The 144179-nt window shown below is 38.2% G+C and overlaps 2 protein-coding genes and 1 pseudogene across 4 annotated transcripts in view; all 3 read left to right on the top strand.

The window, feature by feature from the left end:
• The first annotated feature begins 5614 nt into the window (after positions 1 to 5614).
• Positions 5615 to 22612, top strand: LOC127449610 (STE20-related kinase adapter protein beta-like; annotated as a pseudogene).
• A 7120-nt stretch (positions 22613 to 29732) lies between these two features.
• On the top strand, positions 29733 to 133009 carry LOC127448655 (neurobeachin-like protein 1). 2 transcript variants are annotated; one of them, XM_051711349.1, is made up of 55 exons: positions 29733 to 30002; positions 30512 to 30689; positions 30792 to 30881; positions 45123 to 45214; positions 52362 to 52523; positions 54039 to 54120; positions 54524 to 54651; positions 58640 to 58722; positions 60249 to 60334; positions 61396 to 61738; positions 63495 to 63601; positions 65851 to 65934; positions 72661 to 72744; positions 73131 to 73229; positions 73336 to 73910; positions 75279 to 75411; positions 75519 to 75638; positions 77970 to 78356; positions 84229 to 84318; positions 84460 to 84634; positions 84741 to 84874; positions 85015 to 85174; positions 86994 to 87096; positions 87225 to 87381; positions 89227 to 89385; positions 90443 to 90602; positions 91276 to 91364; positions 91673 to 92230; positions 94496 to 94668; positions 94904 to 95192; positions 99196 to 99507; positions 103292 to 103441; positions 103592 to 103749; positions 109941 to 110065; positions 110182 to 110305; positions 110480 to 110628; positions 110758 to 110891; positions 114874 to 114975; positions 116715 to 116810; positions 116897 to 117021; positions 117914 to 118054; positions 118229 to 118359; positions 119385 to 119494; positions 119834 to 119951; positions 121184 to 121281; positions 121826 to 121942; positions 122153 to 122242; positions 122964 to 123073; positions 125872 to 126044; positions 126174 to 126268; positions 126408 to 126524; positions 128265 to 128426; positions 128548 to 128696; positions 128883 to 129018; positions 130737 to 133009. In XM_051711349.1, the coding sequence occupies exons 3-55, from the start codon at positions 30831 to 30833 to the stop codon at positions 130836 to 130838; spliced, it is 8187 nt and encodes a 2728-aa protein (XP_051567309.1). In that variant the 5' UTR covers positions 29733 to 30002; positions 30512 to 30689; positions 30792 to 30830; the 3' UTR covers positions 130839 to 133009. The 2 variants fall into 2 exon arrangements, with proteins under 2 accessions (XP_051567309.1, XP_051567310.1); XM_051711350.1 differs by lacking the exon at positions 65851 to 65934 and having other exon boundaries at positions 30512 to 30881.
• Positions 133010 to 136555: 3546 nt separating this feature from the next.
• The window catches only part of rbm26 (RNA binding motif protein 26), a 22281-nt gene continuing 14657 nt past the window's right edge, over positions 136556 to 144179 (top strand). Inside the window, exons 1-6 of one of the 2 annotated variants that reach the window (XM_051711360.1) lie at positions 136556 to 136937; positions 140727 to 140845; positions 142960 to 143096; positions 143233 to 143321; positions 143412 to 143662; positions 143750 to 144013. In XM_051711360.1, the coding sequence (XP_051567320.1) occupies positions 136879 to 136937; positions 140727 to 140845; positions 142960 to 143096; positions 143233 to 143321; positions 143412 to 143662; positions 143750 to 144013 (919 nt within the window). In that variant the 5' untranslated portion in view covers positions 136556 to 136878. Of the gene's footprint in view, positions 136938 to 140726; positions 140846 to 142959; positions 143097 to 143229; positions 143322 to 143411; positions 143663 to 143749; positions 144014 to 144179 lie in introns of both variants that reach the window. The other variant, XM_051711359.1, reaches the window with a different exon arrangement.

Raw genomic sequence — 144179 nt, 5'->3', positions numbered from 1 at the left:
GGTATGGAAGCCCAGGTTTCTTTGACAGTGGCCTTCAGCTCATCTGCATTTTTTTGGATTCTCTATGGGGTTCAGGTCTGGTGAGTTTGCTGGCCAGTCAAGCACACCAAGACCATGGTCATTTAACCAACTTTTGGTGCTTTTGGCAGTGTGGGCAGGTGCCAAATCCTGCTGGAAAATGAAATCAGCATCTTTAAAAAGCTGGTCAGCAGAAGGAAGCATGAAGTGCTCCAAAATTTCTTGGTAAATGGGTGCAGTGACTTTGGTTTTCAAAAAACACAATGGACCAACACCAGCAGATGACATTGCACCCCAAATCATCACAGACTGTGGAAACTTAACACTGGACTTCAAGCAACTTGGGCTATGAGCTTCTCCACCCTTCCTCCAGACTCTAGGACCTTGGTTTCCAAATGAAATACAAAACTTGCTCTCATCTGAAAAGAGGACTTTGGACCACTGGGCAACAGTCCAGTTCTTCTTCTCCTTAGCCCAGGTAAGACGCCTCTGACATTGTCTGTGGTTCAGGAGTGGCTTAACAAGAGGAATACGACAACTGTAGCCAAATTCCTTGACACGTCTGTGTGTGGTGGCTCTTGATGCCTTGACCCCAGCCTCAGTCCATTCCTTGTGAAGTTCACCCAAATTCTTGAATCGATTTTGCTTGACAATCATAAGGCTGCGGTTCTCTCGGTTGGTTGTGCATCTTTTTCTTCCACACTTTTTCCTTCCACTCAACTTTCTGTTAACATGCTTGGATACAGCACTCTGTGAACAGCCAGCTTCTTTGGCAATGAATGTTTGTGGCTTACCCTCCTTGTGAAGGGTGTCAATGATTGTCTTCTGGACAACTGTCAGATCAGCAGTCTTCCCCATGATTGTGTAGCCTAGTGAACCAAACTGAGAGACCATTTTGAAGGCTCAGGAAACCTTTGCAGGTGTTTTGAGTTGATTAGCTGATTGGCATGTCACCATATTCTAATTTTTTGAGATAGTGAATTGGTGGGTTTTTGTTAAATGTGAGCCAAAATCATCACAATTAAAAGAACCAAAGACTTAAACTACTTCAGTCTGTGTGCATTGAATTTATTTAATACACGAGTTTCACAATTTGAGTTGAATTACTGAAATAAATGAACCTTTCCACGACATTCTAATTTATTGAGATGCACCTGTATGTGCAATACACAGTTTAGTCTTTTTTATATTTATCCAACACATCCAATCTCTTCTGCCATTTCATTCCTCTGAAAAAAAAACAAAAAAACATTTGCACTGTACATAACAGACTTGTATTTGCACTGTACATAACAGATTGTATTAGATTTGCACTACCCATGTGTATGTATGTATGTATGTATGTATGTATGTGTGTGTCTGTACGTATGTGTATAATTAGTTTTATTTTTTATTTTTTATTATTATCTATGTCTTGCTGCTGTTTTTGTATTGTTTTTGTATTGTTGTACACTGGAAGCTCCTGTCACCAAGACTTGTATGTGTAAGCATACTTGGCAATAAAGCTGATTCTGATTCTGATTCTGATTTAGTGTTCACGCACTGTGCTGATGACGAGATTTGCGTCACGCGTCCTGTACACGGATGCTCAGTTTTACTGTACATAGTGAATTAAAGCAATGGCATTGGTCACTGAAACTACTCTGTTTGAATGATGCAGCATCCAGGCCACTAGGTGTCAGTGTAAGCCAATGTAACCACTTCGACATACTTCAAAAAATTATGGAGCGCACCTTTAAGTGTACTTGTGTACGATTTCCCCATGTTTTTTTTGTTTTTGTTTGTTTTTTTGTTTTTGTGTCCTTTTTTTTTTTAAACAATAGAAATATACATAAAAATATGGCAATTCAAATGTAAATGTATGCACAATAAAGCAAGGTATATACATTTCAAACAGAACAAAAGAAAATTGGCCCCAGGGCCCTTGCTAGTCATAATCTGCCTCTGCCCATCAGTATGTTTGTATCACTACTTTTAATGTCTTTTACAGTGTAGGAGCCCCCTGGTGGATCAGGGGTCCTACGCAACTTGCTTAGTTTGCATATAAGGAGGACCAGCACTGGATAAAAGATCAAACTATTGAGAAGTTATAGATATAAGCTTAGATATAGATAATAGAGACCTGGCCAGTTAAAATGGGAGTTTTGCTTAGGTAATGAGATTTATATCAAATTAAAGAACGACGGAATCAGGTTTGTTTTCTCCAAAACTGATGGTTTGGTTTGTAGGACTCTGAAAGAAAAGTGAAAACAGAGAGGATGTCTGTGTCATTTATGCAGTGAAACCCGAGCAAAGCCAGGTAAGCAAAAAATAGGCTCCAGTCTGCTTTTCAGATTAATATTTGTTGTAATGAGAAATGCAGCATGCAGAAAAATTTGGTATAAACATGCAAAATTGATCTTTTACATTAAGGGTCGAAATTTGCCACCTGGATTTGATTTTCAGGGGTATTTTTTTTTACCTCTCTGAGGGCAATTTTTTTCTAACCATATTAAACATAAACTGTGTCTCATCCGTTTATGTCAAATACTTCAATTTAATCAATTTATTAATACAAATTGTGAAGATTGCGAATTTATTACCTCTTTCCCTTAAAATTAAATCAACATCAACTCATATTTAAAGAATAAATGTGTGTGTAAAATTAAAAACTACATCAGATGCTACATATAAAACAAAAAACAGAATAATTCAGAACAAGAGCATATTTTGCCCCCACATTTTTATTTCAGGGGCATTTTTTTTTTCCACTTTCTTTGGAGATGCACTGATTGTTATTCACTTTCAATAGAATCGGATAAATGAACTCCAGTGAAGTGTCACAACAGCCAAAAAGACCTCATGTTGTTTCTGGTGAGATTCAAATCTTTCAATATGTAGCTTGTTTTGCTTTTTTTTTTTATATACTAACTGTATCAATGCATTCTGTACATAGTGCTTTCTGTGTTCATTTCTGGTGCCAGATGTATCATCTGTACTATATAAGAAAGGATTTCATGGGAATTTAGATTCTGGAGTGCATTTAGTATTCAGCATAGTAGTATTATTTGCTTAAGGTATGTTTTCATGGGCTGTACAGGGCTCCAAACTGCGACTAAATGGCGTCTGATGGCCTCAGAGAATTGACCCAACTGAAATACAGATATAACATTTTGTTGCAGAAGGTGGAGTTTTGGTTATTTAGGGCAAGACAGACATACTTTGAGTTGGGGGACAAAGCAGGTAAGCTTTTGGCTAGATATATAAAGCAGAGAGAGTCTTTTTCTACCATTCCCTCAGTAAAATCTGCTGGTGGTGAAATTTTTACCTCGGCCATTGATATTAATAATGCTTTTAAAGAATTCTATCTTAATCTCTATAGTTCCATATCTTCGTCTACTTATAAAGATATTAGAAACATTGTGGAACCATTAGAACTCCCTAAATTGACGACTGAGCAAAAAAATTCTCTTGATTCTGAGATAACCTTGGAGGAGCTTGACAAGGTAATTAAGGCCTTGCCTACAGGCAAGGCTCCCGGGCCAGACGGCTTTGCCACTGCATTTTTTAGATCTTATGCTACAGAATTGGCTCCACTTCTGTTAGAAGTTTATACAAAATCATTAAAGAATGGAAAGCTTCCCTCAACCATGACACAAGCCCGAATCAGTCTGATTCTTAAAAATGACAAAGATCCAAGCGAGTGCAAGAGTTACCGTACAATTTCCCTGATCCAGCTAGTTGTAAAATTTTTGGCAAAAATTGTGCAAAATTTTTGGCTAACCGATTAAGTAAAGTTATGACATCTCTTATACATATAGATCAGGTGGGGTTTATTCGGGCCGCAGCTCTTCTGATAACATCGGGCGTCTAATCAATATCATGTGGTCAGTGGCGAATGATCAGACTCCGATCGCTGCCATCTCACTTGATGCCGAAAAGGCATTTGATATGGTAGAATGGGATTTTCTATTTAAGATTTTGGAAATATACGGGTTTCGGAGTACATTTATTGGATGGATTAAGTTACTTTATAGACACCCGGTAGCGGTGGTACAAACAAATGGATTCATTTCAGATTATTTACTCTGGATAGGGGCACCCGTCAGGGTTGCCCTCTTTCCCCATTATTGTTCTGTCTTGCCCTGGAACCATTAGCAGCCGCGATAAGAAAAGAGGATGATTTTCTAGGGGTGATGGCGGGAGGAGTGGCGCATAAGCGTCTCCGACCCCACTAGATCTATGCCCTGCCTCCACAGAATTATCAATTCCTTTTCTAAATTTTCGGGATACAGAGTGAATTGGTCTAAATCCAAAGCTTTAGCTCTGACTGCTTACTGCCCAGTAACGGCTTTTCAGCCAGGCGCCTTCCAGTGGCCCAAACAGGGCATTAAGTATTTGGGCATTTTATTCCCAGCAAATTTATGTGATTTAGTTAGAGTTAATTTTGAGCCTTTAATAAAAAGGTTTTCGAGAGATGTGGGCAGGTGGGCTTCATTACATTTATCGATGGTTAATGTTATTAAAATGAACTGCATTCCAAAATTGAACTACCTGCTGCAGTCTCTCCCTGTAGATGTTCCCCTCTGTTATTTCAAACAATTTGATAGCATAGTGAAGTCCTTCATTTGGAATGGTAAGCGTCCCAGGTTACATTTCAATAAGTTACATAGGCCAATTGACAAAGGTGGGCTAGGCCTACCCAAGATTTGATTTATTATTATGCGTTCGGTCTCAGACATTTGGCCCATTGGTCACTCCCACCTGAGAGAGCCCCTCCCTGGTTCTATATTGAACAGGAAGTTCTTGCCTCTATTTCGCAATCGCAAAGCTTTCAATCAAACTAATCGGAGAAGTTAAGTCACACCCCGTTATCTCGCATCTGCACCTGGTTTGGACGAAAGTGTCCAGAGTGTTTAATTCAGACATTTATTTAATTGTTGCCTCAAGCATATGGCTGAACCCAAAATTACATATTAATAAGTCCCTTTCTGTTGGTCAGAGTGGATTGGGAGTGGGGTTACTACACTCGGTACTTATATGAGAGTGGAGTGTTAAGATCTTTTGATAATTTGGTTCAACATTTTAAGATTCCTATATCCCAGTTCTTTAGGTATTTACAGCTGCGCCACATGCTCTGTACTTTTTTGGAAGTAGTGTACACCCCCCTAAAGCAGCAGATACTCTGGAAATGGTGATTACTGCTTTTGGGAAAGGTCATGAAGCATCAGTGTATTACTCCCTATTGATTCAGAGTCTGAGGGGTGGAGCTTTGTCTTCTCTCAAGAGATTATATGAGAAGGATTTAAATCTGGTATTGGAGGAGGGAGTGTGGGCCAGGATCCTAAAAAGCATCAAGTCTGCATCAAGAGTTGCAAGGGTCCATCTGATGCAATTTAAGATGTTGCATCGGTTCTACTGGACTCCCTCTAGATTGTATAGGTTGGGTCTTAAGACACACCCACCTGCTGGTGGTGCCAATCAGAAGACGGGGACACAATACATGTATTTTGGGGATGTGTCAAGATCCAAGAATTCTGGTTGAGGGTTCAGAACTTTATGAGTGAGGTGTTGAACACTGAACTTTAATTTAGCCCCAAACTCTGTAGGTGATGGGATGACTCTGGACATTGAGGACAGTTATTTAAAAAGTTGGGTCCTAGCCGGAGTCGTGATTGGTAAAAAAATCATCCTCAGGGGATGGAAGTCGGCTGGGGCACCCTCATTTAGGGAATGGTACGGGGAGATGGGCGAGGTGGCAGCGTTTGAGGAGATGTTTTTTAGAAGGCTGGGGAAATGGGATTTGTTTGTCAGGAAGTGGAGGGGTTATTTGGCTTTTTTGGATGGTTCTCAGGGAATGGCTGTGGAGAGGGATTTGTAGTTTAGTTGGGTATGTGTTTTATTGATTTTGTTTGAATGTATATCTTGTTTTTTTTTTATGTCTTTTCTGTATTTATTTTATTTTGATGATCTAATTGTTGGTGACCACAGTACTGCATGTTTGGTGGGGGGGGGGTGTTAATGTGAATAATTGATTCCATTTTTTTATGTTGTGTTTGTATGTTTTATTTTTGGAATCAATAAAATTGTTAATAAAAGGTCCTCACGATGCAAGTGAATGGTTGCTAGAACTTTGACGCTCCAAAAATCACAAAGGCAGCAAGTAATCCATACGACTCCAGTAGTTTAATCAATGCCTTCTGAAGTGATTTGATGGGTGTGGTTGAGAAACAGATCAATATTTAAGTAATTTTTTTCTATAAATTTTCCTCCCTGCCCAATAGGTGGTTATATGCATGAAGAATTGCCTATAAACAAAAGAAGAAGAATTTGGAAGTGAAAGTAGATGTTTATAGATGTTTAAAAAACGACTTAAATATTGATCAATTTCTCACCCACCTCTATTATATCGCTTCAGAAGACATGGATTTAACCACTGGAGTCGTACGGATTACATTTATGCTGCCTTAATGTGCTTTTTGGAGCTTCAGAGTTTTGGTAACTATTAATTTGCATTAAACGGACCTACAGAGCTGAATTACTTTTTCTAAAAATCTTAATTTGTGTTCAGCAGAATAATGAAAGTCATACACATCTGGGTTGGCATGAGGGTGAGTAAATGATGAGATAATTTTCATTTTTGAACTATTCCTTTAAATGAATATTCCGGGCTTATTACAGTTTAAAGGGAGCTTATCATTAAAAAAAAAGTTCTTTTAACATTTTTTTTCCATATAAGATATGCTCCCTTTATCAGTCAAACATGCCAGTGATGATATTGCATTGCACGACCATCAGCATGTCTGTCTTTTGTCTTGCTTTGTCCTCAGCAGCCATATAATCCTGCAGCTCTTTCCTGGTTGCCCACTAAAGCTAAGCAGGTTTGAGCCTGGCCAGTACCTGGATGGGAGACCTCCTGGGGAAACTAAGGTTGCTGCTGGAAGTGGTATAAGGGAGGCCAGCAGGGGATGCTCACCATGTGGTCTGTGTGGGTCCTAATGCCCCAGTATAGTGACACTATACTGTAAAACAGCACTGTCTTTCAGATGAGATGTTAAACGAGGTCCTGACTCTCTGTGGTCATTAAAAAATCCCAGTGTGTTTCTAGTAAAGAGTAGGGGTGTAACCTTGGCCAAAATTCCCCCCATTGGCCCTTACCTATCATGGCCTCCTAATAATCTCCATCACTGAATTGGCTACATCAATCTACTCTCCTCTCCACCAATAGCTAGTGTGTGGTGGGTGTTCTGGTGCACTATGGCTGCTGTTGCATGATCCAGGAGAATGCTGCACACTGGTGGTGGTTGAGGAAATTTCCCCATACTATGTAAAGTGCCTAGAAAAGTGCTATATAAATGTAAGGAATTACATTATTATGTCCTTACTTTGTCCTTTGTCCTCACCCAATCCTTGAATATTCATACTTCCTCTCCATATTCATATTAGAGGTGGGGGTATGCCTCACCTCTCCTAGCTTCTTCCCCTCTCAGGACTGCACCTGTATATCCACCCATTCACAAGTCCAGTCAATTAACATAGAGGAGCAGTATGAGGGCATCAACCAACAGTTCTCAGTCAGTATAGTCTCATAACAGACTATGGCTTCATTTTTTTAAAACATCAGGCTTTGACATTTGTCTGGTGTTTACACTGACAGTTCAATTGCTGTATCTTTGGTTGTTGGCAGGGTTGGGCAAATATCAGAAAGTAGGAATTAGCTCCCTTTAATTCATGTGTTTTTTGAGTAATTTGAATTTAATTGGCCACGCCCCACAGGATGTTGAATTAGAATTTGAACTGGAATGACAGAAAGAGTAATTTACTGAATTGCAATTCAGAGACATTCTACACAGTCATTCAACAGAGGAATATCATTAGTTTAACACAAGTGACAAATAATACAAATAAAATAATAGATTGTGAATAATAATGGCTGTTTATACCCTGAGATGTTGAATAAATGTTTGTAAAATACTGATACATCACCACAAATTGTAAAAAGAGTAAAAAATGTATGAAAAGAGCTATATTTCATTTATTTATAATTATGTAACTATATTATTTACTTAAAATTTGTAATTAATTATATTTTTTAAATAATATCTAGTTATTATTTAAATTTAATTATGATTTCCAATGGATTTCATTAATCATTAATTATTAATAATATTTAATGTGTCTGGAAATACCTCAAGTGTTATGTGTATGACACATGTTTATGGGGAATTTATACTGGAAAAAAATTTACAGTATTATCAAAAACTAGAGGTAGACCGATATACAAGTTTTACAGATGAATCGGCGCCGATTGTTGCTTTTTGGAACCATCAGTTATTTCCTTCATGTGGTGAATATATAGGCTATACACATATTAATTTGGAAAATAGGCTACTTAACTATGGAGCATTGTAATAGAGCAAAGTCTCCATTATTTCAAAATAAGAGTCACCAATTTGTATCAGGCTTGTTTATAGTTAAAAGTCCCATGGTATGTACAAGTTCTGAATTTTTTCTGGTTTTATTGGGATTTTGGTTGAACAATAAACTGCATCTTGGATTTTATTCACTGCATCTGCAACTCAATTAAAATATATGATCCAACTGTATCCGGCAGTGGATCACGGGAGCTGCACTGTCTGCTCTCCTATTGCTAGTCCCCACATTGTGTTCCTCATTTGCCTTAATTTGTCTCAACTTTATTGAATTGCCAATGGTTGCTGTCACCCTTGTCACCTCAAATTACCAACTCTCAATGGAATGAATGACTGCTAGTTGCTTTGTCACTGCAAATTGTTGTTAGTGTGAACGCAGCTTTAGAAGATATTCATTTTGAGAAATCAGTCTTACTCTGTTTTGCTTGGGACATGTCACAGATAGAGAGAACCTAGATTTGGATTGTTGTTCTGTGTGTGGATTTGTTGAGTTGTTCTGCTCAAGTGAGACTTTAAATGGGTCCATTGTTTTGGTCATCATAAAGCAGTTTTTCTATTCCATCTTTCTGAAAGGTCACTTGTTCCATTGTTAACTGTCTTTGGTTAAATTATACGTTCGTGGGCTGCCTGTAGATGTTCACAGATATTTGAGACATAAAAAGACAACAGTGCATGGCCACTTTTTTCTGGCCTGGGCTCTGGAAGTATATATTTTTACTTATGAGGGAATTAAAGAACTAGGGTGTGTCTCAGTCAGCTCCCTAGTTCAGTAGTCATGGCACTGATCAAGGAGTTGGCCATTATTAGGGCTGTCTCAATCACAAAATCCTTGCAGTACACTGAAACGTTCGCTCCCTAAAAAATCCCACAATGGACTGTAAAAATCAGGGAGCATCGTTGCTCACTATGTTCCCTTACCGGAAATGTCGTCATATCTTCTGAAGTTTTTCAAGTTGTTAGATGTCGATCTCAAGAGTAAAACTATGAAGTTCAAGCCTTATTTTCTCTTAAAAAGAGATGTTGTTTGTAATGTCTTTCATTTCTAATTACCATAAAAGTGAAACAATCGTTTAAATATTTGAGTTGTTAAAGGTTTAAAATGCACTCCTTTATATTTTTTTTCTATAATGTCATTTACCTTTCATAATGACACTGTACATTTCAATATCTTCAACGAAAATGAATGATAGTGTCATATTTACAGCGATGGTGCTGATTAATGACAGCTGCGCTTCAATGCTCGAGCTCCTTAACGTGTCATGGGTGATTGAGTCATTAGTGTCCCAGTGTTTAGTGAATGAACACTCTTGCCAGTGCACGAATTCGTTTTCACGATATACTGATACACGACATAGGGAGCTAGGGAGCTGATAGAGACACACCCTTACTCGTGTGGTGGAACGACCCACCCCTCCCTCTCGTCATCATCGCCCTGCCTCTTAGGGCCGTCCTTCTGCCAGGCTCACAATGGGAGTGAGTGGGAGAGAGGAGAGGTGCAATTTGATAAGCCTCATTTGGGCAGCTTATGATGTGGCGCACCTGATGTTAATAGAGCCTCCTCACCGCTGCTACAAGAACGTAGAGCGCTCCTCTCCTCAGGGAGCCATCTCCTCATGTGCACACACTGGCGTCCTCGCAGGTCCAGAAGCAGATTGGGGAGGATACCGGCTGAGTTTGATGCGCCGCCGGACCCCTGGCTCAAATTAGATATGTCGCCGGGGGTGACAGCACAGGTTGCGGCCAATGGGCTAAGAGGTCGGGCTGCCCTTTCCCCTCATACACCGTGGCCAGAGAAGCTGCTGCCCCTCGCATCCCAGAATGAGGGGAGTGCGTGCAGCCATTGGACCCCGTCCACGTCCTGGACCATTCTATGGACACTACCCCTGCCAACACTTACCCCATTCACCACGAGGGCACCAGATCCCCCTTTATTTTGGACACTTTTTCTGTTTATTATTATTTTCAATAAATGCCTCTCCGAGGCCTGACGCCACACCCACTATGTCTGTCTCTTGCTCACCCTGCCACACATGCCATAAAGCGAATGATGCAATTGAAAAGGTCTTTTTTTTTGGTATTTTTTAAACATCCCATCTTAACTAATGATAGATACGTAGCACATAAATACAGTAAATGGTGATGCCAAAATTTGAAATGCCATGAATCAATTGGTGCGTCCCAAACCACACACTTTTGCACTATTCTACTAAGGATTGCGAGTAGTATGTTAACACTGAAAATGCAGTCTAGGCTAATATAAGTACCCAGATAATGCAATTCTTAAACCGTCAAAATGGAGTGTGGAATGTTGGACACTTCATGCGCTCGTGGCTTGCTGTACGTAGAGGAAGCGGCATAGTGACCGGCTGTGTTGCTGGTCTGACAAAACAATTGTAAATAATGGAAAGTGTAGCAACTAGCGAAACTTCAGTGAAGACCGCACCTTACAAATGTAAGTTGAATGCTTTACCATCACCCCACGCTGTGTGATGTGTACGTTGTTTGAGATACAAGTGTTGAACAGTTGTTGGCTAGCACGCTAAAGCTAGCATCAACAGATCACATACGTTTGAAACGTAATTTCCATCAGTGTAAAAAAAAACTGTTAAGTGTTCCATTTGGGATGATGCTACACTTTGAAAATGTATTCACTACATGGCTGAGTGCAAAGTGTATGTTGTAAGTGCTTAGTGTGTAGTGCGTCATTTGGGACACTAATATTTACTGAGTGTAACACGGAGACACAGCAGAAGGGAAGGAGAACTTCATAGGCACGTAGTTACTTAAACACATCAGCTTCACAAACACAATAGATTAAACACAACTGCTTCAGGAGCACCATGGTCTTCCTTGTGCCAGACTCTCTCTCTCCACTGCTGGTGGCGAGGCTTATGCCGCACTCTCCATGCTCACTGGAATTAGAAACAGGTGTTAAACATAATCTAGCTCAGGTGCAAGCGCCCTTACCGCCTTCTCTCTCTCTGGACGGACGCTTGACCAAGCCCTCGCTGCCACATATCCCCAGTGCCCGACTCGGGCGCCAGGGAGACATCCGGTCTGTCTACCACTCCCCCCATTCCTGGAAAGGAAGTCGGCGACAGCCATCTGCGCTCCCGGTCTGTGGACCACCTTGAACTTAAATGGCTGAAGAGCCAGAAACCTTCGGGTGATCCACGCGTTGGTATCTTTCATGTGGTGGAGCCATTGGAGTGGGGTGTGATCCGAGCAGAGGGTGAAGGCCCACCCCAACAGGTAGTACCAGAGAGTGAGGACCACGCACTTGATGGCGAGACATTCCTTTGCTATACTTAGTCACTCTCAGCGAGAGCTTGCGGCTAATGTACAGCACCGGGCGCTCCTCCCCATCCACCACCTGCGATAGCATGGCCCCCAGCCCTCTGTCTGAAGTGTCCGTCTGCAACACAAAAGGGAGAGAGAAATCGGGTGAATGTAAAAGCGGCATGAACGCCTGTTGACACTGCTCTGTCCACTGGACTGGGTCTGGAGCTCCCTTTTTAGTGAGATCAGTCAGCAGGCTGGTGACATCCGAATAATTTGGCACGAATCTCCAATAATAGCCAGCCAGCCCCAGGAACTGTCTCACCCCCTTTTTGGTCTTGGGCCTCAGGCAGGTTGCAATCACCGCAGTCTTGTCAATTTGGGGATGCACCTGCATGTGGCCCAAGCAGAACCCCAGATACCGAACCTCCACCCACCCAATCGCGCACTTCTTGGGGTTTGCTGTGAGTCCCGCTCGTCGCAGCGATCTCAGAACCGCCCTCAGATGCTGCATGTACCGCTACCAATCATTACTGTAAATGATGATGTCATCTAAATAGGCAGCGGCGTAAGCCGAATGCGGTCTGAGGATTCGGTCCATTAGATGCTGAAACGAAGCCAGAGCCCCAAACAAACCGAACGGAAGCGTCATAAATTGGTGTAATCCACATGGTGTGGAGAAGGCCGTTTTTTCACGGGAAATTGGTGTCAAGGGGATCTGCCAATAACCCTTTGTCAAATCCAGTGTCGAATAAAATCGATCAGTGCCCAACCGATCGAGCAACTCATCAACGTGAGGCCCGAGCTCCGCCCTCTCCGGAACTACCATAGCCAACGTCACAGGGACCGCCTCCCTCCACAATTTCAGGAGGTTGAGGTGATATATTTGACGTGCGCCCCCTCTATCGGTTCGCTTAACCTCATAATCGAGATCCCCCACTCGTCGTGTGACCTCAAAGGGTCCTTGCCACTTGGCGAGTAATTTGGAGCTCGATGTGGGGAGTAATGCGAATACTTATCTCCCGGTGCAAATTCCTGCAGCCGAGTTTCCCTGTTATACTGTCGGCTCTGTCATTCTTGAGCTTGGAGCAAATTCTCACTGCTTTTGGTGTGGCCGGTGGATTCACCAGCTGACATTCACGGCATGCCACACACCACCTGCGGACATCGACGCCAATGCCCAGCCAATAAAAAAACGGGCTATTAGGCGGTTCAGTGTTTTCCTTTCCTCTAGATGACCCACCATGGGATTATAATGAGCCGCCTGGAACACCATTTCCCGATGGCTCTGCGGTATTAAGAGCTGGGTTGCATCTTCCTTTGTTTGAGCATCCTGCATCACTCTGTACAACCGCTCGTTTATAATTGCGAAATAAGGATATGAAAGTATGACATTCGGCTGGAGTTGTTGACCATCAATCACTCTCACTTGGTCAAAGGTGTGCTTGAGGGCCTCGTCTCATGACTGCTCCAAAGGGAAATCCCCTTCGGGAAATCCCCTGAGGATGGGCGGGGCTGCAGTCTCACCACCCCTCACGTCATCCTGACGTGGAGCTGACGAAGACGGCCCCGGCTCCGCCATTCCCTTGCCAGAGCATCGCACATTTCACATCTCATCGCTTTAGTGCAGGACCCATCTACGCATATTCTCTTTAATACATTCCTAAATTCAGGCCAATTAGTCCCCAAAATCGGAGGGAACTAACTGTTCCCCGGAGTTTAATCACAAGGGTCACCACAAGGTAGTTGTGAATATCCCCATGTACACACTTCACCCTCACCGTTTTAGCTGTGCCAAAAGCCTCATGTTGAACCAAGCATTGGTGGATAGTGGTTTGATTACAACCTGTGTCCACCAGTGCTTGGTGAGTACCCCCTTTGACTCTTAACGGTATACAGTACGCTCCGGCCCAATCGGGGGCAACCTGCAGAGTGTCAGGGATTAAAAACAACAGCTTCAGGAGCACCGTGGCCTTCCTTATGCCAGACTCTCTCTCTCCTCTGCTGGTGCCGAGGCTGCTTATATGCTGCTCTCCCCATGGTCACTGGAATTAGAAACGGGTGTTAAACATAATCTAGCTCAGGTGCAAGTGCTCTTACCGCTTTCCGCACCCCCGCTGCCATTATTTTGTAGACGGGGTGTCAAAATGACCATTTTCGCCTATGAGTTTGAAACGAAAACTTTCTATGAAGTTCTAACCATAGAAAGGTGGCAGCGTCATTATTTTATTTTTAAACAAAGAAAGGTAGGTCTATTATTAAAATCAGTTGACTTCAGCACCCCTTGTTGCATTATGTTAATGGTCCAAAAATGGGGAAAAACACTGTTTTGTGTTGTTTTTCCAAGTTGCAATGCTTAAAACTCCAAAAGTATTTAAAATTATCCTTTTAGATTATGTTTCAGAATCAACTTTCTTTTTTGTGTCTTCATTTTTAAGGCCCAAAATGGTTAAATCCTAGAGATATTAGACTATCAATGTGGCTCCTGTGTGTAAATGGTTCAATTCCACCCATTTGCAATGTTTGAAAACCAAATTTGGCTATGAAGTTAGTTTTTTCTTGCTCAACAAAACAAAGGTCTGAAGTACAAAACATTTTGAAATTAGAAATGTGCCTGTATTCACATAAAACGATAATGTCAAAATCTCAATTTCGAAGAGCCCAAAAATACACTATTATTAAGAATAAGTGACACATGTGGCTCATCGCTGTGAACAATAGTTATATGTACACTGGCTGATTTTGCTGTTTCGGAAGGAAATTGGTACTTTAATTCACCAAAGTGGCATTCAACTGATCACAAAATATAGTCAGGACATTACTGATGTAAAAAACAGCACCATCACTATTTGAAAAAAATTATTTTTGATCAAATCTAGAAAGGCCCCATTTCCAGCAGCCATCACTCCAACATCTTATCCTTAGTAATCATGCTAAATTGCTAGTTTGGTACTAGAAAATCACTTGCCATTATATCAAACACAGCTGAAAGCTATTTGGTTCGTTAAATGAAGCTTAACATTGTCTTGTTTAACATTGTTTTTGAGTTGCCACAGTATGCAATAGACTGGCATGTCTTAAGGTCAATATTAGGTAAAAAATGGCAAAAAAGAAACAGCTTTCTCTAGAAACTCATCAGTCAATCATTGTTTTGAGGAATGAAGGCTATACAATGCTTGAAGATTTCATACAAACACTACAGTAGTGTACACTACAGTCTTCAAAGACAAAGGACAACTGGCTCTAACAAGGACAGAAAGAGATGTGGAAGGCCAGATGTACAACTAAACAAGAGGATAAGTACATCAGAGTCTCTAGTTTGAGAAATAGACGCCTCACATGTCCTCAGCTGACAGCTTCATTGAATTCTACCCGCTCAACACCAGTTTCATGTTCAACAGTAAAGAGAAGACTCAGGGGTGCAGGCCTTATGGGAAGAATTGCAGAGAAAAAGCCACTTCTGAAACAGAAAAACAAAAAGAAAAGGTTAGAGTGGGCAAAGAAACAGACATTGGACAGATAATTGGAAAAGAGTGTTATGGATATTAACCCCATTGAGCTTTTGTGGGATCAGCTAGACTGTAAGGTGTGTGAGAAGTGCCCGACAAGACAGCCACATCTATGGCAAGTGCTTCAGGAAGTGTGGCGTGAAATGTCACCTGAGTATCTGGACAAACTGACAGCTAGAATGCCAAGGATCTGCAAAGATGTCATTGCTGCACGTGGAGGATTTCTTTGATGAGAACTCTTTGAAATAGTTTAAGAAGTTCTGAACATTTTTTTCAAATTGTAAATAGTCATTTTTCACGTTATTAATGTCCTGACTATACATTGTGAACAGTTAAATGCCACTTTGGTGAATAAAAGTACAAATTTCTTTCCATAAGAGAAAAATCTGTACATTATTCCGAACTTTTGGCCACCAGTGTAGTTTTTATTTTATTTTGGAAATGTACATCTGCTAAGCTCTAGAAAGCATCATTAGGGGTTCAAACATCAAAGGAGCTCAAACTTTGCTGTATTTGGACTGATTTTATTCTTTTTTTTTTCTTTTTTTTTTTGCCCTAAAAGTGTCTGGCTGTCAGAGAACATAAATCATAGAAATCCCAAACTTCACTGGATGTTTAGAGTTTGTGATGTTTGTATGATATGTGGGTTTTTTTTATTACTTTTGTTTTTTTTTATCCCCTTTTCTCCCAATTTGGAATGCCCGATTCCCACTACTTAGTAGGTCCTCATGGTGGCGCGGTTGCTCGACTCAATCCGGGTGGCGGAGGACAAGTCTCAGTTGCTTCTGCTTCTGAGACCGTCAATCCGGGCATCTTATCATGTGGCTCGTTGTACATGACACCGTGGAGACTCCGCATGTGGAGGCTCATGCTACTCTCCGTGATCCACGCACAACTTACCACATGCCCCATTGAGAGCGAGAACCACTAATCGTGACCACGAGGAGGTTACCCCATGTGATTCTACCCTCCCTAGCAACCGGGCCAATTTGGTTGCTTAGGACACCTGGCTGGAGTCACTCAGCACACCCTGGGTTCCAACTTGCGACTCCAGGGGTGGTAGTCAACGTCAATACTCGCTGAGCTACCCAGGCCCCCTGATATGTGTTTGTTAATATTAAGTGCCTTTATGTGTGTGTGACAGAGCAGTGATGTGTCTCCATGCTCTGTGTTGACGGATGAAGATGACATCACAGATCTTTCCACTGACCCCCCCACTATCAGCTGCTCTCACAACTGGGTAGTGACCACCAAATTCTTCATGGTGTTAGCATTTACCTCAAAATGGATTCTCTAAGTCTCATGTTCATAGAGTAATATGTAACTGATCAACAAGTGTTAACATATTTCTTCATCTGTATGTAAAGTTTACGTGTGTGTATGTGTGCGCAGGGCAGGGTTTCAATAACCTTAGGTGAGCATGACGTGTCACACACCCTCTGGTCATCTGGTAGCAGTGAAATTCACCAACCTGGATGAGCGTACAGAAGATGAGCTTCTGCAGCAAATGGTACACACACACACACACACACACACATACACACAATCTTTCTAGGCCTCTAGTTTTCTCTAATTTATACACAAACACTTTGTGTAGTTGTTATTAAAGTGTTGTGTGTTATTTTCAGAGTGAGGTTTTGTTGTCTAGACTGTTTCATCACTCAAACCTACTGTCGTCCAGACTGGTGTTCAGTTCCTGCTGTCAGCTGTGGGTGCTCTCCCCTCTCATGAGTTACGGTTAGTGTTCAGTGTCATCTCTCTCTCACTTATATTTTTCACTTTCTTCACATCCTTCACTCACTGTGTTTTTCTCTCTGTACTCTGTGTGTCTCTTTACAGGTTCTGCAGACTCTTTGCTCAGATCATATTTTTCTGATGGAATAAGTGAATCTCTGATCACGTATCTGCTGTATGGAGTGCTGAGAGCCATCGAGTACCTGCATCACTTTGGTTATGTGCACAGGTGGACAACTGACAGCTCCATTACAGTGATACATCACTGCAGACAAACATGAATTCCCTTCTCGTCTCGTCTCTTCTTGTCTCTTCTCTTCTCATCTCGTCTTGTCTCTTTTCTCATCTCATCTCTTTTCTCTTCTTGTCTCTCTTCTCTTCTTGTCTCTTTTTGTCTCATCACCTTTCTCTTCTCTTCTCGTCTCTTTCACTTCTTTACTCTTCTCTTTTGCCTTGTCTCTCCTTTTCATTTCATCTTGTCTCTTTTCTTTCGTCTCGCCTCTCTTTTTTCTTTTCTCTTTTCCTTTCTTCTCGTCTCATCTCTTCTTTTGCCTCTTCTCACATCATCTCGTCTCAACTTTTTCTTGTCTCTATTTTTTCTTTTCATTTTCTTTTCGTCTCTTCTCATCTCGTCTTTTTCTCTTTTCTCTTGTCTCTTTTCTTGTCTGATCTCTTCTCTCTCATCTGATCTCTTCTCTTTTTTTTCTTTCTGTAATCTTTTCTCTTTTGCCTCGTCTCATCTGTTTTCTTGTCTCTCTTTTTTCTTTTTATATTCTTTTCATTTTTTTCATCTTCTCTTTTTACTCATCTCTCCTATTTGTTTAATTTCTTCTCTTCTACTTTGTCTCTCCTCGTTTCATCTCACCTCGTCTCTTTTCTCTCGTCTCTCTTCTTCTCTTTCTCATCTCTTCCCATTTGCCTTCTCTCCTCCTCGTTTCATCTTGTCTCATCTTTTTCTCTTGTCTCTCCTCTCCTTTTCTTGTTTCTTGTCTCATTGTGTTCTCTTGTTTTCTTGCCTTGTCATCTTGTCTCTTGTCTTCTCTTCTTGTCTTGTCTCATCTTCTCGTTTCTTCCCTTCATACTTTGTCTTCTCGCCTTGTCTCTCTCTTCGTCTTGTCTCAATTTGTCTCGTCATCTTGTCTAATCTCATCTTGTCTTGTGTTCTCTTGTCACCTTGTCTCATTTCATCTCTTCTTGTCTCTTTTTGTCTATTGTATTCACCTTTTGTCATCTCATCTCACCTCATCTTCTCTTGTTTTATCTTTAAGACAACTTGTCTTATCTTGTCTACTGTTTTTATTTTATGTCTTGTCTCTTGTCCTCTCTTCTCATCTCATTTTGTCTAGTCTCTTCTTGTCTCATCTCCTGTGCTGCAATGGTGTGAAGGCGAGTCATGTGTTGTTGTCAGCAGAGAGTTGAGTGTGTCTGGTCTTCAGAGTGTGTACAGTTTGATGAAGGATGGGAAGAGGATGAGAGCTGTGTTTGACATGCCTCAGCACAATCCGTCACTGTTGCCGTGGCTGAGCCCTGAGCTACTGCGACTGGTGACACACATACAGACACTCAAGACTCCCAACACCAAGGCTTTTTCACAAGATGGCTCTAAATGGAACTAAATGTAAAATTTTATTTTGCACTGAATAGTCCAGATGTAAATTAGATTCATCTAATTATAAATGTGAATCTATATGACATTTATTGGACATTATAAGGACTGAGCAAGGTCAGGACCAGGGGTTACATTAACCAAAAAATAGTTTTCATTTACATTGTTTTTTTTAAAACATTGAAGGATAATTTCAAATGCTGTCTGTCATTTTGACAGTTGAAAAAATAAGAAAAACATTTTAACCTAGTGTATCAGTTTTGACTTCACTCTCTTACACACACTCCCACTGTGTGTGTGCCCTTTTTATTGTCTGGTAGTATTAGGATGTGCACAGGTGCCTTCACCATTAACACCTGGTAATAGGTGTTTCTTTTGCCAATTGTGTTCGGATTTCGAGGAGAGGGTCTCTGCATGCACCAGCCATTATGTTATTGTTTTACTGCATGATTAGTGTGTTACTTTCTAATAATAAAGCACAAAAAAGTATAATAACAAAATGAAAGTGTGAAAAAAGGGGTGCATCATTTCTGCCAATTACTTGAATTTAATCTGAGCACAAATACTAAGTTTAGAGCAGAATTGTCAGTTATTTTAGTGGAGTGCCTGTATTAGAGCTTCAGAGACGGCTGTACTTCTCATCTGTGACACTTTATTGTGATGTCAGGCACACTGAAAAAGTTCTGTGAAATTGTGCATGTATGAATGCACATTTTAAAATATTCTGATTGGACTTTTATTTCCTTTAAAAGCTGTGCATAACCGGCAAAGTTTAAAAATTTTGTTTCAACCCAGCGGTTGATTGACCGGTAGAACTTTCACCCAAGAACTCCTTGGTTACACTGGTCAAAAACAGTAAAAAAAAAAAAATATATATATATATATATATATATATATATATATATATAATTTAAGCCTATCCACTGTTATATATATATATGCCATTATAATGGATGCTACATCCCTGAATGTAGTACTTATAAAATTTAAAAAAGTATGACGGATAAAAATAGACCCATGATGGAAATTTTACAAATCTGTCAGTCAGAGTGACGGAAAAATATTTTTTTCTAGCGCAACCTCTGGTCAGGACATACAGGAAATCTAAAATTTGACTTGGATTAGGCAAAAATAAAATATCTACAGTACTGTGCAAAAGTTTTAGGCAGTTTTTTTTTTTTTTTTTTTTTTTTTTTTTAACATAATGCCATGAATATTTTCTATTTATCAATTAACTTCATACAAAGTGCAGTAAACATTAAAAAAAAAAATGTAAGCAATATTTGGTCTGACCACCCTATTCCTTTAAAAAAAAAAAAGAAAAAGCACCAATTCTCCTAGGTACACCTGGACACAGTTTTTCAAGGTCGTTAGCGGGTAGGTTGTTTCAAGAATGTTGAAAATCTTAAATGTATATTTCATATTGAAACACTGGAGCAGAATATATAAATAACCATCTTAAAGGGTAGTTCACCCAAAAATGAAAATTCTCTCATCATTTACTCACCTTCATGCCATCCAAAATATGTATGACTTTTTTTCTTCTGCAGAACACAAATTAAGATTTTAGAAGAATATCTCAGCTCTGTAGGTCCATACAATGCAAGTGAATGGTGACTGAAACTTTGAAGTTCCAAAAATCCCATTAAATCAGCATAAAAGTAATCCATATGACTACAGTGGTATAATCCATGTCTTCAGAATGATATGATATGTGTGGGTGAGAAACAGATCAATATTTAAGTCCTTTTTAACTATAAATCTCCACTTTTGACCAGCCTCAACCAGTAGGTGGTGATATGTATGAAGAATGTGAATCACCAAAAACAAGAGAAGAATGAAAGTGAAAGTGGAGATTTATTGTTAAAGTGACTGACTGACCTGTTTCTCACCCACACCTTTCATATTGCTTACGAAGACATGGATTAAACTACTGGAGTCGTATGGATTACTTTTGTGATACATTTATGTGATTTTTGAGCTTCAAAGTTCTGGTCACAATTCACTTGCAATGTACGGACCTACAGAGCTGAGATATTCTTCACACTTGTCATCTATTGCATTTGCAAGCCAGTATCCATAAATACCAAACCCTAATTTCCTGTTGTTTTGTTTTCTGCTGCAGATGCTCCTTCAGAAGTTACAGGGATATCACTCTTGTCTTCTTGACGTCTCCCCTTACCTGCTGGTGTGGACTCGGGGATAGGCGAGAGTGTTGTGTCAGGAAGTCTGACTCGTACAGCCACCGCAGAGAGACCCCAGAGCCACGCCCCCAAAAACCACTCGGCTACACTGCACAACCTTTTCCAACTGTGCCTGCAGCAGGAGCCTGAGCACAGGTAGAAACTAAGAGACCCTTCCCAAATTGAGAAAAATATCTTTGAATTTTAACATGACTGAATTCTTTGTGTGTGTGTGTGTGTTCAGGCCCTCTGCGACATCTCTACTCACCCACCCCTTCTTCAGACAGGTAAGTTCTATATTTCATCACTTTCTGCTATTCATGTGCTGAGATGGTGTGCTTTAAGTGATGTCATGGTGTGATAGAATATCAGATCTATATATTAGCCAGGTCGATTAATCTACAGATATTTAGCAAATTTAAAGGAATGTTCTGGGTTCAATCAGCAGCATTTGTGGCATAATGCTGATTACCAAAAAAAAATAAAAATAAATAAATATCACTCGCCCTTTGTTTATTGAAAAAAGCACAAATCGCAGTTATAGTAAGACTCTTACGATGGAAGTGAATGGGGCTAGTCCATAAAAATGCAAATAGACACTGTTTTTAAATCATAGCCACAAGAAATAGACATTATATGTGTTAACCTGATATTAGTGATCACTTGCTCCAATATCATTTTCTGGGAGTGCTTTTGTCCTGCGTTCTGCCTTCTGTGCTGGATTGTGGCTGATTTATAGATTTTTTGCACTCTTCATGTTTGATAGTCTTTCATTTCTGTGTGTTTGTTCTGCGTTGTGGCTGATTTATATATTGTATTTGACAAATAAAAACAAATATGCTTTGTCTTTCCCATTCATATCCTTTGATCGGTTAATTTTGATCGTAAACGGTAAAGGTGTCGCTTTTGTTTTTTTACGACTACTTAGACTAAAAAATATTGTGTGTTCAGGTGGCAAATGGAGGAAAAGTCACCAAGTCTTGTACTGCTCAGATAAATTAAACCATTTTAATAACATAGAAAAAAATGATTTTGGTCAAAAATGACCGAACAATATAGGAAGATCAAAGACTGACCTACCATGAGCTGTGAGGTTGTTAAACAATGGAAAATGCTTCTGTGGTAGCCATCAGTCCATGTTATTTCAACTTCATTTTCAGAAAAAATAAAAAAAATAAAACTTGTTTAATAGCGGATTTCCAGGTAAAGATCTACACTACCCATGATCCGGAAGAGAAACACTGAACCAAACAGAGAATCACATGGGTAGTGAAGTTCTTAAGTACACATTCTTGTACCTTTTGTCCAGTTTGTAATGCTCAGTGATTCACCTCCAAGCTGGTTGGTGTGGTTCATGGCTTTGAACTTAAAAAAAAAAAAAAAAAAAAAATGAATGAATGAATGAATGGGGAAAACACTTCTGGAACCAAGAAAGTGGAAAAATTGCACGGGCACCATTGTGCTTTAGATAGGCCAAAGTTGTTTTGTCCACTTTGCAATTGCAATTCCATTCAGCTCTGCTAGTGGCACAGAAATTACACACTTCCTTTAATTTTTGCCATTATATTGGCTATGCAATACCTTGCTCTCTAGATATTAGTTATCAGTATCGGCATCAACCATTAACAACCCATACTGGTTGACTGCTAATGTCATAAAATGTTTTAGATGTGTAGAATATTATTTGAAATATTTGTGTGTGTCTTGCAGGTGAAGAAACATACGAGGGACTCGTTTCTTAGTTTTATGTATCCGACTGTGCCAATGTCCTGCCCTCCTGACACGCCTCCATCCGAAACGCCAACACAGACCTGTAACACCCCGTCTCCCACCCATACTGAGCCAGAGGATGGAATGTGGCACTTCTCCTAAAATCCCATTGTCTCTCTGTTTCTATCTCTCTCCATCCCTCAATTTCCTCTCTTCATTTTACTTGTACCATTCTCTTTTACCCTCCTTTTTTTCTCATTTTTAAAAACAGCTACCTCCCTTCTACATTTGGTTGTTAAAGGAATAGTTCATCCAAAAATTCTCATTATTTATTTACTCGTGCTATCTCAGATTTGTGACTTAATTTCTTCTGCTGAACATGGTTTTTTTAGAGGGATGTCTCAGTTCTGTAGGTCTATACAATGTAAGTGAATGGTGACCAAATCTTTGAAGCTCCAAAAAGCACATAAAGGCAGCATAAAAGACTCCAGTGGTTTAATCCATGTCTTCAGAAGTGATATGATAGGTGTGGGTGAGAAACAGATCAATATTTGTATACATCGTTTGTGTTCTGCAGAAGAAAGAAAGTCATACACATCTGGAATGGCATGAGTGTGAGAAAATGATGAAAGTATTTTAATTTCTGGGTGAACTATCCCTTTAATTGACTCTATCTAATACAAGACAACCCAACAGTTATCCAAAATCTATTTACTGTACTGTATTTACTCTGTTAGCTGTACGAGATTCTACCAACCACTCCAAACTTTTAAATTTGTTATCCTCTGAGATTGCTTTTGCTTGTACTAATGGATTGTGGGAGATATTTCGTTCATGGTGAATATGTCCATGTTATATTCAGAGCTTCCTGTTTGATGTTCAAATGCTGCATTCACATCATGTTGAAATTACTGTAATTCCAACTTGGAGATGCTACCCCAAGTTGATGTACTTTTACTTGCAAATTATCTGTTTCCATGGCAATGCTCCTAATGCCAAAGAAGGACATTTTTTTAAAGGATGTTCCAGGTTCTATACAAGTTAAGCTCAATCGACAGCATTTGTGTCATAATGTTGATTTCCACAAAAAATTATTTCATCCCTCGTTTATTTAAATAAAAGCAAAAATCTGGGTTACAGTATGAATGGGGCCAATCCGTAAACGTTAAAATACTCAATACAAAAGTATAGCCACAAGATGTAAACAATATGCGTGTTAACATGATTTTAGTGATATAAAATCTCTGTTTAATATGTTTTTTGTGATGAAATCTTGGCAACAAAGTTGTTATATTGGAAATGTAACTTCACAAATATGTTTAGTAAGTATTTTATCAAACTAAAATCATGTATACACGTATATTATTTACGTCTTGTGGTTATACTTTTGAAACATTGTGTATTTTAATGTTTATGGACTGGCACCATTCACCTTCAATGTATCCAATATTATTTATTTTTTTAAATGTTTATTTTTTTTAATAAACGTGGGATGAGTTGAAATTATTTTTGGTGGAAATCAACATTATGCCACATATGGTCTGTTCCAAAACCTAGTGAGCATCCTCCAGAGGCAGCATTTTAAGACATCATAGGCGCCCTTCCGATGCGAAGGCTGTTCCAAAAGGTAGGTATCTTAATTATGCTGCCTCTTAAGATATCTCGTTTTGGCCAGATTCTAAGGTAGCATCGGATGTGTCCTTCTCCAGGTAGGTGATCCCAGAATGCACCGTGATGAGCTTGATGGAAAATAAATCCAAGATGGCAGATGAAGCGAGAGAAATTTTGATTATAAATATACTTTCAATACTATACACTGTTCAGTACATTCAATACTGAAAAGTATTGATTAAATAACTGTTTAATATTATATAAAACTGACTATTTTACCCAAAATGTGTGTGTTCTGTGTGTATTTTTGCTCATTAGAGCAGGGGCGGGGCCAAAAGTGTGGCACAGGGTGGCAGCTGCCACCCTAAAAATGAGCTTTGCCACCACCCTAATTCGGACCCCGCTCATGTCCTGGAGATGATGTGCAACGGCTTAACCAGTCCATAACGTTCAGCCCATGTCTGGGAGTATACAGTGTTCCGCCTCAGTACACAAACCCCCACCCCCATCATCTAGAATGCGCATGCGCATTAGCTAAACAAGCCAAGAAAATTTTGTTTTTTAGCGTAATATGAGGTAAAGAAGCACAATTTATGATACCAGTATTGTGATTTTGAAATATGTTCTTTGATCATAATCTTGACAAGCCGTTTTGAGATTTTGGTCTTTCTCCAGTCAAGTAGATGGGAGCTGCACTGGCATGACTGGAAATAGCCTGCTGAGAGCGTTCCAAAGACTTTGGTCCCATCCAGTGTGCGTGACGAGCGCTATTTTAATGATGCACGGAGCTGCCGCCTATGTATAGAGCGTTCCAAAATGCTCTCTTATGAGGCATCATTTCAGTAAAGATGCTGCCATAGAAGACAGTTACCTATGTAGGCAGGAGACATCGAGGCAGCTCACTAAGTTTTGGAAAAGACCCATGCTGTCCATTGAAATTGAGCATGCCATCACTGCATTATTCCTTTAATTCAACTCTATATTTTCTTGCAAAGTGTTTTAGAAAAAAAATTGCACAGGCTATAAAATAAGACATCAAACATAAATAATAGTAACTTTAACTGTTGAGACTGCTGCCATTTTTGTACTTTTTACACAGCATCGCGACTGTCAGGTTGGTGCTTTCATATAATTCTGAGTTTCCAACTTTTAATTATGAGTTAGACGAAGACGTGAACGTTTTTGCAAGTCGGAAACTCATAATCACAGTAATTCTGAGATAAAGTGAATACACCAGATGTCCACAGCAGCCAATCGCGTCAAAGAGCTAACAGCAAATCACTGGATTTGATCACACCAATGAGTGAGGTCATCAAACTGAGGCATGAATGCCGGGGAGGCAGAGAACCCGTGTGAATGTGTATCAGCGAAGGTTAAGTCAGTGTTCCTGGTTCAGTACAAGCTCTATTGACCGCTCCTGTGACATGCAGTTTATTACCACAGAAAATTATTTTTAAATGTCCCTTGGTTTTAAAAAGCAAACAAAAATTGTGTTTACTGTAAGGCACAAAATTCATACTATTTAAAAAGTGTAGCCACAGGACATAAATATTAAAAGTGTTTATATGACACTAGTGTGATAGAATTGCTTGCTAATCTCCCTTTGCAAAGTTTTTTACCTCTCAAAAAAATTAACTTTCACTATCGTCTGTTTTTACTCAATCCTCCCATGTTCATATTACTCAAAAAATTCAAGTAGCCAAGGGAACTTAAATTAACTGAGTCGATTCAACTAAAAAAAGTGACTTTGCAGCTTTACTTAATCCATTTGGGTTGGGACAACATGAATAGTTTTTGTTTGTTAAACTGAAACTGGGCCGAGGTTTTCTAGTTTCCAGCATGCATTGCATGGGTCTCAACAGGGAGAGTAAATGTTAGAATTAAGTTTTAGTTTATGTTTCTTTGTGCAAGATTAATATAAATGGGGGAGACTTGTTAGAGTTGATGTTTTATGTTTAGATTTATGCTGTTAATTTTTGGGCGTTACCATCATGGTGAAGAGTGGCGCTTTAGCCTAGGTTGAAGACCACTACATTTTGAGTATTCTGTATTTTGCGTTATCCATTGAGCAATTGTTGTGCTCACCATAGTGTAGTGACCAAGTTGCACTTAGTAGTGCTTCCCACAAGCATCTGTTTAGCATGCTAACGTTTTCGGTCACAAGGTAGCATGTCACTAAAAAAGGGGGGTGTTTGGGGTGTGTGGTGGCAGCCTCCTCTTTGGCGCCCCCCAAGCATTTGGCACCCTAGGCAACCGCCTAGCATGGCCCTGCCCAAGGGTACCAGAAAGGGACTGTTTACAACAAGAATTATATTGGTAATGCATAATTAAAATTTCATCCTCTTAGAAAATTAGTCCCATCGCTTAAAGGAATGTTCCGGGTTCAATACAAGTTAAGTTCAATCGACAGCATTTGTGGCATATTGTTGATTACCACAAAAATTAATTTAGACTTTTCTCTCCTTTTCTTTAAAAACAGCAAAAACTGGGGGGCCTGGGTAGCTCAGCAAGTAAAGACGCTGACTACCACACCTGGGGCCGCAAGTTCAAATCCAGGGTGTGCTGAGTGACTGAGTGCTAGGGTGGGTAGAGTCATGTTAGATTAACCTCCTCATGGTCGCTATAATGTGGTTCTTGCTCTCGGTGGGGCACTTGGTGAGTTGTGTGTAGATACCATGGAGAATAGCATGGGCCTCCACACGTGCTACGTCTCCACGGTTAAGCACTCAACAAGCCACATGATAAGATGCGCGGATTGACGGTCTCAGACACGAAGGCAACTGAGATTCATCTTCCGCCACCCGGATTGAGGCAAGTCACTACGCCACCACGAGGACTTAGAGCGCATTGGGAATTGGGCATTCCAAATTGGGGAGAAAATAAAGAAATAAAAAAATCGATGTTACAGTGTGGCACTTACAATGGAAGTGAATGGGGACAATGAAAGTGAATATGGCCAATTTTTGGAGGGTTTAAACACAGAAATGTGAATCTTATAATTTTATAAAAGCACTTGCAATAATTCTTCTGTTAAAACTTGTGTATTATTTGAGATGTAAAATTTTTTAAATCATAATTTTTAAAGTCTTAGGGTTTTAAGGTTTGGTGACATTGCATCGTCATGTTAACGAAGTTGTATAATTGGCTATAACTTTATACAGAAAAGGTTTGTAAGTGATTTTATCATACTAAAATCATGTTTACATGTACATCCTTTGTCTTGTGGCTATATTTTTGAAAACAGTTGGCACCCTTTCACTTCCATTGTAAGTGTCTTATTGTAACCCAGATTTTTGCTTTTGTGGTAATCAACATTATGTGACAAATGCTGTCGATTGAGCTTAACTTGTAATAAACCCGGAACATTCCTTTAAAGGACAATTTAGACAATAATTACTAATAACCCTCATTTTTTGGAAGAATGAATAAAGGTGCTTTAACAAAAATACAAGCCCCATTGACTTACATTGTAAGTGTGTGACTGACTGTACACATTATTATTATTATTTTTTTTAACAAACTTGGGGACAAGGTGAAATTATTTACTTTTGGTAATCAAAAGCATTCCACAGATGCAGTTGATAGAGCTGAGCTTGTATTCAACCCAGAGCATTTCTTTCAGAATATCACACTTCCAATCTGTGCCAGTAAATTTAAAAAGGGTGTCTTTATTTGTGTTTATTTGTGTGTTTAAATCTGTATTCATCTAGCATTTCTAAAGGCTCTTTGCAAAGAAACCGCACACGTTTTGATCCTGTGAAGCAAACCAAAACCCGTCAACCTTGCCTCAACATATTGAGTCCTGATTAAACTGAAGGACTGAGCAGTTGTAACTGTGACCAGTATTATTATTGTTATATTGAAGTCATTTTTTTATGTTTGCATTTAGATATATTATATTTAGATATATAATAAATATATTCTTACTTTGTTTCTTAACTCTTCGGTGTCCAGTCTTTCTTTTAAAAGGCACATAATGCACTACGCCAGTTGTAAGTACAATAAACTGAAACTTTACAATTAAAATTACCTGCCGTTTTAAAAGTCATCTACCATTTTATGAAAATGCTGGCAGTAGTATTTGTTCTACAGTACTTATTATAGCTATTTATTTATTATATAGAGTTAAAATATTCATAATCACAACTTTTACTTAGAAATGTGCAAATTGATATATCTTTGAATTTATAATTGTCTTATTCAGTGAATAATTGATTTTGTGATGTTATTTGATTTGGATTGTGATAAGTAAATTTGTACCTGCGCTCTTTGACCGGCATGAGGCAGTCTTATAATGTCTAAATATTGCTTTGGATGTTTTAAAAATATCTTGCACTTATTTAATAGAAAAGGGGTGAAAAAAGGAAAGAAATACAATTTATGTCGAAATGACATGGCATTGCAAAACTGCCATAAGTACAAGAGCAAAAGTCGTAATTTTTCGACCACCAAATTATTGGGTCGTGCAAGAATTTTCAGATTATTTCACGAGAATCGTTGTCTTCAGAAACCCTATTTTTTTTTTTTTTTTTTTTTTTTTTAACAAGATCGTGTGGATCATTCATTCCTTCTCTTGAGCGAAGAATTTGTAGAAATTTTTGAATTTACGAAACCCACTGAAGTCTCAGTTTATGAATATTAATCACGCAACATGGTGTTAATCCAGTGAGCATAACTGATTGGCTGAGGGTAGATATTAGTAAGTGGGTGCTAGTTATGAATATTAATTAGGTTACGTGATTGAACGCTCGAGACATGACACAACCATGTCAAAAAGCAGTAAAAAAAGCGGAAAACGTTGTTTTACTTCATTTTTGGCCACACATTGACGTTAAGCTTTCTTTTACAAAATTGTTTTTATTTTGGCTGGCAAAGAAACCAAATTTTTTATTTTTTACAGAAGTGCAAAATTACTCTATACTCTAAAATTGTTTTAAACAGGAAAGCAGTGAGAACTGTTAACAGTTTTGTACAGTTTTTGCACAGTTTTTGACTATTGTTTTAGTGTATTTTCTTTTTGTATTTTATTGTACACGTATTATTATTTTTTTTTTACTCCTAAATCACAATTACTACAAAAGGCTTTACAAAAGTAAGCACAGCCCCCACCCTCCAAAAAAACTGAGCGCACACACAACAAAATTAAATAATAAATAAATAAATAAATAAATAAATAAATAAAATAATATAAAGTACGTAGAAAGTCTCCTTCTTCAATTAACATTTTTACATAATTTAAGGGTAAAGGTACTTATATTTATGATTATAAAATTAACACCAAAGTAAAAAATAATCTTCAATAAAAACTGAAAGGGATCATCTTCTATTATGATGAAAAAAGTTATATAACTTTTGGTAAACTGAGTTTATGAAATTATTGACATCCAAAGCCAATTATGAACGTCATACCAAAAAGTGTTTTATAAACAATAGTTTACAAAACTTTAAAAGTACAATTTCTATGATTAATATTAAATTATTATATTATATATGTGTCAGGAGAGCCTCAAGCACGATTGCAAATACGGTGTAATTAATATTCATTACGCAAAGAATTCGCCGAAGTTGGATTAGTCATTTAACCCGTTTCGGTCACGCCCACTTACACGAGCTCCACATAGGCAACGTAAAGGAATGCTGCCTGTCGTAAAACATACAGGAAGGAGAAAAACACACCGAGCACACACAAAATACACACACCGTGAAGACATCCGAGCTCGTGCCGTGTCTTTGTAACGAGCAGTTTCATTCCAGTCCGATGATTTTCGTCATATATATGCGGACTGTCAGGCTAAGCTGGTTACAAAATGAGTGCAAAGCCTGTTTTTGTTGTTGAAAGTGACATGGTTTAAATGTCAATGGTGCTACATGCAGCAGCATTCCAGGATCATTAACAAGAACAGCAGCCGAGAGTTTCGACGGACAGCTTTTGTTGAGCCAGGTGAGTTTCTGACAAACAAGAAACTAATGCATTAAACTATATTTAAGTAAGCAGTTTTAATATGCTGTTTCCACTTATTATAATAATCTGATATTTATATGCTCAAGGTGTTGATGTTTTCAAAACATTTCCAATTTTTGTCACATAATCTATTAGGTATTGTGTTTAGTAGTTTTCAACAACACCTTAAATTCTATAGCAACTTCTGTGTTTGGGCTTAAATTAATAAATGCACACAAGGAATGTGATCTGATATGGTGAAGTGCTAGATTTAGAATTTTGTTTATGGAGCTTGATATTCTGAAGTCAGGAATATTGACAATGTTGGCTTTGTGATCATGTTGAGTTGGCCTGGGATGATGTCATGGCTCTCCGTTTATTATTGCCTAGTCTCATAGACATGCATATACAGTACAGTGGCATGTAAATGTGTTTGTTGTTATTGCATTGCATTCATGCAGCTTCCAAAATATAGGGCTGTTTTTGATGTTTACTGCATCTGTCAACAGGGCTTGTAATAACAGGAATATTAAAAAGCTGGTGGTGGAAGACTGCAGAAAACACAAGAGTCCAAGGCATCTGGGATTCCTATAATTCACATGATGGATGTAGTTTCACCTTGCACAGAGGAAATGACGCGATCTGTCACCCTGGATTAACCCAGACTGATATCCACCCATTGCTTGGGTTTGTTATGCACAAATGAAGTGGCAAACTCCTTTTGGCAGGATGTTGACACTATGAAGGATCTGGGATATTAAATTATATTATAATCTGGATTATTTTTAGGAATATTTCTGCCTACATGCTCATAGCTTGCAGTGCAGAATGGCATCGACAGAGAGATTGTATGAGGTTTGGATGCTGTACTGCAATAAGGTAAACCGCTTTCATTGCTTTCATGCATGCTGATGCATGCACTTTCATAGTATTTGTGCATCTAATTTATTTTGCATATGCAAATCACTTAACACAACCAAATAAAACCACTCTTTTGTATTTGTGCATTAGAAAGAGAGCATATATTTATTAAAATTTACATAAAAAAAAAAATTATTGCACAGTGCATGCAGCTGGTTGGGACCCCTGCTGGTACACTGTGTTCTATATCTGATAGCTCGTCATGAAATAACCAGAATGCACAAGAGTTACAAAGATGCACTAAATTCAGGTGGATGTGCATGTCCAGTCCTGCTCATTGATGAAGGGATCGTGGACACCGCCAACCCCAAGCAGTGACGGGGGTTTAGATCTATTATCTAAATTTCTATTTGGATTTTTGTGATACACTGTGCTGCTCAGTGCAATCCAGCGGGCAGTTATCAGAGTATGGATATATTCTTTTTTTTACTTTTTTTCCGTGAGCATTCATTGCTGAACTGCCGTCCGGTTCTATCCGGTTGAATTGTATTACTTTTTGTTCATCGTTGCGGTATCTCCTTCGGGCAATTTACTGCTCTGCTTGTTTAGGGCTGGACAAGTCACCTGCCCAACCAGCCCAGTCCAATGACTTTTTTAGACAGTTCTCAGCTGTGACTTCCTTTGCTATGCCACCATGCAAAGATTTTGTGTCAGAATTCTCTAATGCCCTCACGGGGTCTAGTGTGCCTAAGCGGCGGTCAAAAGACAGCTTGTACACTAGCATCTATGGCTGAAGCAGATTCCATCGGGGTGGACCACGCTCCAGAAATAGAGCAGCCTGTCGCAGCCCTGGTGGTGTCACCTGACAAGGCCCTACGGGGCAATGCCTCAGTGCCCAATGTGTTTGAACAGACTCACTGCTGAGAAAGTACGAATCTGCTGCCTATATAACCTGCGCTGAGAATACAATCTGTCAATTACTCCTCGCTACCACCAGTACATTGGAGTCGGCAAACGCTGACCCCTCAGTTTCTTAGCTCCTGCAGACAGCTCTTCTGACTATGGGCCATGTGACCATGTGACCCTGCCGCCAAGGGTGGCTTGCTCAGGCGAAACAGCCTGAGGCTTGTAAGAAGACTCTGCAGGACCTCCCAATCGTTCCTGGGCACCTCTTTGGGCCTAACATTCCAGAACTGCTGGAAAAGAGAGTGAAATTGTCTGAGGCCACTCACCAGCTGACACAGATGCAGCGCAATCCTGCCTTTAAAGTGCCGACAGCTCAAATTCGCCATCGTTATACAACGGCAGAACAATGCTTCCGCCAGCATCCTACTCCACAGCCTCAAAGCCCTCAGAGGCCCCATGCTGCAGACGATGCTCGAGGTTTTTGGCCTCATCATCGGACCACCCCAGCGCCTCCCCACTGCCACTAAAAGTCACACCCATAAAGCCTGAGGTGCTTGGGCCGGCGGTCGATCATTTTTCAATGCAACACCTACAATACTGGAGGAGCACAACAGTAGATCCCTAGGTTTTGACTACTCTTAGCAGTGGTTCTCGAGGATTGTCCTTACAGTGGTCAGGGATGCAGTTTGTTCAGTGGCTCTCTCTCAGGTAATTCGTTCTCTGTTGGAGAAGGGAGCCATAGAAAAGGTTCATCACCTCATTCAAAGGGAGGGTTTTTATTAAACTTATTTTGTAGTTCTGAAAAAAGACTGTGGTTTTCATTCTCGATTTATGGCATGTAAACTTGTTCCTGAAAACTCTGCCTTTTTGAAAGTTACGTGCTGTCAACGTTCTTCGGTCTGTCATGAGGCTCCACCTCAGGTCTCTCCAGCGGTAGAACAACAGTTTGCGGTTGAACCCCATCAGACATTGTCATCGTTTGATTGTTGTTTTCCACCATTGTGTTCATGCATTGACACAATGGAATTGATGGGAGATTTAATGACAGGTGCACCCCTAGGGGTCATTCCTTTTCATTGAGAGGTGGTCATGACTGATGCTTCCCTCATGGGGTGGGGTGCAACATGGAATCACAGGAGTATTTGTGGCCGTTGGTCTCCAGATTAGTCCACAGACCACATCAACCTCCTGGAGTTGCATGCGGTTTTCCTAGCCCTGCAGTATTTCTTGTCGGTTCTGTCTGGCCGTCATGTGCTCATTCTGACAACACCTCGACTGTGTTCCACCTGAACCATCAGGGTGGCATGAAGTCACTCAAGTCCTTGCATCTCACTCACAAGGTTCTCACCTGGTCTCTTCCATGACTAGCATCACTGAGGGCAGTTCACCTCCCAGGGTGGAGCATTCAGGTAGCAGATTCTCTATCAAGGGGTCTTCTGCATCTGGCATGGCATCAGTTTGGCGAAGCAGAAGTGGATCTTTTCACATCTGAGGCGACCACCCATTGTCGCTTGTGGTTTGCAAGGACTGAGACATCCAGCCCGTTAGGGCAGGATGTGCTGTCTCACCAGTGGCCGAACTGCCTACTTTATGCATTTTCCTCCTATTCCACTGTTGTGGGAGACATTACACAGGATCTCCCTGTGCAACCACAGGATACTCCTTGTAGCACCCTGATGGCCAGCCAGGCCTTGGTTTTCCATACTTCTGAGACTATTGATGGGCAGATCATGGCACCTTCCACTCCGGAAGGATCTGCTATCGCAGATGGACGGCAGTGTTTGCCACCCGGATCCAGCCCGTCTGCAGCTTTGGGATTGGCCTCTGGGTCCAATCCTCTTCTAACTGATTGTGAGCCTGCTGTAGTTCATACTGTTGCTAGTGCTAGGGCTGCATCCACACATCAGCTCTACGCTGCATGTTGGATTTTTTTCTCTTCGTGGTGCAGGGATCGTGGGTTAGATCCTACACACTGTGAGGTTTCAAGAGGTTTGATTTTTTTGCAACATCTTTTGGATGCAGGCAAGGCAGCTTCCACATTAAAGGTATACATTGCAGCCATTTCTGCGAATCATGTACCAGTTAATGGTTCTTCTCTTGATTCCCATAATATTGTTTGTAGTTCTTTAAAGGGTGCGAGACATTTAAGGCCAGCCTGCAGCCCCCATTTTTCTGTTTGGGATTTACCACTTGTGCTTGACTTTCTCTGTTTGCCGCCGTTCAAACCTTTGCAGACAGCTGACCTTAAGTGGATATCTTTGAAAACTGCCTTTCTGTTGGCCATCGCTTCCACTAAGCGAGTCAGTGAGTTACATGCATTGTCTGTTAGTGAGTTATGCATGTGTTGGTTGCCGGATGATTCTGGTGTTGTGCTTCGGCCGAATCCATCTTTTCTTCCTAAAGTTCTGTTACCTCAGTTCGTGAATCAGTCCATTAATCTGGATGCATTTCAGTGTTCGTCCCAATCAGATGAGTCAAGGGATCACCTTGTGTCCTGTGCGAGCCTTGAGGTGTTACGTGGATGCTACTGTTTCTCTTAGACAAACAGATCAGCTATTTGTTTGCTATGGTGGTGTCAGGAAGGGTGCTGCTGTATCTAAGCAGAGATTGTCACGTTGCATTGTGGAAATGATCACTGACATACAAGAAAACCCAGAAGCCCCTGCCAGGATATATTTCTTGTCATTCTACTAGGGCTGTGTCTACATCTTGGGTTGCCTTTAGAGGAGTCTCCATGGCAGAAATCTGTGCAGCTGTCCATGTACCTTGACCTTGTAGAAGCGAGCAAATGTTGCTAACCCTCATGCTGTGTGTTCAGCGGTTCTTCAGGGAAAGCCTTGACTGTTTTTCAAGTGGGTGGCATTCCTCATGACTATATTGGTAGTAGTCATCCACTAGTGCTTAAACACCGCCTCTGGCGGTCAGGAGGAATGAAACAAAACATTAGTTACATAGGTAACTGTGGTTCTGTGAATTCCAGATGACAGACAGAGTTATTTGTCACTCGGAATGCGCAAGAAAGACGTACCGAGGCTGAACGCTGAGCTAATGTAGCTATTACCCTCGAGGCTCAGCCTACGTCACTACATGACTTTGTTGGTATACACTGGTGGCCAGAAGTTTGGAATAATGTACAGATTTTGCTGTTTCGGAAGGAAATTGGTACTTTAATTCACCAAAGTGGCATTCAGCTGATCACAATGTATAGTCAGGACATTACTGAAAAAGTCATTTTTTTATCAAATCTAGACAGGCCCCGTTTCCAGCAGCCATCACTCCAACACCTTATCCTTGAGTAATCATGCTGAATTGCTAATTTGGTACTAGAAAATCACTTGCCTTTATATCAAACACAGTTGAAAGCTATTTGGTTCATTAAATGAAGCTTAACATTGTGTTTGTGTTTGTTTTTGAGTTGCCACAGTATGCAATAGACTGGCATGTCTTAAGGTCAGTATTAGTAAAAGAAAAAAAAAACCTTTCTCTAGAAACTCGTCAGTCAATCATTGTTTTGAGGAATGAAGGCTATACAATGCTTAAAATCGCCAAAAAAAAAAACTGAAGATTTCATACAAAGGTGTACACTACAGTCTTCAAAGACGAAGGACAACTGGCTCTAACAAGGACAGAAAGAGATGTGGGGGGCCAGATGTACAACTAAACAAGAGGATAAGTACATCAGAGTCTCTAGTTTGAAATATAGATGCCTCACTTGTCCTCAGCTGACAGCTTCATTGAATTCTACCCGCTCAACACCAGTTTCATGTTCAACAGTAAAGAGAACACTCAGGGGTGAAAGCCTTATGGGAAAAATTGCAAAGAAAAAGCCACTTTTGAAACAAAAACAAAATGAAAAGGTTAGAGTAGGCAAAGAAACAGATATTGAACAGCTTTTGTGGGATCAGCTAGACGGTGCGTGAGAAGTGCCCGATAAGACAGCCACATCTATGGCATGTGCTATAGGAAGCGTTGGGTGAAATGTCACCTTAGTGTCTGGACAAACTGACAGCTAGAATGTCAAGGATCTGCAAAGCTGTAATTGCTGCAAGTGGAGGATTTTTTTGATGAGAACTCTTTGAAGTAGTTAAAGAAGTTCTGAACATTTTTTTTCAAATTGTAATAGTAATTTTTCACATTATTAATGTCCTGACTATACATTGTGATCAGTTGAATGCCACGTTGGTGAATAAAAGTACCAATTTCTTTCCATAAGAGCAAAATCTGTACATTATTCCAAACTTTTGGCCGCCAGTGTATTCTCTCGACCTATCAAGCTAGCGCTGCGATAATCCACTAGTGCTTAAGCACTGCCTCTGGTGGTCATCTGGAATTCACAGAACCACATTTACCTATGTAACTAGCGATAATCAACCGAGAAAATTCAGTGCATGCACAGTGTTGGAATGTGTCTTGGTTAACCTTTCCTGTTGACCCCAGAATCTGTTTTTTTAAGAGAATTGATTAATAGAAAATAAAAGTCTACCCAACTTATCTACATAATGAATACCACATTAAATAAAAAAGGCCATGCTAATGTACTTCTAAAAGTTAACAATTTTCTGTTAGCATATAAAGACATATAAAAGTTGCAATCTTGAAAATGGACCAAAATATTGATTAAATTATAAATGCCACCTGCCTCTGACTAGCAACTGCATGTAGCAAATCACGGTTCATGGCTGTGATGTAAACTTAAGGCTATTGGCTATTAAATTCATATGTAAATAAATATATACTGTAAATACAGGACGATCCCTTCGATATGTCCTGGCGCAGCTTACGATTAAATAGTACATCAACACAGGAAGGAAATTGTCAAGCCAATTCATGTGGTCTTTAAATAATTTAAAAGAGCCTTGAATCTTTTCAAGTTCTGTGTTTTTTGCCTAAGTTTGAGCAGCAAGTTATTTTTGAGTTGATAATTTAAGTTTGATTGCCTCTTTTTGTGAATTTTGTCTGAGAGTCCAATTGGCTTAGTTCAGGTCAATGTGCAGGACCTTTCACCCAAAAATGAATATTCATCATTTTCTCACCCTCAATGCATTCCAAATCTGCATGCATGCATTTTTTTTTATTTATTTTTTTTTTATCTGTAGAACACAAAAGAACATATTTTGAAAAATGTCTGTTTTTTTGTCCATATAATGAAAGTCAATATTTTCAAATGTTGTTTTGGACCCGATTGATTTACATTGAATGGACAAAAACAGTTGAAACATTCTTCAAAAAAATTTGTTTTGTTCTACATTTGAAAGAAAGTCCTACAGGTTTGGAGCAAAATGAGGGTAAGAAAATGATTTTCATTTTTGAGTGAACTATACCTTTAAACTTGTGACTAAAGTTTGAATAGTCCTTTGTGCCATTGATTAGTGGTGAACAGTGGACAATAGAGAATGGTGTTTTGTGTGTCCAGTAATGAAATCGATAGCATAGATGCTCTCGCAGTATCAAACAGGTTTGTTGAAACGACCAACTCGTCCTTGACATAATTTCCTTCATGAGCTCAAAGGTCCAGCGTGGTTTTGTTTGATCTGAAGGCCTCGCCATCTCTGCTCTCATTCATTAACCAGTCTGTGAACATCATAGCGCAGGGTGAGGTGACATTTCCTCTTAAACGCACTAATGTAGGCTAATGAAAATGTTAATATCTCTCAGCCCATGTTTAATAGGCTAATTATTATCTTTCCCCTTAAAAATAGGCAATATAGCTACAACTATACCTTGATGATTTCTGGCTTTTGGTGATATCCAAAATATCAATGTTTAAGTATTTGTTCTGAAAGACATAATTTTTTTTTTTTTTTTGATTTTGATTTTATTTCAAACGATCAGGTGTTGTAATCACTAGATTTAATGTTTAATGCAGGAACTAAAACCCAGTAAAAATATATTTAAAAATAAAAATTTTCACCAAATGATCACAAGGAAGATTACATGGACAAGTTAGTTTATGCATCAGTAACAATACATACAATACGTAATAAACAGCAATTTTTATCTAATTATATTTTTACTAAAATAAAATTTTGGTAAATATTGCAAAAACAATTTTTTAATTGAGTCTGTTTGAATCGATTGATTAAAACTGACAATTTGAGTTGATTCACGTAAATGAATCAAACTTAACAACTCTATCATCATTTTTATTTTTGCTACAAAATTAAGACACTATTAAAACATCTCTGTCTAAACGCTCTCATACTCTCAAGTCGCTAGATTTGCGGAGGATTGCGAAACATACCTTATCATATGGTCTTAAACTTAATGGGCAAGTAAAAAGCACAAGAAAATCAGTGACCACTTTTACATGCACTTAAATGTGCACTCAGTAACTTTTTGCTCATGTCATCTTGGACTTCCACCTAGTGGCCTGGAGGCAGCATCATTCAAATCAGTAGTTTTCAGTTACAGATGCAATTGTAGAATATCACTAGTCACAATCAGCTATGATTAATTTAATCCAAGAGTGAAAGTGTCCAATAACAGGGCGGATACTGAGATTAAGCGAGTAGTATACAGCTGGTCGTGTGATTCTAAAATGGCAGCCCCCATGAGGGCGCCCCTGCCCCATGTAGAATAAAACTGCTTTTATAAGGTTACTGATATGACTGAGTCCTCATCTCATGTGAGTGGTCATGATTTTATACACGTTTAAAAAATTACAATTAATTTCTTTAGGAGTAAAATGTTTTTAATGGGGAAAAAAATGACTGAGTGCACATTTTAAGAAAGCTGTTTATTCCAGGGTTTTTGAGGAAAGCAGCGTTCTGAAACATCATGTAAACAAGAACACCGTTTTCCTTGCGCAGATTAAGTGATTAAGAGAAAGCGGTTAAACACACCCAGGTTCTCCTGGAGAATGCAGCTTATGTGGCCATGTAAATGCTTTAGCTGCATTCTTACAGATTTCTTGGGTGTGGGCATGTGCGTGGAACTGACCGGATAACTAACGTCATAGTATGGAGCCATACATCAGATCAACAAGTCAACACAGCGGAAATAATTCCATATTTCTGGGAGTACAATGAGAAAGGGGAAAAGCAAATACACTATAAAATATACCCATTTATACACACCAATTTAAAATATCGACTACTGTCCCTTACGTCCCTGTATATGCACTCAAGTAAGTTGGGGGAATCCCGGCGTTTTACATAAGAGGGAAACCCCACTATTGCAGCACAATTCCGCTGCAGGTCGCAATGGAAAGTTAAGGAAACAAACACAGCAACTACTCTGGAATACCTGGAAATAAAGCGAAGCAACTGAGAATAAAATAGTAAAGTCTTCCTCAGATCCCATGTTTTCAGAGGTTACACAAGCATTGCGGGGAAAAGCTGCTTTACTGACTGAGCCGCATGTATACGGTAGTAAAGAGAAAGCAGTGAACACAGTACATGTAAACGGAAATGCTTCTTTCCAGTCTTAAGCGGCTCTCTCGCAAGAAACTGCTTTCTGGTGTGCATGAAAAGTAGTCAGTGCGATATTGTTTCTTAATCTTATATTACCAGCAAAATTATCACAAATATACTCACATCGCCCATCCCTAATTGGAATCAGCAAAGTAGAATTTTTTTTAATAAGTCTATTTCACACATCAACCGATTTGGATGCAATAGCCCTTAGGCAGGGTAGACACCATATTTAATTTGACTCAAAATGAAATTGAGGCTGTTAGGGAAAGGCAAACAGTCTGTGTAATGGGTTGATCATTATTTTAGCCTATTTCTATGCGGTTGCTAGGGTGTTCTGGGTGGTTGCTAAGTGATTGCTAACTTGACCAAGTCGAAAATGTCTGTGATATTCTGGTTGATAGAAATAGCTCAGTGTTGCATCTTTGCTGTTTAATTGACAAGAATACTAGATAGTCAAATGTTTAAATGCACAGAGTGAAAGAAAGCAACTGACAATGGAATGATTAAAGGAAGACGTTCTGACTGAGGCATGGATGTTGAAAGTGCTCTCTTTTCGAATGGTTTGTTTACTCAAGCAGTTTAACAGAAGCTTGACTGTGTTTCCTGGTTACAGACGTGGCTCTATACACACACACACACACACACACACACAATGAGAAAATGATAGACTAAAGAGAGTTCACTGTACACACATTAATCGCTGGAGTGTGACAACAGCAGTTGTTTTGTGAATGGGATGGAGCTACTTGTGTGGTGACCTTTGACCTAGTTAAGACCTGCGATTATCAGGGCTTGTCCCCCAGTTATGACTTTAGATGGTTTTTACAGTGCTGTATGCTATTTATACACAGACACACATGCAATACTCATTTACCAGTTCTATTTAAAGGGATAATTCACCCAAAAATGAAAATTAAGTTAAGGACAAAGGAATATTAGAATGGAGCGTGAGAGACAACTGTACTGAGATAGTGGCTCATGTGGTGAGAAAGTTAGTTAAAGTGAGGAAGAGAGAGAGGTTAAAATTGTGAAGTCACTAGGCAGGGCTGTGCTGTCTCACTCACAAATACCCTCTCTCCTCACCATGGTAACAGTCCCGATCTGAACCTCACAGGAACTTCAGTTCCTGTTGTGAAGGATTATTATAATCTTTCAATGCTGGAACCACACACATAATACTAGACTGTTGGTAAATGATAGGGAACAGGAGAGAGAAAATACTGCATTCCAGAAGTCAAAGTATTACTGTATGTTAAATAGACTATGTGACCAATGACATGTGATGAGAGTGAGCTCAGTGTTGTGGTTATGGGTCATACACCCAGCATTAGTGAGGGTCCTGAGTGACCAGTTTCTTGTAGAATGCCAACACTGCTTTCTGTAAGTGCTTTTTCACCATCGGGGCGAATGGTTCTGAGTACGGCGAGTAATGGTTCCTGAAGCATTTCCACTTTCAAGTTTCATGTTCACATGGTCCGGCCCCGATTTCTCAGCTAACCGTATGGTTCCAGAAGCATTTCTTCTTGAACATGGCCCGGCCCTGATTTCTCAGCTAACCGTATTCAGGAAAGAGATGTGTAGGGATGTGGCGACTCACAATTGGTCACTTGCTCAGTCAGTCCAGTCTAATCTTGATCTCCCGCAGCACCACACTGGAAAAAGAAACCGTAACCATGTCAACAGACCCGGATCCACAACGAGAACCGTTTCGCCCGATATTATGTGACCATTCAACAGTAATTCTGAAATGAGCACTCAGAATAAGACTAGGTAGTCATAAGACTGTAAGTAGTCATTTAGCAAATGTTTTTGAACAAAGCAACTACAGGTCGACCGATATATCGTTTTACCAATTTATCGGCAGCGATAATTGCTTTCGGAACTATTGGTTATCGGCAAAAATCAACGACGATAGATTTGTTTCCACTTGGGCAGCGTTGAAGGGCTCTAGAGAACCACTGCAGCCTCTGGAGGTAAAATATAAACAGTTTGCTGGGCATTTGCTGTATCTGTATTAGAAGTTGACCAATAGTGGATTTTGCCGATACCAATAACTGAGCTGGTGGAAAAGCCGATAACCGATTAATTGGCCGATAGTTTTAAAATAGATTTATTGAATGTTAAAAAAGATTCTTTCCTTACTTTGACAGGCACTGACATAGAGGCTCCAAGATTCCAAAATATATAAAATCCCAGATACAGTTTATTTAGCGACCAAAATCCCAATAATAACCATAAAACTAAAATAAGATTTGGTCCATAAAGCAGGACTTGTAACTGTTAACAAGCCCAAAATACACAGGGGATTTTTATTTTGAAAAATATGTGCTCCCAGTCCCAACTCACACAAACCTAAACTCATACAAACATCTACAATGTATTACAAAATAAACACTATGAAGTAAACATTGTAAAAAAAAAAAAAAAAAAAAGCTAATAAATACTGAATGAGCAGTAATTTACCAACTGTAGATTATCATTCATCAATAGTAGATCATTAGCAATCTGATAATAAAAACAGACTTTTTCCATTTTCTCTAGGAACACCGTCAGTCAAAATCAACCTGAACATTAACAAACTTATGATTAATGTATATCTCCTGAACAACAAAATCTATTCGGAGTGCTAATTTTTTAGCTTAGATTTTTGGCTGATTACCGATTACAAATAGCAACTATTTGTGCCAATATATTGGTATATAACCGATATATCGGTCAACCTCTAATCTATATCCGCCTCAACTGAGAATATATTTATCCATATTTATGCATAATTTTATACTCACTTTAATGTACATTACGATATTTCAATTATGCCCAATACAATCAAGTGTTTTAAAATTAAAGTAACAGTACGCAAATAAAACGGGCCCCGTTGGCACGTACATCTCAAACTTAATATCTGGTGAATAATAATAATTAAAAAAGTCATCTAGTGAATATGAACACTATTAGGGATTTTGGGGAATGCTTACATGTAGAGCGTTGAAATGAGTCTAAAACTCTGTCAATGTTTATGAAATAATGCACAATTATTAATACAGAATGTTAAAAAAGACACATCATGCATAAACATTATTGAACATTTATTTATATGACTCTTATTGATTGCTGAGTTCATGTTGATTTTGACTGAAGGTAGGCTATTCCAAGAGAAAAGGAAAAACAAATATAAAACCAAGCGCCGACAAATGTTTTGTCACACGTTACGGTTGGTTAGGGCTGATTAAAAACGTGGACGAGATCAGCGGGTCGTGGGAACAGCAAAAAGTTTTGCAAACTTTCTATACTTTTTACTCTTGTTAGTTCTTTTGTTGTTTAGGAATCTACAATATGTGTGCATTTAGGTTAGGGCTCGGAAATTTAACGCGTTAATTTCTGCGATTTAATATTTTTTTTTTTACGTAAATAAATTTATGCAATTAATGCAGTATAATATATTTATATTTATTTATTTATTTTTTCACTTCCTGAAACTTCACGTGAAAGGAGAAAGGTGTCCCGAGTTTTTCCTGGCAGGCTACTCAGCCTTACAGTCTGCGATTAGGGTGGGGGCGAGGTTAGGCATCTGCTGCCTGCCAGGACAAACCCAGGCACTTTTGTACAATGGGCGAAACTTCACCAATGCTTTCCCCCACTTTCTCTGTCTAATATTGGCATATGCAATTTTTCAGGAGGTGCACGCTTGACACAACTGCACGCCCTAACACACTTATTCTTTACGTGTGGCATATGTCCGGGGCATAATAAACACGGGAGCAGATTTACTGTATGGAGAATGAAGACTTCACCGACAAGCAGGCGAGAGACATGGGCAAGCTGCTGTCTCTCTTCTCATTGCCCAAAAACGCTCGCTCACTTTCATCTGAATCAGTTTCAAAAGTGAAACCGCCTTAGTGAGATCCTGCGTGTGTGTGTGTTAGGTATTGAAGGACCTGGCCTGCAAGCTTCAACCAGGTATGTTAATACTTGTAGAGAGACTGAACGGTAGCCACAGAAAATAATAGTGTGAGATTTTAAACTTCAGCAAATTTAACTTCAGCATTCAATATGATTTATATCTGTATGTATAGTGTCTAATAATGCAATGTACACTTGAGATTCTCTTGCCAATAAAGTTTGATATGAATTGAATCTGCCCATTTGAATCTATTATTAAAAAAATGACCACTGGAAAATGCCAGAAATTTTGCCCAAATTGTAATTACAGCATGTCCACTGATTTTATGGCATGTGTATATATGTACTTATATCAAAGATTAATACCTGTAAAAATGTGTCTAATTAATCTGCAAAAAACAAAACAAAAACATTGACAATTTAACATTTAATTAATTAAAATAAATGATGACTAACAAATTTCTTTGAGGCAAAGTATAAAGTCAATATATTTATGATGATTTTTTAATATAATGTACCATAATTTAATAGTGATTAGTCACAGAAAAATGTGTGATTAGTTAAAAATGTTTAATCGATTCACAACCCTAGTTTAGGTATCTATCCTGCATCCTCCCTATTACCTCACTGTGTAATAGGCCATGTTTCTGATCACCTAATGGGTGTCATTGTAAATATGGGTGATCATACTGTATGTTGGGATAAATAGATTTTTCAGTGGCAGATAACGATATCTAGAGAGCAGGATAAGCGATGGTCGATATAAATGGCAATAAACATAATACAATTTAACAACAGGAAATCAAATGTCAAAACATTTCTAAAAAGAAACACTTATTTTATGCAATATTTACTCAAATTGGAATAAACTTCAAAAGAAAAAAACCTTGAAAACAGAAAGTGTTGGCCATCCATTGACAAATCTATTGGTAGATTTTGGAACTGGCACAATGGAACATTAACACTTGTTAATTGGCCACATGGACACGGATATCGGCCAATGCTGATAATCGCTAAATGGCCTGGCCAATATTTTGGTCTATGACTAGCCTATATTATCACGGAGGACTCATTCATGTGTATAAGCGTGAACAAAATAAGGCCTAGACGTGCAATACAGCATGACACAAAAGACTACTTAACATTAATGTTTGCCACTTTAGAAAGCAGCCTCCAATTTGCAACTTTAACACGAGTAGCTGAATCTCTGAATGGCCGAATTTCCATACATCCTTCCAGCTGGAGAGGGCATCGGGGCTAGGCAGTGCCCGTTCTGTGGCGAGGGCTGTAAATAAACATGGTGTGCCACCATCTATGTCTGCCACTGAATGCCGCATGAATGGGTTTTTTCATTCACAAACACATTCTCACACAACCATTTACTGTACGTCATAATTTTTTTTTTGGCTTGCAAAAGTTTAAAGCATACAGAAAGCACCTATAGATGTGGTGTTGTCCTACTCTATTAATGGTAAGCATATTACGATATTTTTTGGAATGGACCCGCATATGTTCTGATGATATCAGTGAGAGGACTTTTTGAGCAAGATTTTCCTGTTCTGGACGCCTGAGTCATGATATGCCAGTAACACAGCTTAAACGTTGACCACATAGACATCCGCTTTCTGTCGGGATGCACGCCAGCTACAGCAATTAGAGTGTCACATGTCTTCATAAACATGCACTCGCAACCAAAGCACACACTGCCAACCTAACAAATTGGCTCTGGTTATTGATTAATGTTTAGTTCTGGAATGTTGCTGGAATTCTTGCCATAATTACCTGGGTGAAAGGAAGTTTCTAAACAGATTTAATCTCGGGTCAGTCTCGCGTCTTTTCAGAAATGTAGGAATGTCTGTCAGGTTGTTGTTACTGTTGGAATGTGGTAAGGCAGGTTTGTTAGTCGTCAGGTGCCCACCTGAAACATCTGGACACACCTTAGATAACTGACTCTGAGGCACACTGAGCAATAGATAATCTCCATGAATAATTCTCTCTATGATTAATAATTTACTTTCTGTCTGTCTTAAAAATGTAGAAGGACCCAGACTACCTGAAACTCTGGCTGGAGATCTTCATCGGCTCCTACGAGAGATGTCTGGATGTGGATTTCGAGAAACCGCCAACCAGGTAGAGCTGCTATGGCTTTACTGCAAACCATCTGTGATCATTAATCAGTCAAACCCTCTCACTATCTGGGTTTTCATCCACATTTTTTTATTTTGGGATATTTTGAAATTTCCCAGTGCACTATTAATATTTTAAAAATTATACTTTTTATATTTTTATAAAAATTCTATTTAAGAAAAATACTGAAGACAAATGAAGTCAGTTATGACAGTGAAATGTTTCTAAGCAGAGATTAGAAATTAGAAATGATCAAAATTAGATTTAGGCCATGTCCACATGTTTTCAATTGAAATCACATTGTTTTTATAACATTTATACCACTCATCTACACTGAAACACCGTTGTCCTCCATCGAAAATGGAAACTTTTGACAATGCTCTCTATTATTACATACTTTGGAAAACGTTAACGTTAGGAAATGGTAAATAGAGTTTTCAGCTGTAAGCGTATTTTAGACACTGTAATAAGAAGTTGTTAACTGCATAAGTCGAAAAGTGAATATCTGTATAAAACATATCGGTCAAACCGATATTTCGATTAAAATTCACAACTTGGATGGAAACCTGAATACAGACCTTCAAACATACAATCTCCTCACTCAGCATGGGAAAATATTAAATAATATATACAAGTGCATAATAATCACTAGAGATCAACTGATGTTGTTGTGTGTTTTTTATGATCAATACTGATTATTTTAATTTAACGTGTCTGATAAGATGCAGAACTGATTTTTATTTCTCCTTTTTGACACGGTGATAACTAAATTCGTTAAACTACAACAATCAAAACACAATATGCATTATGAATATTTCAATAGTAATAATGATAAGAGAAATAATATTGTTGACAAATAAAGTAAATTATGACAAAGTGAAATGTTTCAAAGTGGAGATTTGGAAAAGGATTTGGGCCATGTCCACACTAATGCATTTTCAGTAGAAAACACATAGATTTTGCTATGCCTCTCAAGCACACTGGAATGGCATTTTCCTCCATGGAAATGGAAACTTTCGCATAAGGCTCTCTGCATGCTTTGGGGAAAAAAAATGACGTTAAGAAACGGTAAGTGAAGTTTCCCGCCAAAAGCGTGTTAGACATTCAAACATCCATTCTCCTCACTTAGCATGGGGAAACACTGAATAGTATACAGGAGAATAATTTCTTGAGATTGACTGACCTACACTGTTCCTGGATGATCCATTGGTGTGGTGTTGGAGGCTGAGACAAACAAGACATTTGATTTTTAACTGCTAAACTGGAAGATGTAATGCAACTAAATTGAATGGGTTAGGCTAATATTAAATATTTAGACTCATGTGATTGTCTGGTGCTGAAAATATCCACGTTTATGTGTCTGTTTAAAACGAGCCATAGTTAATGGATGCCCAGCAATCAATGTCACATTCACATGCAAGTGTGCAGCAGTACAGAGGAAATCTAGCTTGTGTATGTTTGCATGCATGCATAAACTAAGAGGGGGAACTAGATATGAAGGGGGAAATAAGAGGGATACAGGAAGGAAATCGAGAGGGAGTGAGTGTGTGTGTGAAGGATTTATGTGGCTGTAGTACAATGTGTGTTTCATGAGAAAATCACTATGGCTGTCCTAACTGTGGTCATGTGATCATGAAGTGCTTAAACTGTCAAATGACATTATGTAATTTAGAGCAAGAGGAGAGCTGGGAAAGGAATGAGAAAGAGAGCTTGGATTGTAATGGGTTTTATTCGTGTTGGCAGTCTCGCCTTCACAGCTTTGCTGCTCTCACACAGATTTGGTTCAGTGCAGCACCAGAAGGCTGAAGAATCCTCAAATACATCCTCTCTCTCTCTCTCACTCTCAGTGTTTCCTACAGAATTCAGCTCTTGCAGCTGGGGAAAATAAGCCTCCCCCCCATTATATTATATTGTATTAGATTAAACTAATACAATAAAAATGTATTTGCGAAAAGTTTATCTATAGTTAGTAACACGTCATATGAACATTGAACAACACTGATTTAGTGAGTTCATTCAGTCAGTGTTTCATCACTTTGATGGGGCCCACTATTCCGCTTATTATTTTTTGGACCCAATCAGCTTGAATGGTCTATTATTGTAATATAATACTGAATAATAATAATAATAATAATGGTTATTATTACTACATTAAGAAATTACAGAAATATATTACATTTGTATGTTAATACTAGTAATAACTATATTCATATTATTATACAAGTAATATTTCTTTAATAATTTCTTAATTTCTTAACCACTGCTTCTGTCCACCAAAACCTGGTGTGATAGGGTTGTTTTAGATTTGCATAATAGCTTGTAGTGGCCAATTAAATAGAATTTAGAGCACTGTAAATACAACACACTCAGTGCACGTTACCAAACCAAATCAAATGCAGTGACCATTTTAAAACTTCAGTGTAAGCGGCTTCTTCACATTTAAAAAGAGTGACAGCATTTTGCTGCACTCACACGGCGGCTGCGGGTTTGCTGTCGAGTCCCATATAGTTTTAACTGCCCCATTCTATAATAACAGCCTCTTTGCAAAACCTGCGTATTTTTTTTGTTGACAGAATCATCCATGTTGACTATGCACAGCACAAACTGATGATTAGAGATGCAATTAAAAATAAACTTCCGCCACATCTTTTAGAAGTATATGCAGAGTGGCAGGTGCTACACCCTCAGTATTGCATTACTGTGACTGCGTGGGCTGTTTCTGAACACTGAGTGTGGAGATCCATTTTCGTATGTTTTAAAATGTATTCATCTAATTGATTTGAAGTTGTAGAAGTATAGAACGTGAAGTTTTTGCAGCTTAAGTCCAAAGTATACAGGTACTATATTTACGTGAACGCTTAGCATTGCGTGAAGTCAGATGCTCATCTTTCAAAGTACACTCAGTGACCACTTTATTAGAAACACCTGTACACCTACTTATTCATGCGATTATCTAATCAGCCAATCATGTGGCAGCAGTGCAATGCATAAAATAATGCAAATTCGGGTCAGAAGCTTCAGTTAATGTTCACATCAACCATCAGAATGGGGAAAAATGTGATCTCTGTGATTTTGATTGTGGCATGATTTTTGGTGCCAGACGGGCTGGTTTGAGTATTTCTGTAACTGCTGATCTCCTGGGATCATGTGCAACAGTCTCTAGAATTTACTCCGAATGGTGCCAAAAACAAAAAACATCCAGTGAGCGACAGTTCTGTGGACGAAAATGCCTTGTTGTTGAGAGAGTTCACCGGAGAATGGCCAGACTGATTCGAGCTGACAGAAAGACAATGGTAACTCAGATAAACTCTCTGTATAATTGTGGTGAGTAGAATAACATCTCAGAATGCACAAAACTTTTAACCTTGAGGTGGATGGGCTACAACAGTAGAAGACCACGTTGGGTTCATCTTCTGTCAACCAAGAACAGAAAGCTGAGGCTTCAGTGGGACTACCTGCAGAAATCGAGATTCATCAGACCAGGCTATATTTTTCAGTCTTTAACTGTCCAGTTTTGGTGAGCCTGTGCCCACTGCAGCCTCAGCTTTCTGTTCTTGGTTGACTGAAGAGGAAACTAACGTGGTCTTCTACTGTTGTAGCCCATCCGCCTCAAGGTTTGACATGTTGATAATTCTGAGATGCTATTCAGCTCACTACAATTGTGCAGAGGGGTTATCCGAGTTACCATAGTCTTTCTGTCAGCTCGAATCAGTCTGGCCATTCTCCGTTGAACTCTCTCATCAACAAGGTGTTTCCATACGCAGAACTGCCACTCACTGGATGTGTTTTGTTTTTTGCACCATTCTGAGTAAACTCTAGAGACTGTTGTGCATGAAAATCCCAGGAGATCAGCAGTTACAGAAATACTCAAACCAGCCCATCATGCCACGGTCGAAATCACTGAGATCAAATTTTTTCCTCATTCTTATGGTTGGTGTGAGCATTAACTGAAGCTCCTGACCTGTATCTGCATGATTTTATGTGCACTGCTGCCAGACAATTGGCTGATTAGATAATCGCATGAATAAGTAAGTGTACAGGTGTTCCTAATAAAGTGGTCTCTGAGTGTATATTTCATTTGACTGTGTACACTCACCGGATTTACATGCGGTTGGTGCATGTGCGCTGCGACTGCTATGATATACAGGACTATTACTCTTCAGGAGTTTAGACCCATAAAGATGTCTTTATATTTCCTCAGACTAGAGTTACACAAATGCAACTATCCCCAGACCTCCTCCCACACATGTTTTTGACATGCACATCCACTGTTGTTGTTTCCACCTATGTCTCCTGTTTAGCGGGGATTGCATCTTGTGCAATTTTTGTGACGGCAACGGCTCAAAACTAAGTGTTGCCACCATGGGGCTCACTAATTAGTGCAAATAATTCTAGTCACATACGCATTCTGCAAATGAATCGGGACAAAAATCGGGTCGCAGACATTCACAGCGCAAGCACTCTGCTGATGCCAAAATTTGTATCACATGTCCCATATGCAGACTCCTAATGTTCGTGTCTGACCGAAGTATACTTTGGGCTTTAGTTTCAAGAAATGTTTTGTTTTGCACTGGGAAGTTTTCAGTTCTGAAATTTGCAGTATGTTTTCATAGTACAAAAATAATATTTTATTTCTAATCCATATAACACCCTTATATTCTACACTGTTGCAGACTATAAATCCATTTGTACTTGATGCTAGAAATGCCAATGTCATGGGTTCGATTCCCAACGCAAGAACTAATAAAATGTAACTTTGATAAATAGCATTTGCCAGATGCATAAAATGCTTTATGTATTTATTATTATATTAGCTCTACCATTTAAGCTTCAGAAACACACTTACATTGGCAAGAAATGTATGTGAACCCTTTGGAATTAGCTGGTGTTCTGCATTAATTGGTCATAAAATGTGATCTCATCTTCTTAGCTAACAACACTCAAACAATTATAATCTTTCATGTTTTTCTTTTACACATTCCATTAAACATTCACAGTGCTGTGGAAAAAGTAAGTGAACCCTTGGATTTAATAACTGGTCGATCCTCCTTTGGCAGCAATGACCTCAAGCGTTTCCGGGAGCTGCGGATTAGATAGACCTGCACAATGTTCAGAAGAAATTTTGGACCATTGTTCCTTACAGAACTGCTTCAGCTCAGCCATGTTCTTAGGATGTCTGGTGTGAACAACTCTCTTGAGGTCATTCCACAGCATCTCTATTGGGTTAAGGTCTGGGCCACTCCAAAAGGTGGATTTTCTTTTTTTGATGCCATTCTGTAGTGGATTTACTTCGATGTTTTGGGTCATTGTCCTGCTGCACCACCCAACTTTTACTGAGCTTCAGCTGGCACACAGCCACCCTAACATTATCCTGTAGGATATCTTGATAAACTTGGGAATTAATTTTCACCTCTGATGGCAAGCAGTCCAGGCCCCGAAGCAGCAAAGCAGCCCCAAATCATGATGCTTTCTCCACTTTATATCACCGTTGGGATGATGTTTTCATGTTTGTATGCGGTGCCCTTTTTACGCCATACATAGTACTGTGTGTTCTTCCCAAACAATTCAACCTTAGTTTCATCAGTCCACAAAATATTTTCCCAATAGCATTGGGGTGTGTGAAGGTGGCCTTTGGCAAACTTCTTACGCATTGCAATGTTTTTTTTGGAAAGCAGCGGCTTCCTTCATGGTGTCCTGCCATGGATTCCATGCCTGTTTAATGTTGTCCATATAGTAGACTCATAACAGAGATGTTAACCCATTCCAGTGATTCCTTCAAGTCATTAGATGTCCCTCTAGGGTTCTTTTAAAAAAAAAAAAAAAAAAAAAAATGTATCCCCTTTTCTCCCAATTTGGAATGCCCAATTCCCACTACTTAGTAGGTTCTCATGGTGGCGTGGTTACTCACCTCAATCTGAGTGGCGGAAGACAAGTCTCAGTTGCCTCCGCTTCTGAGACAGTCAGTCTGCACATCTTATCACGTGGCTCATTGTGCATGACACTGCGGAGACTCTCAGCATGTGGAGGCTCATGCCCCACTGAGAGCGAGAACCACTAATTGCGACCACGAGGAGGTTCCCCCATATGACTCTACCCTCCCTAGCAACTGGGCCAATTCGATTGCTTAGGAACCTGGACATTGCTTAGGAACCTGGCTGGAGTCACTCAGCACACCCTGGATTCAAACTCGCGACTCCAGGGGTGGTAGTCAGGGTTCTTTTTTTACCTCATTGAGTATTCTATGGTGTGCCCTTTGAATCATCTTGGCTGGATGGCCACTTCTAGGGAGAGTAACCATAGTACTAAATCATCTTCATTTATAGACAATTTGTCTAACTGTGGACAGATGAATATCTAATCTTTTCAAGATAACTGTGTAACACTTTTCAGCTTTATGCAAAGCAACAATTCTTGATCGTAGGTCTTCTGAGATCTCTTTTTTGCGTGGCATGTTCCACGTCTTGTGAATAGTAAACCCAAAGTTTGAGTGCTTTTTATAAGAAGTAGCTCTAACGCCCAGCTCCAATCTCGTTTCATTAATTGGATGCCAGGTATGTCAACTCCTGACTAATTAGCTAAAAACCAGTTTTTAAGACAAATTTATACATAAATGCAGTTAATTCCAAAGGGATCACATACTTCTTGCCACTGTATAATGTTAGTCATGATCGTAATTTTGTTTTTCATGACCATTTCCCACTTTCTCTCTAACCCTGACAATTAAACAGACTGTTTTTGCTACTGCAAATTTAAGACTTCTATATGTAAATGACCTCCCTTTTGATTGGCTAACCTTTGTCTCCTTTGTATTTCGAAAGGAAAACACTCTATAAACTCTTATATATATATATATATATATATATATATATATATATATATATATATATATATATATATATATATATATATATATATATAAAAAATAAAAATAAAAAAAACATTTATGTGCTGTGCTGTTTGGTCATTTTACCAGTAGAACTTTAAGTTTGTTTCTCTGTGTTTTGTAAATACAGTACATTGAAATTTTAGTAACATAATTCTATATAATATTTTCTTTTCTGGTAGAAACTGAAATTTTTAGATGTTTTTCACCATGTCTTGTGTTGCAGTGTGTTGTGTTTGACAGTACATCTGTGTGTGTGTGATGCAGGTTGGAGGAGACGCCGCCCGTTATGTCACTGCTACCAGACAACATGTTGCAGGTCCTGCGTCTACAGCTGCTTCAGTGTGTGCAGAAAGCGTCTGAGGGGCTGGAGCCCGAGCAGCAGACACTAGCTCTACTGCTTCTCAAGTTCCTCATTGTCATCTGCAGGTCAGACACTCAGAAATAACTCCGTCCCACATCAGGGGGCAATGAGAGAGAAGCATTGGTCTTTTGTATGTATTCACAGCAATTTGAGGAAGATATATTACAGGGCCCTGGTGTTATAAAGTTTATATCCAAAAGTAGCTTACTACAGTGAAGCCTTGAGCACTAAAAAATGCTAACTAGATTGTAGCCATATATTTAATTAAATTTGTATTATATATTTTATATTCAGCATTATCTGTTGCAAAAACAATAAGAATATTATAATAAGGATCTTAAAACGCTTAGATTTGCATAACACAGTAATACAAAAATTCTGGTTATATTACTCTATACAATCTGTTAACTCTATATTGCTGAACTGAATGAAAAACATAGAGACAGCACAAACTTATTTATGTGTCTCTAATGAATGTTTGGTGAGTTTGGCGAGCGCCTGCTGCTGAATTCACAAGTGGTTTCCACTTTCAGTGTAAGATCGAAATGTCTCAGACAGTGTGTTTGCTTGAACCGCAGCTGCTGCTCACATGTATACATGCATGCTTTTATCTAGACATCTTAATGAGGACATCATTGACTTTGATTGTACCCAAAGTTTTGTGGCTTTTTGTGTATGTCTGTTAGTGTTGACCTATGTATGTGAGTGTACTTGTTTATTGTAAATCAAGTTCCTGTTCCAATAGCATATACATATACACAGGAAAGAAAACTGTACTCAACATTTCATGGGGTCTTTAAAATTCATGAAACTATATGAATTTTATGGGCAGAAACTATCCCTAACCCTACATTATAACATCAGACATTTTAAGAAGTAAATTTGAAGGACATTATCGAATTAATATGAAGGAATCTCATTAATACAATTCTTTATGAAACATTTTCCCCTTGATCACTGCCTCAAAAGGAGAAGATCTAACTGCTGGGGGCATTTTTGAAAATGTTGTACCCCCTAGAGTAAACACATTTCACATGTACGCCCATTCGCATGAAAATACAATTGTAATTTGTCCACACACACACGTTGGTGCGGCTATCCTTATGAGGACTCTCCATAGACATAATGATTTTTATATTGTTCGAACTATAGATTCTATCCTCTAACCCTAACTCTTCCCCAAAACCTAACCCTCACAAAAAACTTTCTGCATTTTTACATTTTCCAAAAAAACATCGTTTAGTATGGGTTTTTTTTTTTTTAATTATGGGGACACTAGAAATGTCCTTCCTCATAAACCACATTTATAGTATAATACCCTTGTAATTACCAGTTTGTAACCTAAAATATTTCCCCATAAACCACCCAAACCTGCCACATACACCCCCCCCACCCCCCCACACACACACACAGTGTAGTGTGCGTTTAGTGTCCTGTCAGTGTGTGAGTTATGATCATAGTGGTGTCAGGGGAATCTCTCTGACAGCTGGAACACATGGCCCTGTCACACTGTAGTCTATCTTATACAGCAACACACACAAACACTCTGTTGGCTGACAGCTGTGTGATGTGTCTGACAGGAACCTGTCAAACGTGGAAGAGATCGGCACCTGTTCCTATATCAACCATATCATCAGCATGACAACACTGTACATCCAACAGGTCTGTCACTCGCTCTCAAATCATGCTTTCAGTCTGTCCATTCTTCCATCTCTTTTTCTTTTTTGTCACCTAACATTTATGGTCATAGAACTATATATGTTTGCTTTTTTGTTCTCTTCTCCATTTCTTTATCTTTTCTTTTCATTTCCTTTTCCTTTCTTTACCTTGTTTCTATTTCCTTTCCTTTCTTTTTCTTGCCTTGCCCCTTTTCCTTTTTCTTTTACCTCTTTGTCTTTATCTGCCCTTTCCTCTTTTTCTTTTATATTGGCTGTCAGTGTCAGTTTAGTTTCTTTATTTTTTCTTTATTTTTTTGCTTTATTGGCCTGGTAAATAACTGTACATCTGCGTACAGAAAAAATCATATGCATAATGTAACAAGTTTAATCTCTCTATATTTGTTTAGCTGAAGAGTAAGACAAAAGAGAAGGAACTGGCTGATCAGACACAGGCCGAGGAGTTTGTCCGTCACGCTTTGGCCTTCTGTGAGAGTCTTTATGATCCCTATCACAACTGGAGGCATCGCTTTCATGGGTGAGAAATGCCACTGATGCAGATTCCAAAGCTGAGACTGTGAAGCACTGCCAGCTTTTGAGAAATGACTCACATATTTTGTTTTTTACAGCACATGATGCATCTTACATAGACTTTGACCCATTTGTTTAAGTTCACTCCTTTGCTGGCAACATTTCTTGTTGTCAGTGACATAAAATATACTGCCTGCTGTGTGCCGGCATCAAATGCTGGTCATACTTAAAAAAAAATAAAATAAAATTGTTGTACTGCTGAATGCCAGAATTTGGCATCTTCTGTTTGTTAATCTCTTAAAAAAAAGTTTCTACCAATCCAGAAGTGGTTTTTCCCCCTCATGCACACTGAATAGTTCATTCTTTGCTTGATAATCTGCAGATTAAATTTAAATTATTGGGTTAGCAGGTCTGTTATCTGTTTAAAGTCAACATAAATCAAAATTAGTTATTTAATTTTTTAATAGGTGTTTCTGGTCTTATTATGCACAATTCATCAGTAAATGTCATTCTAATGAAAAAAACAAAACATAATCCACCTCTGAAATGATAATCCTTGTCTCCTCATATATATTGAAGGCATGCATGGGTGAGGAAAAAATAATATTAACCAATAAGATCATAGCCTATGTTTCTCAGTCCTGTCAAATCCCAATGAATAGTCCTAAGTAGTTCTAAATAATTTACCGCTGATTGTTCCATTTTACTTGAAAATTCATTAATTTGGTCCAGTCAAATGTATTGACTATGCTGCTTAATGCTGTCTAGTTATTTGACGGCACACAAATGACAGGTTTCAAGAAGGATGGTCTGTATTTTTGGGTTTGTGTTGCAAGTCATGGTATAGATGTGCTATATACTCTTTATGTTAACCCAAAATATACAAGCCAACTCACTTCCCAGTAGTTCAGTAACCTGACCTGCATGGACACACACTCTCAAAGGAGTGAAAAACACAGCTGTGTTTGTCCAGTAAACGTACAGTATGTAGACTGGTTCTTCAAGTTCTGTGAAGAGCTTTTCCTCAAACTAAGTGTGTGTGTGTATTTGTGTGTTTTTCAAAGGTATTTTAGGGCAGGTAACATTGCTGCATGGTCAGAAATTAATCAGTGCTTTGGACAAACATGCTTTAGAAAGTTATAAAATGTGGGGGCAAGTTATCCCCTTTAAGTGAATTCCTTCTCTTTTTTTAATCTAGCTTTTGATACATTTATTGACTTTATAATGTTTGTTTTTATAGTAATTATGATAAATATATATTTATTTGTGTAAATAAAAGTAATGTAATATATATATATATATATCTATCAGTTGAAGTTAGGTTGTAGTCATTAAAACTCATTTTTTAACCACTCCACAGATTTAATATTTGCAAACTATAGTTTTGGTAAGTCGTTTAGGACATCTACTTGGTGCATGACACAAGTAATTTTTCCAATGATTGTTTACAGACAGATGGTTTCACTTTTAACTGACTATATCACAATTCCAGTGGGTCATACACTAAGTTAACTTTGCCTTTAAGCAGCTTGGAAAATTCCAGAAAATGATGTCAAGCCAATTAGGCTTCTGATAGGGGTTATACTGAATTGGAGGTGTACCTGTGTATGTATTTTAAGGCCTACTTTCAAACTTTGCTTGATATCATGGGAAAATTAAAAGAAATCAGCGAAGATCTCAGAAAAACAATTGTGGACCACCACAAGTCTTGTTCATCCTTGGGACCAATTTCCAAATGCCTTAAGGTACCACTTTCATCTCTACAAATAATAGTACGCAAGTATAAACACCATGGGACCACGCAGCCATCATATCGCTCAGGAAGGAGATGTCTCCTAGAGATGAACGTAGATTGGTGCGAAAAGTGCAAATCAATCCCAGAACAACAGCAAAGGACCTTGTGAAGATGCTGGAGGAAACAGGTAGACAAGTATCTATATCCACAGTAAAACGAGTCCTATATCGACATAACCTGAAAGGCTGCTCAGCAAGGAAGAAGCCAATGCTCCAAAACCGCCTTAAAAAAGCCAGACTACAGTTAGCAAGTGCACATGGGGACAAAGATCTTACTTTTTGGAGAAATTTCATCTGGTGTGATGAAACAAAAATGGAACATTTTGGCCATAATGACCATCGTTATGTTTGGAGGAAAAAGGGTGAGGCTTGCAAGCCGAAGAACACCATCCCAACTGTGAAGTATGGGGGTGGAAGCATCATGTTGTGGGGGTGCTTTGCTGCAGGAGGGACTGGTGCACTTCACAAAATAGATGGCATAATGAGGAAGGAAAATTATGTATATATTGAAGCAACATTTCAAGACATCAGCCAGGAAATTAAAGCTCGGTCACAAATGGGTCTTCCAGAAGGACAATGACCCGAAGCATACCTCCAAATTTGTGGCAAAATGGCTTAAAGACAACAAAATCAAGGTATTGGAGAGGCCATCACAAAGCACTGACCTCAGTCCATTAGAAAATTTGTGGGCAGAACTGAAAAAGCGTGTGTGAGCAAGGAGGCCTACAAACCTGACTCAGTTACACCAGTTCTGTCTGGAGGATCGGGCCAAAATTCCAGAAACTTATTGTGAGAAGCTTGTGGAAGGCTACCCAAAACGTTTGACCCAAGTTAAACAATTTAAAGGCAATGCTACCAAATATTAACAATTTGTATGTAAACGTCTGACCCACTGAGAATGTGATGAAAGAAATAAAAGTTGAAATAAGTCATCCTCTCTGCTATTATTCTGTCATTTCACATTCTTAAAATAGTGATCCTAACTGACATAAGACAGGGAAAGTTTTCTACGATTAAATGTCAGGAATTTAAAAAAAAACTGAGTTTAAATGTATTTGGCTAAGGTGTATGTAAACTTCTGACTTAAACTGTGTATATATATATATATATATATATACACACTGTATATATACACACCGATCAGCCACAACATTAAAACCACCTGCCTAATATTGTCTAGGTCCCCCTCGTGCCGCCAAAACAGGGCCAACCTGGATCTCAGAGTAGCATTCTGAGATGCTATATTTCTCACCACAATTGTTCCGAGTGGTTATCTGAGTTACCGTAGACTTTGTTGGTTCGAACCAGTCTGGCCATTCTCTGTTGATCTCTCTCATCAACAAGGCATTCTGTCCACAGAACTGCTGCTCACTGGATGTTTTTTGTTTTTGGCACCATTCAGAGTAAACTCTAGAGACTGTTGCACATGAAAATCCCAGAAGATCAGCAGTTACAGAAATACTCAAACCAGCCCGTCTGGCGCCAACAATCATCCATGTGATCATGTAATCAGCCAATCGTGTGGCAGCAGTGCATGAAATCATGCATATACGGGTCAGGAGCTTCAGTTAATGTTCGCATCAACAATATGTATGGGGAATAAATGTGATCTCAGTGATTTTGACCGTGGCATGATTGTTGGTGCCAGACAGGCTGGTTTGAGTATTTCTGTAACTGCTGATCTCCTGGGATTTTCACGCACAACTTTACTCCGAATGGTACCAAAAACAAAAAAGATCCAGTGAGCGGCAGTTCTGTGGATGGAAGTGCCTTGTTGATGAGAGAGGTCAACAGAGAATGGCCAGACTGGTTTGAACTGACAAAGTCTATGGTAACTCAGATAAACACTCTGTACAATTGTGGTGAGAAGAATAGCATCTCAGAATGCTACCTACACAATATTAGGCAGGTGGTTTTAATGTTGTGGCTGATCGGTGTATATATACTGTATATATAAATTTGTAAAATTAAAAATGTTATGGTCAACATTGTTTATAGCAAGAATTATTCATTTTATAGTAATTATTTTATACATTTATGTTATACATTTAAAGTAGGGTTGTAACAGTTCACTTTTGTCATGGTTTGCCTTTATTTTCAAAGAGCCACTTTCTTGCACATTCAATGCAATATAGAAAACATTAATGAAAGTGTTGGGCAATGACTCTGTTTATCTGGTTTGTTATTCTTTGCTCTTACAGACAGCAGCTCAGTACTGTGGAGCGAAGCAGACAGAAATTTAAAGCAGCATCGCTCACTGTAGAATTTGTGCCCTTCTTCTACCGTAAGTCCCTCTCTCTATGTCTTTCTGTTTGATTGTTTGCTGATTAGATCTAATGATTATGTTTCATCTGGCCTTCAGTGATGGCTCTGACTCTCTTCTCAAAGTGTCCTCAGTGTTTTTGTGGTTATACACTCACACTGCTCTGGGTTTATCTGCATTTCTGTGGGTAGAGCAGTGGTATATTGTGTCACTCACCCACTGTTTACACCTGTCAATTAATGTGTTGATAGGAGCAGTGGCACCGACAATAGCATGCATGCTAAAGACATATATGAGCTTTTGGCTTACTGGGGTCCTGGTTTGAATCCAGCCTGGGACATGTCCCGATCCCATCCTCCCTCACTCTTCCACACTTTACAGTCTGCTTCTACTGTCCTATAAGTTGAGGCTACAAAAGCCCGAAAAATAAAATAAAATTTCAACAATGCTGTCAATTCATCACATCCATTGCCTGAATCCATAGAACTGAGGAAAGTGTATGCAACAAAGATGGTGAATGTCCAGGGTCACATGTTCACCACAAAATCAAAAAGATAAAATAAGAAATTATATTCAGCTACGATTGTTTGCTTTGTGACATTATTTTCATTATGATTAAGCATATTTCCCCTCCCAGTTCTCATACTTTTATGTAAAAAATCTCATTCTCATTACTGTAATTATATTATCTTAATTATATTAAATATCTCACATTTGCCGCTTTATACACGCTAAATATGTTTCTCATCTGCAATGCGATATTTTTACAGTTAGACTGAAGCATGGTTTTCACATGAACCATCACAGAACCACACAGGGCTTCTCTCGATATCGTGCCGCAGACCACAAAACTGAATTCAAGCGAGACTTTTCCAGTTTAAACATATTAAATCTATTAGACCTCATTTCTATTACAACTGTGTCAGTTGTAGCTAAAGTTTCTAAATATGTTTAGGCTACTATTTTTTCATAACTAATATTGTAATTTAATAGTATTATTATTTTTAGAAAGTGAACCACATTAATGAGAATCCTACCATAGTCTTAACTGTGCCTATATGGCATTGCACTGTAAATATAAGGGCAAGTACTTAAAGAGCTTTAAAGTCTAGACCTCCAAGACTTATGACATCACCAACAAAAATGATATCACTTGATACATCCGCTTATACCAAAAAACATGAACAAAACTATTCAAGAAAAAAGAAAATATGTCCCATGCTTCATTAAATAAATGTTTTTCTTTTTCTTGGGTCTCCACTTGAAAACCAAGTTACAAGAGCAAAACCAGTTGAGAACCACTGATTTAAATGCTTAAGTGTCATTAAAATAATATTACAACACAAAAAATCGTAATGGTCCTAAAAATAGGCTTCATTTTCTTTCATGCAAAATTTAATTTCTTATGATTACTCTTTTTGATTTTTTGGGGAGAAATATGATGATAGAAAATAATTCAGCAAGTTGTTGTAGCTACTTTTTATTTGTATTAAAAGCAGAAACCTGCTGTGTTTGATATCATTATGTGTAATGTGCGTGTATTTCAGAATGTTTTCAGGAGAGTGAGCACCTGAAGGAAAGTCTTAAATGTTGCCTTTTGCACCTGTTTGGAGCCATCGTCGCTGGTGGACAGGTGAGCTTGTTAAAGTGTAATATGATTAAATAGTAAAGTGATAGTTTTGAAAATGATGGTGAGAGAGAGACAGAGACAGACTTGGGCCCCCCAGTTATCTTTACACGAATTAGTGAAAAGTAATTTCCATTTATCACATCTTTTTATAAAAAAAAAAAGCAAGAAAGACCAATAACGATTCAGAATGAAAATAAGTACAAGAAAGAAGACCAATCACAATTCAGTAGGCTAATATTGCAATAACGTGGCTGTCAGTTACATTTTAAATGCAGAGTCAGTGAGATTTCTTTTACTTTTAAGCTTAAACTTTTAAAAAAATAATTAAGTCTTTCATACAATTCTGTGCATTTTTGGATTAAAAACATTTGCAAAATGAATCTACTTTAATGAGTATCTTCATGATTCATCATTAAAAGGGCATGTTAAAAATTATATAGGTCATACAGGTGAAGCTAAATGGCAAAAGAAATAAATAATAAAAACAATCAGATTTCCATCCAGTGAAATGGACGTATCAGGGTGGAAAATAATAGGGTGAACATTCACTGGGTAAAATTAGCCACTACATCAGGGCTACTCAACTTTGGAAAGCTAAGGAGCCACACTCTTAGTTTTTCTTATAAATAATAAATCTATTTATTTATATATTTATATATTATTATTATTATTATTATTAAGTATATACAGTATATAATTATTATTTATATTTACATATATTATTTTATATATGTATGTATATATTATTTATATTATATATCTATTTACAGTATGTGTGTATAATATGTATATACTGTATATGTGTGTATATCTGTAAAACTGTCAATTTTATAGTACATTTTAAGTGTTTGACGTGCCGCGCTGGGGACATAAATAAATTACATAATTGGGTGAAATTAAACATTATAAATACTACAAATTTATATTCGGGACTTAAATGGACAGAGTTGTAGGAATGACCCATACATTTATAAATGTTTATAAAAAACAAAAATAGCACACCTGTTTGTCTTTTAATTCATCATTGCTTGTTCCCGCCCCCTTTTCTTCTTCTGTTTCTGCAGCGTAACGCTCTGTTGGCCATCTCCCCGGCGACAATGGAGGTGCTGCTGGGAGTGTTGGGTGAAGGTGAGTGTTTGACCGGAGGTGGAGATGGAGAGGACTGGGACAGCGAGGCTCCGGACAGGAAGGCCCTGTTGACGCTGGGCTGTTTGAGAGAGGTGGTGCACAGACTGCTAACCAGCAGCTCTGACCAAAGACAGGTGGAGATCAGCTCCGTGCTGGAGAGCTACTTCAAATTGCTCAACTCCGACCCCGCCGCCACCACGCAGGTCAAAGGTCGCCCGACCCTGCCCCGTTCACGGCACTGGGAGAGCCGATTTGTGGCACTACAGGTGAACATGCTCGGTGAGTAAGAGCTGTTATTTAGTTTGAATCTCCTTGTAAAGTGTGTAGTTTAGCAGTAAAATATGTGGCTGAAAGCTTCTGGGTTTAATCCTAGTGTCACATAACCAGACTTTTGACTATCAGAATATTGTTTGGTCCACTTTGTAGATTATTCTGTCTTAAAACAATCCATTTAGACGGGAAGGTTCCCATCTATAGTTTTTTATTGGCCGATTAGAGGTGGGTAAATGTTAAATCAGACAATTCTCAGTCTCAAAAAGAACTTTTGATAGTCTTTCAGTAAATTGATACCACAAACCTTGCAATCTTTAGCAAATCCAACAACTAGTCCCACCTTGGATTAGGGATGTGCAAGAGTAATCGACTAATCGTTCTGCACCAGCACCAGTCGACTATTAAAAACACTACTCCAATATCGCAAATTGATTTTCCTTTTTGCATTTGCCTGCCTTGAGCAGCACTGAATTATACTGTTCTTTCCCTCTGAATTTCTTACCAAATCTCGCAGTTACAATTAAGTCCACTGGGAGCGCTATGGACGTGTGTCGTCGAAGTGTTGGATGAGAGAAGGAGATGTCCTAGCGTCTTTGGCCAAGGGTTGAGTCAAGTGTGACAATACTTGTTATATTTTGATTCTTTTTTAATTATACTTTATTGGTATTCCGTTCTTGTTGGAGTCATGCCAACCAACAGAAGAGGATCTTTTATGGTGGAAAGAAAACACGAAGCGGTACGAGAAACTTGGAAACTTAACAGACCAGTATGTGCAAGGGCGTAGAATTGGCTTGAGCATTGGGGGGGTTGCAGCATGAAGCATTTACATGTTTCCATTGATCATGGTATAAATAGTGGGGGGGTTGTACTTGCTTGTTTTGATTATTGGGGGGGGGGGGGGTTACCTACACCCCTGAGTATGTGTGTATCTGAACACAGACAGAGTACATTTTATAAAAAGCCAACTTTCCCCACTTATTTTTCTGAATAATAACATGTGAAATTATAAAAATGTTATTGCCTTTATGTAGACTCAGAGTTTATATATGTGCATTACTCTAATGCTTTCAGTATTGGTTTCTATGCAAGCTACACGTGAGTGCAAATGTTTTGCTGTTATTTTTTATTTTTTTATTTTTGTAACATATCTGAATGAAACAAAATATAAATTTCACGTATGTGTCACTTGTAAGTTTTAACTTACATTTTTAATTTACGGGTAATTGATAACTAGTTTTTTTGTGGGATAGAGTACTCGACTACAAAATTACTTAAAACTTGTGATTTGATACAGTTTTTGCCAATATTGTGTGCGCAATATGCATCAAACAACCTTGCTATGACATCAATCACAGCAGCCGCTTCCAGCTACACTGTGTTCCAAAATGTGTCATTGCACAATGCAAGAGCACGTTGCATTGTCAACGTTTCCGCAACGGGCGCTGTAGCAGACATTAGTGTGTACTCTCCGCTTCTACGATGAGCTTCCTCACAAGCCAACTACTTTCTACTCGACTGCAGTATCCCAACTGAAATTCCTGATCACTGTCTGTAACTTGGTGGAACTTGCTTAACTTTGTTGCAGCGCCCACGGTCTCAATTGCTCATGTCATCTCAAATTCGCCACTCGCTCTAAAAGATTAATTACTTTCGGTCGCTTTGCCACAGCAAATCACTATCAGTGTGAGCGTTTTTTTTTTTTGTTTTTTTTTGTCTTTCTTCACTGCAGCTTGTAACTGGATTCTGTTCTCTGTTTGCTCAGAAACCATCCAGGATATGTTCGAGTGTACGGACCGACCCGTTCTGCAGGCCATCTTCCTCAACAGCAACTGCTTTGAACATCTCACATGCCTTCTACAGAATAGTAAGGTAAGTTCCTCTCACAGCTGCTACAACATTCCTGATCATCTTGCTGTCTTGTTAAACTTCTAGAATAAGCAAATTAGCTCTATAGATGGAGTTTAACAGCAATCACTCTCTTTTTCAGCCATCTTGGTTCCGTAAGTAATTTTTCCCTTTCATTTTCTCATAGGGGTTTCAAGAAATGCTTCAATAAGGTCTTACAAGCCTTAAACCAAACCAACCAGTTCTGAAATTAACCACAGCATTACAACATTTATTTCAAAGCACATAACTAAATGAAAGATTGTGTACTTATGAGGGCATACACTAATTCTGCAATTACTTCCTTTTGGAATTTCTGTAATTACGAGATGACAATTCGGAGCTTCTACTCAGGGCTGTTTACGTTCTCGGACTGAAAAGTTATTTGTTTCTGTGGCCACACTCATAATGCCAAAACATATCCATTTTTGTCTTGGTTGCTGATGACAGAAAATATTTAATCACTATGTTAATTCATTAATTCACCTCTATATATTCCCAATGTGCTTTTAGGTCCCTGTGGTCGCGTAGTGATTCGCCTCAGTCCAGGTGGTGGAGGATGAATCTCAGTTGCCTCCGCATCTGAGACTGTCAATCCACGCATCTTATCACGTGGCTTGTTGAGCGTGTTGCCATGGAGACATAGCGCGTGTGGAGACTTCACGCCATCCACCGCGGTATCCACGCTCAACTCACCACGCGCCCCACCGAGAACGAACCACATTACAGTGACCACGAGGAGGTTACCCCATGTGACTCTACCCTCCCTAGCAACTGGGCCAATTTGGTTGCTTAGGGGACTTGGCTGGAGTCACACAGCACGCCCTGGGATTCGAACTAGCGAACTCCAGGGGTGGTAGCCAGCGTCTTTACCACTGAGCTACCCAGGCCCCCACCTCTATAGATTCTATCTATCTATCTCTCTCCACTTCCTGTGAAGTGATGTATCGATGTACGCTTATTCCTTATGCTGTGCCGGTTTTCTGATTGGTCTATCTTGCTTTAGGATTATTGGTAATGAAGTACTTCACTAGGAAGTCGGCAGTTTAACTTTTCTTATTATTTTTTTTTTATTGTATTTTGAATCTACAAAAGTTCTACAGAAGCATTTACATCATTGAGCAACCTCAGAGCATATTTAAAAAAAGTTACGTATACATTTTGAAAGCTTTATACAATATCCATTTCTTATGGACATTTTAATGGGATTTTTACTTACGGAACCGTACTGTTGAGCTGTATTTGCATAATGATTTTTACAGGAATTTCACGACCTGCTGCCGTCTGCCAAAATGTAGTGGTTGAGAACATCCGTGTTACCTATTTGTTAGATCCTGTCAGAATCCAGTATGATTGATTGGTTCATTGTTTAGCTGGCAGTTGCAGGATTTTCCTTGTGTGTTTATTCATATGAGAAAATCTATCTTGACAATCAGTTTCTTGTGTGTACATTTTTGTTGTCCTGTGTTTGGTTTTCTTAGCCTTCAAGAACAGTTTGGGACGAATACACTAAACCATTGCGTCACATTTTTTTTGCACATGGTATTTCAGTGCAACGCAACGCTACACGCGTGGTATTTTATTCACCAACCACCCGCAATACAGTTTAACCAGGCACTGCATTTAAATGATTGTAATTCTTTTAAAAACATCCTTTCAATGTAAATTAGGCTCTGATTGTGCTTTTATTTTCAAAATTCTGCACTATTTATCTGGAGCAATTAACATTGTGCTATTACCGCCAACGGAAAGCTGGCAGTAAATGGAATGTTAAAAGAAATGTTTTTTAAAATATTTTCACATGTATGCAATTCTGCAAGTTCGGCAATTGCGGTGTGCAAATTGCATTCAACACAGATTTTGTTGCCGTTTGTCGCAGGATGGCCTGATTTGCATATTACCTTTAGTGAATCGGCTGCTAAAACAGGGGCCGCAATTAATTTTTAGTGAATTCACCCCTGTTTTGTGCATACTTGTGTGTTTCAAATGGTTAACTCTGTGTCTTAACCTAAATATGTTGCTATTGAAGCAGTCTTTACCTGTAAATGTAACACTTTACAGCATGTACACTGTATCTGAACTGCATCACTGCCATCTATTCATGCATGTTTCTGTCCTGTAGTGACGGAACAATTAGACATTAGGGTCATTAGGTAATCTTTTTAACCTTTAATCCTTTGCACTTTCCTCTCACCTGACCATCTGCGCTTGCTGTGGTCGGCTGCTTCCTGCAGCTGGTTAATGCTAGGTGCACAACAGCAGACAAGGACCAGAAAGATTTAACCAACAGATTACTGACAGGAGAGAGTGACATTCAGGTACCACCCACCTGTTGCCTGTTGCTCCTGCTCGCCATGGCAACTACCCTTCCCCCCCGCCCCCATCCCCAACCTGGCCTCACTCTCGACCACTCCAGGACAAGGTCACCTGAGCAGGGTTATTATGAGGTCACAAAGTCAAATCTAAAAAAATCTTGCGGGTAGTAGTGGGCAATAAAGCAGTTACAACGATAAACCAGTCTAAATTTGACAACAAGTATTTTCAAGTATCATCTGTATGTTCAGAATTTTAAAAGAAATATCTGTATTTAATGGAACATTTATAGATGGTATTCATATCTAGTCACCAAAAAGGTCTACATTATGCCAAGGAATGATAGAATTTTTGTAAATAAAATAACATTTATAATAAAATAAATAAATATATAATGGAGAGGTTGCTTTAAAATCAAAGCAAAGACTTGCTGCATAAGTGTGACTAAAGCCTTATTGATTTGTTTGGATTTTTTTGTTGTTTTATGATATTTAAAAAAAAAAATATATATATATATATATATATATATATATATATATATATATATATATTTTTTTTTAAATATATATTTCAAAAATATATTAATTATATGTGTGTGTGTGTGTGTGTGTGTGTGTGTATGTGTGTGTATGTGTGTATATATATATATATATATATATATATATATATATATATATTATACAGTTGAATTCAGAAGTTTACATACACTTAGGTTGAAGTCATTAAAACTAATTTTTTAACCACTCCACAGATTTCATATTAGCAAACTATATTTTTGGAAAGTCATTTAGGACATCTACTTTGTGCATGACACAAGTAATTTTTCCAACAATTGTTTACAGACAGATTGTTTCACTTTTAATTGACAATATCACAATTCCAGTGGGTCAGAAGTTTACATACACTAAGTTAACTGTGCCTTTAAGCAGCTTGGACAATTCCATAAAATTATGTTAAGCCTTTAGACAATTAGCCAATTAGCTTCCGATAGGAGGTGTACTGAATTGGAGGTGTACCTGTGGATGTATTATAAGGCCTACCTTCAAACTCAGTGCCTCTTTGCTTGACATAATGGGAAAATCAAAAGAAATCTGGACCTCCACAAGTCTGGTTCATCCTTGGGAGCAATTTCCAAACACCTGAAGGTACCACGTTCATCTGTACAAACAGTAGTACGCAAGTATAAACACCATGAGACCACGCAGCCATCATACCACTTAGGAAGGAGAAGCATTCGGTCTCCTTGAGATGAGCGTAGTTTGGTGCGAAAAGTGCAAATCAATCCCAGAACAACAGCAAAGGACCTTGTGAAGATGCTGGAGGAAGCGAGTAGACAAGTATCTATATCCACAGTAAAACGAGTCCTATATCGACATAACATGAAAGGCTGCTCCGCAAGGAAGAAGCCACTGCTCCAAAACCACCATAAAAAAGCCAGACTACAGTTTGCAAGTGCACATGGGGACAGAGATCTTAATTTTTGGGAGAAATGTCCTCTGGTCTGATGAAACAAAAAATCTGACTGTTTAGCAATAATGACCATCGTTATGTTTGGAGGAAAAAGGGTGAGGCTTGCAAGCCGAAGAACACCATCCCAACCGTGAAGCATGGGGGTGGAAGCATCGTGTTGTGGGGGTGGTTTGCTGCAGGAGGGACTGATGCACTTCACAAAATAGATGGCATCATGAGGAAGGAAAATGATGTGTTATATATTGAAGCAACATCTCAAGACATCAGCCAGGAAGTTAAATCTCGGTCCCAGATAGGTGTTCCAAATGGACAATGACCTCAAGCATACCTACAAATTTGTGGCAAAATGGCTTAAGGACAACAAAGTCAAGGTATTGGAGAGGCCATCACAAAGCCCTAATCTCAATCTGATAGAAAATTTGTGGGCAGAACTGAAAAAGCATGTGCGATTAAGGAGGCCTACAAACCTGACTCAGTTACACCAGTTCTGTCTGGAGGAGTGGGCCAAAATTCCAGAAGCTTTTTGTAAGAAGCTTGTGGAAGGTTACCCAAAATGTTTGACCCAAGTTAAACAATTTAAAGGCAAATCTACCAAATACTAACATAGTGTATGTAAACTTCTGACCCACTGGGAATGTGATGAAAGAAATAAAAGCTGAAATAAATCATTCTCTCAACTAGTATTCAGATATTTCACATTCTTAAAATAAAGTAGTGATCCTAACTGACCTAAGACAGGGAATGTTTTCTATGATTAAGTGTCAGGAATTGTGAAAAACTGAGCTTTAATGTATTTGGCTAAGGTGTAAGTGACTATATATGATATTTAATTTAATGTAATAATGAATTAATTAATATTTGATTTATATTGAACTATTTTGATAGATTTGTTTCATTACATGTTTTTGTTGCAATCCATGACTGTTCAGATAATAAAGAAATCTTCAACTGTGTGACTTCAACCTTTGCTTAGGGCACCATTTTTTGTTTTTTAAGTTAAAATGACCTTTTTCTGTAGTTTTAGACTCCCTTTTCAATAAATTTTTATAGGACATATGGACATTAAGCTTAACACTTCAATAGGGAAACTGAAATAATTATAAAAATAAAAATTTATAAATTAATTAATAAAAATAATCGAACATTTATAAGAATGATAGATACAAAATAATATCACATTCACCAAATTCATCAAATATATATATACAACCCCAATTCCAGAAAAGTTGTGACAGTATGAAAAATGCTAATAAAAACAAAAAGGAGTGATTTGTAAATTATATTCACCCTTTGCTATATTTAAAGCACTACAACTACACATTATATGATGTTTTTCCTTGGGAATTTCATTGTTTTTTGAAAATGTATAGTAATTTCAAATCAGATGACTGCAACACACTCCAAAAAATGTTGGAACAGTCGAGTGTTTACTGCTGTGATACATCACAATTTCTTCTAATAACACTTATTAAGCATTTGGGCATTGAAGACACAAGTTTGTTAACTTTAGAAAGTGGAAGTTCCCCCCAATCATCCATAGGTCTTTAGCTGCACTATTGTGCGGAGTCTTCGTTGCCGTACGGTGTGCTTCATGATGCGCCACACATTCTCATTTGGAGTCAGGGCAGGACTGCAGGCAGGCTAATCTGGCACCCACAGTCTCTGCTTACACAGCCATGCACTTGAAATCTGGACAGTATTTGGTTTGAAGTTGTCCTACTGGAAAATGCAGAGACATCCCTGGAAAAGACGGTGATGGATGGCAGTATATGTTGCTCCAAAATTTTTACATATCTGTCTGCATTCATGGTGTTCTCACAGATGTGTGAGTTACCCATGCCATGGGCACTGACAGACCCCTGACCCATACAGACACTGGCTTTTGGACCTGATGCTAATAACAGCTTGGATGGCCCTTTTCCTCTTTGTCCCAGATAACACGACGGCTTTGTTTTTAAAAAACGTTTTGAAATGTGGACTCTTCGGACCAAAAAACACAGTTCCACTGTTCTACTTTCCATTTAAGATGAGGCCAAGCCCAGAGAAGTCAGCAGCGCTTCTGGACAGTGTTGATGTAGGGCTTCTGCTTTGCATAGTAAAGACTTAACTTGCATCTGTGGATGGAGGGGTGAGTGGTGTTGACTAACAAAGGTTTACTAAAGTAAACCCAAGCCCACGTTCATGATATCCATTACAGCTGAATGCCGTTTTTTAAGACAGTGACGTCTGAGGGATCAAAGATCGTGTGCATTCAGAAGTGATTTTTGGCTTGCCCTTTACGCACCGAGATTTGACCAGATTCCTTGAATCTTTTAAATATGTTGTGCACTGTAGAGGGTGAAATGCCCAAAATCCTTCCAACTTGTCTTTGGGGAACATTGTTCTCAAATTGCTGGATTATTTGCTGAAGAATCTGTTGGCAAATTGACAAGTCTCGAATGGTCCTTACTCTTGAACGACTAGGCTGTTCTTTGAGGCTCCTTATATGCTATGACACGATTGCCTCACCTGTTTAACATCTCCTGTTTCACATTGCCTTGTTATTTCAACTTGTCAAATTGTTATTGGTCTTAAATTGCCCGTCTCAACTTTTTTGGAGCGTGTTGAAATTTCTGTACATTTTCAAAAAACAATGATATTCACAAGGTAAAACATCATATAATGTGTAGTTGTAGTGCTTTAGCAAAGGGTGAAATATAATTTACAAATCACTCCTTTTTGTTTTTATTAGCATTTTTCATATTATCCCAACTTATTTGGAATTGGGGTTGTAAATAATTACAACCTTTGTGTAAAATTTTGTATTAAGCAAAATTAGAAAATGCAAAATAGGTGTATTTTTACCCATCTGGATTTTTGTGGGATCACTGTATATCAGCAATTATTTAATTTTTTTATACTGTGATAAAATCTTGCTTAGCCCACCACCTACTGTACTTGGAGCCCTTTTACATCATTACCTGACATTACCTGACTTTCCACCTCCAAGAAAACAATGCCATATCCAAATTTATGGCCACCATAATTGACCAACCCTGTTTTACCATTTAGTACTTACTTGTTGTAGTAACAAAACACAAATCCATTCCTGCATATAAACTAAAATCTTGTAATGGAGTGGTCTTTTCTCAGTTATGCTTTTAATAATTATTTCATTCTTTTTATTTTGCTTTGCTTGTTTCCCTCCCTTTTCCCATTTGCTTTTCCTCTGGTGATATGGTAACGGGGTTAAAATGATGTGACATCAGCAGCCGTGTGTTGCCCGTGGAGATTATCAGCCTAGGGCTATCGTGTGCTTCATGCTGTTTTAAAGCACCTACTTGTTTTCAAGTTTTACTCTTGTTTTACTCAGTCATTGGTCGGTTATTGCTGCTTGGTGTGTGCCACTCTCCAGCCAGTCTTTGTCCTATTCTTATGTGTATATTGAAGTAGCCAATAACAATGGATAATTGCAGATCATGTGATTTTGCAACCAGCCAATCAGAAATCATAGGACACAAGGCGTGGCTGGACAGATATATTTGGGGTTGTGGAGGGGATAAGTGGTCTGTATATGTCATTTGTGTGTGTTGTGTTTTGGTTGGTGTTGGAAACTGGGAGTTTTTTTAGTTTCACTCTCTGAGCGTTGTTCAGCTTTCTGCTCCTGACTTTGGATATCAAAATCTTAAAGGGATAGTTCACCCAAAAATGAAAATTCTGTCATCACTTACTCATTTGATCTCTGCATGGCAGTGCTCATGAATGTGCGGCAAGCTACTTATGTAGACTAAAGCAGCTTTTTTCTCTAAGATTGATATTGACTAGAGTTTTCATCTCATAGGAACGTAGTGTACATCATTTTGAACACGCATTAAGATTTCTTTGTTTAAAAGTTTTCCAGTTATCAAAAACTTTAAATTATAATTAATTGCACCAGGTTTGACATCATTGGTTCACTGGCTTCAAACCTGGTGTGTCACACTTGAAACTGCATACTTGAATGAGATTTGAGAGCTCTGTTGGAAGGCAAGATTTTCAGTAAATAATTATTAAAGTCCCAGTCTGTTCCTTGCTCAGAGCTATCATATGGCTTCAGAAGACTTTAAATGTAATGTACAAGTTGGATGGAGAGTTTTGTGTATCTATTTTTATGAGGGCTGGGTACTTATACCCGATTGAATTTCGATTCACAAGCTTTCGATTCCAGTTTCGGTTCAGTATCGATTCATATGGGTATATTTTAATTGTGTCCATTTTGCTTTCATATGAAGGAAATTCTCTCAGCTAATGCTGTTAATTATACAATATACCTTCTAACTAGGTATATTAAAAAATATGAATTTCGCTAATTACATTTTATTCGTTTTTTCATCATTTTGGTCACATTTAGCTCTTTAAAAATGAAATGTTTTCCATCAATAAATATGATAATATATCGTATATATTCTATTTTGTTACATGTTTATTGTTTACATGCATAATTTGTAATGTAATGTCAGCAAACCCTAAAATGACTGTAAAAAGCGACGATTTAAACAACTTTACAGCTCAAATTTAACAGAAGAATTAATGTAAGTTCCACTGTAAGTGCCTCGCTGTAACCTCGATTTTTACTTTTTTGTGGTATTCAATATTATGCCACAAAAATGCTGTCATTGAGCTTAACTTGTATTGAACCCAGGATATTCCTTTAAGAATCAATATCGAGATCATTCAAATAAAGATCGCAATGCTCCGTAAAATGGATATTTTTACCCAGTCCTAACTTTTATCATTTTTTTTTTGAGTTTGACAGCCCCTGGTCACTATGTGCTTTTGTTGAATGGAAAATAGCTGCATGAAAGTACTGCTAAACATCTCCTTTTGTGTTCTATAGAAGAAAGTAATACAGGTATGAAATGACCGCAATTGCTTAAATCATGACAGAATTTTTATTTCTTAGTGAACTGTTCTTTTAAAACGTGGGCATTTATTTGAAATCCACCTAGACATCGTTACATTTTTATTGTGTTTATCAGAGCAGAAATCTGAAAAACAGGAGCCAGAGTTGAGCCCAAACAACTAAGATGAATAATTTTACGCTGATACTGTGCATTATTCTCTCCATGATGCCTGTTTATGGAAGCAATCCTCTGTTGTAGCATTCTGATGGAAGCTGCTCATCATGGCTCTTCACTCATAATTTGCATGGCAAAGCGAGCAGGGCAGGAATAAAACAGGCCACACACAAGTCTTTACTTATTGGCTGAATCAGTTGAATGACTGTGTTTTTGTCCAATCAGGTTTTCCAGGGGAGGCTCGACACTCTTGCCGTGGCAACCATAAAAACTCTGACGACTGTGATGCACAAGTCGCCTGCTGCAAAGGTCAGATATAACCATGTGATCCCTAGTTAAAATTTGCTTAATAAATGTGAATAGGATTCCTATTGGAATTGCAATCTCAAACCAATTCTAAATGATTTTACTAGGATTCGAACATAATAGTGCAACACTGTTGTACCTACAAAGAGTGCCTCACTGTAAACTCAATTTTGCTTTTTATTTTTAAAGAAAAGGAGGGATGAGTTGAAATGTTTTGTGGTAATCAACATTGTCATAAATGCTGTTGATTGAGCTTAACTTGCATTGAACCCGGAATATTCTTCTAAGTGCATTCTGTGCATTCCGGAGAGCTCTTGAACAAGAGATTTCACCAGTGAATGAGTTAGAATTTATAAATGAATTAATAAAACTGCATTGTTTCCATGTAGGAAGTGTTTAAAGAACGGATTGGCTACACACACCTGTATGAGGTGCTGGTGTCGCTTGGTCAACCGTCAAGACACCTGCTGAAGGAACTCATGAACATGGTGAGATGAACATTTCTGTTTTTTTGTGTTTCATTGATACAGTGTTTCATGTGATACAGGTTGCCAGGCTCTCACTTTCTCTCTCTTTCTCCCTGTATTCCTGCAGGCTATTGAAGGTGAACATTCCTCCGTTGGTCTCCTGGGCATCAGTAACGTGGATCCTCTCCTGCTGTTGATCCAGTGGCTCCCAGAGCTGGACTCTGCTGAGCTGCAGATCTTCGCTGCCAATTGGCTCCGCCGCATCTGCGGTCTGAACCGGCGGACGCGAGTCACTTGCGTCAATTCCTGCATGACCCTGAGAGTTCTGTCGACTCTGGAGAGGCACGACCGGCTGCACCGTGCCTGTGCCGAGAGTCTGGTGGGTTTGTTGGGATCTTTGGGCAGCCAGTCCTTGAGTTCAGCAGAACTCCAGCATCTGCTGAGACTCCTGCGTCAGGACGAGCCGGGCCGCGCTCACCCATATGTTGGCCCGGTACTGCGTTCGCTCCTTGGCATGGTGCGCAAGCAAGGCCTAGAGAGCGCCATGCAGTATTTTGACCTGTCTCCGCCAATGGCTGGCATCGCCGTGCCGACCATACTCCGTTGGCCAGGCTCCGCCTTTAGCTTCTTTGCTTGGCTGTCATTGGACCAAGATCAACTGGGCCCGCCCAGTAAAGGAGAGAAAAGGAAACAGTTGTATAGGTACGAAAGAATGGGGTTAAAAGTAAAAGAAATAAAAAAGAGAATTATTAACTTTTAGATAAAGGAATAGTTCACCATAAATCAAATTTCTGTAATCATTTATTCACCCTCATGCTGTTCTAAATCAGTATGACTTTCTTCTGTGGAACACATAAGAAGGTATTGTGCAGAAAGTTCACGCTGCTCTTTTCCGGACAGTGAAAGTGAATAGCAGCTGGGGCAGTAGAGCTGCAAAAATTACTTCATTTAAGTTGTTATTCACTGAAAATCTTTGACTAATTAAAAGATGGCTCACACAGACTTTTTTGCAGCACTTTTGCTAAATAATTGATTCTCACATATGGTGGCCAATCATCATTGACATCAAACCTGGCAAAACATGACTCTTGACATGTCACGTTTTAATGTATGCAAGCACAAATGGGATTTTAGAGCTATGGTAGAGGGGAAGATTTTCAGTGAATAACTACTTGAAAAATGTCAGTCTTTTCCTCCCAGAAAGCTATTGTACAATAAGAGCTTCAGGAGCCAGAACATTCATAACATAAATATTCTTCAGAATAAAATCTTCTTAACTACTATTTTCTTCTTATTTTTAACTTAAAAAAGTTACAAATATTTGTTATTCCCAAAAAGACGACTGGTCTGCGGCTACGCAGCCCCGTATGCAGTAGGGTGTGATGCATTCTGTGTTGTGACACATTCCTCCCGTAACCATCATTAAAATTTTCTGTGACTTGTGCCACATTAGACCTTTTGTTTGTTTGGACCAGACGGGATAGTCTTCGTTGCCCTCACGCATCGATGAGCCCAAAATATGCTTAATATGGTAAAAACAAATGCAGAATTGTCATGAAAATTATTTTAGAATGAAAATGGACCTAAAAGTAGACTTAGATTCCTTTGCTAATTATAATTTCTTATTTGTTACTTTTGATTTTGGATTAAAATTGGACTAGGATGTTTTCTTGGTTACGAGATTATCACCCAGATACCTTCTTTTGAACTTCTTATAATTTATCCTAAGTGCTTTCATAATTGTTTCCTTAAGAAGATTTGTGTTAATCTGGCTCAAAAAGACAGACAATCTATGAGCTACTTTTATGGTGTTTTTCTTTTTTTTTTTTTTCAATTTTATGGCTTGACAGGCCTGGTCCACATTTAAAAAGAGCAGCTTAGACATTTTGCTCAACTTTTTCTTTTGTGCTTCATTGAAGAAATAAAGTCTTACAGGTTTGGAATGACATGAGGGTGAGTAATTGATGGCGGTTTTTATTTTTTTGGGTGAATTATTCCTTTAATTAAAATGTACTTTTTTCCTGTGAGGACTCATTTATGGAAAACTTGTCCTTTTGTTTTTGTGTGTAGTTTTTTCACCCCGGGCGGCACCGGCTTTGAGGCCTTCATCAGTTCTGCTGGAGTGCTTGTGGTTGCTGTGTGCACTAAGAAAGAATATGTCACCGTCATGCTGCCTGAGTACTGCTTTTGTGATTCGCTGTGGGTGAGTCACATGACTCGTTGCAGCATGAATGAATTGAGCTCTGTTTGTTAAACACAAATGTACTCTGGGAAATGGAGTTTAACAAGCTGTTTGCTTTTGATCTTCAGCACAGTATTGGTGTTGTTCACGTGCCAGGAAAGAGACCGTTTGGCCAGAGTATGGTCTATATTTATGTTGATGGACAGCAGAAATTAGCATCACCTCTAAAATATCCAACCATGACTGAGGTGAGTGAAACGACCAGGGTAGGATTTGTTAAAAAAAAACAAAAACATATGGGGTGTGGGCACATGTGAATTTGAATGTCTTCATAGAAATTTTAATGTAGAAATTCAGATGATGGTGTAATTTGTATCAAAAGCAGTCAAGAAAATTTTAACTGTAGACTAAAACCATAGAAAATAATTATTTTAACTGAATTTAATTTAATTAAAACAACGAACTGTATTGATAATTACAGTCTTATTAACTGTAAATTATGTTAAACAATTAACAGGCCACTGAGGCATTAGGATAAGCAGTCAAACATTTGTTGCAGGGGTAACATTAGCTATTTGTCAGATAAATAACAATATTGATCATCAGTCATCTGTCATTTGGCTAAGTTTTATGGACTTTCGCTTTCCTGCGCTGTAATTCCAGCGTTTTTTACCTTCTTTAAAACACCTGGTAAAATAAAACCAGGTTAAGGTTAAAAGCCTGTGAATCTGCACTGTCCAGCTTGTGAACCCTAATTATCATTGTTTCTCATGGGCTGCGTTCCACTTCACTTTTAAGATCCACTCGCTAACTCCCCTAAGCACTTCCCCTTGTGGGAATCCCCGCCGTCATTTTTGAAGTCCATTCCACTTCGTTCAGAGAGCGATGGAAGTTTCTGTTTACAGACCCTCAACCACTCAATTTTGACCGAGGGAGTGAGCCTACTCTGATGTACACTTCAGGCAGCTCCATATCCCACAATGCTAGTCGATTGTGACGTGACAGCAGATTACACTTCATAAACCCCACCCCCACACAACTCTAATGTATGATGGAAGTGAAGTTAGGACAGTTAAGCAGTTTAGAAAAGTAATATTGAGATTTAACAGCATAATACTTGTAGCTACTTAAACTGTTTATCACACAGTTATAGCCCATGTGTTCATTATGTTACCATTTTTGTTTTTGTAAAGCTTGATTAATCCTTTCTGTGCCGGATGCATGTTTTTCTCATGCATTTAATGCAATTAAGTGTTTATTTATCCATGTGAAAGAGAAAGAAACCAGTATGTTTTCTTTTGATATGGGAAATTAGAACTCAAGCATGTAATTTTCTGTTTTGAACAGATTGAAGGGGAGAACTTGTGTTAAGGTTTTTAAATGTTGTTTGGACACTCAGCCTCTCATTTCAGAACATGTTTTACGGAGGATCAAAAAAAAAAAAATTACATAATGTGAACGGATTGTCTATATTTTTAATTCAAGATTTTAATATAGGATTACAGGCTCAGTAATTTCACCAGTTGTGTTGTATTTTGGTAGGTATACCTGGTATTCCAATCAGTTCCTTCTAATAATCCCAGATAGGCTACAACATATGTTCATGTTTAATATTTGTTGAAATTAATCAGCACAGCTATACATTTTCTGATAGGTTATGTGCGACAGTGGTGTGTAAATGCAGTTTACACCCTCCCCCCCAAATTGCACCCTGGAAACAACAATTAGCACACTTTAGCCATAGAGTTCAATGGTGAATTTATGCATGTATACTAGGAGGGTGCATTTTTGGGTTGGCAACGAAGCTATTTGATTCATTGGTTTCCAATTCAATAGTGATTTTTGTAAATTCAAAATGATTCAAAATGAGTTGATACACTGAACAGCAGTTTGATCCTGCAACTTCTGGAATTTTTTTTAATAAGGCTGTTAATTTAACTTGTTAATTTTGTGTAATTATATGACAAATAACATGTTAAAAAATAATTATGCATGACCCTGATCCGTATGTAAATTCCATAAAAAGGAATGATCTTTCAATGTTCTTTTTTTTTTTTATTATTCATTGTGGTAAGGGCAGTCATTCTCAATTTTGAGAATTTGTACTAATGAATTGATTAAATAAAGTAGTTGACACTGAAAACTAGTGAAGCACGACACAACCAAAGTGAGATACTTGAAGCGTCCATCTGACCTATAAGTACATGGACCAACAATTCAAAAAAGTGAAAACGGAATTAGGCCAATAATAGGGTTATGTGAAATGATATGATACTGTCATGTAATTTATTACATTAAAAATTTTAATAAATTTATAACCCTGTTTTTTTTTTAATATATTGTAAGCTACTTTAACAAATCATAGTTGATAGAACATTTAGCTTCTTAAAAATGATTGACCAATGCAAACAATTAATTATTTAAAAATCATATTTTAATGTCAATGAAATTACATTGGCAGGATTTTTATTCGTTGCATTGAGAAAATGAAGAAAACGCTACACTTCTAGTGTAAACATGCAACTTTTGCTTGCATTTTTAATTGTGTGTCTTTGTCTCTCTCTCTTTCTCTGTCTCAGGCCTTCACATCATGCTGCATCGGGTCAGCGGGTCACCGCACCACGACCCCTCCCCCCTCTCAAATCCCTGACCCTCCTTTCTCTGGGGGTAATCCATCCGGCCGTTCGTCTTTGGGTGGGATCCTCCCGGGCTGGGGCGGGCTGCTTGGAACCAAGCCTGAGTCCGTCACCAAACTCATTTCCGCTGGGACGCAGGACAGCGAGTGGGGCAGCCCAACCTCACTGCAGGGGCAGCTGGGGAGTGTCATGGTCTTTCACGATGCCCTCCAAGCCACTCATGTGAAATCCCTCTGCAGCGCTGGACCAAACTGTATTTCCCCCTTTAAAAGCCAAGAGGCTGAACTCGGAGACTTGGCAACCAAACTTCTGCTACACTATTCACCAAAGGTGAGGTGTCCACAAAGGGCAATATAGCTAAAAATAAACACTCAGTGACCACTTTATTACTGCAGTTATACACTGCAGCCTTAGCTTTCAGTTCTTGGCTGACGTAAGTGGAACCCGACGTGGTCTTCTATTGTTAAAGCCCATTCGCCTTAAGGTTTGACATGATGTGCATCCTGAGATGCTATTCTGCTCACTACAATTGTACAGTGGTTATCTGATTTACCGTAGCCTTTCTGTCAGCTTGAACCAGTCTGGCCATTCTCTGTTGACCTCTCTCATCAACAAGGCGTTTCTGTCCACAGAACTTCCACTCACTGGATATTTTTTAGTTTTTGGCACCATTCTGAGTAAACTCTAGAGACTGTTGTGTGTGTGAATCCCAGGAGATCAGCAGTTACAGAAATACTCAAACCAGCCCGTCTGGCAACAACAATCGAAATCACTGAGATGAAATTTTTCCCCATTCTTATGGTTGATGTGAACATTAACTGAAGCTCCTGATCTGGATCTGCGTGGTTTTATGCATTGCCCTGCTGCCACATGATTGGCTGATTAGATAGTCGCATGAATAAGTAGGTGTACAGGTGTACCTAATAAAGTGGTCACTGGGTGTATAGCTCGATATTTTTCAGGGTTTTAAAAATATTCAATATATTTAAATATTTATGGCTTTGCTCAAGAGTGGCTTTAAAGTGGGGGGAGTCACGTGATGCTATGCGAGGATTGGTTGCTTAAGCAACTTAAACTTTGCTACAATTATCCTTTTTAAGCAATATTAACTGGTGAGAACTGTAAAAGTTTTGTTTGCTAAATTGTGCTGGGAGGGCAAGATGTCAAAAAATGTTAAATCGTCGGCCTGTGGGGACATTAAAAATAACTTTCGTTCTCACACGTCGGACGCCTCGCAGGATCAAGATGGCAGAGTTCCAGCCGATAGAGACGGCGAGCTTCATGACAATGGTCGGGATATCTCGAACATTTATGCAGCACTAACAAAACATGTCTCGACTGACACGGAAAGCCTTGTGGAAATACGTCGAACGATCACATCTATGGAGGCAAAACTTTCCACCCTGATCACAAGAATGGACAATGTTGAAAAACGGGTCGAGTTTCTGGAGTCAGCAGAGGTTTTGGTCAGCTTCCTGGGGCGGGTGACAGACCCCGATCTATCCTGGCAAGATTTTCGGCTGACAGAGAGTTTGTTCTACGAGTGGTGAGGAATAAAGGCAAGTTGTGCTGGGAAGACCACAACATCACGGTTTTTACGGACTTTGCTAGAGCGGCACAAACGAAGCGGGACGGTTTCAAAGAGTGTAAAAATCACTACACCAACAGAAGGTAAGCTTCGCACTGCTTTATCATGCTAAGCTGAGAATTGACGTCAAGGATGGACGCAAGACTTTTAGATGCCCATGACAAGCTATGGCCTTCATTAAATCAATGGTGTGAGTGGGTAATTTTGCCTGCACTCAATCAACAATACAGTCTACACATCATGCATTTTACTGAAGCAGCCTGAGAGGGTTTGTTGTTCTGTTGTCTGCCCACTGGCTCCTGCATGACTTTTTTTTTTTTCTCTCTCTCTTTGTTGACTTGCTGTTGAGCTCATTCTTAACTTTGTGGGTTCGATGTTATTGTTTACTGGGACCTATTTTTTTAATTGTTTTTTATTGAACACATTTATGTACAGTTTAATGGCATGGTTTATGTTAAGGGGGAAATATGTGTGTGTTTGTTTGTGTGTGTGTGTGTGTGTGTGTGTGTGTGTAAAAATCACCGGACTTGAGCAATCTGGTAGCAAGAGTGTCACGGAAAATCTCGTTAGCATGCATGGACCGTCACGTTTCCGAGCAATGGTCACCAGTTGGGACTGTTATGTGCGAGGTTGAAGCGCTTTGTTTTTTTTTTTCTGTTCTGTTTTATGGTTAAATCAATGTTTGATAGTGGTCTATATAATTTAGCCGGGGGTACACAATTTTTGTCAATATGTCACACTTTAATATAGGTAGATGTTTCTCTCCACATGGAACTTTAAAGGGCTGGGGCACCCTATAAAAAGAAGAAAGGTTGTATCTTTCTAAACCGTAAAAAATATGATAAAGTGTTGCTTCAAGAAATGCACCTTTCTCCACAGGAAGCTGAAAAACTTGGCAGGGCATGGGGTTGGCATGTGTTTTGTAGTGCTGGTTTGAGTAAGAGTAGGGGAGTCATCACATTGATAAGTAAGCATTTACAATTCAGATGTCTCAAACAGATAATTTAGGAAGAGTCATTATTGTTTTGGCTGAAATACAGGGGCAAAATCTTAGCTAATATTTATGCACTTAACGCTGATGATCAAAACTTTTTTATAGATCTTGAGGGAAAGCTACAAGCAGCTGAGATCCTTCATGATATGGTTTTGGGTGGAGACTTCAATCTTTTAATGGAACCAGTCCTTGATCATAGTGATGCAAAAATGTGTAGACCCTTTAGAGCAACGTTGACACTACAGAGGATGTGTACAAATTTTAGTCTTACAGACATTTGGAGAGTTCTGAATCCATCTGGGAGGGACTACACCTTTTTTTTCATCAGTTCATATGATTTACTCTAGAATAGATTTTTTTTTAATGTATATCTAAGTCACTTATTCCATCTGCCACTGACTGTTCAATTAGGAACATTTTAGATTCAGATCATGCTTTTGTGTGTTTAGAGATGTTGCCGCATATAGAGAAAAGAGGCAATATATTTTCTGGAGGCAATATATTTACTTATGCCACAGATATTAATAAAGCCTTTAAAGAATTCTATTTCGATCTTTATAGCTCCATGTCTGTGTCTGCCTATAATGATATTAGCAAATTCATAGAGCCATTAGAACTTCCTAAATTGACGAGTGACCAAAAAGACTTTCTTGACTCAGATATTACTTTGTAGGAGCTTGGTGAGGTAATTAAAGCCTTGCCAACAGGTAACGTGGCCAGATGGTTTTGTTGCTGAATTTTTTAGCTCTTATGTCACAGAACTGGCTCATCTTATGTTAGAAGTTTACACAGTCTTTAAAGAAAGGTGAACTACCAACCATGATGCAAGCCCTGATCAGTCTCATTCTTAAAAAAGATAAAGATCCAAATGAATGTACAAGTTATTGTCCAATTTCCCTGATGCAGTTAGATGTAAAAATATTGTCAAAAATTCTGGCTAATCGATTAAATAGAGTAATTACATCTCTTATTCATATAGATCAAGTGGGGTTTATTCATGGTCGTAGTTCTTCTGATAATATTAGATGTTTCATCAATATCATGTGGTCAGTGGCGAACTATCAGACCCCAAGTGCTGCCATCTCGCTTGATGCCGAAAAGGCGTTTGATATGGTAGAATGGGATTGTTTTTTTAAGATTTTGGAAATGTACGGGTTCGGGAATACTTTTATTGTTTGAATTAAGTTACTTTATAGACACCCGGTAGCGGCAGTACAAACAAATGGATTGATTTCAGATTATTTTCTCTGGATGGGGCACCCAGCAGGGTTGCCCTCTTTCCCCATTATTGTTCTGTCTTGCCCTGGAACCATTAGCAGCCATGATAAGAAAGGAGGATGATTTTCCAGGGGTGAAAGATCCATGCCTTGCCTCCCTAGAATTATTAATTCCTTTTCTAAGTTCTCGGGATACAGAGTTAATTGGTCTAAATCCGAAGCTTTGGCTCTGACAGCTTACTGCCCTATAACGGCTTTTCACCTGGGCGCCTTCCAGTGGCCCAAACAGGGCATTAAGTATTTGGGTATTTTATTCCCAGCAAATTTGTGTGATATAGTTAATTTAATTTTTACCCTTTAATAAAAAGATTTTCGAGCATTGTGGGCAGGTGGGCTTCATTACATTTATCTATGATTGGGAAGGTTAATGTTATTAAAATTAAGTGGATTCCAAAATTCAACTACCTATAGATGTCCCCCTCTCTTATTTCAAGCATAGCGAAGTCCTTCATTTGGAATGGTAAATGTCCCAGATTACATTTAAGTTGCATATGCTGATTGACAATGGTGGGCTAGGCCTACCCAAGATTTTGTTTATTATTATGCATTCTGGCTCATTGGTCGCTTCCACCTGAGAGAGCCCCTCCCTGGTTTTGTAATGAACAGGAAGTTCTTGTCCCCATTTCGCCATTGCAAAGCCTTTCTATCAAACTAATCGAAGTTAAGTTACACCCCGTTATCTCGTATTTGCACTCGGTATGGACAAAAGTGTCCAGAGTGTTTAATTCAGACATTTATTTAAATGTTGCCTCGAGCATATGGCTGAACCCAAAATGATGTTTTAAGAGTGGAGTGTTGAGATCCTTTGAAAATTTGGTTCAACATTTTGGGATTCCCAGATCAGTTCTTTAGGTATTTACAGCTGTGCCACCTGCTCTGTACTATTTTTTGGAGTACCATACACTCCTCTAAAGTGGCAGATACTCTGGGAATGGTGATTACTGCTTTTGGAAAAGGTCATGAGGCATCAGTGTTTTACTCCTTGCTAATTCAGAGTCTGGGGGAAGGAGCTTTAACTTCTGTCAAGAGATTATTGGAGAAAGATTTAAACTTGGTATTGGAGGATGGAGTGTGGGCTAGGGTTCTAAAAAATGTCAAGTCTGCATCTAGAGATGCAAGGGTTCACCTTATACAATTAAAGATTTTACATCAATTCTTTTGGACCGCCTCTAGATTGTATAGTCTTGGTCTTAAAGACACACTCACCTGCTGGTGATGCCAATCAGAAGATGGAGACACAACCCATGTTTTTTGGTGGTGTGTTAAGATCCAAGAATTTTGGTTGAATGTTCAGAGTTTTATGTATGACGTATTGGGCACTCAAATTTCATTGTGCCCCAGACTCTGTATTTTAGTCGATGGGACGGTCATCAATATAAGGAATAAATACTTTAAAAAAATTGGGTCCTGACCAGTGTTATGATCACCAGATAAATTGTTTTAAGGGGATGGAAGTCGACTGAAGCGCCCCCATTTCAGGAGAGGTGCTCTGAGATGGGGAGGGTGGTGGCTTTCGAAGAAGGGTCATCTAGATGACTGAGGATTTTGGATTTGTTTGTTGGGAAATGGGGCAAATACTTAGCATTCTTGGAGGGCTCTCGGGGTGGGGTAGTGGAGAGAGAGGTGTAGTTATTAATGTGTGGGATTTATTATACATTTTTTATTTTATTTATTTATTTATTTATTTTTGTATGTGCTCTTGTGTGACCACAGGGGTGTTTGTTGATGGTTGGGGATTGGGAGGGGGAGGGGTGGTAGTGGGGGTTAAATGTTGATTCTTTGTATATATGTTCTGCTTTTCTTTGTTTGATGTGTGAATCAATAAAAAAAAAAAAATTATCACAAAAAAAAAAGTATTTGCAACTGAAGTTTAAAATCAGAGATATTATTAAAACATTGCTTAACACTTTCATACTCGCAAGTGGCGAGACAAGGAAGGATTATACAAATTTATTTAATACAGAAAAGGTCTAGTTACAGATATTCAAACTTGTTTTTGCAAAATAAACAAATAAGAATGATATTTAATCATTTTCATTTACATGCACCAATTAAGCAATACATAATAATAAGCAACAATGATTAGCTACATATATTTTTACATGATATCTTAAACTAACCAAATTCAAAGTGCATTAAAATTATACAACACTCAGGTTCATGTTGCTTAATTTTATTTAATCAGTAAATTCATTGTGAATATATTGTGAAGATTCAACATACAAATATCACCCTATATCACCTATATAGGTCTATATCATCCAGCCCTAATCTCATATTTTCACATATGTAATAGTTTCTTTAATGTGTGCACTACTAATAGTTGTCTCCTCGCATACACAGGCATGTAGGAACCCAATCTGTCTGGACTTGTCCCCTAATCTGCTGTATGGTCGCCTGACAGGAAATAAAGTGGTCAACTGGGATATTAAAGTATGTATGGCATGTTTCCTTCCTTTGAACTTTGTTTCCTTTTCATATGGATTTTGTCATTTTTCTAATAGCTCTTTCTAATTTTCTAATAACTCTTTGTTGTAAACATCTGCTCACACTCTTTCTGTCATTTCTTTTTAGGACATGATAAATTGTATTGGAGGACTTCCTGTGTTGCTTCCAATCTTAGAACAGTTGACGTTGTTAACGCCTGAGTTACATCACATTGACCACCTGGGGTCAGAGTACATCACCCCTGACTCGGCCATGCCCGCTGATGGGGACTGGGTCATACTACCCTCAAACAGAGCGTCAGGTGAGTAAATGCTCACTATGGTCCCTTGATAGAGTGGATAAATGACTGATCTCTTGCGTATTAGAGATCTTGGTCGTCTAATGTAATGTTAATTGTATTATTTTAGAAGCCAGACTGGAGAAGAATCTTGTGGCGACATTCTTGTTGGTGATCAAACATTTCCTGCAGAGGCATCCGATAAACCAGGAAACTCTTCTGCACTCTCATGGTGTGGCCACATTAGGAGCTCTTCTTCAGAAGGTATACATGCAAACTTTAGATTTTTCTTTTTCTTTTAAATGTCTTTTATCTTTAACTTTTCAGTGCTTGCCTCTCAGTCTCTCCTCTGAATTTTAGCTTGTCTTGTGTATCTCCTTATTCACCTTTCTGTGTGTATCTAGTTGCCAGCGTTTCTGGTTGACGTAAGCGTGTTGGTGGCTGTCCAGTTGTTGATCGAGCAGGTGACGTATGAGAAGAACTCGCAGCTACTGCAGCAGCTGCACACACACCTGCTCTTAAACTTCAGCATCTGGAACAAAGGAGACTTCCCCCTGCGCATCGGTCAGTGTGTGTGTGTGTGTGTGTGTGTGTGTGTGTGTGTGTGATTTAATCAGCTGGGTTTCATTCATGGCATGTGGCTTACTTGGTTAGCCATATAAGTTTTAGGATAACTTTGCAAAAACCTGGAAAACTGGGGGTTGTTAAACTCAATGCTGAGCGGTGTTGAACTCACCACTGAGTGTTGTTGAACTCTCCACTAAGTACTGTTAAACTCACAGCAGGTTGTTGTTAAACTCTCCGTTAAGTGTTGTTAAATATTCCTTTGAGTTTTGTTAAATTCTTCCCGGGGGTGTTGTTAAACTCTCCATTGAGTGTTGTTGAACTCTTCGCTGAGTGTTGTTAAACTTACTGCTGAATTTTAGAAGTTTTAGCTGTTTGGGAACTGAAGATTAATTTAATGTCGAATAACAGTTATATAGTTACAAAGATAGTTTAACACTCAGACTCTCCCCTGGGGGTTTTTAAACTCCTCGCTGAGTGTTGTTGAACTCTCACCTGATTATTGTTAAACTCATCGCTGAGTGTTTCTAAATTTTATGTTAAAAGGTTAGTTCACCCCAAAAAGAAAATTCAGTCATTGTTTACTCACCCCTGTGTTGTTATAATCCCATATGACTTTCTTCCTTTTTCTAAAACAAAGGGATAAATTGTGGAAAAAATTTGTGCTTAGTGATATCATACAATGGCAGTTTATGGTGACCTCATCTTCAAGCTTCAAAAGCACGCAGAAGTATAATTCAGAAGTCTAAGAAATTATTCCATGTGACTCAAGGTTGTCATGAAAGCATACAATGAGGTATGGTGAGAAACAAACCGAAATCTAATGTATTATTTTAATGAAATTTTGACTGACCGCTGCACTCCCCTGCACGCTCGTGAGACTGCACAAGAGCAGTATCTGTCGTGAGATGGGGCATTCATGCGAAAACCTGTTTTGTTAATCTAAAAACAGGTCTGCCACAGCGATATTAACAACAGAGCACAACACAGCTGCACACAAATCAGAGAACAGAACTTAATATGTCTGATGAATTTGTAGTTGGAGAAGAGATGCATTTCTATGCCCAGCCTCATATGTTTGAAATGGAACTCTCAATCAAACAGAGAATTTGGGAATTTCTGTCACCTCTCTATCTTTCTGAACTGTGAGCATTTGTGACAGACCTCCGACTGAAGAGCGATACCTCAGTGAAAATATTCTTGGCCAAAATCAAGTAGTTTTAACCAGCTAGTGAGATGCTGGCTTCAATATACTGTAATGAGAAAGCTTTTAAACTGGTGCCAGTTCATAACGGGCGGGGTTTCCCGTGCGTTGCCGAAAATAGAAACCAAGCGATCGACAGAATGTACCGTCGCTCGTCACGGCTGGTTAGGACAAAAACTCTGATTAACATAGAAAATATTCCTTTTATCATGTGTCGTTTGCCGTCAGGTTAGGATACTGTGCGACTGTAGCTGCCTTCAGCCAGCTCTGTCTATCTCTTCAGTTTGGTTGAGAACTCCATTTCAAATTAATGAGGCTGGGCATAGAAATGCATCTCTTCTCCGACTACAAATTCATCACACATATTTAGTAAGTTCTGTTCTCTGGTTTGTGTGCAGCTGTGTTGTGTTCTGTTTTTTTCTATTGCTGTGGCGGATCTGTTTTTAGATACAGTACATACAACAAGTTTTGGAATGCTTTGATGGGTTTTTGAGTTTCATAGAAATATGCAAAGTTTTTCAGTTGTTAAATGGTATGTTTTTTTTGTTTTGTTTTTTTACAACACTGTACTTGTGCACACTTGTGATGAGTGTGTATGTTTGTCATGTGGTGAAGGTCACATCCAGTACATGTCCACCATCATAAAAGACAGCAGGAAGCAGTTCCGCAAGAAATACGGAGTTCAGTTCCTGCTGGATACCATTCGCCTGTACTACGGGTAAGACTACATCTCCCACAATCATCAGCCACTCTCATGCTATCGGTGTTGCTGTTATGTTACCATGGTGTTCACCTCATGATCATCTTTCAATTCATCCTTCCATTCTCTTTCTCTACCTGTTCTAGCTCTGAAAGTAAAGTTGGAGATTTGAGTGAAGATGATGTTAAAACCATCCGAGTGTCTCTCTGTGGCCTTCTCAAGTATTACATCAGCAAGGGCACCACCCATGAAGAGTTGCAGAGCATTCTGGGATACATTGCTGCCATTGGAGATGAGGAACAGGTGAGATCAGATTTATGGCTGAATCCCAATTTGAATGCTATCTTTACTATGGTATATAGTATGCAAGAACCTCTAATTAGTGCATTCCAAAGTATGTTGAAAACGGTGTCAAATGTGCCCAAATGGCGCATGACAGGGCTATTTAACTACTTTCTTTCTGGATGAAAAGTTTTTTTCGAAGTAATTATTAGATCTTTGCAGTATTATTTAAAGTAACATGAACATTGTTTACATAAAAATAGTCAGGAGTGTTCAGTTTTATGGTCCAGACATAAATTCCTTCAAAAAGGTCTTGCTGGAAAATTACATTTTTTGTATATTCTCAGTTAACAAGGAGGTTTTGATAAACTTTACTTTGAATATATATATATATATATATATATATATATATATATATATATATATATATATATATATATATTTTTTTTTTTTTTTTAAATGTCACCATTTGGCATATTTAAATTTACCCATTAGTGTGATTGAACTCATGGCTGAGTCTTGTTAAGCTCTCCGTTAAGTGTTGTTAAACTCACTGCTGAGCATTGTTAAACTCCCTGCAGAGCGCTGTTAAAACTCCCTGCTGCTGCTGAGCGCTGTTAAAACTCCCTGCTGCTGCTGAGTGCTGTTAAACTCCCTGCAGAGAGCGCTGCTGAACTCCCTGACGATTAATTGTCAAACAAAAAATTGCTTTTTTTAGGTCTGTGACGATTAATTGTCTCGTCAAAGGCTTTCACGATTAATTGTCGTATAAATTGACATATTTTTTAAGGTGCTTCATACACCTTAAGAAGTCATTTTTTAATTTTTAACTTCAAATATATAAATCAAATAATAAAATAGTGATAAACTATGATTTCCTTTTAAGGCTTTAAAAACTTATGATTGACATGAAAAATAAAATAAATATAAAAATATTCCTAAATAATTAAAATATGTCTCAACTTTAGATTTGGTCAATTTTACTTTAACACTTGGTTTTTGAACTCTCTCTCTCTCTCTATATATATATATATAATATAAATTTTTTTATTATATTATGCAGTAGTAAAATATTTCTTTCCTAATTTTTTCACTTTCACACATTATTTTAATGCTCTGATTAAACCCACAAGCCCTTATTTGTCATAAAGCAAAACCTTTGAGATTTCGTTTCATCATTTTATCACTCCACAGAATAGTGTGCATCTCCTCCTCTTTGTCACTGCTTGTCATTAACACAGCGTGTATGAACCAGGAACATTTGCTATTATACGATTGTTTAAAGTGAAACCAGAGTGCTCTGCGTTCACTATCAAAGTTTATATTTTATAAATATTTGCTGGAGTTTGACGCGAGCCTCTGCTGACAGCACGCATCAGAGCGCTTCACACGCTCTTCAGGACAGGAGATGGTTGACCTCCACGGTGTGGACCAGTGATGCTGGGACACGTAGTTCAACTGAATGACACACAAATGCGCCGTTCATGGCATTTATACAGTATATTAGCTTAAAATTCCCTTATTTGGGTCTTAAAATGTCTTTGGAATTTGAATGCTCAATAATTGCGGTTGTCTCAAATAACCTTTGAGGTTATTTAGGTTGTCTAAATTGTTAGATCAAATAACTGCGATCAGATGGTTATTTAATAATCTACAGGCCTACTATCACTTTCGCTACCTGTTTCAGGTCATTTCAGTATCACTTATTAGCAGCATTGTGATCGTTAACAAAAGGTCAGCGAAAGGAGGGTCTTAACTTTCAGAAAAGTCTCAAGCAGACACTGACGTGGAATGATTGTATCATTAATTTGTTAGTGATACCCAGTCCTAATAAAGCTTTTCTTTGTTCTCTGTGTCATTTTGTAGCTGTGTGGGATACTGGAGCTGCTTTTGACTCTGCTGCAGACGAGCGCAGCGCGGGATCAGCTCTTCCTGCTGCTGTTTGAACCAGGAGCGGCTGATTCTTGCTATGCTCTGCTGCTCAACAACAAACACACTGACTGCCTCCGAGAGCTTGTCTTCAAGGTACTTTAATTTATATTCATTTTGTGGCTTATTGCTTTAATATTGTACTTAATAGTTTGTTAGTTAAAGAAATTTCAATTAGAGGTAGACCGATATATCGGTTTTACGGATTAATTTGTGCCAATAGTTGCTTTATGAACACCTTTCTAATGCTTTATGTGTACAGGTTTTGAGTAAAGTGTTACCAAATTCACTTATATAGAGAACAGTAGATGTGAATGGAAACGAGAGGTAGACGGATATATCGGTTTTATTGATTAATCGTGCCGATTGTTGATTTATGCATACCTTTATAATGCATTATGTGTACAGGTTTCAAGTAAATTATCACATTTGCATCTATTAAGAACAGTAGGTGTGAATGGAAACTAAAGATAGACCGATATATCGGTTTTACTGATTAATCGGTGCAGATAGTTCTTATCAGTTATTGGCAAAAATCTATGCCGATTTATTGTTTTTTTCTCCCTTATTCTTTTGTGTTTCTCTGTGGCCGGTGCTAGAATATCCATATTTTTATCCTCACTTAAATGCCTATTTTGTTAGTTTGATTAGATAATCAGATGTTCTAAATTAAAGTGTGGGCATGCAAAGAAAAATGCGACTATATGGAAACATATAGCACAGCACATACACTGTGTCTCCAACTTCATATCTTGATAATAATAATAAACTGTATGCCTCATTAAACCTTATCTGGTGATTAAAAACTATCAGCGATTAATCGGTTATCACATTTTCCACCACCTTAGCTATCGCTATCTGCAGAATCCACTATCGGCCGACCTCTAATTTTAATACTTTTAAATTAAATAGTTATATGTCATGTAACTGATTTATGTATTTTAATATTTGAATGTACTGTTGCACTGAACGATAGTTCTATTATCCAGTTAACATTTATCTAATCTTTATTAACAACGACTTAGTTGTTATAAAGTGTTACTGCTTTGTTAAAAACTTAGTACTATAGCATGTTCATAATATGTATAGTGTTGCATTTAAATTAGTTGAAATACAAACTGTGTCAGTGTGTTGTTTTTTGTTTTTTTTTTAGCTTTTTGAGCAAATGCTGAAATGTGATCGTGTGTATGAGAAGAGTAAACAGAGATTGCGTTTGAGGGATGTGGGTTACTCTGGACTAAGTCTGCTGTTCTCAGATTTGCACCTCACCTCCACCCTCTTCAAGTGCCTGCTTCATCAAGTGCTGTCCACAGGTCAGTCTGATTAACACCCTAATCCACCCGCAGCTTTACTCAGCACTTACTCGATTAAGAGCTGCATACTAGTACAAGTGTTTAATCTATGGCAGCATTTTCACATTTAGATCTTTTAATTTCACCAATATCTGGCACAGATCAGATTGAGTTTTATATGTGTGAACAGCAAAAACACACGTGAGATCCGATTTGAAATGTGCTTCTAAATCCGATCTGATATCTGGTCATCTGGCCTACATCTAGTCCTAAACACTCATATCTAATTCTTGTCTTAATTCACTGTTTTCAGATTGCATTTAGGCTAGGTCTCATCTGAAATTATTCAGGTGATGTTAGTGAATGCATTTATTGCAGTTTGTACTTATTTACTTATACGTCTGCTGCATTAATGTAAACACAGTTGGTTATGTCTACAGGGAATTTAAACAGACGGGACAAAAACAAAATGTTTCCTTAATGTCTGCGAATTAGGCTTTACAGTGGAAAGGCAGCTTAGATTAATTCAGTTATCGGTTGTGCAACATGTCAGTGTGGCTAAATGCTCTTAATGTAATAAATGCATTTTTTTACAGCATACATTTTCATTTTAGTTTTTTTATTTGGTTTTTGTTTGGTTTGGTAAAAAACAAACATGCCTTCCATTTTAAACTTTTTACTCTTTGACCTGTAGATACATTGGTGAACTATAAAGACCTGATGGCCGTAGTTCAGCTGGCACATAAAGCCAGTCCCAGTGTACGTCTGACCGTGTGCAAGAAGGTGAGTGCACTTCCTTCATTTCTTACACATCAACATATTATTGAAAATTCAAAAACTGGCATTCCAAAAAAGTTTTCAAGAGCTGTGCACTATACTGGCCTACAGAATTTTTTTGTTGTTGGGTGAAGTATCCTTTTAACTAAAAATAAAAGAATGAAATCTAAATTGCAAATTAAATGTACATTACAATGCAAACAAAAACAAAATTGAATAATAGAGAAAAAGCCTGCCATACGCGCATGCAAACGGAGATGGATCAGCCACATTTCGCAGTCACTTTTCAGTCTCGTTTCCTTCTCTTCCTGCAGCTGTATGCGCTGTTGCAGTGTCAGCAGGAAGCAGCGCATCAGATCTCCAGGCAGATGTGTTGGCAGGACACTTTGATGCGTCTGTTTGTTCGGAGCCCTGGGAGTGACGGAGGTTCCAGTTCAGGCCGTGTCGGTGATGCAGCCAGTCTGGGGAGTTTCGAACTGAATCGTAGCAGTGGAGGAAACCGTCTTGAGCGCAGAGCTCTTGGTGACAGTGTGGGGAGACTATACGAAGAGCGAGACAGTGTGTCAGATGGCACTGGAGACAGCAGGTCCATAGACAGTCTCGACAATGGAGACCTGATGTCTCTGTCTGATACGACCGGGGACACGCCGACACCCAAAGCGTGGTCCAGCAAAGCAGGGGTCTTGAGTTTGGACCTGTCCCAGGTGCATCTCTTTGATCTCGGGGACAGCGGCAGTCAGACTCCTGGGAGCATGCCCAGCACTCCATCTCCTCTGGAGAACGCCAAACCTTATCCTGGAACTTCCTCTCTGAATGACGACAGATTCCTTTTCAGTGATAACTTGTCACTGGGAGAGTCTTTTAACAATGAGGTGAGAATACAGATCTGAAATATGTTTCCAAATGTGTGCATGTGGAAAAAAGTTACAAATCGTAACAAAAGTCTTGTGTAATGTTGCCAGTGTATGGGAAGTGTCTACCTTAATTTGTCATCCTCTGGTTGTTGTGAATGTGAACAATATGACAAATACAACTTTGTTTTGTTTGTTTGTTTGTTTGTTGTTGTTTTTTTTGTTTTTTTGTTAGGGCTGTCGATTGAACTTTATTTACATCAAGCTTGAATTGCTGCAATAGTAGGAGCATTCTTAATTTATGTACAGGTTGGGGGGATGATTAATTGCATTTTTTTTTTTAAATTCTTTATCATGTAATTAATCGCACAAAATTAATACTTAAAGAAATGTATGCAATTAAAGGAATAGTTCACCCAAAAATGAAAATTCTCTCATTATTCACTTACCCTGATGCCTCCCAGATGTGTATGACTGTCTTTCTTCAGCAGAACACAAATTAAGATTTTTAGGAGAAGAAAGAGCTCTGTCAGGTCCTTATAATGCAAGTAAATGGGTGCCAGCACTTTGATGGTCCAAAAGTCACATTTAGGCAGCATAAAAGTAATCCACAAGACTCCATTCGATCAATGAATTTCTTCTGAAGTGAATCGATATGTTTATGTAAGAAACAAGTTGATAATTACAAAGTTTTTAACTTTCCAGGGCTCTGACACTGTTTGAAATGGCCGAACTCTTGCGTGACATTCGTTCTTCTGTTATAAATAAATTGCTTCAGAATTCTCGCGTGAACTCGCCGTGCTTTTTAAAAGTTAATAACGTTTCTTTTTTCTATTTTTTTTTTACATTTTTTTTTACAAAAATTTATTGATTTGCTTCAGAAGATATTAATTGATCAACTGGAGTCACATGGATTAGTTTTATGCTGCCTAAATTGACTTTTGGACCGTCAAAGTGCTGGCACCCATTTACTTGCATTATAAGGACCTGACAGAGCTCTTTCTTCTTTTAAAAATCTTTTCTTGTGTTCTGCTGAAGCAAGACAGTCATGCACATCTGGGATGGCATCAGGATAAGTGAATAATAAGAGAATTTTAAATTAATAAAGAATGTTCCCACTATCAGCAGTTCAAGCTTGATGTACCACCTTGATGCAGTAGGGGCAGTCAGCGCTCCAGCTGTACAGGCAACACGCCTTGTCAAACCAACGAGCAGACAGCTCAGCCTTCCACAGATGACGCGCTGTTGCGCTCAATGACAGCTGGACCGAGCTTGTTCAAACTACATTTCAAACTACGTTTAACTTGGCACTTCCTCTTGAAAACAGAGCGCTTAGGACTAGAGGCGCTGAAAACTAGTGAAACCAAAGTGAAATTCTTTAAAACTGTCCATCTGACGTACGAGTACATAGACCAACATTTTAAAAAAGAGCAGAGGGATGTAGGCCAATAATAGGGTTACGTTCAATGATATGGAGATAAAACATACAATATTTTGACTTCAAGACACTTTCTTTTGTTTAGTCTAAATGCTTTGCTTGTCTGTTGCAATACATGTGTATGATTTAATGTATTTGAATTGTCGGAATTATAATATTTTCTTTATTTTTATAATTATTTTAATTATTCTAAATTATCTTTATTTGGGAGACTTGAGCAGTAAATATTGATATGTGATTAATTGCAATTAATTTGATTAATCGGCACATCATGTTATTAATTTTATTAAAAAATGTTATAGCTTGACAGCCCTAGTCAAATTATAATTAGAGTGAAATATTCATTCAAAAAGAGAAGAGTTGGGTTGCACTATTTGTAACTATTAAGGGCCGTTCAGACTGAACACGTTCTTGGGTTTAAAAAGCTAAATGTGGCGCAACACATATAACAGAACGCAGGTGTCTTGAAGCTCGCTTTTAAAAGTTGATATTCTTTTTTTTTCCCTGAAACTGTCTAAAACATGCCGCTCCTATGCGAGGCACTGAGAAAACAGCGAGATGCAGCACAACGGTCAAAAATTTATGTCTAGCTCATGTTCACATAGAAAAAACTATGGAAAAAGAGCATAGACAGACACAAAATGCATTCTGGGTGAATGAACGGCCCTTTATGGTTCATTCAAATGCTGTATGTAATAGAAAATGTCTACATACTGTATAATGTGTCAGAAATGCGTAAATGTCCTCCAGAAAAGTGGGGTGATGGTGGCAAAACACTGTCAACTGTTTATCGATGATTACATCCAACATCATTTGAATAATTGATGTAATGCTCTCTCGCCACCCAGCGTACGGAGGAACTGGCTCGTCTGCTGTTGGAAATCATCTTGTGTGTGATGTTGAGGGGGGTGGAGGGCTCAGATGATGGTGCCTGGCTGGAGAGGGGGCAGGTGTTCTCCGCCCTTACCAAACTGGGCACTGCCAATGAGCTGCTGTTGCCTGTCGACCACATCAAAATGAGGTGAGAGGAAACTCACCTGAACAAAACGTTGCTGTAGTTATTGCTATGATAACCATTGCAGTTCTAGGAGTGACTTTTGTTTTCCGTACACACAGACCGCTAATCTATAGGTTTCACTCCCACATTTAAATGCGGTTGTCACTCTGAAAACTTTGACTCCTATTCGACCATTTGTTTCTTCTTTGTTAATTTGTCATTTTTTTCTTTCATTCGCTCTCTTTTCCTCTTTATTCAGTCTAATGGAGCGGATGTTGGAGTGGGCGGTGACAGACAACCGAGAGGCGACGACGGCAACGTTACCTCAGCATACAGAGAATGCTGTGCGCCTTCTTCACATTGTGCAGGACTTCCTGCAGGCTGAGGGTCTGGTGAATCCGGCCCTGTGGACTGAGAAGGTTCTGGAGGAGACGGTGACTCTGATGGATGGGCTGATGGTGTGGTACGCCGCAGGGAAGCAGTGGCTTCAGCTGTCTCAGGTGGGGCTTCGGCTGCTGCTTGGCTTTATGGCACAGGAAGATCCTCAGGTGAGAGAGACATCTTATTAGAAATGCATTGATACAGATACTGATATTGGGCCATCAATATCAGTGCTCATATACTGGCAGAATCATAACCACCTTAGACAACATTCAGATTAGTGGTCGATCAATATTGATGATTCTTACCAATGTTACATCATATCGGTATTTGACATTAAAAATGTTATTGTTTATTCATTTATTTTTTAATTAACAGCATTGGTCTGATTAGGCAAATATTACCCCCCCCCCCCAACAATTCAAACAGTATACAATCTTTCTCTGACAAGTTTCATGAACACAAAGCAGTTATCCAAACTTTAGTACTTGATTACATGTTATGCAAATGTAATAGACATTTAGAGTGAATATTTATAAAACTGTCCATCGTATTGGTTATCGACAGTAATGCATATCTGCTGTCGTTTTAGGTCAAATTTGTATCCGTGCTTTTTTATCTGATATCATGTTACATAATAGATTCTGTGACTTTGTTATACAAATGAGAAATTTATTATTAAATAAAATGCAGTATTTTATTAATTATACATTTTGTTTACAGTAATATTTTTTAAATAATTTATTGCTAAGCTGTATTATCCCTATATTTGATGCTCTTTGTTTTTTGAGGAAAATTATATTTAATTTAGATATATTTATATTTTATGTAAATAAGTTTTTTGTACATAAATTTGAGAAATTAATTAAATAAAATTTAATATTTTAATTATAAATTATAAAAACTTTATTTATATTAATAAATTTAGTAAAATTTAGTGCTAAGCTTTATTGTCTATTTGGGGCTGTTTTAGTTTTTTCATGAAAATTAAATACATTTTATATATATATATATTTGTATTCTATATAAATTATAATTTATATATGAGGGCAGGGTGACATGCAAGAAATGTTTTCACGATATTTTTATAAAGAAAATATTGCGATGTCCGATTACATTATCAACCCCCCTGCCGAGGGATCGGACATTATTTTTGCTTTATTTATTTTGCTTTCAAAAAAAAAAAAAAAAAAATATGGAAACATGGAAAACATGAATTAAATATGTTTCTAAATTAAAACTTCATTTCAAACAAAATGAAAAGGCTATGAAAATAACAAAGGGGTAAAAGAAAAATCTTCTATAACCACCTCCCCAAATCCAAACATTTACCATCTCCAACTTCCTCCACTGGCCCCATTTGCCATCATGGAAGTATCTGTCTACGACAACAGGTGGAAAATTATCAATACAAATTAAAATCTAAATGTTAATAATAATAATAATGATAATAGTAATAATTTAAATATAAATAAACCATCACCTCTGTAAAGTTCAACACAACCAACATAATTTGTACTTTCATAAAACGGCTACAACAGTTTGTTTACTTAATTTAGTCTTTGCTTAAATTAATAGAAAACACCAGTTTTCATATTAGGTGTAAGCCTAATGTGTTCCCCAATTAATGTTTCCTAATATTTTCCACTGTGTTCTTATCAAATTTAATTCCATGGCCTGCTAATTAAAAACTTTTCTTTTGAAGAGTGGATGATGTCACAAAGCATTGTGTTTTGAAATGTTTTGTCTCTCTTTATTTTTGCCTTAATGACATTACATAATAATGTCTTTCTCCAACAGGCTGTATTTCCTTAATAAAATTTCTAATATAATATATCATATATATGCTATTTTTATCTTGAGTCTAGAGAGTAAGTTATAGCTGGAGAATGTAATGCTTTAATCCGTAATGCTCATAAGCTTTTATATATATATATATATATATATATATATATATACACACACACACAGTGGTGTGAAAAAGTGTTTGCCCCCTTCCTGATTTCTTATTTTTTTGCATGTTTGTCACACTTAAATGTTTCAGATCATCAAACAAGTTTAAATATTAGTCAAAGATAACACAAGTAAACACAAAATGCAGTTTTTAAATGAAGGTTGTTATTATTAAGGGAAAACAAAATCCAAACCTACATGGCCCTGTGTGAAAAAGTGATTGCCCCCTAAACCTAATAACTGGTTGGGCCACCCTTAGCAGCAACAACTGCAATCAAGCGTTTGCGATAACTTGCAATGAGTCTTTTACAGCGCTGTGGAGGAATTCTGGCCCACTCATCTTTGCAGAATTGTTGTAATTCAGCCACAGTGGAGGGTTTTCGAGCATGAACTGCCTTTTTAAGGTCATGCCACAGCATCTCAATAGGATTCAGGTCAGGACTTTGACTAGGCCACTCCAAAGTCTTCATTTTGTTTTTCTTCAGCCATTCAGAGGTGGACTTGCTGGTGTGTTTTGGATCATTGTCCTGCTGCAGAACCCAAGTTCACTTCAGCTTGAGGTCACAAACAGATGGCCGGACATTCTCCTTCAGGATTTTTTGGTAGACAGCAGAATTCATGGTTCCATTTATCACAGCAAGTCTTCCAGGTCCTGAAGCAGCAAAACAGCCCCAGACCATCACACTACCACCACCATATTTTACTGTTGGTATGATGTTCTTTTTCTGAAATGCGGTGTTACTTTTACGCCAGATGTAATGGGACACACACCTTCCAAAAAGTTCAACTTTTGTCTCGTCAGTCCACAGAGTATTTTCTCAAAAGTCTTGGGGATCATCAAGATGTTTTCTGGCAAAAATGAGACAAGCCTTAATGTTCTTTTTGCTCAGCAGTGGTTTTTGTCTTGGAACTCTGCCGTGCAGGCCATTTTTGCCCAGTCTCTTTCTTATGGTGGAGTCATGAACACTGACCTTAACTGAGGCAAGTGAGGCCTGCAGTTCTTTGGATGTTGTTGTGGGGTCTTTTGTGACCTCTTGGATAAGTCGTCGCTGCGCTCTTGGGGTAATTTTGGTCAGCCGGCCACTCCTGGGAAGGTTCACCACTGTTCCATGTTTTCGCCATTTGTGGATAATGGCTCTCACTGTGGTTCTCTGGAGTCCCAAAGCTTTAGAAATGGCTTTATAACCTTTTCCAGACTGATAGATCTCAATTACTTTCTTTCTCATTTGTTCCTGAATTTCTTTGGATCTCGGCATGATGTCTAGCTTTTGAAGATCTTTTGGTCTACTTCACTTTGTCAGGCAGGTCCTATTTAAGTGATTTCTTGATTGAGAACAGGTGTGGCAGTAATCAGGCCTGGGTGTGGCTAGAGAAATTGAACTCAGGTGTAATAAACCACAGTTAAGTTATGTTTTAACAGGTGGGGCAAACACTTTTTCACACAGGGCCATGTTGGTTTGGATTTTGTTTTCCCTTAATAATAACAACCTTCATTTAAAAACTGCATTTTGTGTTTACTTGTGTTATGTTTGACTAATATTTAAACTTGTTTGATGATCTGAAACATTTAAGTGTGACAAACATGCAAAAAAATAAGAAATCAGGAAGGGGGCAAACACTTTTTCACACCACTGTGTATATATATATATATATATATATATATATATATATATATATATATATATATATATATATATATTTTACAATAACTGAAACAGACTCATAACACAATTATGCCAAAAAGGAAAAAAAGGTCTAATATTTTGATTAGTATCAAAAACCTTAAAAATACTTAAATAAAATGCCCAATAATGTCAATTATTTATATAAACAGTATGTGTATAATATGTATACTGTGAAAACCCATTAAATGTAGTTTATATTATATAATAACTAAAATATTTTTAAATTATATTTAAGCAAAATATATTATTTAAATTATATAAAAATTATATTTATAGCTCTCACAGTTCTGAATTGAATGTTCTTAACTGTTGACTTAATACTGAGAATACTAAACACACTGTCTTCAAAACTTCTAAGTGTTGCTAAAATTATTGGCATCGGCAAGTACCAAAAAGATTGGTACTTGTCAGTAATTGTCATGTGTTTTTAAATGTTTTCATTGATGCATCAATTGTTCATATGTTTATCTGGGTTAACATCAGTTTGTATCCTTAAGTGTTTGTTTATTCACTTGGCTCCTCATTCCTGCAGGTGAGCGCGATGGCGACGGCAAAGCTGAACGGCATCTTGCAGACAAAGACGATTGACTCTCAGGATGAGGCGTGTTATCTTCTGGGTCGTGTGGAGGGAATCCTCAGGCGCTCTTTGTGCGAGGAGCGAACGGAGGAGAAATACTCATTTTTAGTGCCTCTGCTCCGGACCCTTCTGTCTAAAGTTCATAAACTCCTGTACATGGAGCTGCACCTCCCTTCTCTTCCTGACACTAACGGAAGCCCATCATTCTTTGAAGACTTCCAGCTGTACTGCAGCTTGCCTGAGTGGAGGGTCTACCTCGACAAATATGTAAGAATCTCTTGGATGAAACTTGAGAGTGATTCTGTCTTTACTGCCTGCTTTCAATGTTATCATAATTAGTTGGTTTGCTTGAGTCTTGAAACCAAATTCAGTTGTCCCAATGATAGACATCAACCGATATTGATTTTGTTTTACGACAAATAGCGATACCAATTATTTTTATGTTGAAGTGTCCGATAACTGATATATTTAAAGGAATAGTTCACCCAAAATGATAATTCTCTCATCATTTACTCACTCTTATGCCGTCTCAAACTCGAATGACTTTCGTTCCTCTGCAGAACACCAACGAAGATATTTGGATGGATATATAATGTAAATACTCTGTCAATACAATGCAAATCAATGGGGTCTAACAATTTCAAGCTCCAAACCAGACATTACGGCAGCATAAAGGTAATCCATACGACTCGACTGGTTTAGAGTAGTGTCTTCTGAAGCAATACAGAAGTGTTATCGAGCTTCAAATCATCAGTGCACTAAGGAGACTGTAGATGTCAAGATTTGTAATGAAAATAAAGTTACGTTTTGGTCTGTTTCACACCCAAATCCAATTGGATCAGAAGACATGGATTAGACCACCGGATGGAGTCGGAAGGATTACCTTGCCTTTATGTCCTTTTTGGAGCTTGAAAGTTTGTACCCCATTGACTTGTGCTCTATAGATATATTAACACCACATCAAATATGTGTGTATTGTTTGTGTTCCACTGAGGAAAGAAACTCATATGAGTTTGAGATGGCATAAGGGCGTGTAAATGATGAGAGAATTATAATTTTCGGGTGAGCCATTCATTTAAAGGGGTCATGAAATGCTATTTTTATCATTTAATTATCTTCCCTGAGGTCCACTGATAATGTTAGTAAAGTTTTTAGCACTAAAACTGTCATAGTTTAGTAAAAAATTATCATTTTCGACCCTGTTTCTTGCCTGTTTTTGCCTTGGTTTTGTCCCTTTAAACTTCAATGTAAACGCCCACTGTTCTGATTGGCTAACATCGAACAGCCTCTCGAATACTCAGTCATATTTTAAATGCAGTCAGAAGAGAATGAAGAAGCTCCACAACTTCATAAAGGGTTTACAAATAACACACATCCAACAAATTGCATCTGAATATATTATATTGTTCAGTCAAGCACATCAGCACAATAAATATCAAACAGTCTTGACATATGAAATATTCATGAATGAACTGGTTTACTCACGTTTTTGCGGTCAAGTCCAAGTGTTTTTAACTGCACCATCCTTTGCATAGCTTAAATCGTATTATGACTGGTTCAAAAGTAGTCCACACACATACATAGTCAATAGCATAATGAATAGACCAACACACATAGGTGCACTGAGTCTCAGATCACCAGAAAAGTATCCAAATGGTCAAAGATGTCCAGCTTGTCCATGTTTACACCAACTCCAACATACACCAACGATTAAAAATAGCGCAGATTGGGGGCCTGGGTAGCTCAGCGAGTATTGACGCTGACTACCACCTCTGGAGTCGCGAGTTTGAATCCAGAACGTGCTGAGTGACTCCAACCAGGTCTCCTAAGCAACCAAATTGGTCTGGTTGTTTTGGAGGGTAGAGTCACATGGGGTAACCTCCTCGTGGTCGTGATTAGGGGTTCTCGCTCTCAATGGAGCACGTGGTAAGTTGTGCGTGGATCGCGGAGAGTAGCATGAGTCTCCACATGCTGGGAGTCTCCGTGGTGCCATGCACAGCGAGCCACGTGATGAGATGCGCGGATTGATGGTCTCAGATGCGGAGGCAACTGAGACTTGTCCTCCACCACCCGGATTGAGGCGAGTAACCGTGCCACCATGAGGACCTACTAATTAGTGGGAATTGGGCATTCCAAATTGGGAGAAAAGGGGATAAAAAAAATAAAATAAAAAATAAAATAGCGCAGATGGGCGCAAGAACAGTATGTTGAGCAGTTTGTGTTCAGTACAGCAAGTTGTACCTTGACACCACGTCTTTTAAAAGCGGCGTGATAAACATGACAATGGTAGAAGATGGCTGTCTAATAAAAGAAATAAAAGAAATAAATAACAAAACTTGAAAATAGTCCAGATGGGTCCTCTTTCGTGTTCAGAAATGGTTGGTCACACTAGGTCTGTCTCGAACTGCACACCAGTGGGCGGGGCCAAGGGTGCGTTGACATGTTGTGGGGTGTGTAAATACAACTGAGCAATGTCTTGTGACATCACAAACACACAGTTTTCAAAATGAGACATTTTAGCTGGGTGGGAACTATAAATGCTGTTTTTAGACTAGGGAAGGAGTTCTGAGTTCTGAAATTTACAGTGTTTTTATAGTACAGTTAACTCTTACAGTATATGTCTATATATCAAGGAAAATTAGATTTTCCATTTCATAACCCCTTTAATAATTGATTATTATTTTTTATTTTATTTATGATCATATTTAATTTATATTTTGTTTATTTTTTATATATATATATATATATATATATTTTATATTTTGTTTTATTTATTTTATTTTATTAGACTACTGCAATAAACACACAATATGCATTTTAAATATTTTTATATATATATATATATATATATATATATATATATATATATATATATATATATATATATATATATATATTGCATAATAATAAATATCACATATCCAGAACTGTGTGAAAGTTTTAGGCACTGGTGAAAACATGGGTTTTAAGTGTTTACAGATATCCCATTCCACGTGAGTTTATCTTTGTTTTGGATTTAAAAGCTAAAAACGTCTGCATCACATCACACTTCAGCATCAGTGGCTGCTATGTAAATGTAACGGGAGCCAGCTGGTATGTGATGGCTGTGCGGTATGTGTAAACCTCACTCCCCTGGCCTAAAGAGGCGCTCTAGCGACTGATGCTAGGGGCTGTACCCTTTAGCCTCCTTGTTAGTTCGCCCGCCTCCCATGCCAGAGACGTCAGTTCGAATCCCGTTCAGAGTGGGTCAAGCAGGACCAGTTAAATAAATAACGTAATATTATTAATGTAATGAAATAAGATACTTTACCTGTGAATTCTACAGTTTTCTGTTGAACGCACAGTAGTGTAATGGCATTTCTGGGCTCTTTTCTTAACTGACCCCTTTTAAAAATCAATAACCGATTATTTACAAAGTGTAAATATCTGTTAAAAACATCTGTAAAACCAATTATAGGTCGATCTCTACCCAATACTGCAGGTTATTTGCACAGTACATTTGCAAAATTCTTTTGTCGTCAACCAGAAAACAGTATATATTTATTTGGTCATGAACTGAACTGCGTTTCACATGAGCTGAATGCTAGACCCTCTTTTCAAACTGATTTTTGTGTTTTTTTTTTTTTTTTTTTTTTTTTTTTTGTTCACCAGAGTTCGGAATGCAGTTTTCACTCTAGTTTTAAATTAATCAAACTGTAAATGACATCAAAAACTTCAGATTTGAGCTGAAATTCAGTTCGCAACTCATTTTACTTCTGTAATGATGTACTTATGTGTCAAATTGTAGGACAGAACATTATTATATCTATCAGAAATTGATCAGATTGTGAAAAGGGGTCTTAATATGACTGTTGGTTAAAGGCCAGGGGTGGTAAAAGGCTAGAACAACAAACCTTTTTTTTTAATTAATTGGATTTAAAAAAAAAAAAAAAAAAAAAAATGATCAATTTTAATTTTCATATTGAAGGATAGAACTTTCATGTTTCCTTTTTCTAATATGTTTAACCATTGATGCATTGTAGATGTTTAGCTTCATGGTTTTCTTTGTCAGATCATCCCATATATGAAGCAGTATGAGATTGAGACGTTCAGTCAGGGGCATGAGAACATGGCTCTCTACTGGAAGGACTGTTTCGAGGCCTTAATGCTCAGTCTACACCGCAGAGACCGAGAGAGAGGAGAGAGCAAGATACACTTTCAGGTAAAACAGAATATACCTGCATATCAAATTTCCATTCGAGTTGGAATGTAATGAGAATAAACGAGATGCAAAGGCATCAGGCATTGAATTTCCTTCTATATCCCACTTATGCATATTTAAAGACATTTTTTATTCCTCTAACAACTTTAGGAGCAGTTTGTGGAGCCGTTCAGTCGTCGTGGGCGACATGAGAACTTGAGGTACAATAGCATGCTCAAACAAATCCACACGCAGAACAGCGCCATCCTCAGGCAGTGGAGGGCAGCGCGCAGAGGACTCTTCTGTGAAAGAGGACCCTGGGTGGACAAGTGGGTGTTCGGAGATACAGTTATATTTAAGCGGATGTATTTTGTATTGGTGGAGGTGATAGCATAGTTATTTAAAGGGGACATATTCTACCTTTTTTCGAGAATGGTCTGTCTGTGTCCTGCAAGACAACTACAAGACTACACGGCATGCCCACTACAGTTACGCCTCCTCCTAAATAACCAGTGAAATGCACAAGTCTTGCGACAGTTGGATGTCACACTCATACACTGTGTTTGTTGTGTTTATTTTGAGTCCCTCAGCAACTCTACATCTATCGTTAACCACTAAGATAAAAAAATTAAAATTTGTAAAATTATTAAGTCACCGCAACTTAAGTTATATTCAGTGCAATCATACTGCCGAATCACTAGGTGGCGACATTGAGGAGAAATGTGATGAAAATGAAGAGGAGAAGAAGCTCATGGTGTGCTAAGCTAATAGGCTAACCGGTTAACTTGTGAGCTAACTGGAAAAAACAGAACAGATAAATGTTTAATTTCACCATTTTATATCTTCGGTTTAATAATATTATCACACAACCACCTTTTTCCTGGGGGTCTTACTGGGGAAACGAATGTGGGTGAGACTTCCGCTGGAAGCCGTTCTATAGCATTTGCTAGATCAGGCTGCACTTATTTTAGACCCTGTTTACAGCTGGTAATAAGACGCATTTCGGATGATCCAATCGCAAATGGTCAGTGCTATATATAGTAATCAAATCAAATCACTTTTATTGTCACACAGCCATATACACAAGTGCAATGGTGTGTGAAATTCTTGGGTGCAGTTCCGATCAACATAGCATTCGTGACAGTGATGAGACATATACCAATTTACAATAACATCAAATTACCACAGCACAATTTAAAGTCTAATATACACATAATTACACACAACAATATACAAATAATAACATACACTGTACAGTATACAATACAGGGTATAGATACACATTATTCAATAAAAATAAAAAAATAAAATACAAAAATTATATGTAGTAGTATATGTAGAATGTACAGTAGGTTGTATTGTTCTGTATTGACATTCAGGCTGTCGGTTGATAGTAAGTTGTTAAGAGAGAATATAATATTATAATAATATAATTTATGACAGTCCGGTGTGAGATATAAGATTAAGAGTAATAAAGTGCAGTGCTGATGTATTTTGATCGTGGGAGATCAAGAGTTCAAAAGTCTGATTGCTTGGGGGAAGAAGCTATCATGGAGTCGGCTGGTGCGGGTCCTGATGCTGCGATACCGCCTGCCTGTTGGTAGCAGTGAGAACAGCCCATGGCTCGGGTGGCTGGAGTCTCTGATGATCCTCCGAGCTTTTTTCACACACCGCCTTGTATATATTTCCTGGAGGGAGGGAAGCTCACCTCCAATGATGTGTCTGGCAGGTCGCACCACCCTTTGCAGTGCTTTGCAGTTGTGGGCTGTGCTATTGCCGTACCAGGCGGAGATGCAGCCAGTCAGGATGCTCTCTACAGTGCAGGTGTAGAACCGTGTGAGGATGTGGCGGTTCATTCCAAACTTCCTCAGCCGTCTCAGGAAGAAGAGGCGCTGATGAGCCTTCTTCACAACGACTTCAGTGTGGATGGACCATGTGAGTTCCTCAGTGATGTGGACACCCAGGAACTTGAAGCTGTTGACTCTCTGCACTGGTGCTCCATTGATGGTGATGGGACTGTGTTCTCTGTCTTCTGAAGTCCATCACAAGCTCCTTTGTCTTACTGACGTTGAGGGAGAGGTTGTGCTCCTGACACCAGTGTGTCAGAGTGTGCACCTCCTCTCTGTAGGCTGTTTCATCATTGTCAGTGATCAGACCTACCACCGTCGTGTCATCAGCAAACTTAATGATGGCATTGGAGCTATGTGTTGCCATACAGTCGTGTGTACAAGGAATACAAGAGTGGGCTGAGAACACAGCCCTGTGGGGCTTCAGTGTTGAGGGTCAATGATGAGGAGATGTTGCTGCCTATTCTAACCACCTGGCATCTGCTTGACAGGAAGTCCAGGATCCAGCTGCACAGCGAGCTGTTTAAGCCCAGAGCCCGGAGTTTCTCATCTAGCTTGGAGGGCACTATGGTGTTGAATGCTGAGCCGTAGTCTACAAACAGCATTCTCATAAGTGTTCTTTTTTTCCAGGTGGGAGAGAGCAGTGTGTAGTGTAGATGCGATGGCATCATCAGTGGAGCGGTTGTTGCGGTAAGCAAACTGCAATGGGCCAAGAGAGAGAGGCAGCACAGAGCAGATGTAGTCTCTGATTAGTCTCTCAAAGCATTTGCTGATGATGGGGGTCAGAGCAACAGGATGCCAGTCATTTAAGCAAGTTATTTTTGATTGCTTTGGAACAGGCACAATGGTGGATGTTTTAAAGCATGTGGGGACTACAGACAAAGAGAGGGAAAGGTTGAAAATGTCTGTAAAAACACCAGCCAGCTGGTTCGCGCATGCTCTGATGACGCGACCCGGAATGCTGTCTGGGCCCGCGGCTTTGTGGATATTCACCCGTCGGAAGGATCGGGTTACATCCGCTACAGAGACGGAGAGTGAACTAACCTCTGTAGCTTCGGCCGCGACAGCTCTCTCCGCAAGGGCGGTGTTCTTTCCCTCAAAACGAGCATAAAAAGTATTTAGCTCATCCGGGAGAGAGGCAGCGGTGTTCATGGCGGAGTTTTTATTCCCTTTAAAGTTCGTGATGATGTTAATTCCCTGCCACATGCTTCTAGAGTTGGTGGTGTTAAACTGTCCTTCAATCTTGTTCCTGTACTGGCGTTTTGCTGTTCTGATTTTCGGAGGGCATAACTGGCTTGTTTATGCTTCTCCTCGTTCCCGGAATTGAAAGCGGAGGTCCGCACATTAAGTGCCCCGCGAACATCGCTATTTATCCATGGCTTCTGGTTCGGATAGATCCGTGTTGTTCTGGTCGGAACTACGTCCTCCACGCACTTTTTGATGAAACACATTACGCTATCAGCATAAAGCTCGATGTCGTCATCAGAGGCGGACCAGAACATCTCTCTGTGTGATCAAAACAGTCTTGTAGTGTAGAGTCTGATTGGTCCGACCAGCACTGGATCGTTCTGAGGGTGGGTGCTTCCTGTTTCAGTTTCTGCCTGTAAGCGGGCAGAAGCAGAATGGAAGAGTGGTCCGATTTGCCAAATGGTGGGCGAGGGAGGGATTTGTAGCCATCCCGGAAGGGAGAGTAGCAATGGTCCAAAACCCGGTCCCCTCGTGTGTTGAAACTAATGTGCTGGTGGTATTTTGGTGCGACTGATTTGAAACTGGCTTTATTAAAGTCCCCGGTCACAATGAACGCGGCCTCAGGGTGCGCGTTTTCCTGCTCACTTATACTCCCATACATTTCCTTGATTGCCCGGTCTGTGTCGGCTTGTGGGGGAATGTACACAGCTGTGATAATGACCGCTGTGAATTCCCTCGGTAGCCAGAATGGTCGACACAGAAGCATGAGAAATTCCAGATCAGGAGAGCAGAAAGACTTGATAGAATGTACGTTCCTCTGATCACACCAGGATTTGTTGATCATAAAACATACACCACCACCTCTGCTTTTACCTGAGAGGTCTTTCGCTCTGTCCGCTCGGTGCACGGAGAACCCCGTGGGTTCAATGGCTGAGTCTGGAATCTCCGCAGACATCCAAGTTTCCGTAAGGCAGATAATGCAGCAGTCCCTTGTCTCTCGTTGGAAAGAGATCCGCGCTTTCAGCTCGCAGAGCTTGTTATCCTGATCATTTGCCAGTAGAATACTGGGTAGCAGGGGTCGATTTGCTTGACGTCTTACTCTGATGAGAACGCCGGCTCTGTTTCCCCTTTTCCTCCTGCGTTTCCGCGTCTGGACTGCTCAGACAAAGGGCTCCGCTTGCGTGTTTGTAAACAGTGGGTCGGCATTGAGGAATTTGAAGTCTGGTTTACGGTGTGAAATTGCTGAACCAATGTCCAAAAGTGTTTGTCTGTCGTAGACAATAAGGCAGACAACATCCAAGACAAAAAACATAAGAATTTTGAACAAAACAAACAAAACACTGCCATGTTGTGTCGGAGCTCGCAACGCAGCAGCCATACTCGGCGCCATCTTGAGTTGAATGAATAAACGAGGTGCAAAACGTTTTGTGATTGGATCACAAAAACACATACAGAGGCAGTCAAAAAAGCATGCGGCTACATCACATTTAAAAGCCGTCCTGATGCATCCCGCACAGCAGCAAAGCTCCACCTCTCACCTGTCAATCACCCATGGCCCGCCAAACAAAAAATTAAACTTGCGTGAGGATTTACAAGGAAATTACCTTTTAAATCGGTCGTCTTGAAAAAGCTTGTTGTCTTGCAGGACGCAGACAGATACACTTGCTTTTTCATTAGTGTTTTTGGTAACACAATTTAGGTCCGTATTCACTGCATTCATTTGTTTCTTTGTTTTGAAACGTAAAAATTTATAAATGAGAAATCAAGATGATTTCTTAATTTTTTTTTTTTTTTTTTTTTAAATAAAATAGAAAAACAAGCCTTGTTGTTTTTGACAATTTCATTTCTTTTGTTTAGAAATTGAAAAACCAAGAAATGAGAAACCAAGCTGATTTCAAATTCTTTCAATTTTTAAACTAAAAAACAAGATTTATTCTTGTTTTTGCCAATTTCTTAAAAAATTTTGTTTAAAAAAAAAAAACAGAAAAACAAGTGAACGCAATGTACACAGACACATTTTAACTTTTTTTTAAAATTAAAATAACATCAGTATTGAGTTGTAATGAACTACTTCTGGATTATGTAATCAGATTACAGAAATGTAGTCGATTAAATTACCTATCAGTCTTTATAAATTATTTTACTGTATGCTTGGTAATGTTTAAGTTGGTACTTGATACTTAATTATCTCTGCTTAAACACTTAATTAGATTTTCATCAAAACATGCAATAAGTAATTTAAAAGTAATCCGATGAGATTATATAAAAGATTACGTTACTGATTACAATTTCAATTGTGTAATTTGTTATAAACTGTGTAAGGTTTAATCAGTCTGTGTAATTTAAAGCATACTGTTGATGAAAAATTATGAGAAATAAATACTGTAAGATCTTAACAGTGCAAGATTGAAACATCTATATATGGAAGAAGATATTAGATATGGATTTATATAGTTCAATGATGAGTATCTTTGCAGTATGTTGGAGATGTCTCCGCTTGAGCTGCGTGAGTTTAAGGTGCTGAACACCAGCAAAATGAACCGCTTTAAAACGGGTCAGTTATATCACTCAAACGCATCATGTTTATACATGAGATTAGTCACTATATCCAAAACTTGTATGTAATATTTAAACTTACATCTGCACAGACAGTGAAGCGAATTAACAGGTGTATTTGAACTAAGTTACACTCTAGTCATAACATGCTTAATTTACGTTGCATACGTAAACATGTGAATACGCCGTTTCCGTAAAAAAACATGCTACACGCAATGCAATATCCTGAACTGACTAAACACAGAATATTTTTTACAGTCTCTAAAGCATGCAAAATTCACAATGCAGTAGGCTAACTTCTAAAGAGTAGCTAATACTTTAGTATATTCATTATTTGCTATTATTTCAGGAGCTCAGGTTTCCACAACAAGGGCAGTTCTAGAGTATTTTGTATTTAACCTTTTGTTTAGTAGTAAATTAAGAATGTTTATACATTTTTTCTAAATGGTTGAATATTAAATAAAAGTTTGGTCTGTTGAACTTGGACACGCATTTGTCATTTTGCATATTATCAACTACCTTTATTTTTGTTGACTAAAATTAAATGCCATTTTAGTCAGTGTAAAACTGACTAAAATGAATGAATATGACATGACGATATTGTCAGGAGACTAAAACTGTGTAAAAATACACACTGAATTTACCCAACAGTGAATTGCATTTATTACAACAAAACACTTTTGTGAGTACATTATCTTTAACAATGTTGACAAGTAAACATATTATTCAGTCAGTAACCGCTCTGATGAATTCAGTAATTTCAGACTGATGGTTTGTAAGTTTGTTAATCTTTTTTGACTGTTTTGTTAAAAGAATCACTTCATTACAGTCATTTGTTCATAAAGTTAATGACCCTAGTTGCATTGACTTTGTTTTTGGGTACTACCAGTAAGGACATCACAATAGAAACATGTGTTCTTTGTTTACAGGCAGCAGAAGGACATGCACTGGAAGCTTTCTAGCGCTGAGAACTACTCACGTATGCGGTTGAAACTAGTGAGGAATTACAACTTTGACCCTCACAGAGAAGCAAGCGCACTGAGAGACAATCTGGGTAAAGACACATGCACTCAAACAGTGTCGCCTGGAACTTGTCATGAGCGTTGTGTGGTATTTGGAAATAAACAAGCGTTTTGTGTGTTTCTTGTACATGTGTGTGTGATACTGCAGGTGTGCAGCACCCGCAGATAAACACTGAGTCACTGCTGTTGGAGGCCGTGAAACAGGTGAAGGTCAGTGACTTTGAGGACGACATCCTGGAACTCTTAGAAGAGGACCCCACATCGGCCAATCAGTGAGTTTCGTTGTAGACGGACAGTAGCAGTAGCCAATGAATCCAATGCAAAAACACACATAAACCAATAATGGAGTAGTGATACAGAATAATCAGTGCAATTAATTGTGAATACTCTCAGATTCAAGATTTCTGGAGCAAGATTAAGGTTCTCTATCTTTGTCTTTCTATGAGGGCTGATTCCGAGGAGGCAGGTCAGAAGGAGAAGTTGATGATCTCAGAAGACTGTGAGCTGGTCACGGTGGTGGACGTGTATCCGGGCCGTCTTGAGCTCACCACACAACACATCTACTTCTACGACAGCAGCACCGAGAAAGAGGAGGGTGAGGAGAGGGGAAGTGATGATATTAATGGGAGAGTGAGATATTTAGTAGTTTAAAAGACAGACAGTATGCAGTGAGAAGTCATTTACGTGGTGAAAGAGTTGATATTGAAGCACTTTGTTTTCTCAGGTGTTGGTCAAGACTTCAAATGGCCGTTATCTCAAATCAGAGAGATCCACCTGCGCAGATATAACCTCCGCCGCTCGGCTCTGGAATTCTTCCTCATTGATCAGACCAACTACTTCCTCAACTTCAAAAAGGAGGTCAGGAATATTTAATATGAGTCCAATTCATCTTTTTTAGTCTCTTGCTTTCATAAATGCAATCATCTTTTTTGCTATCATCATCATCTTTCATTGTCATAACATCATGTCTTAACTGGACTTGAGAGGTTTCTTAATTTTTCTGTTCTCACTAGGGCTGCAACTAACGGTTATTTTGATAATCGATTAATCTTCGATTAATCTTAGATTATTTCTTCGATTTATCGGATAAAAATGAATTTTAGTTCTTGTATTTTATTTAAATATGATTTTTTTTTTAACTGAAATTATTTACGGGTCGATTTACAGTAATGAATTCATGATTCTATACTCTCACAAAACTTTGAACAAAGCCTGAATCATGAAAAGTTAAGTTTGAATTTATTATTATTATTACTTTCAATACATAATTTTTGCCATGGTTTAAATTTACTGGTGGAATCAGACATTACATTTGGCATTATCAGGACTATCAAATATCAGGACCCTTAGCATTATTATACATTATATTCAGCATATATACAGTTTAATACAGTACAATCAACGCAGTGCAGATTTACTCTGGCGCTGAAAAGTCTCATCCCGGTTCTCACTGTATTACAAGCACTCACATGATGAGAAACGATCTAAAACACACAAACCGCACACTTTGACCTGTGAGACATCAGCGTGATATCCGTGAAAGCTGCACAATTGATTACATTGAAACCGAAAGCGTGGTATGATGTTGCACGAGTTGATTGCACTCCCTTTCTCCATTGCTATCGGTTTGATTGACGTGGATGCGCGCACGCTCGTTTGCTCAGTTAAGTTTTACGGAGACGCGCATGTGGTAAAATCAAACAGTTTTGCGAAATACACACCTGATTTTGAATTCATAAAATGTATACACTAGAAACAGAGTAGCAGTAAATGTAAATCATGTACTAGAGAGAAACAAACGCATCAAACAGCACAATCATTCTGTCAACACACCTGATGCAGCAACTGCTCCACATTAAACTCTATGCTTATTATGATCTTCTTTGAAGTGTTTATAAAGTGCTCTTGTGCGCTAGACATCTTGGGTCCTGTTTTTCCCCACTTCAGCTTGTCTCCGTTGTTTTTCAAATGAGTTTCATCATGCAACACATTTTCCACCATGCTGTAAAGTGACGTCACTGGCGGAGCTTCTCTGTGCTCGCCGCAAATAACCAACTAATCGATAATGAAATTCGTTGTCGATGATTTCCATTATCGATAATTATCGATTTTATTGATTAGTTGTTACAGCCCTAGTTCTCACTGAAAGCGAAATTCTATAGTAAAGTAACAAAATCACAACCAACAAGAATATATTTGATGTTTAATATGGAGGTCGACCGATTAATCAGTGCTGATAGTTGCTTTTTGGAACTATCGTTTTTTGACAAAAATCGCTCGCCTCTGGAGATTTTTCTCATTGATCAGACCAGCTACTTCCTCAACTTCAAAAAAGATGTCAGGAATATTTCAGTGCGAGTCCAATTCATCATTTTTTTTTGTTTTGTTTCTTGTTTTCATAAATTCAGTAATCTTTTTTTTTTCCTTTCTATCATTCATTGTCATAAAATCATGTCTGACTTGATAGATTTCATAATTTTTCTGTTTTCACTGAAAGTGAAATTCTACAGTAAAGTAGCAAAATCCCAACCAACTAGATCATATTTGAATTTTAATATGGAGGTCGACCGATATATCAGTTTTACCGATTAATCAGTTGCGATAGTTGCTTTTTGAAACTTTGGATTATCGGCAACTATCGGCGTCAATTTATGCCGATAACCGATAGTTTTAAAAAACAACCGATTAATCTGTTTTAATTAGTAAAAAAAAACAACAACAAAAAACATTTGTGTTTCTCTGTGACCAGAATACTTCATCTAGTGAATATAAAGCCTACAAAAAGCTTAATTTGGTGAAGTTACATTTTGACCTTTGTAATGGAGCCAAGACTCGGTCACCATCACTGTTTTTGGACTAATTCACGATTATCAATGTGAAATGTTATACAAAAAAAGACACAAATGTCAATTGACAGGTGAAAGCTGATGATCTACTATTGATGAATGATGATCTACTGTTAATTAATAACTACTCATAGTTTTTATTAGCCCACATGACAACATTTACCTTATAGTGTTTCTATTGTTATATATTGTAGACGAGTGTAAGAGTGCATGTTTTGTCTCTTGTGTGCGTTTGTGTGAGCTGGAAGCACTGACATTTCAAAATAAGAGTCCCCGGTGAATTTTGGGCTCATTTATAATTAGAAGTCCCGTGTTATGTACACTAAAAAAAATTGCATTATTAACCTTAATTGAATTGTAGAAAGTTTTTAGAAGTCATTTAAGGCCTTTCATTCAGATCAAGTCAGTTTCTTTGAGCCAACATAACTTAGTTTAAGATTAGGTTAAAGTACTACAGTAGTTTTAACTCAACTTCATAAGGTTCTTTTTTATTTACATGATTTACTAAGGTTTATTTAATACATTTTCTTATGTTGGACAGACTAAATTTATTCTATTAATCATTAGTATATGCCAGGTGAGCAATTGGAAGGACAGTGAAATAATCAAGTATAACTTGAAGGTGAAAGCCCTTCCTCAACCTGAGCACAAGCTCCATTCTTCACCACAATGATAACCACCAATGTCCCAGCATAACACACACTCTTTTTAAATACCAATAATAATAATAATAAAAACAGAACATTAAACATTAAAAAAAAATCTCTTCCTATACTCATTTGCTCAAAAATGCATGAATTAACACTTAATTTTGACACTTTTTCTTCCTATCCAGTCCCATGCAAAGCATACTGGGAAATGAAAATCCCCTACCCAGTTTCATCAATGCAAATTTAAAACCACAAAAAGTATTCATGTAATCCTGACTCAAATGGATTCAGTACACTTCCATTTTACAAATTTAAATGATAAAACGCAATGAAATCAAGTTGTGACCAAATGAGTTCATTTTAATGAAGTAAATAGAACAAACAGCAAAAATGTACCAAAAAAATTGCACCAAATCTTTCTTTTTCTTGTAAGTATTAGGATTTTGGTTGCACAACAAACACGCATTTGGGATTTTACTCATTTTGGACTCTTTTAGACTCTATGTCCATGCCTGTCACAGTAAGGAAAGACTTCTTTACATTTAACAAATTGATTTTAAAAACTATCAGCTGATTAATCGGTTATCAGCCTTTTCCACCACCGTAAGCCCAAAGTATACTTCGATTTTGACACGAACGCTAAACGTCTGCGTACAGTCGGATGTGAGCCTCTCAAAGTATACTCCATATGACTGTGTGCGCATACACAGGCGGTTGGCCCATGCGCGCTACGACTGTATGGGACACCGGACTATTTCTCTTCAGGAGTTTAGACCCATAAAGATGTCTTTAAAGTCCTTCAGACTCAAGTTATTCTTATGCAGGGATCTCCTGACCTCCTCACAAATGCGTGTTACCTTTGTCTCCTGTTGTTTACCGGTGATTACATCTTCTAGAGCATCTACATGACAACAACGGTTCAAATGTGTGTGTTGCCGCTTTTTGGACCCACTAATTATTGCAGATAGTTCCAGGCGCATGCGCATTCTGCTAATTCAAAGACAAGCGGTTAGAAAAATCGGACTGCACGCGTTCCGTGCTCGAGCACTCTGCTGATGACGAGAATTGCGTCTGACCGAAGTATACTTTGGGCTCTAATTATCGGTATCGGCAAAATCCACTCTCAGTCGACCTGTAGTTTTATATACAGCTATGTGCTGTTGGATTTTGGACAAATGAGATTTCCCTGTGTAATACGACCAAAATATCAACCAACAGACAAATTGTCCTGTCATGTGAAATTATTGATGGTTATGGCTATTTAGGACATTGTTTTACCTCTCATCTCTCTTGTTGCACTTGTTCTGTCTCTGATGATTGGCTGTTTGTGGGTTTGATTGACAGGTGCGCAATAAAGTGTACAGTCGGATGCTGCTGCTGCGATCTCTCTCACTGCAGGACACGCACTCACCTCAGGAGCTCCTCAAAGCCTCTGGACTTACACAGGTAACTGCAAACACAAAAATATTTCTAAAGGCCTTTTCACACCAAACGCGAACCTTCGACGCGATTTCTCTTTGCGATTAAAATTTATGGAAACGTTGGATTCTTGACGAGCCCTTCACACCTGGAACGAACATTTGCGCCGAATTGCGCGCCGACAAAGCAGAGCTTTTTTTTTTTTTTTTATGGTGAGTGTCTAAAAAATACATTCTTCGGCCGGCGAAGAAACGCCCTGACCAATAAAATTTGTCAGGAGCTGTTGCAGTTCCCAAAACCAGCAGAACACTTGTCGCTAAAGCACAGAAAGCTGTTTTGACCACCAACATTAAACGCTGAAGCAGTGAGGATGCATGTTTCATTTGCATCTGTGTTCTCTCTTAACATGTAAATGATAATACTGCATCATTGCCTTGCATCCCCTTTAAAAAGCTCTCTGATCTTAAATGGATTGTCTTCTAATATTGTTGGGGGTTTTTTTACTTTGCATTTAACCTTACGAGAGTCCTCTTATATCTCTAATGTAACTTATATCGCGGCATATTCGCCTGTACGGATCTTAAGTGTTTTTATTCGCCAAATATTAATAAAATTAATGCTGTGACTTACAGTGCACTGTATGTCTTCGTATCAAAATGCTGTTGTATACCAAAAATGTGGTATTGTCTCCTCAAAAAACACATTATTTCAGAGCAATTGTTAATTCAATGGTTCGTTGGGTGAGGTGTTGTATTTCTTGCATTTTATAGACTCTCTGGCCATTTAAATGTAGTCACGTTTAATTAGAAACATGTTTTGAGCAAATTTAGATACACATGCAATAAGATACAATCAGTATAGTTAAAATTTGCAACATCTGTTACAACAGTCATTATATGTGTGCTTTACGCAATGAATATTTTTTTTACTTAACATACATGTGGCATATAATCTTCTTGTCAAGTACCTCTTCTTCTCATGGACCATCATGGACTGAGAGCAGACCAGTTCAAAGGTGTGCTAAGCCACTTACTATAACAGGGTAGAATTGCTTGTCCATTAGCTCCACCTATTGTAAAGGCGTGAATGTGCCAACGGCGGTCATTCGCTTCGCTTTCTATGGGAAGAGGCCATTCGTCAGCGATTCGCCTCTCGTTATCTTGTCGCATTTGGTGTGAAAAGCCCTTTAGGGGCTGTTCCGACTGAAAGTGTCTTGTATTAAAAAAAAAAAAGTAAATCCCAAGATCGATGTTTTACTATATGCACAATCCTCTACTACAACGTGTGTAAATCACTCGCATATGAGACCAGATTTTGCGCTAGGCAACTAAAAATGTCTGTGATTTGCCAGTGGCTATCATAGATCAGATTTCGCTCACCAATGATTGACTGAAGAAGTTCAGCATCTTTCATTGCGTGTTAAAGAGTAAAAGTTTGGTTTAACTCGTTCCTTGTGTGTCCAAAGACGAGATCCACGCAATCCATTTGTCATTGAATAATGTTTCTTTTATTAACATCATTAAGAACATTTAATTCTAATCACGAATAGCACGGATGCGGTAAAGAAGCCATTTGAGTTCTCTCTCGTTAACGTGCTCATTTAGAGATGCTCTTTACAGAACTGCCTGTTTTCTTAAAGAGAAAGTACCGATTTTTAGTACATGTTCTACAAATCAATCACTTCCACTGTAATGATAAACTGCCGTAAACATTTTAAGGCGATTTGTTTTTGTTGACAGGCAACCTTTCTCTTTTTCTTTCATCAGAAATGGGTGAACCATGAAATCTCAAATTTTGACTACCTGATGCAGTTGAACACTTTTGCAGGGAGAACGTATAATGATCTGTCTCAATATCCTGTGGTGAGTGACGTTTTCAGATTTCAGTATGGCCATATATCTCCTATCATTACTGAATGTACTTACATGATTTCCTTTGTTGTGTTTAGTTTCCCTGGATCCTGTGTGATTATACATCAGAAGAGCTGGATCTGTCCGATCCACGTGTATTCAGAGATCTCTCCAAACCGGTGGCTGTACTAAATGAGAGGAACGCAAAAGATGTCAGAGAAAAGTGGGTCTCGGTCTCTCTCTCTCTCTCTCTCTCTCTCTCTCTCCCCCTCGAAAGCCCCACTGTTGTTTAGCAGGTTGTGATGTTATAACCATAGCTTTTTTTGTAGGGATGCACCGATTTGAACATTTTGGGCCAATACTGATATTTTGCCATTTACTTGAATTTTTCATCAGATCACTGTTTTAGTAAGGTGTTATGCATTAAAATTGTACAAGGTACAAAAGCTTCTATATATTGTGGCTATTATTTTTTTCTGGATTGTACATTTAAATTCAGTGCAAGAGTTTTTACAAAGTGTGTCACTAATTAGATAAACCATAAGTTTTTCATATTTGTGTTTTCAAGCTATTAACCAATATGCCAATGGTTTTAATTTGGTCAATAATTGGCCGATAAACATCGGCAACCGATACATCGCCACATCCCTACTTTGTTTCAAACCCAATTGAGCTGCCTACCTTGGTAACACTTTTAGGAATCATTAGTGTGCTTCAAATGTGAAGCATTTACCAAATAATAGGCAGTGAAAGTCTTATAAGATGCCTTGTTCTGGCTAAAATCTACTGAAACTTTTTATTAAAGATGATGAGAAATGTAAATAAATTGAAATTTTATTCTGCACTGAAAAGTATTGTTAAAAAAAGTGTTCCATTAGTTCATTTTCATGTTGCTAAGACTGAACGTCAGTAGAATTCATTTAAATCAGTCAATTATGAGGTTTACATGATGTTAGGATGCTGTCTTAAAAGGTAGCTGTCTAAGTAGGCTGTAGACTGCACAGAAGATTACTAGGGTTTGAAAAAGAGCATACGTCTTGATTTTTACAAGTGATATTGTGGCTGTATGCAACTGTTGGTCCTAACTGGTGTTTGTTTTCTACTCTGATCTGCAGGTACGAGAGTTTTGAAGACCCCACTGGCACCATCGACCGTTTCCACTACGGCACTCACTACTCAAACGCCGCTGGAGTCATGCATTACCTCATCAGAGTCGAACCCTTCACGTCCCTACACATCCAATTACAGAGCGGAAGGTAAATGACTCTTGCTGTCTTTGAGTTGTGAACGTTAGAGTCTGCATAGTACACCAAACTCTCTTACGAAAGAAAAATCATGTTTTACAGAAAATGTCCCCTTTAAATCAAAATAAAGTTGGCATAATATTGTTCTGACTGTCTGGCTTTGGTCTGACTGTTTGTCTATCGCAGGTTTGACTGTGCCGACCGTCAGTTTCACTCCATCCCGGCTACCTGGCAGACCCTTATGGACAACCCCAATGATGTCAAAGAGCTCATCCCAGAATTTTTCTACTTCCCGGAGTTCCTGGAGAACCAGAACGGTGAGCAGACACAGAACAGTGTGTTTTCTAAAACACACCAGAGTTTAACCTCTTCAACTCTGCGGACCCGGTACCAGGTCCATGGGCGCTGCCAGGAGCTTGTACTAAGTTTAGGATTACAAAATAAAAGTTCCCGGATCCGCATGTTAGGCATATGTGGTACCATTTGAAAGCTTAGAATCTCAACTTTTACAGAACTCCATCACTTTTGCATTTATGTTAAACAAACTAACAAAATAAGACCTGAAAACCGTCGTGTCGCAAATGAGCGCCACTTTTTGGCATCGATGTAGAAATATGTCGTTTATTTTGTTGTGATGACACCACAGTTTGAATGTTTATCCAAAGAATCACAAAGTGAAATATGAACTCTGTAAGACAATAAAGACAAATGTCTAATGTCTGCTCTTATCACTGCTTCTGTAAGCCCCAAATAGCCACACACTCTATATCAGCTCTTATATTAGGCTGTTTTCTTTAAAATGAGCCTTGTCTGTAAGCTTGCTTGGGTAAATAATCTAATGTTGTGTCTCAGAAGTTCAGAACAAAATATGCAGTCCAGTAGAAAAAGCATGATAAATCATTGGCAAAGTATATTCTCAAATATTGATGATGAAATGTTCATCATCGCAAAGCTGAGGCTCTCTGCTTTGCATTGACACCATAATTGATCCTCTTGACAACTCAGAAGCCGAGATATTCGCGCTTCAAATATACACTTGTGCTTATCTGCATTAGAGTGCCACCTACATTTCAGATCTGTATATTGTTATAGAAGGTGATAGTGGAAAAGTACTTTTTCCTAGTATTTACAGCCATCTACTGTTATGAAATGAGACTTTTTGCAGGGAGATAGAGCAAACAAAGAAGGAATTACATGCCTGCAAAATTAAGGGAAAAAAAGAAGGACTGCTTCCGAACAGACTTCTCAAACACTCTCCGTCACTATTTTCCTTACATCTCTTCTACTCAAATGCCTTTATATTTTATTTAAATATTATTTGTCCTATCTCTCGCTGTTGTAGGATTTGACCTAGGTCGTCTGCAGCTCTCTAAGGAGAGGGTAAATGATGTCATCCTGCCTAAATGGGCCAAATCCCCTGAGGATTTCATCTACAAGCACCGCAAAGCCCTGGTGAGTCCATTTCTGATGACCTCATCAGTTTTTCACACTAACCTCAATACAAAACCTTGGAGGAATGTGTAATTGAATACGGGCCTCTTTTAGTGTCTGTTGCTCTGTTTGTCACAAATCCTTTGCCACTTCTGTCCTATTAATGGCTAAAAGAGTGAAAAATAGTCTTGTGAAATGTTACAAAACTAGAACTGCAAAAAGAGATTCTTCTCTTGAGCAAAAAGCCAGATATTGACTGCTGGTCTCATGTTTATACTATTAAAAATATAGGAAATAAGTGTTTGGAAGTATATCACATGAATTTTTTTTTATGTGGATGATGTATCTCTCTCTATGCAGGAATCAGAGTACGTGTCCACCCATCTGCATGAATGGATTGATTTGATCTTCGGTTATAAACAGAGGGGCCCAGCAGCAGTGGAGGCCCTTAATGTCTTCTATTACTGCACATATGAAGGTATGATATGAAGACCAGCAAGCTAAAATTAAATATCACCCATTATTAAAATTTACAATTGATAAATAATGTCATCTTGCATTGTAACCATAGCTTAACTCTAGTATTTGTTGTAAGACCATAGTAATCTCAGGTATGGCTCTTCATTCAGCCCTCGACATAGCAAGTAAATCACTCGCATATGCAACCAAATTTCGTGCTATGCGACTAAAATATGTATTTTATTTGCCACTGACGAGGTAATATTCAGATTTTACTCGCCAGAGCTTAAAGGAATAGTTCACCCAAAAATGAAAATGTGCTGATAATTTACTCACCCTCAGGCCATCCAAGATGTATCTGAGTTTCTTTCTTCATCAAAACAGAATTTAAGACTTTTAGGATTTCATTTCAGGACTCCTCCTCTAAACAATGCAAGTGAATGTACTCCAAAATGCATATTTAGGGTGCATCAAAATAATCCACACGACTCCAGTCAACAAATAAAGTTCTTCTGAACCCAAACGCTTGATTATTTTTAGAAACAAAACAATACTTATATACTTTTTAACTACAAATGTTCACTTCCGTACATCTCTGTGACGCGCGCTCATAAGAGGGATGACGTAAGCTCGTCGGAAAGGTCACGCATTTTTTAAAGTTTTAAACATAATGTTACGACATACAGCCGGTCAGGCAGACTGTCGGATAGAGAGAGAGAGAGAGCGAGAGAGAGAAACTGCCTTTTGTGGGTTTGTTTGCATTTGAATTTTTGACAGTTGGAGTTTGAATTAACAAGCATTCTATTGTCCCATTTGAACATTGTCAATGTAAGTCTATGGAATTATTCCTACTTCTGATCATCTCCTGTGCGAAAACCGTAAGTTCAGTCAGTTCGAAATGACATGGCACACCGTTCCAGAACAGTCTGAAGGTCTGTGCCAAATTTGGTGGATGTACTGTAGCCTGAAAGCTCTCTATGAGGAGTTAGTGTTAGAAATTTTGGTCTTGGTTTAGGGATTTTGAAAAAACCCTAAACAAAGTTTGTATTGTTCAGTGATAGTTCATGATACCTAATGCATTGACTAATGTTAACAAATACAACCTCATTGTTACCATGTTACTTTATTTATTGATCTTTAAACGATTCTGAGTAGTTTTATAAGTTTGTTGTTTTGATCTGAGTAGTTCGTATTGAGTTGTTTGAGACATTTAAATGAGGTAAAACTGCTCTGTCTTGGGGGGGGGTTTAGGAGCTGTTGATCTGGACGCTATCACAGATGAGAAGGAGAGAAAAGCTCTAGAAGGAATGATCAGCAACTTTGGACAGACACCCTGCCAGTTACTGAAGGTAACACACTCTGATTAGACTTTGTTCACACATGCAATCTGTTTTGAAAATCTGATCTTTAGGGCTGACTGATCACACTAACATTTTGCAAGTAATGAAATTGGATCCGTTTGTTCAAACGGTGTATTCTATGTTCTGTGTATCTGCATAGGTTGCATTTAGGGCTGCTGAAAGTACTGATATGTCAGTACCAAGTCAATATTAAAATGTAACCGTACCAGTCTTTCTACATTACCAGTAGTTTGAGTGTATTTGGACATAGTTACACGTTACACAGTTATATGTGCTACGTCTCAGTTAATGAATAAAACTAATTGAAATCTGACACATTCCAAAAAAAATCAGATTTTATTTGGATTTCAAACCACATATGGATGTGGTTTGGATTGAGTTTGTAAACAACATGCTTTTTTGCTGTTCAGACTACATAAATTAACTGCGTTTGGGTCAGATACAGGAAAACAGTCTGCATGTCAACATGATGAATGGAAGACACAACGGTCCATCTTAATGCATACGTGTGTGTGTGTTTATGTTTGCTTAGGAGCCTCATCCTGTGCGTCTCACTTTGGAGGAGCTGGAGAAGAGGAGATCTCGTCTGGACTCATGTCCTCTCAACATCTTCGAGCACCTAACTGAGCTCAAATCGTTCTTCGTTGAGGTGACTGTTTCCTCTAACTGTGAATCAGTAGATGTTGCTTTAAGTTCCTGTAACCGGTAGAATGTGGCACTGACAACGCCATGGTCGTGGGTTTGATTCCCAGGGAACACTGATAACTGCATACCTTGAATGTACTGTACGTTTTAGAAAATGTGAATGCATTTGTAAGTTACAGGTTTAGACTGATGGAATTTTACATTTGTGTTTCAGGGCATCAGCGACGATGTTCCTCTGGTTAAAGCCATTGTCCCCAAGAACCAATCACATTCCTTTATTTCACAAGGAAGTCCAGATACTCTGGTAAGCTTTTTGTAATATCTTGGGTTTTATTTTCATCAGAGCACGTTTATATATATATATATATATATATATATATATATATATATATATATATATATATATATATAAAAAAGTTAGTATTTGTGATCTTTCATCAAATTGTAATAACTTCTCGTCACCTCGGAAACTACTTTTCTTTATTGCTGATGCAGCCTAGACCATGTAGGTGGGGCAGTAAATTAACCAATAATATAATAGCCTTACATGTAATATATTCATGATCTGATCAAATCGCAATGGATAAAATAGAGTCCCGTCCTATATTATTCCCCACTGAAAGTTCTGTTTCGTGCTCTGGAACATTTTATTCTGATTGGTCAATCGCAGCATTCTGCAGTCAGATATTTTTGCATTACAATTTCCTACATAGCTGTGCTTGTTTCATGCTTTTCGAATCCTTCCGCAGTCTCTTTCTTCTGACGTAATTAAATCATTTAAACTCAAATCAATAGTGCATGTCCATTTATTTATTTATTTGGTAACTAGCCATGTAATGGGATATCTGAAATAATGTTCAGTTGGGGTCCTGATCACCCTGTCGGGTTTATTTTACGATAATGACTGGCTGACTGTGCATTATGCCTAATTTATGGAAGTTAAGTGTGCTTTGAATGCTTTATGTTGATGTCTTTAAGGCCCTGTGAGAATTTCTGCTTATAAATGTGTTTTTTGGGTCATCAAGGTTACGCTGAGCCAGAACTGCCTGATGGGAACTCATGGCTGGCTACCGTACGACAAGACCATATCCAACTATTTTACCTTCATCAAAGACCCTACTGTAGTCAATCCAAAGTGAGTCTCCTTGACAGTTATCATCCTGTTTGTAGCTGTCCAATATACCTCTTTCATTTCAAATTCAACTTGCTGTGCATGATGAACAGTTGTTATAGAGCACATTTTTAGTGCTAATATTAGATAGTCAAATAGGGACAGGATAGTTTTAAATATATGTAATGAAACATAACACAATTTAATAACATAATAAACATACGTACATTTAAAGCAGAAAAAATGAAAGAAATTAAATATACTATTAAACTAAGTCAGATAGCTATAGATTCAGTTTAATTTACATTTATTTAAATGTATTGAACCATAACACAATTTAATAATATAATATCAATAAAGTAGCAAACAATTAACAAAGGAATAAATTAAAAAAGCATTAGATAATATGCTATTTATACATAGTTGTGTAGCTATATATTTTATTACATTGTAATTTAATTTAATTAAACTTAACACAACATAATGACATAAGCATATCTTTAATCTATCAAAAAGTTAACTAAAGGAATACATTTACATAATGTAAAAAAATATACTATTTTATATTATTTGACTAATAGTCAAATAGCTATAGATTTAATTTAATGAATTCACACAATTTAAAAATATAATAATACCTTTAAAGTAGTAACAAAAAATGTAAATTAAATCTATTTTAATTTGCTCTTTGACTATTAGTATAATAGTATAATTTCATTGTTAACAATTATACGAATAGTCAAATAGCTATAGATTTAAATGCAATTTAATGGAACATAACACAATAACCATGTCTTTAAAGTAGCAAAAAAAAAAAAAGAATACATACAATAAAAAATATACTGTTATACTAATAGTCAAATAGCTATAGATTTCATTAGTTTAATTTAATGAAACAACACAAAATTTAAAAACAAAATAAAAATACATTTTAAAGTAGCAAAAAATTAACAAAGGGAACAATTTAAAAACAATAGATAGATTTAATGTTCATACAGTGCATCCGGAAAGTATTCACAGCGCTTCACTTTTTCCACATTTTGTTATGTTACAGCCTTATTCCAAAATGGATTAAATTCATTATTTTCCTCAAAATTCTACAAACAATACCCCATAATGACAACCTGAAAGAAGTTTGTTTGAAATCTTTGCAAATTTATTAAAAATAAAAAACGAAAAAAATCACTTGTACATAAGTATTCACAGCCTTTGCTCAATACTTTGTTGATGCACCTTTGGCACCAATTACAGCCTCAAGTCTTTTTGAGTATGATGCTACAAGCTTGGCACACCTATTTTTGGGCAGTTTCTTCCATTCTTCTTTGCAGGACCTCTCAAGCTCCAACAGGTTGGATGGGGAGCGTCGGTGCACAGCCATTTTCAGATCTCTCCAGAGATGTTCAATCGGGTTCAAGTCTGGGCTCTGGCTGGGCCACTCAAGGACATTCACAGAGTTGTCCTGTAGCCACTCCTTTGTTATCTTGGCTGTGTGATTAGGGTCATTGTCCTGCTGGAAGATGAACCTTCACCCCAGTCTGAGGTCCAGAGCACTCTGGAGCAGGTTTTCATCAAGGATGTCTCTGTACATTGCTGCATTCATCTTTCCCTCGATCCTGACTAGTCTCCCAGTTCCTGCTGCTGAAAAACATCCCCACAGCATGATGCTGCCACCACCATGCTTCACTGTAGGGATGGTGTTGGCCAGGTGATGAGCGGTGCCTGGTTTCCTCCAGACATGACGCTTGCCATTCAGGCCAAAGAGTTCAATCTTTGTTTCTCATGGTCTGAGAGTCCTTCAGGTGCCTTTTGGCAAACTCCAGACGGGCTGTCATGTGCCTTTTACTGAGGAGTGGCTTCCGTCTGGCCACTCTACCATACAGGCCTGATTGGTGGAGTGCTGCAGAGATGGTTGTTCTTCTGGAAGGTTCTCCTCTCTCCACAGAGAAATGCTGGAGCTCTGTCAGAGTGACCATTGGGTTCTTGGTCACCTCCCTGACTAAGGCCCTTCTCCCCCGATCACTCAGTTTGGCCAGGCGGCCAGCTCTAGGAATAGTCCTGGTGGTTCCAAACTTCTTCCATGTACGGATGATGGAGGCCACTGTGCTCATTGTGACCTTCAATGCTGCAGAAATTTTTCTGTACCCTTCCCCAGATCTGTGCCTCGATACAATCCTGTCTCGGAGGTCTACAGACAATTCCTTGGACTTCATGGCTTGGTTTGTGCTCTGACATGCACTGTTAACTGTGGGACCTTATATAGACAGGTGTATGCCTTTTCAAATCATGTCCAATCTACTGAATTTACCACAGGTGGACTCCAATCAAGTTGTAGAAACATCTCAAGGATGATCAGTGGAAACAGGATGCACCTGAGCTCAATTTTGAGTGTCATGGCAAAGGCTGTGAATACTTATGTATGTGATTTCTTTTTTTTTTTTCTGTTTTTTTTTTATTTCTTTTTTTTTTTAATAAATTTGCAAAGATTTCTAACAAACTTCTTTCATGTTGTCATTATGGGGTATTGTTTGTGGAATTTTGAGGAAAATAATGAATTTAATCCATTTTGGAATAAGGCTGTAACATAACAAAATGTGGAAAAAGTGAAGCGCTGTGAATACTTTCCAGATGCACTGTATAACTTAATTTATCAAAACTAACCCAATTTAATAACTTAATAGCCATAACTTTATAAAGTAGCAAAAAATAAATTAACGCACAGTGTATGTATTATTCTATTATACTAATATTTAAATAGCTTTTAATTTAATGAAACATAAGACCTCTCTCTATCTCTCTCTCTCTCTCTCTCTCTCTCTCTCTAGGACTCAGAGGTTTTTGGCAGGGCCGTTCTCTCCAGGTGTTGAAGTCACAGCTCAGCTGTTTGTTGTGTCACATGACGGGAAGCTGCTCTTCAGTGGAGGTCACTGGGACAACAGCTTGAGAGTGACGTCACTGGTCAAGGGCAAAACTGTGGGGCAGCACATCCACCACATGGGTAATACAATCTCTCTCTCGTGACACAAATAGACACATCCGGACTGTATGTTCTAATTTTAACTATGAACTGCAGGAAAAAGATCTGCTAATTTTCAAACACAAATGTTCATTTTCTCTCACTTGGCAGACATCGTAACATGCCTGGCCACAGATCACTTTGGGATTCACCTGATCTCTGGCTCTAAAGACACCACCTGTATGGTGTGGCAGGTGCTACAACAGGTACAGTCTTCTCTCTTGGAAAAAACACCTGATCAAGTCATTCAGTTGACTTCCAGTAGATCTAAGCAAAATAAACCTCAAAGAAAGAAGGTTTTTATTTGTACATCAGAGTCTGAATGTGTCTTGTTCTTGTGTGTAGGGCGGTGCTCCGGTGGGTCTGTCCTCTAAGCCACTGCAGGTGTTGTATGGACACACAGATGAGGTCGTGAGTGTGTCGATAAGTACAGAACTGGACATGGCGGTTTCTGGATCTCGGGTGAGATGCACCTCTCACTCACACAATCAAAAAACGTTCACTCCACGCTTAGTTTTGTCATATTAAATATTTTAAAGGTGTCATATCATGAAAGCATGATTTTACCTTTTAGAGTATAATGATAATTAAATATGATGATCCCCTTATAGCTGCCTTTACATTTTAGGAAGGGGTGTCCTTGTAAGGAAACCCCTTCCAAAAATGTAAAGGTAGCTATATATTTTTATGTATAAAGACCCAGTTATAGATTATTAAAGTGTTGCAGTAAAGTAATTTAGAGGAACTAAATGCAAATTTGTTATTACTTGCTGCATAAACTACAAGAATTTTTTATTTTTTTACTGGTTTGATTGAATTCAAAAATATTATTTAACATCACTGAATCCACCTGAGTACGCTACACAATCGTAACAAATTTTTAAGTGTTAGATCGGGTAGAATTAATATTAATATAATATTGCAAAAACAATATTGCTGCGTTTCCATTGCTGTGTTCAAAAGAACAAAATTGTTACTTCCAGTTAAGTTGTAGCAAGGTACCCCCTTGTGGCCCTCCTGAGGGTTTCTGAACCCCAGTCTAAAAACTCTTGTTTTAGAGAATAAATTAAGGAAACAAAACATTTTAAACTGTCATACTAGATATTGAATGCCTCACAATTTCATTTTATGAATATGTATTTACCTAATTTATTTTTTTAATACGTTCGCATTCTTATTTTACGGTCATGCAATATTCGTTTGGTATGCTTTCCAGACTTTAAAGTGTCAACATTTGTTTGCCATTTGACTTAAAGGGATAGTTGATAATGATAATTATCTTATCCTTTACACACCCTCATGTGGTCTCAAACTCAAATGAATTTCTTTCTTCTGCCGAAAACAAAACAAAAACAATTTTGTAGGATGTATGACGTGTTTTTGTCTGTACAATGCAAGTCATTGGGGTTCAAAACTTTCAAGCTCTAAAAAGGACATTAAGGCAGCATAAAAGTAATCCATTCGACTTGAATTGTTTAATCCACGTCTTCTGATGCGATACGGTCGCTTTGGTAAGAACGTTTTCTCTTTATCTTTATTAACTTTAAATCTTGAAATTCACAGCCTCCTTGGCACTTCATGAGAGAAGCTCATGCGTACACTTCTACTCGCTTGAAGCATGTACAGAGTGCTGTACACAAACCAGACGCAGTGTTGCCAGGTTTGCAGTTTTATTTATTTTAAAATGCAGATGCAAGTTAAAATGATGGAGAAATGGGTTGAGGTTTGGTTTTGTATACTTTTAAAATGTACCGCTGTCCCCAAAAGATTGATGATAAACACTAGTAAATGAAAATGCAATATTTAATTGATTTTGTACCTGGCAACCGTGTGCAGCATCAAAGAATCACCGTCTTTCAATCGGGCTGCATCAAGATATAAAGTGAATAAGGACTTTTTGGTCTCTTTCTCTCCCAAAGCGATCATATTGCTTCAGCGGACCTGGATTAAACCACTCGAGTCTGATGGATGGATTACCTTAATGCTGCCTTTATATCTTTTTTGGAGCTTGAAAGTTTTGGACCCCATTGACTAGCACTGTATTGACAAAAACACTTCATACATCCTACATAATAGCTTTGTTTTCATTTCCAACGAATACCTTGTTTTCCCCAGAAGAAAGAATGTCATACGAGTGTGAGATGTGAAATGTTACAAAAGTGTTAAAAATTGCCCTTTTAATGTCTTATATGTGTGTTACAGGATGGAACAGTGATCATCCACACCGTAAGGAGTGGTCAGTACATGCGCTCACTTCGGCCGCCATCTGAAAGCTCTCTACCTGTCTCCATCACGCACATCGCTGTGTCTTGTGAGGGACATCTAGTGGTGCACACCTGCATAGAGGGCAAAGCCACACTGAAGGTATGAACACGCCCACTCTCTCTCTCTCTCTCTTTGCTTCTCCTCTCTCCCTGCACAAATAGTCTCATTGTTGTGCCCATATAATCAGATCCTCTGTTTTGTGTTTCATGTGTGCGTTCAGGATAAGAACGCTCTGCACCTGTACTCTGTGAATGGGAAACACCTGTGCAGTGTTGCTGTAAAGGAGCAGGTGACAGACATGTGTGTTTCAGGAGAGTACGTCGTCATTGGCAGTGAGCAGGGTTTCCTCTCAGTCAGAGATCTGTACAGGTAATGTCTCTGTCTTAATAATATAATGTGCTCCTTTTTATATATATTTACAGTATATGATCTTATGTGACTCTCAGTTCTATTCTAAAGAAGATTGTGTTTTTTGATCATGTATTTTATAATGTCAGATTTTAAGTCCTAACATCATTTGTCCTGACACATCCTCTCTCCCGGTTACCATGGCAGCCTGACCCTGTGCGTATCGCCGATGGCAATGCGAGTGCCTATCCGCTGTGTGTCCGTGACTAAGGAACAATCTCACGTGCTGGTCGGACTCCACGATGGGAAGCTGATCGTGGTGGGTGTCGGAAAACCAGCGGAGGTAAAAAAACTCCTTCAGGAATTACATCACCCAAAGGATGGAGGGCTCGCCTCTTATGAGTACCTTACGGGTTCGGTCGCCTGCACGCCTGCTGCATCTCAGAGACCAGAACACTTTCAGCCCTGGCATAATTTAAAAGAGAGATACACGTGCACACAAACACACTTTTACAAGATATGAAGTTCAGATTCATAAAGTACACAAACATCTAAATAGAAATGACAAGTCTAACCCTAACTCAAACCATAATCGTCAGGATTTGTACGACTTTTCTAAATTTGGCTAATTCGTATGATATCGTGTGACTGCACTCGTTTGAATTCCTACGACTTTCACTACAGCCAATGACGTCGCTGGACATCGTTTCCATCTTATACTTTATCTTTCACACACAACAGCTTCCTATCATGTTTACACAGTCTACTGATCAGTTAAGTTTAGATAAGGGGTTTGGGAAAGGGCGTAATATCAATAAGTATGTATGTCCTTTACGCCTCGTGCGCGGAACCCGCCCTTACCTCCGCATTAGACATCCGGTAATTTGCACGTGAAGTAGTGTGAGTTTATGTGAACAACATCGTGCAAGACCATATGAAATAGCCAACTCATAAATTATGTACGACTTTTCATGAGATCGGGTTGGTGAAATCGTTAAAAGAAGGATTTTTGGTGTTTTTGATGTGGTTTAATGCAAAAATACAAGCGTTTCTTTAATATTCCAAACAATTCAATGTGTTCCTCAAGGATTGTTTCTTAAATATCAACGTCTGTGTTTCTACATCGGATGAATGAATGTTTTGATAAGTGTAAGCCCAATACAAACACTACGGAAGTATGTGAACTCGAACGCTTTCAGGCGTCATTGCATTCTGAATTGTGTCTGAACGCAATTTATAGTCCAAAGCAAGTGTGCATTGAATTTTCACCATTGCCATAAGTAACACTAAAGCATTGCTTAATGTCTTATGTAATCTTACTGAAGTAGTGATCTTCATGCCAGAGCAACAGTTTGAAGAGAATCTTGCTGAGCTAGTTAAAATGTCGTCATATTTATGGCTAGCTGCCTGAGTAATGAGACGCACAGTTTATCAAAACAGACATTTGAAGGTAACTCTATCGCCCCCTTGAGTACTGACATTTGTTACCGTTACTTAAACAAGAATGCCCATTAAAGAACTGTTCTGACCGAATGCGTTCTAACGCTAAAAAGATCTATATGCTGTGTAAAGTATAGAACAGAAGACTGGTTCATCAAGGTGCGTTTTTTCTAAGTTACAATTATTTTAACTTGATACGGCATTTAAAAAAAATGTGGCACTGCTGCGCGAGATGCTGAAAAAGCAGATGCCGTGAAACGGTTGAAAATATCCGCAAAGAGCATGTTTACACAGACGGCCCAAAAAAGTGTTCAGTGTGAACGGCCCCAAAACATTCGCGTTTGGGTAATTGCTTACTTCCGTAGTGTGTTGTTGGCATTAATTGTTAGTTCAGATAAAAATGGTTTGTATACATAGTCAGTACCTACAATTATCATCTTATAATTTCATCATTTTTATTTAGGTTTGAGTTACCTCAGTTGAAATCTACCTTTTGATTTTGCACTAAATTCAGTTTTAATCAAACACAGGTGAACTTTTTTTTTTTTTTTTCACTTCCTCTTTACTTTTATCCTTCACTGCCCTGTCTTGTCCTCTCCTTTCCTCTCCTCCGTTCCTCAGATGCGTTCTGGCCAGATTACGAGGAAACTCTGGGGCTCCAGTAGGCGTCTCACCCAGATTTCGTCTGGAGAAACAGAATATCACACCCAAGACCAGCCCTGACCCCGCCCCTAAATCACATCCCTCCTGTTTGATTGGTCCACTGCCCTGTCAATCACCACTCTGTTCTCCCAAAATCATTGTTTCAGTTTGGAGGATGGCTTTCCTCTTGCTGAAACAATATGAAGGACTTTTATTAGTACAAAAAGCACCTGTATGTAAATCTGTGTACGTACGTACGTACATACATACGTGTGTGTGTGTGTTGAGCAAAATGGATGTGTGTTTATTTGTTGTATGTTTTGCTAAAGGCCTATAGTTGGAATGGTGCAGGCACCGTTTAACTATATGTGTCAGAACTGTGATGTTGACCCTACCCTGACCCCACCCTCTCTCTCTCTCGTTCTGCCACGCCCTTATGCCCCACCCCTTTGCTATCTGCATCACAGAGTCATAATAATCATCAACATCATTATCACAACAACATGTTCTTGGACGCCAAAGTCTGTGCTTTGTGTTTTATTTGTTTTTTAATGTAAGTTTCCATTCATTCCGATGCTTTCAGTGGCCTTGTCATATTTTATGACTTTCATAGCTTATCTAAAGTAACATTTCTGATTGTTTTTTGATTGTTGAAAAACTAGAGACATGCACAGGCTTTATTTATTTGCACATTTGCACGTTAACACAGGCAATATGTGGATGACAGTTTGCACCATTTTAGTTCTCACAATACAATCACAAAGACATTTTCACAAAGTATTCCAATAGATAAATACATACAATGCATTTGTTATTTTATAACAAAACTGACATTTGTGGGGTGTAAACGTTGACTTTCTATGTGTAGCTGTTGAATGTGTGTTCATTTATTACTTGAATTGTGGTGTAGTTATTTCAGTGACGAATGAAAGATAATTTTTTATGTTGTGGATGTACAGTATATGTAGCCACAGTTTTATAAACTGTTCTACAGTTCAGTTAATGGGTGAATTTCACAAAATCTGTCAAGAACATGTCTTGGCCATATTTCACCCCCAAAATCAATGAGAAAGTATATTTTACATAAAGAAAATGAAGCATATTTGTAGGATCTTTAAGATATGTTGCATCGTGGTATTATTTTCATGAGAATTAAGCACAATTTTAATTATTTTTGCCCCTAATTGTCATTTTGGTACCGCAAAAAATAAAATAATAAATAAATTGTAAAATATTTATACTCTTCTTTGTACTGAAAGGTAGTATTGAAAAAAAGGTAGTATTTTGCAGTATTTTTTGTATATTATAGTAAAGAAACTACTGTAAAAATACTGTAATACAATGATTTTTTTATTTTATTTAAATCAACAAAAGCAGTAAAAGAATACTGTTTTACATTAATGATAATCACCATTGAGAATTATGAGAGCTACAAACAAATACTTAAATGTAAAATGTCAGAATTGATTATCATAATGAGAATAAGGCGGGAAGCTGTGCTTACAGTAAATATCATGAAAATAGTATCGTAATAAAAAAACTCATTGGTCCTAAAAATGAGCTTCATTTTCTTTATGCAATAATTTTTTTGTTTTTCAGTTGATTTTGCGCTGAAATATATGGTGCTTTGATCCCGCCATGGAATAAAAATAAAATTAAATTCAGACTGTATCTCACAATTTTTACTTTATTTTGCGCAACTGCAAATTTATAACTCGCAATTCTGAGAAAAAGTCACAATTGCGAGAAATGAAGTAAAAATTGTGAGAAATAAAGTCAAAATTGCAAGATATAAAGTCACAATTGCGAGACAAAAAGTTGCTATTGCGTGATTAAACTTTAGTTTAGGTGACATAATTGCGAGGTGATAGCACTCAATTGTGAGAAAAAAAAAGATGGAATTGTGAGATATAAAGTCATAATTTGCTCTTATTTTTTGAATTTCATGGAAGGATCCGGCTTTCATAAAAATGTGACCTGGCTTCTACACACAAAATTTGTTTTGTGCCTATTTTTAAGATTTACTCGTTTCAATTTCATAGCAAAATTCCATCAAATTGAATTGTGTAATGTTTAATTAAATTAAATTTATAATACTTAAAAAAGATATACTATATATATATATATATATATATATATATATATATATATATATATATATATATATATATAAATATACTGTGTGTGTGTGTGTATATATATAAATAATATATATACACACACACACACCAATCAGCCACAACATTAAAACCACCTGCCTAATATTGTGTAGGTCCCCCTCATGCCGCCAAAACAGCGCCAACCCGCATCTTAGTATAGCATTCTGAGATGCTATTCTTCTCAGTACAATTGTACAGAGTGAGTTACCGTAGACTTTGTCAGTTCGAACCGGTCTGACCATTCTCTGTTGACCTCTCTCATTGACAAGGCATTTCCATCCACAGAACTGTCGCTCACTGGATGTTTTTTGGCACCATTCTGTGTAAGTTCTAGAGACTGTTGTGCATGAAAATCCCGGGAGATCAGCAGTTACAGAAATACTCAAACCAGCCCATCTGGCACCAACAATTATCCATGCGATTATCTAATCAGCCAATCGTGTGGCTGCAATGCATAAAATCATGCAGATACAGGTCAGGAGCTTCAGTTAATGTTCACATCAACCATCAGAATGGGGAAAAAATGTGATCTCAGTAACTGCTGATCTCCTTTAATTTTCACACAAAACAGTCTCTAGAATTTACTCAGAATGGTGCCAAAAACAAAAAAATATCCAGTGAGCGGCAGTTCTGTGGACGGAAACGCCTTGTTGATGAGAGAGGTCAACAGAGAATGGCCAGACTGGTTCGAACTGACAAAGTCTACAGTAACTCAGATAACCACTCTGTACAATTGTGGTGAGAAGAATAGAATGCTGTTCTGAGATGCGGGTTGGCGCTGTTTTGGCGGCACGAGGGGGACCTACACAATATTAGGAAGTGGTTTTATTGTTGTGGCTGATTGGTGTGTATATATGTATATGTATGTATATGTGTGTGTGTGTGTGTGTGTGTGTGTGTGTGTGTGTGTGTGTGTATATATATATATATATATATATATATATATATATATATATATATATATATATATATATATATATATATATATATATATATATATATATAGAGAGAGAGAGAGAGAGAGAGAGAGAGAGAGAGAGAGAGAGAGAGAGAGAGAGAGAATTTTATTAAAGATTAGTCAATTCGGTTTGATGGAATTTTAGTACATTTAAATGTGTAAATCTCGAAATACTTTTTTTTTTTTTTTTTTATTATTTTTTTTTTTTAATGTGTATGTTTTTGTGAGTCACCCTAATAGATATGTTGTTCAAACATTTACAGTAACTTTATTTTTTATTTTTTTTATACTTAAAGTACTACAACGTTAGAGGAGGAAAACTTTCAAAGGGCTTAGTGTGAAATTAAAGCAATACAGTTTGTCCCTCAGATTTCGGTTAGTGAATCATACCACTGTAACGCGCTGGCTTATCGATACTCCACAGTCTTCCTAGTTTCCAAACAGAGCACTACATATGGGAGGGGGGTGCTTGTGTACTATGGGATCAGCTAGAACCAATGTTTCATATTTTGTTAGACAGGTGACACGCTGTTTCCTGTGTACCCTCCTCTTTGATATTTCTAAGCCATGCAGTCTTTTTGTACTATTCAGGTAATCTTCCAGGCCTTAGAGTTTCAGACTGATGTTCTTACTCCTCCATATGCAGTTATTTTCTTCACAATAGATAAAAAATGTGTGTGTGAATGTAATTAAATGTTTGTCTGCATAGGTTTTGTTTTAAAGTTTTTTTTTTTTTTTTTAAAGGACTAGTTCCCCGTAAATGGAAATTTTGTGGGTAAATGATTATTCTTGGGCGAGCTGTTCCTTTAAGTCTTTTACATTAGTCTCTCTGGGTAACAAATTTCATTCCTGTACTAAAGGACTGAGCATTGTGGTTTTTACAGATGATCGATGTTATGAAGATTATTATTAATGAAGATACTAATACCAAATTCCACATATCTTGATCAGAATGGATGTTCATTTTATTAGGTGTGTGTTTTATATTCTTCCATAAATGTGCGTTAGGTTGCAATGGTGCTGACCTGCAAAGTTTAGAATTGAAGTCAGAACTGGGATGGGGTGTGTTGTGGGGTTTATTTGTTTTATTTTGTCACAAAGTGCTCCCTACATCCACTGATTGCTATGGAAATTATACCAAGAGATCTAAATCAATGCTTTGTTTTTGTTTATCCAATTTTATTTTATTATTTTTTTATTTTTTTATTATGAGACTCTTTTTGATTGTAATTTTTTAAAACGGGAGATCCCAAACATGGCTGTTTTTACTCGCATCTGGATGTTGTTTTTCCTCTACTTAAACGAATGGAGTGCCTTTTTATTCTCTGTCGTCATGCATTTAGACTCCATGATTCAAACTGTATAGCATGACCGTTCATGGCCCCTCGTGGACAGTCATGGTTTCTGCGGGAACCAGACAAACTTCAGCAGTGACCTGGGAGATACTGAGCTGCTTTACTTTAGTCTCTAATAGACGTGTGTGTGTGTGTGTGTAAATCTGTGCTTATTTATGAATCCAATATGAAATGTACAGCATTAATTTTATTTTTTTGCACTTTCCACGTACGACAAATTGTAAGAGATTGTTTTAAATGTCTTCTTGATCTGTACAGAGAAACTTCTTTGTATACGTGAAAATTTATCATTAAAGCCCTGTTGAAAAGTCAGTTACTAAGTTTTTTTCTTACATAGTAACCAGAGTTGGTGTACAGTCGATGGTTGTAATTTATAATACCCTCAGATAAAAGCATGAATGCCTCCTTACCATGGTGATAGATATCTATATCAGATATCTAAGATTTTACGTAGTAAACAAGGGGAGTGTTCGTTTTGCTTCCATACACTCAAAAAATGTTTCAAGCAAATTTAAGATTTACGCATTTAAATTTCAAAACAAATTTTCATCAAATTTAATTGTGTAATCTTTAACAAAATTAAATGGATTAAATTAATAGTATTAGTTTTATTCATTTTTATTTTTATATTACTCAATTCAGTTTGATGGAAATTGAAATGAGTAATTCTTATATATGAGTGTAGTTTTACTCTTTGATATAGTTATGTGTTAACGATTTTTTTTTCAGTTAATTTTGTGTATATAATATAAACCCACATGATAAGTAAATCATAAGAAAGCATATTTCATTATTCCAACTGAAACATACATCTATTTCTGTAAGTTTTAAAAAATATATTTATTATTATTATTATTCAGTGAATAACATTAGGCTATTCAACACTATGATATCAAATAAGAAAAAAAAAAAAAAAAAAGAAAAAAAAAGGAAAAGGAAAAAAGAAATGCCGGAGGGATTTAAAAGACAAAATGCAAAATAAAGTGTTTTTTTTTTTTAATGGCATACCCTCTCTCGCCATGATTAACTGAATCCATGAGTGAAAATGTCCAATAACATCATGTGATCATAACATGGCAGCCCCCATGGGTTGGTGGCTTTCCATGTAGATTTAAAAAGCTTTTTTAAGGTTACTGATATGACTAGAATCTTCATCTCATGTGAGTGCTCATGATTTTATTCATATGCTTCAAAAGTACAATTAATTTTTAAGTAGTGCACCTTTAAAGTGTGACGCTGATGCTGCCTGCACACCGCCGTGGACCCTTTGAGCAACTCTCTGGACATTTGACCGAGTGCGGCCGCGCGCTCTCGCGAGATCTGCGCGCGAGAGTAAACAGTCGCCATTTCTCGAAAGTAAGAAAGAAGAGCTGAAAGTGTGGCGGACAGTTCGCTCACATTTACGCAGAAATCTGTCCCGATAACTCCTGAACTACTGACCGCATTTGAGTTTTCCGTTACCGGCCATCTACCTCCGTGGTTGTGTTATTATATGTGATATTTCAGCTGGAGTTTATGAGGACAGCGCATAAGTGAGTGACTGAGGCCTGGCAGTACAAACACACTGCAGCCTGACTGGAGCATAAGCACCCTGCAGCTCATCTCTCTCACAGGGGCAGAACTGCAGAAAAATACCCCTGCACTGAAAAATGATCATTGAAAACCTCGATGCCTTGAAGACATGGCTCTCGAATACTCTTGAACCCATGTAAGCGACGTTGCCTGTGCAATGTGTACTTATATGATGCTCGTACATGTGATTTCTGTCCATATTTTGCTTTATGTTATGCTAAATATAATTTTCATGTCTTCATGAACGTCTATGTTTAGAAAGGTTTCTTAAAGATGGCTTTAAAATAGTTCCTTAGAAATGCATATACTGAAAATACGTTTGAATGTTAACCCAACCAGTTGACAATTCTGTCATCATTTACTCTCCCTCATGAGGCAGAATGACAGCCTCAGTCACCATTCACTTCCCTTGTATGTGACAAAAAAGACAGTGAATGACAATTTTCATTTTTTGGGTTAACTTTCCCTTTAAATTGTAGTCCTGTTTTGATTATGTTTGAATATATGTGTTAATTTCTATAAACGCTAAGGCTTTTCATAGCAGTCTTGAGTTACCAGCCATTGTTGTGTCTACTTAAGAGAGGCAAAATAAAGTTGCTGTTAAGTTTTTCTAAAGTGGTTGTGTTGGCATCAAGGACAGATACAGTTTAAGTCAGAAGTTTACATACACTTAGGTTGAAGTCATTAAAACTAATTTTTTAACCACTCCACAAATTTCATATTAAAAAACTATAGTTTTGGCAAGTCGTTTAGTACATCTACTTTGTGCATGACACAAGTAATTTGTCCAATAATTGTTTACAGACAGATTGTTTAACTTTTAATTGACTATATCACAATTCCAGTGGGTCAGAAGTTTACATACACTAAGTTAACTGTGCCTTTAAGTAGCTTGGAAAATTCCAGAAAGTGATGTCAAGCCTTTAGACAATTAGCCAATTAGCTTCTGATAGGAGGTGTGCTGAATTGGAGGTGTACCTGTGGATGTATTTTAAGGCCTACCTTCAAACTCAGTGGCACTTTGCTTGACATCATGGGAAAATTAAAAGAAATCAGCCAAGACCTCAGAAAAAATTGTGGACCTCCACAAGTCTGGTTCATCCTTGGGAGCAATTTCCAAACGCTTGAAGGTACCACGTTCATCTGTACAAACAATAGTATGCAAGTATAAACACCATGGGACCACGCAGCCATCATACTGCTCAGGAAGGAGGCACATTCTGTCTCCTCGTGATGAACATAGTTTGATGTGAAAAGTGCAAATCAATCCCAGAACAACAGCAAAGGACCTTGTGAAGATGCTGGAGGAAACAGGTAGACAAGTATCTATATCCACAGTAAAATGAGTCCTATATCGACATAACCTGAAAGGCTGCTCAGCAAGGAAGAAGCCAGTGCTCCAAAACCACCTTAAAAAAGCCAGACTACAGTTAGCAAGTGCACATGGGGACAAAGATCTTATTTTTTGGAGAAATTTCCTTTGGTCTGATTAAAAAAAATCTTTAACTTTTTGGCCATAATGACCAACGTTATGTTTGGAGGAAAAATGGTGAGGCTTGCAAGCCGAAGAATGCTATCCCAATAGTGAAGCATGGTAGGTGGCAGCATCATGTTGTGGGGGTGCTTTGCTGCAGGAGGGACTGGTGCACTTCACAAAATAGATGGCATAAAGAGGAAGGAAAATTATGTGGATATATTGAAGCAACATCTCAAGACATCAGCCATGAAGTTAAAGCTTGGTCGCAAATGGGTCTTCCAAAGGACAATGACACAAACATTCCCTCAAAGTTGTGGCAAAATGGCTTAAGGACAACAAAGTCAAGGTATTGGAGTGGCCATCACAAAGCTCTGACCTCAATCCGATAGAAAATGTGTGGGCAGAACTGAAAAAGCGTGTGTGAGCAAGGAGGCCTACAAACCTGACTCAGTTACACTAGTTCTGTCTGGAGGAATGGGCAAAATTCCAGCAACTTATTGTGAGAAGATTGTGGAAGGTTACCCAAAACGTTTGACCCAAGTTAAACAATTTAAAGGCAATGCTACCAAATACTAACAAAGTGTATGTGAACTTCTGACCCAATGGGAATGTGATGAAAGATATAAAAGCTGAAATAAATAATTCTCTGTAGTATTATTCTGACATTTTACATTCTTAAAATAAAGTAGTGGTCCTAACTGACCTAAGACAGGGAATGTTTTCTACAATTAAATGTCAGGAATTGTGAAAAACTGACTTCAACTGTATCTGTACAGATATGAGCAGAACTTGTCCTTACAGGTGCATCTCATTAAATTAGAATGTCGTGGAAAAGTTAATTTATTTCAGTAATCCAACTCAAATTGTGAAACTTGTGTATTAAATAAATTCAATGCACACAGACTGAAGTAGTTTAAGTCTTTGGTTCTTTTAATTGTGATGATTTTGGCTCACATTTAACAAAAACCCACCAATTCACTATCTCAAAAAATTAGAATATTTTGACATGCCAATCAGCTAATCAACTCAAAACACCTGCAAAGGTTTCCTGAGCCTTCAAAATGGTCTCTCAGTTTGGTTCACTAGGCTACACAATCATGGGGAAGACTGCTGATCTGACAGTTGTCCAGAAGACAATCATTGACACCCTTCACAAGGAGGGTAAGCCACAAACATTCATTGCCAAAGAAGCTGGCTGTTCACAGAGTGCTGTATCCAAGCATGTTAACAAAGTTGAGTGGAAGGAAAAAGTGTGGAAGAAAAAGATGCACAACCAACCGAGAGAACCGCAGCCTTATGATTGTCAAGCAAAATCGATTCAAGAATTTGGGTGAACTTCACAAGGAATGGACTGAGGCTGGGGTCAAGGCATCAAGAGCCACCACACACAGACGTGTCAAGGAATTTGGCTACAGTTGTCGTATTCCTCTTGTTAAGCCACTCCTGAACCACAGACAACGTCAGAGGCGTCTTACCTGGGCCAAGGAGAAGAAGAACTGGACTGTTGCCCAGTGTTCCAAAGTCCTCTTTTCAGATGAGAGCAAGTTTTGTATTTCATTTGGAAACCAAGGTCCTAGAGTCTGGAGGAAGGGTGGAGAAGCTCATAGCCCAAGTTGCTTGAAGTCCAGTGTTAAGTTTCCACAGTCTGTGATGATTTGGGGTGCAATGTCATCTGCTGGTGTTGGTCCATTGTGTTTTTTGAAAACCAAAGTCACTGCACCCATTTACCAAGAAATTTTGGAGCACTTCATGCTTCCTTCTGCTGACCAGCTTTTTAAAGATGCTGATTTCATTTTCCAGCAGGATTTGGCACCTGCCCACACTGCCAAAAGCACCAAAAGTTGGTTAAATGACCATGGTGTTGGTGTGCTTGACTGGCCAGCAAACTCACCAGACCTGAACCCCATAGAGAATCTATGGGGTATTGTCAAGAGGAAAATGAGAAACAAGAGACCAAAAAATGCAGATGAGCTGAAGGCCACTGTCAAAGAAACCTGGGATTCCATACCACCTCAGCAGTGCCACAAACTGATCACCTCCATGCCACGCCGAATTGAGGCAGTAATTAAAGCAAAAGGAGCCCCTACCAAGTATTGAGTACATATACAGTAAATGAACATACTTTCCAGAAGGCCAGCAATTCACTAAAAATGTTTTTTTTATTGGTCTTATGATGTATTCTAATTTTTTGAGATAGTGAATTGGTGGGTTTTTGTTAAATGTGAGCCAAAATCATCACAATTAAAAGAACCAAAGACTTAAACTACTTCAGTCTGTGTGCATTGAATTTATTTAATACACGAGTTTCACAATTTGAGTTGAATTACTGAAATAAATGAACTTTTCCACGACATTCTAATTTATTGAGATGCATCTGTATGTTTGCACTTTATGTGTGACAGCAGATCTTTTTGGGTCTAATGGAAATTAAATGTATTTTACCCATAGATGTGATGCCGATCCTTCCGCACTTGCGAAATATGTGGTTGCCTTGGTGAAGAAAGACAAATCCGAGAAGGAGTTGAAAGCACTATGCATTGACCAATTGGATGTATTCCTCCAGAAAGGTAAAGTCACACTCTATAGCTCATGTTCATAAAATAGTGGTGATGCAGTTCTCAAGAGGGCTGTTGCTCAAACTAAGACACCTATCTAGATGTCAATTTGGTTGCATTTATTCCTTGAAGTCAGATCTGACACCATTATTTGGTTGACAGGTTAAAGACATAGTCATTTACTCACTCTAATGTCACTCCTGATTTGCATGACTTTTTATAGGGTTATCGATATACGATATGAGGTTCACGATTCGATGTCTCAATTTGATATGATGACACTTATGACAAAGTATTGTTTATTTTTTTTAAAATGCTTGTGTAAAATGTACATTATAATTTATCAAAATATAGTTCTTTAATACGCAATTTAAATGCTCAAAGTTTAAATAAGAGTTCCACACATACCTTTCACTATAAGAAAAGATTACAACAAATAAGATTTCAAAAATAGTGGACTACATTTAGGCTGATCAGGTGCAGAACAAGCAATAGAACTGAACCTGTCCCGAAATTTAATTTAATTTAATTAACATTCTATCAGTTAATATTATTTCTTGAAATTATATATATATAATAGTGATATGAGCTGTCAGTGTTTGAAATGTTTACAATTTACAAGTAATAACATTAAGTTTACATTCATATAACAAGTGCTATAATGGTACTGTCACTTTAAGAGTTTAACGTGCATCTCACAGACTCACACAGGTGTTTCTATTCATTCATTAACATGAGAATTCTTGTTTTTTTAGCGCATCCGTGTTATTTTTTATTAAAATGAATAATTATTTTTACTGTTTTATCTGACTGTAAAGAACAGAAAGGATATTAAAAGGCACATTGAAAGTGGAGTGTGGGATCTCCTCTTTGGACACACATTACACAGAAAAAAATGGTCCGTTGTATTCTCAAGCACTTTTCAACAAAACAAGGTGATTTTCCAGGTGTTCCAGTATTTACATTTCTAAAAGCTAAATTCAGGCACTTTAAACACTTCAGGGACCTTGTGTGAACCCTGTAAACAGTGTAGAAAAAAGCGAAGCAGGGGTAAAATCAAGTGATAGCACGATTATGATGTTCAATGGATCATTTCATTTATGATCACATGGACAGAAAACAATGTTTCAAAAGTCAAATATCGAGTTTTGCCTCAATATGGTTCATATTTTTTTGGTTCGCGATATATCAAAATTCGATAAATCGTCCCATCCCTAGTAAATGAGAGAATTTTCATTATGGGTTGAAATTTCCTTTTAATCCTTGATGCCAGGAGAAGATTATAATGGCCTTTGTTTAAATATAAACATTACTATATCACATTTTTTTTATATAAATGTATCCAGACTTTCAGGATTGTCGGTGTTCTATGAATTCCTATTTCTGTTAAAGGAAAAGTCCACCCAAAAATGAAAATTCTCTAATTATTTACTCACCCTCATGCCATCCCAGATGTGTATGTCTGTCTTTCTTCTGCAGAACACAAATTAAGATTTATAGAAGAATATTTGAGCTCTGTAGGTCCATACAGTGCAAGTGAATGGTGACCAAAACTTTGAAACTCCAAAAAGCTCCAGTGGTTTAATCAAAGACTTCTGAAGTGATTCAATAGGTTTTGGGTGAGAACAGACTCAAATGTAACTCCTTTTTCACTGTACGTTTTGCCATTGCAGTCTCAAGGCACAATAATGATTTCAAGCTTGATTTCACATGTGTGATTGACGGATGTGCAGAGGGCTAGATGGTGTTAAGAAGTGTAATCGAGCTTGAAACCATGATTGCCAAGGAGACTGCTGATGTCAAGATTTATAGTGGAAAATGTTATATTTTGGTCTGTTCTCACTCAAAATAGATTGGATCACTTCAGAAGACATGGATTAAAACACTGGAGTCAAATGGATTACTTTTATGCTGCCTTTATCTGCTTTTTTGAGCTTCAAAGTTTTGGTCACCATTCACTTGCACTGTATAAACCTACAGAGCTGAGATATTCTTCTAAAAATCTTCATTTGTGTTCTGCTGAAGAAAGTCATGCACATCTGAATTGGCATGAGGTTGAACAAATCATTTTTTGATTTTCATTTTTTGGTGAACAATTTTTTTTTAACATGCTTTTGGTTGTGCAGAGACACAGACATTTGTGGATAAACTTTTTGAATCTGTGAACGCAAAGAGTTACCTACCTCAACCTGAACAGCCAGCTTCCACAAGCAGAACTGAGACTATCCAGCGCACAGAGAAGGATGAATCAAAGAGAGAAGAGGTAAAATATAAAAATGAATGGAAACTAAAATTCCATCAGATATTTGTCAACACTTATTTGAAATGATGCTATGTCCTTAAGTTTCACCTAAAATGTTTTTCTTTCAAAACATGCATTTCTGTTTGTGCACAAGCAGCCAAGCCGAGACGAGGAAAGAGAAAAAAAATTCTCCAGGAGAATAAACCACAGTCCTCAGTCTAGCTCCAGATACGGCCGAGACAGCAGGTGAGAATAACATTGCATAGTCATTGTTTTTCCAAAATGCCATACTAGCTGTTTGTCGCCAGCGTCTTAAGTCTTTAAATGCATTTGCAGGAGAGATGACCGCAAGAAAGATGACCGCTTCAGAAAGCGAGACTACGATCGCAACCCACCCCGAAGAGACTCGTACAGAGAGCGCTACAACCGCAGGAGAGAACGCAGCCGCAGTTACAGTCGCAGTCGTAGTCGTAGCTGGAGTAAAGACCGCACCCGTGACCGGGACAGAGAGAGAGATCGTGACAGAGACAGAGATAGAGATCGCAGCCGATCACGAACTCGCTCAAGGAGTCGCAGCAGAAGCAGAGGTGTGACTATTCACTGTTCTCAGTTTGGTGTAGTTTATTGTCATTTATAAATTACATGATATAGTTTCAAACCTATTGCCTTTCTAGAGCGAGATTCTGGAAAGTCAAAGTACGACCACAGTCATCCAGAGCGTCAGGAAGGTATGGCCGCTGATGGCTTCAATGCCACACCTCTCACGCCTGGAAACTCCTCTGCTCATTTCCCAGTGCCTGCCCTCAGTAGCACGATCACTGTCATCGCCCCCACCCACCATGGAAACAGCACCACAGAGAGCTGGTCGGAGTTCCCTCAGGATCAGACGCCCTTCGGCAGAGGTGGCCCACCAAGGAAACGCTGCCGTGACTATGATGGTAATGAACCTCTTGAGTTTTTAACTAGCTGAGCTTTTCAGTTGTTTCCAATGCATTGACATCTTATTGCAACGTTAAAATATGCATACGTTATAAATTAGGATGCTTATACTTCCGTTAGTTTGCAGTGACAGTGGCTCTGTTCCAAAATTTATAGTGAAGTATC

The sequence above is a fragment of the Myxocyprinus asiaticus genome, chromosome 12, assembly GCF_019703515.2.
Source record: "Myxocyprinus asiaticus isolate MX2 ecotype Aquarium Trade chromosome 12, UBuf_Myxa_2, whole genome shotgun sequence".
Classification (NCBI taxonomy): domain Eukaryota; kingdom Metazoa; phylum Chordata; class Actinopteri; order Cypriniformes; family Catostomidae; genus Myxocyprinus; species Myxocyprinus asiaticus.
Note: the sequence above shows the minus strand (reverse complement) of the source record. Positions and strands in the feature narration are given on the sequence as shown.

Coding starts and splice junctions, on each gene's coding strand:
- LOC127448655 (XM_051711349.1), top strand. CDS start 30,831: ATGGCATCGACAGAGAGATTGTATGAGGTTTGGATGCTGTACTGCAAT. Junction 84,875..85,014: donor TAGGAGCTCTTCTTCAGAAG/GTATACATGCAA, acceptor GTGTGTATCTAG/TTGCCAGCGTTTCTGGTTGA. Junction 118,055..118,228: donor ATCCAATTACAGAGCGGAAG/GTAAATGACTCT, acceptor TGTCTATCGCAG/GTTTGACTGTGCCGACCGTC.